Source organism: Thamnophis elegans, chromosome 5 (assembly GCF_009769535.1).
Source record: "Thamnophis elegans isolate rThaEle1 chromosome 5, rThaEle1.pri, whole genome shotgun sequence".
Classification (NCBI taxonomy): Eukaryota; Metazoa; Chordata; class Lepidosauria; order Squamata; family Colubridae; genus Thamnophis; species Thamnophis elegans.
Genome location: NC_045545.1, coordinates 37,837,746 through 37,981,924, shown reverse-complemented (window position 1 = coordinate 37,981,924; position 144,179 = coordinate 37,837,746). Strand labels below are relative to the sequence as shown.

Sequence of the window (144,179 nt, the reverse complement as noted above, 5' to 3'; positions counted from 1 at the left end):
ATTAGTGACCAGAAAATGGATCCTGGCTGGTGAAATCTCTCCAGAAAGATTGGGGGACTGTGTACATCATTTTGGACAGCTGCTCCTTGCAAGTGGGCCACAGGAACTTAGGTTTCTGCAATCAGCTGGTGAATAGAGTGACTGGGAGTTGAGAGATTTCATTTGTGCCCACAATCATAATGTAGCCATTATGGACATAAAGTTCAGCTGAGCATCATTTCTTAATCACCTTCAGATTTACTTTTTTTTTTTACTGCTGGATCTCAGTTCAGCATGCCACCCCGCTGCCAAAGGAGCCTTTGAAAGAACTAATGCAATGGTGGTCTCTGAAGCCTCCTGGGACTAAAAACAGGGCATGGAGGGCAGACCACATTCACACCCATGGTCCCCCACACTTCTCCTCCCATGTATGCACATGTGACACACACACCCCTGTGAGCAGCAGAGACCTGAAAATCAGCTGGCCGGTGCGAGACAGGTGCACATGCACTGTGCAGCTGATCTGGGTGATGGGTGATGGCTCGCATGTCTGCATAGAGGGCTCCACATGCCACCTGTGGCACGCGCCCCAAAGTTTCGCCATCACGGTCCTAAACTTTCTCTTTGTCAGGCCTGCAAGTCATATTTTCTTGTGGACTTCAGGCCTGCCACCCTTTCTATTATTCTACTATGCATTTCTATTGTGGGAAAATGGGAGGGGGGATTGTACAGAGTTAGATGGTATGTAGCCATAACAAAATTATTTCTAGAAAGCCAAGGTCACCCTTTGTCTCTGCACCTCTGGCTCTGACTGGAACTGGATGGGTGGAAGTTGCCAGCATGGCAATGGAAGATTGGACCATGTGATGGACTTATAGGTGTGGGGGAAAGATTTTGAACTTTCAACTGGGTGGAAAAACCAGGAAATCTTCATATTTGGGTTTTCCCAGATGTGCCAACATGGGTCTCTTAATAAATTGGAAATTTGAGGAATCATTTGCCTCAGACTCCAATTTAATTTTGGATGCTATTTGGAACCCTGACATCTTTAGTTCCTCAATCTGGATTCAGGGACTTCCTGGCAGGGAAAGAAATGTGGACAGTATTTCCTAAAAGCAGATCCAAGAAAGCATTTATTTAATGAAGTATATAATATCATATACACATTGTTTCATGATTGTTTTAACTGTCTGAGTCAACAGAGAGAATTTTTCTGTTATACAAACTTTTCAGCATACCTAGGTAGCCTACCATTCTGTCTAATAAATATGAGGCACCCTGGGTTAAAATTTAAAAAGCCAGCATTTGCTAAGCAGTGTGCACTTCAGATTGTATTGTATTGTATTGTATTTAATGAATTTATAGGCTGCCCAATCCCGGAGAACTCCGGGCGGCTTACAGAAGTAAATTATAAAAATAAAGAATTAAAAAAAACATAGGAAACAGATTAAAAACTCATCATGCACCCAATTTGGTTGGGGCTGGACCTCAGTCATGAAGTCAACAGCCCCAGGCCTGCCGGAATAGCCAGGTTTTGATAGCCTTTCGGAAGGCCCTGAGAGTGGGTAGGGTCCGGATCTCAGGGGGTAGTTCATTCCATAGGGTCGGAGCGGCTACAGAGAAGGCCCTCCTCTGGGGAGCCGCCAGCTGACATTGCCTGGCTGACGGCACCTGAAGGAGGCCCACCCTGTACAATGTTATCGGCCGTTGGGAGGTATGCGGCAGTAGGCAGTCTCGCAGATATCCAGCTCCTAAGCCATGTAGGGCTTTAAAGGTAATGACCAGCACCTTGAATCGCGTTTGGAGACCAATAGGAAGCCAGTTCAGCTCGCAGAGGATAGATGTAACGTGGGTGTATCTTGGTACACCCAGTATCGCTCGCGCGGCTGCGTTCTGGACTAATTGTAGTCTCCGAACACTTTTCAGGGGCAGCCCCATGTAGATCTTCTGTGTTAATTCATTTGTTAATCTGCATATAGTTTTTGTACATGAAGTCATCATGTCTCCACAAGATTTGGTACGCAATTTGTATTTATCTAATTGCTAGGAGAAAGGGCTTAGTTGCATAACCCAATACCATGAGGACAACAGTCTAACTATACCATATTTGCAAAATTCCAAACAACTATTGTACATATATATTAAATCTAAGTCTTTACTAACATGTGATAACAAATCCATTTGGATTTTTTGTACTCAGATCTTACATCCATAGCTAAATCAGGTGTGGCACTGGGAGATCTCCCACTCTATTAGGAGGAAACAATGAGAAAGGAGAAAGGAATCCAGCCCAGGCCATAGAATCAGTTTACTCTTACTACTCTTAAATAATTGTGAAATTGTTTTTCTAATTTCAATCACATAGTATAAAATATTAAGAAATCTGCTTTTTTCCCCCATTTCCAGCAGACTAATATAAATGCAAGATTGAGGATGAACCGCTTTGAGTAAACTCTAAAGAAGATCTTCAATATTTTATTCATGCTATAAGCGATTCTCAATCATCAAGGCCATGGTTGTTCCACAAGTGGTTTTTCCAAAAAGCAACTGGACTTTCTTTGTTTTTTTCCCCTTTGAAAACATTTCATTTCTCATCCAACAAGAAGATGAAGAAGCTTCTTAGATGAGAAGCAAAACATTTTCAAAGGAAAAAGAAAACAAGTCCAGTTGCCTTTTGGAAAAAGCACCATTGGGACCTTGTTCCATTAATACCTTGACTTCAGTTGAATGGCCTCTACAGCCAATTTACTTTAAGAACATGAGGAGTCCAATCACAGATCTCACAGACTTACCTTATATAGCTGTGACGGCGAACCTATGGCACATGTGCCGGAAGTGGCACACACAACCATCTCCCCGGGCACACGAGCTGTCACCCGTTGCTCTTCTGATGTGTTGGTCAGCTGTCTTCACACATGTGGGAGTGCTGGAAACCGGAAGAGCAGCTGCCCAGTGCACATGCCTACTCTGGGAAGATGATCTTCCAGTTTCCAGCATGCACATATGCACTAGCCAGCTGGTCTTCTCGTGCACATGCACACCAGAAACTGGCTGGGTGGTGCGTATTTGCACACTGGAAACTGGAAGATCATCTTCCAGGTGCACATATGCGCACTGGGTAGCTGCTCTTCCGGTTTCCGGCACTTGTGCGCTTCCATTTTGGCACTCAGTGCCGAAAAGGTTCACCAACACTGATATATAGAATAAAACCAAGTGAAATGCCACATGTTTAACAAGGGAAAGAAAAATCAGCACTTACTTTTCATCCTGGCACCATAATTTGTTGATGATAAAGGAAATCATTGCCAAAAACAAAAACACTGAAACAGCAATTACACCTTGCAGCCATGGATCAAGTGTCCTGGTAACTGTGAAGAAAAGGAACTAATGCAAGATTATGGTAAATATGTATTTTGCGGAGGGTTTAGTGCTGTCTGAGCTTGGTTGTTTACAATACAATACAATAGCAGAGTTGGAAGGGACCTTGGAGGTCTTCTAATCCAACCCCCTGCCTAGGCAGGAAATCCTATACTATTTAGACAAATGGCTATCCAACATCTTCTTAAAGACTTCCAGTGTTGGGGCATTCACAACTTCTGGAGGCAAGCAGTTCATCTGTTCGCTTGCAGTTGTTTCATTACTTAACCAGGTAACATCATCAGTGCTAGTGAGTGTAGGGTTTGCTTCCTGTTTATATATAGTAGCTTGCCTGCCATTTTTCAAGTGCCCTTTGGGCAAATCCCTAGCTAAACCAATGAATAAATGGAAGTCAGGAAAGTAATATCTTCTCTTGTCTTACCTGCCCAAAACAACGTTTTTATTATAGATGGCATGTTGAAACCTATAGATTTCAACATAGATTTTGACAAATCTCTTTCTAAATGGTTTGTTTGTTTTGCAACATTGTGATTAATTGACCCAGCCCAGTTGTGTTTTGCTGCAAATCTTTCTCGGAAAAATACCTAATCTTTGCCACACCTTGAAAATAAATTAAATCTGACTTCCCCAATACTGCAATCTTTCAAAATAATTGTTCTTGTTGTTGTTAGTTGCGAAGTCATGTCTGACACACTGCAACCCACTGGACAACGTTTCTCCGGGCCTTCATGTCCTTTACCATCCTCTGGAGTCCATTTAAGCTCACGCCTACTGCTTTGGTGACTCCATCCAGCCACCTCATTCTCTTTCGTCCCATTCTTCTTTTGCCCTCAATCTTTCCCAGCATTAGGCTCTTCTCCAGTGAGTCCTTCCTTCTCATTAGTTGGCCAAAGTATTTGAGTTTCATCTTCAGGATCTGGTCTTCTAAAGAGCACTCAGGGATGATCTCAAAAATAATAGAGTTCCAAAAGTGATGATGATGATAATTAGGAAAACAGACCTGATTTGCCAAAAGTGACTCTAGTGCTCTCAGTCTTAATTTTTGTCTTCTCTAAAGCAAAAGTGTATGCATCATTTTTTGGGGAAAAAATTTGAAGTCCTGATGGCATCTGTAGCTTTTTCATTATTGCTCAGTATTGGTGCAATAAGGATATACATCCACTCCCTGCTCCTTTTGAATTTAAAAGCTTCTGTGCCTTGGTTTCCATTTTGTATAAAGCCCTAACTAAGACTTTTACAATCTAAACCAGGGATGTCCAATCCTGGCAACTTTAAAATTTGTGAACTTCAACTCCCAGAATTTCTCAGACAGCCATGGAATTATGGGAATTGAAGTTCATTAGTCTTAAAATCCCAAGGTTGAACACCCCTAAACATTTTCAGCTATAGATGTTCTTTTTATAGCTTTTGAATATATTTACTTGGTTAAACCCTCCAATTTTCTAAACTGTGGATACTGAGCAGTTCACACAGGCTCTCTTCAGAACTACGGTCAAATCTCTGAGGATCTAAAGCAGGATCAGCTTCCCCTGCACGCAATTTTAAGAAAACTGAGAGAATTGTTGGAAGATAAAGAAGAAAAGTGCAAACTAGTAATTCTTTTCTATTATCAGTAGTGTCGTTCTGAGTAATCCTCAGTAATCCTGAAACTTTGGAGGAACTCTAAAAGCAAATAAAAGCTCTACCTCAGTTAATACAGGAGCAGATTGTTCTGTCATAGTTAATGCTAGGCTTGAATAACCAATGGAAAAGAGTCCAAAGTTCTCTCTTTATTCTGCATCTTGCCTTTAGTTTTAAAAATAGAAATGTATTTTACTTTTTTTTTTTTACATTATTAAAAATAGGGGATTAGACTTTAGTTCCATTTGGTGAAATCCAATTCAGAAGAGGTAAGCACTAGACTTGAAAGCCCTGGAAAAGCCAGATACTAAAAAGCTCAGAATGTAATGTACCAACAGTAATTAGGCAGATAAATGGATTTTCAGATGAAATAGATTTTTCCCCTTCCTGGCTTTGAAAAGTCATGCTTGTGCACAACCATGAAAGGGAAAAGAGCTCAGTCTTAAAGGTAGTCTTCATTTGTAAAATTATAAACTTAAAACACATTGAAAAGTCATCTATTTTATTCCCCGTCAGTCATTCTGCATCCCATCTCAGACAATTCTAAGAGATTGTTCAATAACATGTAGGTAATGTAAAACAACCAAAGAACAAATAGAGAAAAGATGTACCAAATTAGAGGCATTTGGAGAACAAAAATGCTTGTTTTAATAAACTACACCTGAAAAGAAGCAAGTTCTGCCAACTCTTGTTAAGGCACTCTCATGTCTTCAAGTGTGGCACAAGAATGAAACTTTTCCCGCCATAATGATCCAATAGTAAAGTTTCATCTACCTGATTGATTGATTGATTGATTGATGTTGAGTCTCTAGAAAGAGTGCCGAGAAGAACAACAAAGATGATTAGGGGACTGGAGGCTAAAGCATATGAAGAACGGTTGCAGGAACTGGGTATGTCTAGTCTTAGGAAAAGAAGGGGTGACATGATAGAAGTGTTCTGATATCTCAGGGGCTGCCACAAAGAAGAGGCAGTCAAGCTATTCTTCAAAGCACTTGAGGATAGGACAAGAAGCAATGTGTGGAAACTAATCAAGGAGGGAAACAATCTAGAACAAAGGATTAATTTCCTGACAGTGAGAACAATTAATCAGTGCAACAACTTGCCTCCAGAAGTTATGAATGCTCCAACACTACAAGTTTTAAGAAGAAATCGAACAATCATTTGTCTGAAATGGTATAGGGTTTCCTGCCTGAACAGGAGGTTGGACTAGAAGACCTCCAAGTATTCTATTCTGTTCTGTTCTGTTCTATTCTATCCTATCCTATCCTATCCTATCCTATCCTATCCTATCCTATCCTATCCTATCCTGCAGTTGTTTATAGCCCTGAACTTTTACCTTAATAATAAATTACAACTCTGAAATATATTGTTGGATGTTGCAATGAACCAAGGTCCATTGCTAAAAAAAATGGCATTTGGTGGCCAAATCTGACATCATGATGAATGTTTTAGACACCATAAAATGTGTTAATTCTTTTACAAGAAACAGCTACTGGAACCCTGTCCTCCCACAAAAGTCCTACCAATACCTCTTTCCTTTAACAACAGTTCATTAGTGTTATCATTTCTAGGGTACAAATATATTGGACAATGAAGGTAAATGGTACCAAAACATCTTAAACTTATCCCTGCCCTCCAGAAAGCATCTAGGAATCTTCATTGTCTATATCTGTTTCCTGCCATTTCATGGTCATCCAAATTTTTTTGACCAAAATATGGTAACTCTAAGATAGTCAATAAGGAAATATTGCTTTCTCCATATTATGTGGATTAATTAATATTCAGGACAGTGTTTTCAATCTTATTGAGTTGGCTGGGGAATTTTGCAAGTTGAAATCCACACATCTTAACATTTCTGATGTTGAGAACACATGGATTTAGGGTAACATGACTGCCAATTTACTTCCAGGTACAATTCAAGGTGCTGGTTGTCACCTTTAAAACCCTTCATGGCTTGGGACCAGGTTATATGAGGGACTGTTTCTTGCCGGTCACATCTACCCAACCCATCAGAACGGGGAAGCGGGGAATGCTGCAAGTCCCATTCCCTAGGGAGATACACCTGGTGGGACCCAGAAAAGGGGCCTTCTCCATGGTGGCTCCCTCTCTCTGCAACATCATTCCACCAGAGATTAGAATGGCCCCCACTCTAACACTCTTCTGGAAGGTGCTAAAGACCTGATTCTGCCAGCGGGCCTGGAGAACCCAGAGCAGGATGGAGCCCTTTAAATGGCTCGTGTGATCTGCTATCACGCCACGGGGAGTGGAGGCAGGGTGTGTGTGATTTTATCATATTATATTATATGAATTAATTTTATAATCTTTATTAGTTTTATTGTTTTTATATACTGTAAGCAGCTTGAGTCTCCATGGGCAAATAGACGGCAATATAAATTCAGTAAATAATAACAATAACAATAACAATATGAACATATAAAAATACCAAAACACAGATAGTAAAAAAGAAAAGAGAAACTCATATACAATAAGACTCCAAATATAGGATTATCTAATTGTTAAAAGTGTTGTCCTATATTCACTAATTCAGGAATTTCACTGAACCTACTAGGTTTTACTTCCAAGTAAACATGAACAGGATTGCAAAACCATTCTGAAACATTCCCATGGGGTCACAAAGCCAATCTACTTAGTTTTTTCCACAATGCTGAGTTACTTTTTTACATGTGCAATTCTACTGTTTTAAATGTGTAACACTTTAACTCATGGTTAAGAGTTACACATTATCATATAAGTTCAAAAAGGAACCCATCAATAATGAAGGCTAAGAAAATATTCTAGGCAATCTGTTAATGATAAACTTAAGAAATGGAATTGTGGAATCTGAACCCCTAGAATGTTATACAAATCATATTTATATGAAATTGCATCAATGTATGGTATCATTTGATGCAACCATACTTCTAAATTAAAGTGCAAAGACAAGATAGATAATACAAGAGAAATGAAGCATTCCAATAAGGTAAAATTAAATAAGTTGCAGAAAAATTCTTTTTCGATTTACAAAAGTAGGACTCATATATACATATCAATCCATCATACTGTATCTTTTGGGGCAAGCCATGATATGCACATAGCATAAACAAGCTAAGCAATGATCAATAAACAAAATTAAAAGCATGATCACAGCTGATACCACTTTGCAGCTGTCATCTCGTTTTCCAGTATGTCTCACTGAATTTATTGTTTCTTATGAATTAATATGCCCAGGACACACTACAATATGATGAATTTGGCTGTAATGTTGCACCTAGTTTCCTGAGATGAAACCCTAATAAATCTAAATGAAACTATTTAGACTTCATTTGCATATACAATTACCAGATCCAAGTCCTAATGACACTCATTAGAAAATAAGTCCTATTAATTTTATTTTTGAGTAAATATGCATAAGTTTATTTTTTATGAATCACATTGATTTCTTTTTTCTCCAATGTTTAACATTGGATTTTTCACTTTCAGGTTCTAGTACAAACTTCCATTAATTATCAGCTATTTTGTGTGTGTGTGTGTTAATGAAGATATTTTGTGTTTAAATCAATGAGAACCCAGCAGTATAAATATATTTTAAAAAATCATTGAAATGAGAATATATATGACCTTGTTTATTTACTGAGCTAAGGTGTAATGTGATATTGATATATAGTTTGTAACTCTGGTTTCTGACTTAGTATGTAATGGGAATTCAGATATAGTCTTACATTCACTTTTATGAATGTGAATAACTAATGTTAACTTTAGAAACTTTTCAAAAAGAGAAGTATCAAAATGTCTATTTTAGGCCCCATAAGCTGCCTGTTATAGGCATTTGATGAACAAGAGGTTGATGGAATGCACCCATTCATGTATAATATGCAGGATTTTATAGAAGACATATCAAACTTTACATTAGTAGTCAAATGCCAAAGAAGATAGGACTTCAGTCCACTAAGTGAAACTTTTACTCCACCATTAAAGATATAGGAATTCTTCTTGATTTGCATCTGGCATTATACATTTAAAGTATAAAAAAAATAAAGATCACCTTTTAATCAAGAAGAACAGCAGGTGACTACCGTACATGGATAAAAACCTACAGGTTTCTTGGCAACAGAGCAAAAATGGTTTTGATATTACTTTCTTCTATTGTGTTTTGTAAGTTCCCAGTCTACTCTACAGAGCAAGGAACATAAAAATGTCATTGGAAGGTCTGATTTTTCAAGTATCATTAAAAAGACTTAGAGAAATACTTGGATAGGAAATAGACAGATTGGGGTTTATCTGATAAATTATTATTTGGAATACTTCCTAGATAACTTTAAAGAAAGACTCTTGTTTGATTAAGCAAACTTGAAATCTAATTCATTTGTGTGAACTTTGAACTGGCTTAATAAGTATCTTGCTCACCAAAGAACTATGAATTCCTAGACCACAGTCTATAATACCTACACAAATGGCTTCTGGCAAGGGATTGGCTACACTTTACAAGAATAGGGGAAGAACGTTTTTGAAAATCAAGTGACTCAGCTTATCCAGAGTGCTTTAAACTAAAACTGGAGGGGGAGGGGAACTAAATTTTAAGATCTAATCCAGAGCATAAACCTCATGGCAATCAGCCAAGTGATAAAAAAGAAGGGGGGAACTGAAATACAAAATAGGAGACATAGGAAGCAAACACAGGACTCAGATGCCTATCCTACCGGTTTAGCAACCGATTCACTGCGCACGCATGCGCAGTTCACAGGAAAACAGCTGAGCCACAGCAATCCTCTCTGCCATGTCTATCAGCTGGGCTAAAAAACAAGGAAATATATGTAGGTATAGCTCAGGGGCAAGCGGATCAGCAAACTGCTGTGGATATAGTATACTTGGACTTCACTAAGGCATTTAACAAAGTAGTCCACAGCCTACTTCTTTATAAGATAGAAAAAATGTGAAATAGACGACATCAACACCAGATGGATTCATAACTGACTGATCAACTGCACTCAGCATGTAGTTCTTCAGTGGAACTACATCTACATAGAGGGAAGCATGGAGTGTATCCAAGGTTCTGTCTTAGGTCCAGAACTCTTCAACACCTTCAATTATTATTTAGATGACGGAATAGAAGGGAAAATTATCAAATTTGCAGACAACACCAAGCTGGGGAGAATAGCCAACACGTTAAAAAAAAGATCCTTACAGACTTGAAAACTGGACCCTATTCAACGAAGTCCAATTCAGTGGTGAGAAAAGTAAGGTTTTATACTTAGAGTAGAAAAACCAAATCCACAGGTGTAGAATATGTGGTATGTGGCTCAACATGTGAGACAATTCTAGGAGTCCTAAAGGACATCCACTTGAGTATGCAGCAATGTGCTGCAGCTGCCAAAAAAGCCAATGCAGTCCTAGGCTGCATCAACAGAAGAATAGTATCAAGATCAAGTGAAGTATTAGTACTGCTAATATTGTCTTGGTAAGACTACACTTGTGTCCAGTTCTGGTCACCATGAGACAAAAAAGATTTTGAGACAGCAAAATATGTTTTCCTTCCTTCCTCTCTCCCTCCTTCCCTTCTTTTTTCTTCCCTCCTTCCTTCTTTCCTTCCTTCTTCCCCCTCTGTTCCCTTTTCCTTTTTTTCATTTTTCTGCTACACATCATATTGAAAAGAAGAAATCCCCTGTGCTATTTTTTCAATAAGTGGAACTAACAGGGCAACATTAGTGGGAAGAAGAAGAATAGCCACTTTCCACCTGGTATATTCTCAGTCCTGGCTGCAAAGTTTTCTACTACTGAGCCTTATCTTGTTCTATCCGGATAGAGATTGTTGAAGAGTTATGAAACTACAATCTGGGAAATCTTGTCATTTTTATTGTGATAAGTGCAGTATTTCCATGTAATTTCCATGTAAATTTTACAGATAAATTACATCACCTAACAAGATGAGAAACCAGTGTCTGAACTCATCGTTCTTCAAACAATTCCTTTTTGTTACAGGATTTCTTTCTCCAGAAGCATCAGTATCATTTGGAAATCCTGTCATTATTGCATGCAAATCAATCATGTTTCAGATAGTCATCACACAGGATTGCTCTGGACTTTCCCAGTTTATGACATGTGCAGCTTATGCCCGCTCTTCATTTACATATGTGAGTTTACTGTGCCAGCCTTCTTTGGCTCACAATTAACTCAGGGCCAGGAAATAGGGTTTTTTTTTAGCTTCAACAAGTAATCTCACATGTGCTCAACTGATTCCCAGAAGCATATATTTATATCTTCCATCTATTGTAAGTTTATTTCATTTTATATTATGAAAACCTTTATTCTTCCAAATTGCAGGACAGATGCATTACATTTTACATTTACATTTTTACATTTTATTAGGGTTTATAGGCCGCCTTTTTCCCTGAGGGGACTCAGGGCGGCTTACAATCACCAGGGAGGGGGTGCAAATCAAAATAAACAATATACAAACAAATAAAGTAATAAAAACACAACTTGCATTCAACATTCAACACTCGGGTGGGGCAAATTAGAGACTTATCCCCAGGCCTGTTGGGAGAGCCAGGTCTTGAGGGCTGCGCGGAAGGCCTGGACGGTGGTGAGGGTGCGTATCTCGACGGGGAGATCGTTCCACAGGGTCGGAGCTGCAACAGAAAAGGCTCTCCTCCGTGTAGTCGCCAGTCGACATTGACTGGCGGATGGGATTCGGAGGAGGCCCAGTCTGTGCAATCTTATCGGTCGGAGGGAGGTAATCGGCAGAAGGCGGTCTCTCAAGTACTCAGATCCACTACCATGAAGGGCTTTAAAGGTGGTCAACAGCACCCTGAAGCGCACCCGGAGATCAACAGGTAGCCAGTGCAGCTCGCGGAGGATGGGTGTTATGTGGGCGAACCGCGGTGCGCCCACTATCACTCGCGCAGCAGCATTCTGAACTAACTGCAGTCTCCGGATGCACTTCAAGGGCAGCCCCATGTAGAGCACATTGCAGTATTCCAGCCTAGAGATCACAAGGGCTCGAGTGACTGTTGTGAGAGCCTCCCGATTCAGGTAGGGTCGTAACTGACGGACCAGGCGAACCTGGGCAAATGCCCCCCTGGTCACAGCCGACAGATGATGATCGAGAGTCAGCTGTGGATCCAGGAGGACTCCTAAGTTACGAACCCTATCTGAGGGGTATAAAATTTGACCCCCCAGCCTGATAGATGGAACATTAGCCAAATTGTTGGGAGGGAAACACAACAGCCACTCGGTCTTGTCCGGGTTGAGTACCAGTTTGTTAGCGCTCATCCAGTTCTTAACGGCCTCCAGACCCTGGTTCATCACGTCCACCGCTTCATTGAGTTGGCACGGGGCGGACAGATACAATTGCGTATCGTCCGCATATTGATGGTATTTTATCCCGTGCCTCCGAATGATCTCGCCCAGCGGTTTCATGTATATGTTAAATAGTAGGGGGGATAAGACCGAACCCTGCGGCACCCCGTATTTTAGGGGCCTCAGGGATGATCTCTGCCCCCCCACCAACACCGACTGCGACCTGTCCGAGAGGTAGGAGGAGAACCACTGCAAAACAGTGCCTCCCACCCCCACCTCCCGCAGTCGTCGCAGAAGGATACCATGGTCGATGGTATCGAAAGCCGCCGAGAGGTCAAGGAGAACCAGGATGGATGCATGGCCTCCATCTCTGGCCCTCCAGAGATCATCGGTCAATGCGACCAAAGCGGTTTCTGTGCTGTAACCGGGTCTGAAGCCGGACTGGAAGGGGTCAAGGTAGCTAGCTTCATCCAAGGCCCGTTGAAGCTGGAAGGCCACCACCTTCTCAACAACCTTCCCAACAAAGGGAAGGTTGGAGACAGGACGGTAGTTATTTAAAATGGCTGGACCCAAGGATGGTTTCTTCAGGAGGGGTCTTACCACCGCCGTTTTAAGTGCGGCGGGGAAGTGCCCCTCCCAAAGGGAGGCGGTTACGACCGCCTGGATCCAGCCACGTGTCACCTCACTGCTGTTGGCAACCAGCCAGGAGGGACACGGGTCCAGAATACAGGTGGAGGCACTCACAGCTCGAATGGCCTTGTCCACATCCCCAGAGGCAACATCCTGAAACTCAACCCAGAGATGGTTTGCCAAGTGATCCTCTTGTGTCCCGGCTGGATCTGCAGCGGTGGAGTCCAAGTCCGACCGAAACCGAGCAACTTTGCCCGCTAAGAATTGGGCATAATCCTCAGCTCTACCCTGCAAGGGTTCCCCCGTATCCCTCCTATTTAGGAGGGAACGGGTTATCCTAAACAGGGCAGCTGGGCGGGACTCAGCGGACGCAACCAAGGTGGCAATATGAGATCTTTTTGCTGCCCTAAGTGCCCTGATGTAATCCTTGGTGCAAGTTGTTAATAGTGCTCGGTTCGACTCGGACTTATCGGACCTCCACAAGTGCTCTAGGCGTCTCCTCCGGCGCTTCTTCTCCCGGAGCTCCTCGGTGAACCAAGGAGGTCTCCGGGATCCGCTGACCTGGAGGGGCCGTAGTGGCGCAATCCGGTCAAGAGACTCCGATGCTGCCGAGTACCAGGCAGCAGCCAGGGTCTCCGCCGAACTGTGGGCGAGAGTATCAGGAATAACCCCAAGCTCCGTCTGGAACCTCAAGGGGTCCATCAGTCGCCTGGGGCGGAACCACCTGGTCGGTTCCTCCTCCCTATGGTGGGGGTTTGGCCTCCGGAAGTCAAGCCTCAGTAGGCAGTGGTCTGACCACGACAGGGGTATGGTCTCATTTCCCCTCAGACCAAGATCACACATCCACTGCTCCGAGAGAAATACGAGGTCGAGCATGTGACCCGCTGAGTGGGTTTGGCCCTGAATTACCTGGGTCAAGCCCATGGCTGTCATGGAAGCCATGAACTCCTGCGCTCCATCAGAGTGTTCCCTGAGCGATGGCAAATTGAAATCCCCCAGAACCATAAGCCTGGGGAACTCAATTGCCAGCTCGGCTACTGACTCGAGGAGCGAGGGGAGGGCTGCTGCAACGCAGTTGGGAGGCAGGTACGTTAGCAGCAGACCCACTTGACCCTTGAGGTCCAACTTCACCAGCAGAGTCTCACACCCGACAAGCTCCGGAGCAGGGACCCTACGAGGTACTAGAGACTCCCGGATAACAATAGCCACACCGCCACCCCTTCCCTGGGCTCTCAGCTGATGAAGCACCTGAAATCCTTCTGGGCACATCTCTACAAGGGGGACTCCTCCTTCTGTGCCCAGCCAGGTTTCAGTAATACATGCCAGGTCTGCCCTCTCGTCAGCAATTAAGTCCCGGATGAGAGGAGCCTTGTGAACAACAGACCTGGCATTTAGCAACAGCAGCCTGAGACCAGGGTCCTGATTACTGACGCCATCTGGCCTTGGAGTGGGACTCATAGGGCCGGAAGGGGGGATCTCTGTAATATAGCGAACCCTCCTTCCCCGGTAATGGCCAGCCCTAAAGTCCCCGCCGTATCTGCCTCTCCCTGTAGTGACCGTTATGCTCCGACCCACTCCCGTATCCCTGGTCCCCCCCAGCCACCCCGGTGACCGCCGCGTTCCCCAGCAGGTCCTCCGAGGCACTCATACTCATTCACTCACCCAAGCAATCTCCACGCGGTAATTAAAACACAAAATACAGCAGATAAGTCAATAAAAGTGGAACCATTCGCTCAATCACATGCGTATCCCATGCATATCCCATACAAAGGAAGAAAGAAAAGAAAAAAGAAAAAGAGAGGGAAAGAAAAAAAGGAAGTTGCGCAGTTACTTAAAAGGTGCAAATTCTGGGAGAGTCCAAAAGAAAGTCCAGAGTGGTTGAGGAAGAGGGAGGGCCTTCTTGCGAACTGTAAGTGCCCTCCACTCGTCCAATAGTGGTGCTATCTGCGGCAGCAGGTCCGAGGCGGCATCAGGCAGCGATGGGCATAGTAGATGGAAGTGCAGGTGGAAGTGCAGATAAGAAGGCAGATGAAAATACAATCCAAAATGTCCAAAAGCCACTCTCAGGAAGGAGTCAAGTCTCACGCAGTAAAAGGCCCTACAATGGCGGGGGCCCAGTGGGAGAGAGAATGCACTGACAGGAGAGGCCAGGCCGAGGGGAGAGGAAGGGGGGTGCAATAATAGCAGATGGTAACGACCTCCCATTCTCTCCCAGTGCTGTCCCAGGCTGACCGCCTTCTCCCTGGGACAAAAATGATGGATAGTCCAGTGCAATTCTAAGAACTCCTCACACTCCTCAAGGTCGAGAAGGCGCAGCTGAAAATGCCGAAAAAGCTGAGAAATGCCACCCAAAGGCATCATACGAGGGCCGCCCAAACGGCGACCCAGCTGTTTGCTTCTTCGGGCCCCCTGGAGTTCGTTCTCCTACAGGAGCCTCTTCCCTCACCAGCCTGAGAGAACTGCAGTGGGAGCCTGGCTGCTTTGGTGTTGGAATCCAGCTACCCAAGCCGCCGAAAAAGGGAGACTCGCGTTTTCTAAACGGCCACAGCGACCAGAGAAGCCGACGTGGAAGAGAGAATCCTAAACTCTGCCTACCCAGAAGTTATGGCTGCTAAATATTGAATGTCTACTGAAATTATTTCAAAATTTGTATCTTTACGTACGCGTTAGCATCTGTCAATATTATGCAACCACGTATTTTTTAGGATCTGTTTCCTCTTTTGTTTTTTCAAAACATGAAAAGCAATTCTAGTAATCTTGGATTTAAAAGCCAGGTAAAACATATCCACAATGAAAAAAAAATAAAGCAGGCATTATAATGTGCTGTAATTTGTTTACTCAAATAACTTAATTTGAGTTATTTGTTTAGCTTAAATGATCTTTTCAAGCAGTATAGGAATTCCTGGTAATATTAACCCCACAAAGTGCTAATTTTTACAGCTAAAAATAGAAAAGCAACAAACAAACCAAGAGGGAACTGAGGTGAAGAGAAGAAACTGTGTGAAGAAAACAAACAATTAAAAGAAACCTATAGAAGGAAACATCAAACTGCCACACGCAACCTACCCAACTCAAAACAAAAATCTAAAATAGAATATATTACCTCCTTGACAGTTCACAGGATCACAAGCAGCAAAAAGGCAAAGGGTAACAAACAGAAAAGTTTTCATGCTGGAGGCATACAGACGTCACTTGCCAGCTCAATAACTTATATTTGTTGGTGGTGGCAGAAGTAAAGTTGCTCCTGCCCAGGAAAAGGCAAGAAGGCAATCTGAGGAATCACAGGATTGAAGGTGTTTCTATGCAGGCCACGCCTAGATTAGCCTGTTGGAGGTTGTCCCTCACAAACATTCCTGAACACTTTAGCTACCTAAGAACAGAACAGAGTGATGTTTACCACTTCTCATTTCTTCTGCACAACTGAAAGATCTCTGTGTTGAGTTTTTGGCAGCTTCTTCATGGCTTGGAGAGAGTCCAGTGGGAAAAAGGCGGATGTTAAGTATTTTGCAAAGAAGGGCTGAGAAACCAAAACTGCATGCTGTTGCAATGGCTTTGCTATATAGGACAGCTCAAAGAACCAATGGAAATAAATCTTTAAAGAGGAATAAGAATTATTTTCCACAAACAAGAACTTCAGCAACTGCCCAAGATATTTTTTGATTTATCACTAAAGTTAGAGAGCAGAATACACAGATAGGCACTCAACTTTTTTCATCTGTTTTGAGAAAGGAAAATGGACAAGAATTCAGTTCAGAGAACAGGAAAGGGATCTGCCTAAGAGGAGGTTTGTTCAATGTGTCTTAATTATATTGGCATTGGTGGATGCTGCATGAAATACTAATGATATAAATTGGGAAGGTACTGCAAAAAAAATTCAGAAGATTGGACAGAGACATGCATTGAAACATTCAATCCTGCCCCATAGACAAACCTCTAACACCACCCAAACATGGATTGTTAAGTTTTTAAAAAAAAAATAAAAAAATTAACAAAGACAGAGAAATGCACACTATTATACCTTTCCAGAATGTTTGTTCATTCAAATAATTGGCATACATGTCGTCTCATTTTTACCTCCATAAGACCATATGGAAAAATTAGACTGAACTCCATGGTTGAATGGAAGTTTCTTGTCTAACACTCAGACCATTGAAAGATATCCTCTAATGATACAATTCACTGAATTTCAAAAAATTGGGACCATTAACTTGGTAGTTAGCCTTCTAGAATCGTTTTTCTTTAAGGCAGGTGTCTCCAAAATGGACTATAAATACCATTCATTCTACACAGTGTCCCTGCTGTTGGGCAGGAAGATAAAGAACCAAAGTTTACTTATGAATGGAGAATGTGAGATTGGGAAGGCAGCTGTAACAACAGAAGAAAATGTACCGTAGTTTTTCTGCCCACTAATGCGTCAATCAGGCAAATGAGGCTATACAAGGACAGGTCTAAGTTGTATTGTTCCACTTGACAGAATTATACTTTAGTTTATGTTACCTGCAACAAGCAAGGCCTGGTTAGATACAAATGAACTTATCCATTCCACCAGGAATTCTGGAAGTTGAAATCCACACATTTTAAAAGTTGCCAAGTTTGAGAAACACTGATATAGACAATGTAGCATACTTTCAGCTGAAATGTGCCTATCTGATGTTGAAATAAAAAGGATAATTGTAATATTATATAGCAGGAAAACTTCATTTTGAAGGGGATCATGTACATTTCAAAAGGAAATGGAGGGAGGGGTGAGGGAGGGAGGGAGGGAGGGAGGGAGGGAGGGAGGGAGGAAGGAAGGAAGGAAGGAAGGAAGGAAGGAAGGAGCTTGTTGATCAGCATTTACAGTTGTATTTATTTTGATTGGATTTCAACAATCTGAATATTGCCAATAAAAACTAAGTTTCCTAAATATATAAATATGTCTTAAACCCAATGAAGGAAATCAGTGTGCTTAAATTTGGCATTAGTTATGGCTGAAATGCTAAACACACTTAACTAAAATATAATTGACTTTTAATTTGATATTTAGAATTCCATTCTGTATCCAACACCATAAATTAACCATGACACATTTCAGCAACATTACTTTTAGTGGGGCTTAACCATCTTTAACCTGGACTAAACAGCCAATTCATGTACTTATGCTCAAATTTAAATTTAAAACTGTTGTAGAATAGAAAGACCATCACACTTAGGCTGATGGCAAAACCACAGACATTTGGTAGATTCATGATTATATATCTTTCCCCCATCCTCAAACACTCACACAGATCCACACAGCTTTAAAGCAGTTACAATAAAGTTCAGTTTTGTGTGGATAATACAACATTAATCTATTACTGACCCTTGTCTGCATTTAGATTCCCACTTACCTCTATTTTAATGACAACTTTGTAAGATAAGGTAAGAAACAGGCCTCATATTAAAAAGGGAATTACCTACTTCGGCACTACATCATTTCCAAGTTTCATCCCAATCTCAGAACTCTTTGACTTTATACCTGTAAAGTGTTTAGTTCACTTTGTTGTCTTTGCACCTCATACAACGAAATGAGATGCTCATTTCTGCTCTCCCCAGCCCCCAGGAGCTCTTTGAAAGCCTCCTTAAAGCTATGTATGACCATTTTGGTGAAGGGGACAGAGTTTCGGGAGACAAAAAATGCTGTATTCAGTGTATAAGACGCACCCAGATTTTCAGCCTCTTTTTTGAGGCAAAAAGATGTATCTTATACTCCAAAAAATATGGTATATTGTTAACCAGAGTAGGATGTCAAGAGATAATCCTACTGAAACCTTCCTGAAGCAGCTTGAGAATTCAGAAATTCATATGTTTGCTTTTAAAATCTTTCAGGTTGAGACAACTCAATAAGAATCAAATTATAGTTGCCCCTAAAGGTAGCCTGTGGTTAAACTGTTTCCTCTGGGAGATACACTTTAGCCATTTCTTGACAAATCTACAAACAGCAAGGGTGATCAGAAATGCTACCAAGGGTGGAGGGGTCTTCCAAGTATATAGTTGCAATTAGAAAGAGATCACCATTCCATCTGAGGTTAACCTATATAGTTGAACAAGGGCAGAAAATGCTCCCGTAGCTAACTCCTGTGACAGATTATCACTTTCATGTGACTTCCCAGGCTATCTGCCTTGCAACTTATCAGCAAATGCAACTTGCACTCAGAAAGGGAGGGAGGGATCTTTGCCGTCAATTTGGAGCGGGGTGAAGATTAGGGACAATGAAACACTCCATTATTCATTCTGTTTGATGTCCACTGGGTACCAGAGATGGCCACCTGCAATTAGCCTTTTCCATCCTCCAACTTCCAAATTGGGGATGTCCTTCAGATAAATCGTCTGAATGCACACACTCACTCAAATGAAGGAATATGACTTGTTATGCAGTGATTCTAGCATCTCTGTGACTGACGAACTGGTTGATTATGTGCCATCAAATCAGTGTCAACTCTCAGCAAGCACGTAGATACCCCCCCACCCCAGAAAACATCTCTATACCATGAGGAATATATTTGTCATATATGAAATGAAAAAGCTAACATTTCTATAGAGAACTGCAGACTGGTGCTTTGCACCAAGCACCTTACTTCTAGGACAAGAGCCAACCGAGTAATGTATTTATTCTTATAAAATGTGACTTGAATAAGTACCATGCTGTTACTGCTTCTGTATTTATTTGTTTTTTTTTTTGTTTCTTTATTTATTTCATTGTTTAAGCATATGTGCTGCAATTCATTATTGCAGGCTATATTCCTATCCATGGAATTACCTGCTACAGTCCAGGATAATTTTCTTATGCTGCATATTAAAGTTCTCTGTTGATTGCAACCTATTGCAGAGAGCACGTTGGTGGTGCAGTGGTTAGAATGCAGTATTGTAGGTTAATTCTGCTGACTGCCAGCATCCGATCCTGTCCGACTCAGCATTTCATGCTTCCGAGGTTGGTAAAATGAGGACCCAGATCATTGTGGACAATATGTTTACTAATGTAAACCTCTTAGAGAAGGCTGTAAAGCACAATGAAGTCTAAGAACTATTGCTATTGACTGCATTGAATTTACTTTGTATAGGATATTTACCGTAATTTACACATATCAAAACATCATCTTACTCATTTCTGCTTTTTGTAACATTGAGTTAGATACAATATAAAAATCTTAATTCTGCCCATGGTCCTTCTGACTCTGATATTGAGAGAGAGAGGGAGAGGGAGGGAGGGGGATGAGAGGGGAAAGAGAGGAGGGGGAGGGAAAGGGAGAGAGCGGGAAGGAGGGGAAAGGAAGAGGGGGAGGGAGAGAGAGGAAGGGAGGGAGGAGGGAAGGAGGGGAGGAAGAGAGGAGGGAGGGAGGGGGACAGAGGGAGGGATATACACACAGACACACATTTGTGTGTGTATTCAAGCATGCACAGACACAATGTTGTGAACGGAATGTATCTAATCTAGTGATCAAAGGTCTGTAATTGCTTAATTTTCTGGAGTTAGAGAAGGAAAAGAAACCATATTTTGTGGAAAACAACTATCTAGGAAAGCAAGGAAAAATTAAAGGTATAAATTGCAATCAAATATTACATAGCTTTTTTTTTTTTTTTTTTTTTTTTGCTAACTGAAATTACCTTCCGCTAACCCAGCTAGGTTCATATATGAATTCTATTCCTTTCAAATGCTAATCCTTAAAAGACGCTGACTTATGATTACAAATTCATAGGCATCTTTCCCAGGAGCTGGAATTGATTTGTCCCATAATAACCTCCATAATGAGATCTTAATAGAAATTCACGAACAGCCAGTGGTGAAGCTTCATTAGCCAAAGAGAAAAGACAAGGAGAGGCAGCAGTGGTTCCGTAACCACTCTAGGGAAAAATTAATTCAAATTACTTCATGAAGTAACAAGACCAGATAATGTGTTCCTTTACAGGATTACTGTTTTTGCACATTCTAATGTGTTTGTAGATTACATTGCTGTATTTAATCCGACAGTGGACCACAGCAACAAGACTGAGAAGAAATAAGATCACTGCCTTCTCAAAACATTTACTGTAACATGACTGGGCTGAAAATGAGGTGGGAGACTGATTCAGTGCCAATGTGTTCAAGAGCCTTGGTTTCTGGGAACGGGAGAACTGCAGTCAAAGAGGAAAGAAGCTTCATGCACCTATTTGTTATGACTGAGTATGACTCACAAGAAAGGCATTTTGGTCTTCCAGTAACTTTTAATTGTGATCTTGAATCAGAATCAGAATAGAGCTGGAAGTTTTACTACCGGTTTGGTGGGCATGGCTTGGTAGGCATGCTGTGGCTTGGGGATCATGGCAGGGGAAGGATACTGAAAAATATCCATTCCCTCCCCACCCCACTAACCTGCTTTCCAATTTGTTTTCCTAAGCAGGGCAACAAAAAAGTCCCAGCTGATCAGCTGGGACTTGGGAGGAAGTGAATAGATGGAGGTGGAGCCAACCAGAGGTTGTGTCAGTTCTCCAAACTACTCAAAATTTCTGCTACTGGTTCTCCAGAACCAGTTAGAACCAGCTGAATACCCTAACCCTAACCACCTCTGGACCTTGGAGGTCTTTTAGTCCAGTCCCCTGCTCAAACAGGAGTTCCTATACCTTTTCAGACAGGTGACTATTCAGTCTCTTCTTAAAAACCTCCAGTGATGAAGCACCCACAACATCTGAAGGCAAGCTGTTCCATTGGTTATTGTCCCCACTGTTAGGAAGTTTCTCCTTAATTCCAATTCTCCTTGATTAGTTTCCATCCATTGTTTCTTGTCCTGCCTCTGATGCTTTGGAAAATAAATTTACCCCCTCCTCTTTATGGCAGCCTCTCAAATACTGGAATACTGCTACCATGTCCTTCTTTTCTCTAGACTAGCCAAACCTAAATCCTCCAATCCTCCAGGCCTTTAAACATCTTAGTTGCTTTTCTTTGCACTTTTCACAAAATCTCAACATCATTTTTTTAATGTGGTGACCAAAATTGGAGGCAGTATTCCAGGTGTGATCTTACCAAGGCTTCATAAAGTGGTACTAATAAGCTACAGGAAGAACTGTCCTCCGTTCTTCAGATTTAAAACATTCCAGAACTTCATATCTTTTTCATCCAATGAAAAAGTAACACACAAATGTCAATAAGATTGTTAGATATTCCCCCACCCACCCCTGACAGAGGTTTTCACCAAGGTCCTCTGTTCCGGTAGGAACAGGGGTTTAATCCCATTGGTCAAAAAGTCTGACAGCATCCCTTTAAAAAGGGATGCTGCCAGACCCTTCCTCAGCCGGATGTTTATTTGACTTGCAATAAAGAGCTGTTGTTACTGGAGCCTTTGTGTGCCTTCCTTTACCCAATCTAACACTGTCGACGAGGATGGTATTGGAAGGCAACTAGGCGAAAAAAAAGAGCAAACATGATCCTGCAAGTACATCCAGCCCGGAGTATCCTGTGAGGCATAGAGCAAGCCATCACTGAATGACGAAAGTGAATCAGGATGGCTATACATGCCCCACCAACTCCGTATGATCCAGCCACCGAGCACTGGGAATCATACATCCTACGATTCGAGTGTTTTCTTGAACCAAACCATCTCACAGGCATTCCAGAAGCTTGTAAGGAGAACATGTTCCTCGGTTACTGTGGCCAGGAAGTGTTCAAAATGGCGAAAAACCTCTCGGAACCAACCCTGCTCCAAGCAGTGTCCTGGTCTGCATTACAACAAATGCTGAAGACCCACTACATGCCCAAGCTGTCCAAATATGAATTCAATATCCGAAATCAGATGGAGGGTGAATCTATCAATGAGTATGTGGCTGCACTCCGGAAAGCAGCAGCCTACTGCAAATTCCAAGACCTGGACGAGCTGATTCTGGACCGCATAATTTGCGGTGTGCGTGATATTACTCTGCAGAGGAGGCTACTCGCTAAATCCAACCTCTCTCTGCAGATCGCACTAGACAAGGCAAGGGCATCCCAATCAGCTGCCAAATTGACGGAAATCCTACAGCATCAGAGCGCACCTCAGGACGCACGGAAAAGTACCCGCGTGCATCACGCAATTACTGAGCTTGAGAGCTCAGAAAGCGAGGAGGAAGACAGCTACCGCATGCGTAGTAGCCGCACAAAGCCGGCACGTAATTCAATTTGCAAGTTCCGCCCTGTGCCAACTGTGAAGGAGATCATGCCCGATCATCCTGCCATTTTCATGAAGCAACGTGCCAGCAATGTGAGCAGAAGAGGCACATCGCCCAGGTGTGCCGCAGCTACTTCCCTACCACCACCAGACAGCCCAAAGGTCCACAAAGCTGCAAACAGTGGCCTGAACCAGGGGCTTGGCAAAAGTACCAGCGGGAGTCAGAAGGCGACGATAGAATCGCCAACCATATGTCTGTTACACAAATCCGCACTGGGCGCCCAAAAAAGCTGAATGACTCTGTCCTCATTGAGGACTCTCCATGCAAGATGGAGATTGACACCGGGTCGACACATGGTCAGTCGTCAAGCAAGCGATCCCAAAGCTACAGGAGCGACACCTCCGACACCCTGACATCTGCCTGCACGATTACCAGGGGAACCAGGTCCCCATCGTGGGCCAAGGCACCTTTCAGGTGAACTACAAACAATTCTGCAAAAACCTCCCCATGACGGTGGTCAGCTGAAACCTTTGGAGCCTCCTAGGGTTTGATTGGTTTCAAGCTTTGGAGATGGAAGTGACTGGAATCAATTCCGTGAGGGACGATGGCGCTGAAGCCATCTTTAAGGAGTTCAAGGACTTTTTCGGCACCGGTCTGGGTAAGTACAAAGGAACCCTAATTTCCTTTAGCTTGGACCCCACAATAGCCCGATTAGGCTAAAACCTAGGAGAGTACCTTTCACTCTCCATCCTAAAATTGACAAAGAAATTGATCAGGGCATCTTAGAAACAGTTGATCACGCATGCTGGGAGACACCAATTGTGACACCTGTTAAGCCTGATGGGTCTGTCCGCATCTGTGTGGACTATAAGCGCACAATTAATAAAGTGTTACAACAAAGCGCTTATCCTGTACCCATTGTACAGCACCTACTACATTTGCTTGGCCCAGGAAAAAGCTTTGCAAAATTAGACATGGTGCAGGCATACCAACAATTGACAGTAGATGGCGCTACCGCAGGGGCCCAAACCATTGTGATGCATAGGGGTGCATTCAAATGCCACCGCCTGCAATTTGGAGTTAGTATCACCCCTGGACTGTTCCAAAGCATCATGGAACGACTTTTGCAGGGGATTCCAGGAGTCATTCTCTATTTCGATGACATCTTGGTATTGGCTGCAAATGAAGTGCAACTTTTAAAATGCGTACGAACAGTTTTGGCCAGAATTAGAGACAAAGGTCTCCGCCTCAAAAAAGAAAAATGTCAGATTAATGTACCAAAGGTCGAATTCCTAGGGTACCTGATTGATGGGTCTGGAATCCACCTGACCTCACAAAAAATTAAAGCTATTAAGGACGCCCCCACACCTCACAATCAGACTGAGCTGCAGGCGTTCCTTGGGCTCCTTAATTTCTACAGTGTCTTTGTCAAACAGAAAGCCACCGTTGTTGAACCATTACATCGCCTCCTAGCCAAGAACGCAAAATGGCCCTGGGGCAAAGCCGAGACGGCTGCATTTGCTGCAGTAAAATGACTTTTATCAGCGGATTCTTTCCTAGTACAATACAGCCAGACCTTGCCACTGGTGTTGACCTGTGACACTGCCCCTTTTGGTGTTGGCGCTGTCCTTAGCCACCGCATGCCCAATGAGCTGAAGCCCCCATTGCATTTTATTCCAGGACATTGTCCACCGTGGAGTGGAACTAGAACCAATAGACCGTGAGGCTTTGGCTGCAGTGGCCGGAGTAAAAAGGTTCCACAAATATCTCTATGGCCAGGACTTTGAACTGGTTACGGACCTCAAGCCATTGTTGGGCTTACTGGCTGGGGATCACCCCGCCCGGGTATTGTTATCCCCCTGCATGACCAGGTGGACTATTTTCCTGGCTACTCCTACCGCCTCATTCACCGACCCGGTGCCACTTTAGGGCACGCGGATGCCTTGATCCGCTGCTCATTGCCCAAAGTCCTCGGCGACCCCACCCCCGAGACGTTGGTCCTCCTCATTGACTGCCTGGAAACCGGACCCATCTCATCTAGTGACCTTGCACGCCACTCTGCCAAGGACCCCAAAATAAAGCAAATTTTGAACTGGTTGTGGAGGGGGTGGCCCAAGGGGCCTTTTGGGGCTGATTTTGAAATGTATTTTGCTAAACGTGATGAACTGTCGGTCATTAATGGGTGTTTGCTGTGGGGGGACCCAGTAATTATTTCCAACCAAATGCACGCTGCAGTACTAGAAGCATTACATGTAAGGCATCCTGGGATCGTCAGGATGAAGGCGCTGGCAAGGAGTTATGTTTGGTGGCCTAACATGGATAGGGAAATAGAAGAATGGGTAGCCACATACACACCCTGTCAGAAGTCCAGACCAGCTTTCGCAGAGGCACCCGCTAAGGAGTGGGAGCGACCACAAGCACTATAGTCCAGGGTGCACATTGACTTTGCTGGACCAGTTCATGGCCAAACATTCTTCATACTTGTGGATGCTTACTCAAAATGGTTAGAAGTAGTCCTGATGACTTCCACTACAGCAGAATCGGTCATCAAGTTACTACGGAGACTCTTCTCCATGCACGGCCTGCCAGATGTCTTGGTCTCTGATAACGGGCTCCAATTTACCACCATGCCATTCAAAACCTTCCTAGCATCTCAAGGAATCAGGCATGCCCTCCAATGGTCAGGCAGAGAGAATGGTAAGATCCGTAAAAGAGGCCCTCACTAGGATGGGCCCAGCTGATTGGCAAACATGAATTGACCACTATTTACTGATTCAATACATCACACCCAGTGGTACGACTGGGAGAAGCCCCTCTGAGCTTCTCATGGGCCGCCTTCTAAGGTCTCACTTAGACTGGCTACATCCAAATTATTCCACCTCAACATCCCCTGACTCCACAAGCAAGGTTCGAGCTTTTGCCATAGGAGATTCGGTATACGCCCACAACTACACCAGGGGAACGCTGTGGATTCCTGCCACAGTAATTGGAATTTCCGGTCCTCGATCATATACAGTAGAGCTCGAGGACGGTAGAAATTAGAGAAGGCATATTGACCAACTCCGCAGTTGCATGTCCAACTCCACACTTAGGCAACCAACAGTAACTCCTGCACAAACTAGTCAAAACAGCGCAAAACAAAATAACAGCCCTTCCAGGTTCAACTCAAGCCCAAGAATATCGGAAGACTTATCTGACTTTGATGCAAGCCCGCAGCGAACTCCAAGTGACTTAACTCCAGAAGCTCCAGCCGCAGCCTGTGAAAAGTTCCAGGAGTTTCCATCAGTCAAAACTGCGGAGCAAACAAGTCCATCTGACTTGTCCGAAGGAACCACCAACACTGAACTATGCAGGTCAGGCAGAGCCATGCAAAAGCCTGCCTACCTGCATGACTACGTCACCAATTGGATTGCTCCATCCTAGAGGGGAGGGGTGTTAGATATTCCCCCCACTGACAGAGGTTTTCACCAAGGTGCTCTGTTCTGGCGGGAACAGGGGTTTAATCCCATTGGTCAAAAGGTCTGACAGATCCCTTTAAAAAGGGATGCTGCCAGATCCTTCCTCAGCTGTTGTTACTGGAGCCTTTGTGTGCCTTCCTTTACCCGATCTAACAAAGATCAAGTATAATAGTATTCTCCCACATATTTCATTTGTATCCTGCCTTTGTTATTTTTATAAATGCCTCGAGGTGGTGAACATACCCAACACACTTCCACCTTCCTCCACAACAACAATCCTATGAGGTGGGGTGGGCTGAGAGTAAATGACTGGCTCAAAGTCACCAGCCAGCTTTCATCGCTAAGACAGGACTTGAATTCATGGTCTCCCACTTTCTACCTGGGATGTATGACTGGACCAAAGGTATGCTCTGAAAAATTATTATTTGAATGCCACATAACATGCATTTGATCCTCAATGACCTGGTTGACTAGTAGTTTATTGTTCATTCTTGAGATGCTGCCTTTCCTCTCCACCTTCACCGAGGACAATGAAGCTGTTCTAGCGCTTGCAGCTTAGTTTTCAATGCTGTTCATCTTGGAATTACTGTTTTTGAATAGACTCACAGGCCTGGATGTAAGCAAGGCCATCAGGTAGTCAGGATGAAAACTTGTGTAGTAGACCATCAAGTAGTCCACCTGGTTATCTGATCAGTGCAGAAAAAACACATATTGATCAGATAGATAAACAGGTACATGCTTGTTTCTGTCCAAAGCAGGGGTGGGCTGCTGCAGGTTCGCACGGGTTCGGGAGAACCTTTAACTAAGAATCTGCCCTGTTCAGAGAACCCGCAAATCTGGCTGACCCAGGCCTGGCTGACCCCACCCACCCTGCCCCCCATCCCACCCTGCCCCTCCCAGGAGTCCCAATGCAGACCTTTAGGATGCCAGGTAAATACAGGGCCCGCGTGGATGCTTGGGGAGGGCAAAAAATGAGCCTCCTGGAAGTTCTGGAAGGCCAGAAATGGCCCTGTTTCCATTTCCCGCTTCCCGCTTCCAGCCTCTGGAGCCTGGGGGAGGGTGTTTTTGCACCCGTGGAGGCTCAAAGAAAGTCTCTGACTAGGCTATGCCCACCATGGCCACCCATTGCTAAAAATTTTGAAGCCCACCTCTAGGGAAGAAGCTACAGAGTTACAAACCCTGACTTTTTTGTGTAGTGTTTTTTTTTTTAGTAGAACTCTTAATAAAATAGAATGTAGTACAAGTTTCCAAAGACCACCATTTCTCTCCACTACTTCCATCCAAAGTCTGCTTTTGGACTTTGCGTTTCTTAGGGTCTTCCCAAACTCTACACACAGAGAGACATATATATGGAGACAGACGTGTACATATATGTAATGGTAGAAGAAAATATGTGTAGCTCAGGGTTGTGGGGTTGTGGAGTCCTAGGGTTTTCTGAGCTCGGTTGTTTTCTTGAAGACATCTCATTACCAAATTAGGTAATATCATGAGTAGTAATATGAAATGGGGTTTTGTCTCATTTTATATACAAGTACTAGTATATACAATATTATATTATAGCATTATTATACTACTATGGTATTTAGTGTTATAATGGTATAGTAATATTTTATAATATATAGTAATATATAAAATCAGAGCAAATCCCATTCTCTATACCAGCACTGATGATATCTAGTTTGGCAATTAAACATCTTCAAGGAAACAACCAAGCTCAGAGAGCACAAAGGACCTCACAAATATGTAAATGTTTTTTTTCTCTTCCTTGTTTCACTGCATTTTAAAATTGGGGGATTTTTCCCCCTATTCCCCATAATTTTCTATTTACAGTTTGAAAGAGCAATGCACATCTGCAATGCCTTTGAAAGATCTCTAATGTAGAATGAAACCAGAGTATTTCAATTGCTCAGTGGTGCCACCTGGTGATAGAAAAGACACATAAAGGAGAAATAGATATGTTTTTTAAGAAATGCATAAAGACAGTTTATTTCTTATCAGTCTGCAAAGAAAATAGCTGATAGAATACTTAATTAATACTCCCTTCCCCTGTCATTACCCTGTATCTCCACTTTAGACTCAATATTTTACATTATTATTTTTTATTTGTGCTGCTCATCATAGAATTAAAACAAAGAATAATGTAGTTTGGGGAAATAGGACTTAAAGTACAGAAATAAGAGTTGAAAGGGACCTTGGAGGTCTTCTAGTCGAACCCTGCTCGGGCAGGAAACCCTACAGCATTTCAGATAAATGGTTGTTCTATCTCTTCTTTAAAAACCCCAGTATTAGGACACCCAGTATTTCTGGAGAAAAGTTGCTCCACTGATTAATTGTATAATATTTGACTTTTAAAAAATATCTTGTGCTTGCATGTAAATTGGGCAGGGGGGAACTGGAGTTCCTGGATGTAGAAATGCAGCAAAATCTGTGTTTCTCTTGAGTCTCAATACCCTAGATTGGTTGAACAGGATTAACTTGCAATCTTATAGAATCCAAGTAATTTTTGAAAAACTGGATATGGTATTTTTTGGCATGCTAGGATTATCACAATATTTTTTTGCCTCTTTAGTCTGCATGCATAGCCAGGCAGACTTTTGAAGAAGTATATTTTATCTTCCTCTTCTCAAGAAATGTATCCAATAATAATTTAATATACCCTTTCCTCAATTTTTAGATCAACCCTAGTGTCAATGTTATCAATTCCCCAGGTTTATTTACTGAAGATCAGCAACTGATAATATTTTTTACGATTGATGTATTGGATAGATAGATGTACACCTGCCTTTTCTTAAAGAGATGAAGTCATATATATAACCCTCCCTCCACCACCTCTTATTCCGTCCCCCCCCAAGGAATGTGTGAGGTAGATGAGAAGTGGTTTGAAGAACAGTGATGGCACAGTGGTTAGAATGCAGTATTGCTGGCTAATTCTGCCTACTGCCAGAAGTTTGATCCTGACCAGCTCAAGGTTGACTCAGCTTTCCATCATTCTGAGGTTGATAAAATGAGGATCCAGATTGTCGGGGACAATATACTGGCTCTGTAAACCATTTAGAGAGGGTTGCAAAGCACTGTAAAGTGGTATATAAATCTAACTTCTATTGCTAAGTGCCCTAATGAGATTCTGTGGTTGACAGTAGATTTGAACCTGCATCTCCCCAATCCTAATCCAACATCTTCACCATTACATCCCTCTTACTTTTGGATTTATATTGCACATACACATTCATATATAAATCTCATTCTCTGAGTATTATAAAGCATGGAGTAGATGGTATAAATGGTTGGACGATAGACACAAGATACTGTATAAGAAGCAAGTATCTACAACAAATATGATAACATTGTATATACCTGTAAATATTACTATATTCTAAGCGACTATATAATATAGAGTATATTAGAGAATATAGAAACTGAGCCTATGTAAATATGAATGACATTAATGATACCGATATGGAATTACTGTAATGAATGGAAATTTGTGTTTTGTTTTTTAATGTTTAAATAAGTTCAACAAAAATTATTTTAAAGAAAATTTCATTCTCATTTTTATATACAAAACCCATTAATACTGTCATTTACTCTCATCCCATTCACATATATCATTCATACATATGTATTATATACAGCAGTGTTAATCGGTGCAAATGGCAACCTAGCAGATACATTTGCACTGTGCATGGTACTAAGGTTGGTTAGAATTAATCTTGATATAGTGGGGGCAGTTGCTGTTATGGTGTCAGGTGCCTTTGGTCCATCTAATTGTATTACCCAGCATATTGCGCAAATCCAGAAAATGGCTGAATTTATTGTCCATAGCTGCCCATCTCAAACCAGTGACTCAGGGCAGTGAACAGTCATTAGTTTCAATTTGCCATCAATTTAAGAGTGCTATATAAACATTACTTTTTTCTCTCTCTTATACACATGCACAATCCATTCACACACACACACACCCAGCTTGACAACTTTTCCATCAGGGGAACCAAATTTATGATAGATGAAAGATAGATGAAAGATAGATGAATGGACAGAGGGGGGGGGAGAGTGTTACGTGATGTGAGACATGCAATGTGAGATAATTCATGCTATGATTTATCTATTTGGGTCTGTTGTTAGATGCAAATGCAAACTATTTAGTCCTGGGACATGGTATCATATTTTTGGTCACTGCAGCTGAGAGCGGATACTGTGCTGAATCCATCTGTTCTCTCAACTTGCAGCCATCAGGTCTCAAGTCCTTCTCCTCCATATGTTCCCTAGTGAGAAGAACCCTGGTGAGTTCTCTTCCTAACAGCCACCCAAGCCAAGGACCACTTGAAAAGCATCTTCTCTAAAACTAGGGGATTGATTGTCGGAGCTTACTTCCAAGTCTCCTCCATAATTAAGCTGAAAGGGGAGGAGGAGCACCCATCAGGAGCAAATGAAATGCATCTAATCGCTTCTACTTGCAGTCAATGAACTCTAGTTACACCCTGTTGTTTCCTTACAAGTGCACTCAAAACCCCAGCAAGTGTCTCAACAAAAGCTTCCCTTTCCTCTTTGCTGTCTGGTTAAACAAGCTCTTTAGCAATGGCAAGAGACCTCTTGCATTACCATAACACTTACAGGAGATTTTTGCCTGGCTACCCAGGCACAAGAACCACAACAACCGATGACTGATTCGGTCAGATTGTGGAATTTTATTTTATTTTCAATCAGATTAACAAGGAAGAGGGGAAGGGAAGAAATCAGATATGCAGAAAAATGCTTTAGTCCCTTTGCTCTGGATGACAATCAATTGAGCAGTTTTAGGTGTAGGTGGCTACATAAGATTTGGCAATTGTTATGAAAGAGGACAGTGGGGCATTAAATGAGCAGATGATTTTGCCACAGCCAGCAGAATAATATCTCCAATAGACCAAGTCAAAATGGCTGGGAAGGGCAATTCCTAGCAACCAGAATGGAGGATAGGGGAGATCCTAACTCATGACTCCATCAGACCAGATTATGAGTAAAGCATGACAAATTATGAACAGGCAAAAAAATGTGCCAGGACATAAGAGAAAATAGAATTTTAAAGTATTTTAAGTATTTTAATACCTCAGAGCAGTTTAAAGCTACCTCATCAAAAATAGCAATAGCACTTAGACTTATATACCACTTTACAGTGCTTTACAGTGCCCTCTAAGCAGTTTACAGAGTCAGCATATTTCCCCCAACAATTTGGGTCCTCATTTTACCGACCTGGGAAGAATGGAAGGCTGAGTCAACCTTGAGCCTGGTGAGATTTGAACTGCCAAATTGCAAGCAGCCAACAGTCAGCAGAAATAGCCTGCAGTACTGCAATCTAACCACTGCACCACCACAACTCAAACTGGGGGATGAGATTAAAGCAACATCATGGGGGGGAGAGCAAAGTGCTCATACTATAATTAGGGGGACTGAAGGACAAGCCCACAGAGAAACAGGATTCTCCATACAGTCTGTCTGTTTTCCACTCCTGCATAATTTACCCATGTCTCCTGTGTACTTTCAACTGTTTACTTTGGTGTGTATTGGAAAAAGAACAGATTCTACACGGCAGTGAAGCCTGGGAAATAGTGAGGCTGGGAGTGAAGAAAACACCAGTTTTTCAGACCTCCTAATTGGAAAATCATAATCTGCTCGTATTCCCACTGAGAACAAGTGGGCCTGCTGCTATTCAGAGATTCTCAGGCTGCATTGAACAATCAGATAGTTGAAACCCCTTTGACAAATGGCAAGCTAGTCCCTGGGGATCTGTGGAAATGTCAGCCTTTCTAGGATCCCAGCATCCATTTATAATACTCTGCCCTGCAAAAACAAAACAAGATACTACAGCCCACTTTTCAAAGTCATCATGACTTTTTTTTAGCTTAAATGATGTGCAGTCATGTCCTATTGTTTGTCTTGGGGATGGATGAGTAAAATTTTAAGAATTGATTCAACTGGAAAGCTCATGAATGAAACAAGAGGTTTAAAATACAATGTGTATGCTAACAGCCTAAGGGGTGGGGTGGAGAACAAATTAAGGTGAAATTATTTTAGTTAGGAGTGGGAGAATTGCATTATCTCCTTGGGGTGATATTTATATTCAGGTCTTCTAGGAAAGCATAGGAAGTTGCCTTAAACGAGATAAGACTTTTATACAGCTAGCCCAGAATGATATATTCTAAGTGATAATGGTATGCCAAGGCCTCAGATAGATTTCTTTCTCATGGTCACAGTTGGGACACATTCAGAGATGGTATTCTATTTTCTTCTCTACCAGTTCAGTAGCGGGAGTCTGCATGTCTGGGCATGTGCAGAAGGTTCTTGATGATGTCAGAGTGGGTGGGTGGGAGGAATCGCACGTCACCGCCACTACCGGTTTGCGTGAAACAGTGCAAACTGGCAGCATACCACCTCTAAACCTATCGCATACAAAATTTAGAAATGAGTTGCTGTTGTATGATTGACGCCATACCAGTTTTACTACAATAATCATTTTAGGGATCAGATGGGTTTTACTATGAAACACAGATCAAAATTAACAGAACACACTTGAATTCTAATCATTGCTTTACACAGTTTTTTCTAAAGAGCAGAGAATTTTCCCCTGGAAATTCAGGTTTTTGGATACATTCTGCAAGTTAAATCATTTGAGGTACCTTGCTTCAAAAATTATTGCCTTATGATTCACCATTTTGCCCAGTTAAAGGTCATGCCAAATGAGAATTTTAGTAGTATATAGATATTCAACTTCATTGAACATTATTTCAGTATATAATTACTGTGGTAAGATTATTATATGCACAGAGATTGAAAGATTCAGCATTACCCATTATGGATGAGGTGACCAGACATCCCGATTTTAGCGGGACAGTCACGATTTTTAACAATTTGTCCCGTGTCCTGTGGCGTTTTTAAAAAGTCCTGATTTTCTGGCTTCATGTTGAAAGGCCAGTGGATTTGCTTAAGAAATCCTAACTGGGGCAAGACAAAAAACACTCTGTCTAAACCCTCTCTCTGTCTCAGTACTTTCATTGAAGATATTAAAATGTTAAAGCAAGAAAACGGACACCCCCCTACCCATTTTACTCACTTTTATAAGAAAAGATGACTCAGTACCATAGAGCTCCAGGAAATACTTGGCTAGAGAAGTCACGAGTGTTCCTTCCTGGATTTTCCAGAGGGGAGGGGCACGGAGGTTGGAGGTCAGCTCGTGTGGAAAAAATGGTGGCAAAGTTTCTTTGAAAAATATTTCCCTGGGGCTTCCGGTGGTGACGTCATTGTGCCTAGAGTGGGGTAAGGGAAGTCTCCTAACCCCTAATTCTAACCTCTTCATTTGGGCTCTTTTTTGGAGCACTGCTGATCCCGAAGAGATCAGCAGATCAAAGGGGATACTCTGTAGACGCTGGGGTGATAAGGCAAATCCCCTGCAGATAGGAGAAACCCCCTAAATGGGCAAAGAAATATCCTACCTTTTGATTAGGACCTTAGCAATGGCGTCCGCATAGAAGGAAGAACAGAGATAGAAGCAGTTGAAATTGGATGCTTGTTATTATTGCTGACAATCCAGAGAGGAGAGCAATGCGAAACTGGCAGAGAGGGTGTGCTGGAAGAAGAAGTAGCTGGGAGAGAGGCTGTTTTTATAGTACGATTTTGCTGAGAAGGAGCGGAGCAGAGACGTTGTGTTAGAACGGACAGGAAGGGACAGCCAGAAGAGCCTAAAGATCAGTTACAGTAAGAACAAAAACCTGACATGGACTCCAGAAGATAAAAGTTGAAAGGTTCAAAGAAGTGACTGCTTAATAAGCGGGTTGGTAAACAGAGTTTTCTTTCTGCTGCTGTGTTGAACTTTTAAGCATTTGATATTTATCTGACTAGGAGCTTGGAACAGAGATCTGTCTGGAAATAGACTTTTGCTTCATGGATATTAACTGTGATACTAAGGAGAGAGTGACACCTAGTGGACTGTAAATTTGAATGGTGATGCTTGTCGTAAGAGAACATAGAGAGACTAATTATCAGAAGTGAATACTTGTATAACTGATAAAATTGAGAAACATTTATTGATATAAGATAAGAGTGTGATATATAAATTTATAATATATATATTAATCAAATTAATTAAATAGAATACTACATAGGAATGTTTAAGTATTGAAAGGTGATATCAAGGAAGGTTAATAGTTGAATTGTTGCTGAATAGTGGATTATACAATTATTTATATTATTGATATTACTGATAAAGTATAAACAAGGTTAAAGTTATAGCCAATTGTGGGCAAGGACAAATAGGGGGTTAAAAATGGCAACCTCAGTAAAATTAGGGAAAAAGACCATACCCAATGTGAGTTCAGCAACACCTCCCTCCTCAAACCAAAGGTCAATCGAGAGTGGGGATGCTCCAATTGATACAGGAAACTTTGGCAAAAAGCCAAGAAGAGTCAAGGAAGAATCATAAAGAATTAAAAAATGAAATGGAAGAATTGAAAGGAACTATCAAGAATGTAGATGGTAAAGTTGAAAAGATACAGAATGCCTTAGCAATCAATGAACAGAAAATTAAATGTATGGAAGAAAAAATACAACACTCAGAGCAGAAGATGGGAAAGATGGAAATAGAATATAGAGAAAAGTTCTGGTATCTTGGCAAGGAAAAAGATATAAGAGAGAATTTAGAAGAAGCACACAAATTTTTGATTATTTTTGATAAGATAGCAATTATCCTTGAATTATGTTCTAAAGGATCAAATCACAGTTTGTAATATATACCATTTTTAACATATACCATTTCAGACAAACGGTTGTCCAATCTCTTCTTAAAAACTTCTACTTTTGGACCATTCACAATTTCTGGAGGATGGTCCACTGATTAATTGTTCTAACTATCAGGAAATTTCACAGGGTTATTTATTTATATCAGACAAAATGCCTTAATTTAACTTGTAAATTGACTGAAACTCTTTCTAATCTAAGATAGTTTACCTATGCTCAGGTAACCTCTAGATTAGATTCCCATAAAATGTTGCTTATGAAGCTATCACTGACAACTTTAAAATGAATTAATGTCCTATTCAGTTGAAATTGTGTTTGCTCCCAGAGGCAGGCAGGCAGGTAAGGCAGGTAAGGCAGGCAAGGCAGGCAAGGCAGGCAGGCAGGCAGGCAGGCAGGCAGTCATCCAATGATAGGTGTTGGCCATCTTCTTGTTCTTTAGTGCACTTCTGAGGTTGGGATTGGCCAGCTTCAGGAAGTGGCAGCTTTAGAAATCTCACTATAAACTGATTATTGGGTATAACTAAAAGGGCTAGTGGTATTCCACACACACAAAGTTATCCTATTCTGATATTATTTTCCCAACTTTTCCCCAAGCATGATGAAGTGCTAGCTTTGAATGTGGAGGGGATTGTCATTGCAGTGTTGGCCTTTTGGTGGGAAGCTCATGGTACCAATATTGATGTCATTTTATCACCTTCTTAATTCTCCCTAAAAGTTATGAACCTTTGACATAATTGCTTTGTTTTACCTTGATCCTCTTGTAACGTTTACTGTGCTATAATTATTGCACCTTGATCTTGTATTATATCATTAGTAAAAAAAAAATCCCCTTAAGAAGTTTGCCTGCTTGCTGGTGAGAGCCACCAGTACCCTACAACACAGGTTTTCCAAATACTGCATTGACTTATAAGTCTACTTCAAAATTGTGGTCTTAGCCTGTGAAACCCTGAAGTTGTGCATTGACTTGGAACCTAGATATTTGCAAGACCACCTAGTTCAGAGCAAATTGACACATCTACTTTACTTGGCCTATGCGGCTTTTACATGCTTCTGATGGGCCGCTCATGTTTGTAGCCAAATGAGAAGAAAGACACCGGACAAATCTCTCTTGGGATGAGCTTCACTGGCCCCGAGCAATGCCCGGGGGGCTCCTTTTATTCGTTCCAAACAAAGAGAAGGTGTATACAAATTACATCAAAAGGCACATGACTAAATAATCCAATAATAATAATGCAGCGTGGCAAAAGGCTTCGTCTCTGGGCAAAAGAGGAGAGGTGGATGAAAAAAGGGGGGCTGCTTCGTCCTTGGACAGGAGAAGATAGATAGATGAGAAGGGAGGAAAATGAAGAGATAGGGTGGGGGAGTGGGGGAAGGCGAGCAGCTCGCATTCCTGCATTTCTTTGAGGTGCTAACTGCTAAATAAACTGGTACAGAGAGGCACGCTAATTAATAGGAAAACTTTTATTGCTAACAAGAATGTTTTTGTTAGCATCCATCTCTGGGCCTGTGTTTCCAGACAGCCATAGCCACCCTATACACAGAACTGGTAATGGATCTCAACAGGCCTATATGTGAACATTTAGATTGTGTGTGTGTGTGTGTGTGTGTGTGTGTGTATTATATACACACAATTATTATGTTTTGAGTAAGCAATTACCCTTTTCAGATTGCCTGACCCTCCTAAGACAAGTGTCCTATTTACTGAAGGAATTCACCTGTAACAATCTGACTGTACTAGAATGCCTTGATAGAGTGAGTGGCATAAAATGCTTACTCATGGGTTTCACATAGATAGATCTGCTTAAGATTGATTTATTTAAAGCAGAAGCGTCAAAGAAGTGCAACAGATAGATATCCTGCCTCTTTTATTTTCAGCTCTTCAGATTAGTCTTAAATTCTGAGGCTCATCTTCACATTCTGCGAACCATGCCATAATGTTGTCTCATTAGATATACTTAGAAGCCTTATTCTCATGACATTGTCTCTAATTCTCCCTTTTGGCTTCTGGACACTACCATCCATGGCCATTTTTATTTGAGCAGCCAAAAAAGACTGGGCACCTGGATCTCACATTCCTTCTGCCCTCTGTGTGTGCTCCAGGTAAGCAAAATAACAAAATATGTCCTCATGCGCAAGTCATCATTCCCACAATGTTCAGTGTTCAGGACCCTGGTCTCAGGCTGCTGTCGCTAAATGCCAGGTCTGTTGTTCATAAGGCCCCCCTCATCCGGGACTTGATAACTGATGAGGGCGCAGACCTGGCATGTATTACTGAAACATGGCTGGGCCCTGAGGGAGGAGTCCCCCTCGTCGAGATGTGCCCAGCCGGATTTCAGGTGCTACACCAGCCGAGAGCCCAGGGAAGGGGTGGCGGTGTGGCTATTGTAGTCCGGGAGTCTTTAGTACCTCGTAGGATCCCTGCTCCGGAGCTTGTCGGGTGTGAGTCCCTGCTAGTGAAGCTGGACCTCAAGGGTCAAGTGGGTTTGCTGCTTACGTACCTGCCTCCCAACTACGTTGCAGCAGCCCTCCCCTCGCTCCTCGAGTCAGTAGCCGAGCTAGCGGTTGAGTTCCCTAGACTTATAGTTCTGGGGGACTTTAACTTGCCTTCGCTCGGTGAACACTCTGATGGAGCGCAGGAGTTCATGGCTTCCATGACAGCCATGGGCTTGACTCAAGTAATTCGAGGCCCAACTCACTCAGCGGGTCACACGCTTGACCTCGTATTCCTCTCGGAGCAGTGGAGTTACGATCTTGGTCTGAGGGGTAATGAGATCATACCCCTGTCGTGGTCAGACCACTACCTACTGAGGCTAGACTTCCGGAGGCCAAACCTCCACCGTAGGGAGGAGGAACCGACCAGCTGGTTCCGCCCCAAGCGACTGATGGATCCTGTTAGGTTCCAGACGGAGCTTGGGGTTATTCCTGATACCCTCGCCCACAGTTCGGCGGAGACTCTCGTCGCTGCCTGGCACTCGGCAGCTTCGGAGTCTCTCGACCGGATTGCGCCGCTACGGCCCCTCCGGGTCAGCGGCCCCCGGAGGCCTCCTTGGTTTACTGAGGAGCTCCGGGAGGTAAAGCGCCGGAGGAGACGCCTAGAGCACTCGTGGAGGTCCGATAGGTCCGAGTCGAAACGGGCACTTTTGACAGCATGCACCAAGGAGTATATTCGGACCCTAAGAACAACGAAAAGAACATACATTGCCTCCTTGGTAGCGTCCGCCGAGTCCCGCCCAGCCGCCCTGTTTAGGATAACCCGCTCCCTCCTAAATAGGAGGGAGACGGGGGACTCCTTACAGGGTAAGGCTGAGGAATATGTCCAGTTCTTGGCGGACAAAGTTGCCCGGTTTCGAGCGGACCTGGACTCCACCCCAGTAGATCCAGCCGAGACACAAGGAGAAAACTTGGCAAACCATCTCTGGGTTGAGTTTCAGGAAGTTGCCTCTGGGGATGTGGACAAGGCTATGCGAGCTGTGAGTGCCTCCACCTGCATACTGGACCCGTGTCCCTCCTGGCTGGTTGCCAACAGCAGTGAGGTGACACGAGGCTGGATCCAGGCGGTTGTTACCGCTTCTCTTCGGGAGGGGTACTTTCCCACCGCGCTTAAGACAGCGGTGGTGAGACCCCTCCTGAAGAAGCCGTCTCTGGATCCAGCTATTCTTAATAACTATCGTCCAGTCTCCAACCTTCCCTTTGTAGGGAAGGTTGTTGAGAAGGTGGTGGCTCTCCAGCTTCAGCGTACCTTGGAGGAAGCTAACTATCTTGACCCCTTCCAGTCTGGCTTCAGACCCGGTTACAGCACAGAAACCGCTTTGGTCGCATTGACTGATGATCTCTGGAGAGCTAGGGATGGAGGCCATGCTTCCATCCTAGTTCTCCTGGACCTCTCAGCGGCTTTCGATACCATCGACCATGGTATCCTTCTGCGACGACTGCGGGAGATAGGGGTGGACGGCACTGTCTTGCAGTGGTTCTCCTCCTATCTCTCGGACAGGTCGCAGTCGGTGTTAGTGGGGGGGCAGAGATCGTCCCTGAGGCCCCTAACCTATGGGGTGCCGCAGGGGTCGGTCCTATCCCCCCTACTATTTAACATTTACATGAAACCGCTGGGCGAGATCATCCGAAGGCACGGGATAAAATATCACCAATATGCGGACGATACACAGTTGTATCTGTCCGCCCCGTGCCAACTCAATGAAGCGGTGGACGTGATGAACCGGGGGCTGGAAGCCGTTAAAGACTGGATGAGAGCGAACAAGCTGATACTCAACCCAGACAAGACCGAGTGGCTGTTGTGTTTCCCTCCCAAAAATTTGACCATCATACCATCACTCAGGCTGGGGGGACAAAATTTAAACCCCTCAGAAAGGGCCCGCAACTTGGGAGTCCTCCTGGATTCACAGCTAACTTTTGACCACCACCTCTCAGCTGTGACCAGGGGGGCATTTGCCCAGGTTCGCCTGGTGCGCCAGTTGCGGCCCTACCTGAATCGGGAGGCCCTCACAACAGTCACTCGAGCCCTTGTGATCTCTAGGCTGGAATACTGTAATGTGCTCTACATGGGGCTGCCCTTGAAGAGCATCCGAAGACTTCAGCTAGTCCAGAATGCGGCCGCGCGAGTGATCGTGGGCGCACCACGGTTCGCCCACATAACACCGATCCTCCGTGAGCTGCACTGGCTACCTGTTGGTCCCCGGGTGCACTTCAAGGTCTTACTCACCACCTATAAAGCGCTCCATGGTAGTGGATCTGGCTATTTGAGAGACCGCCTTCTGCCAATTACCTCCCTGCGTCCCATCCGATCGCATAGAGTTGGCCTCCTCCGTATTCCATCCGCCAGTCAGTGCCGACTGGCGACTACTCGGAGGAGAGCCTTCTCTGTTGCGGCTCCGACACTATGGAACAATCTCCCCGTGGAGATTCGTACCCTCACCACCGTCCAGGCCTTCCGTACAGCCCTCAAGAACTGGCTAACCCGTCAGGCCTGGGGATAATCTTATTTCGCCCCTCCCGAATGCTGAGTGAATGTTGAGTTTTATTGTCTAATTTACTTTGTGCACATTTCTTTTTTTGTATTGTCCTACACTCCCCTTCCTTTTTTGATTGTAAGCCGCCCTGAGTCCCCTCAGGGAAAAGGGCGGCCTATAAATAAACTACAAACAAAATAAACTACAAACAAACAAATGTTGCTAGTGCTTTCAATCCTGTTGATTTTTCTATTATCTGGAAAATCATGTCCTACTTATCTCAAAATTCTATTAACATTTATTAAGAAGTAATATCAAATGCTAGTTTCTTCATCTCTACCAGACTCAACTAAGAAATAATACCTGTGTTCTTTTCAGGGACTAATAATTCACTGGGGCTTTTGTCCTGCTATGAGAATAAGTAAAGCCAAGCACATGACTGAAAGGTCTCTGTCTAGCATATGGCATGAGATAAGTGCTGTGTAGACTCGGAAAGCAGTAAGAATTTGTTCCCATTGCAGTTTCTGTATACTAATGAGATGAAGCATTTTTCATCACTATAACTGGGAACTATTGGGGCCAAAATGCTTAATTGACTGTAGCAGCTCCATCAATGAAGCAGATAAAAGGAAGTCACACCATCTGATCTGATTACTTTTCATCCACCTCTTTGACATCAATGAAGCAATAGCACTTAGACTTATATACCGCTTTACAGTGCTTTACAGCCCTCTCTAAGCGGTTTACAGCCTATTAGCCCCAACAATCTGGGTTCTCATTTTACCCACCTCAGAAGGATGGAAGGCTGAGTCAATCTTGAGCCTGGTGAGATTTGATCTGCCAAACTGCTGGCAGCTGGCAGTCAGCAAAAGTAGCCTGCAGTACTGCACTCTAAGCACTGCCCCACCCCGACTCATGTATATATATATATATATATATATATTTTGGCGGGGGGGGGAAATATAGGGATGGAAGAATTTCACTTGGTTTTCTAACATGGATCAAAATACATTGTACAGCCTGCACCTGGTGTGTGTGTGTGTGTGTGTGTGTGTGTGTGTGTGTGTGAGAGAGAGAGAGAGAGAGAGAGAGAGAGAGAGAGATCAGGGACGTGCAGTCACTAGAGGCAGGGGAGGCGGGGCCTCACCAGTCTCCTGAGGGAAAGAAAGAATTTTAAATAATTGTTTTTAAATAATTAAAGCCAGGGTAGTTGCTACCAGATTCACAGTGGCTTGGTGTCTGCTCTCAGTGTTAACTATGGGAGGAGGCCAGAGAACTCGGGGCCACTTTTGCCTAAGGAATTGTTCACCTTTTAAAAGTTAAGGAGGAGTTAACAAGCGAAAACTTTCATATGCAAAAGAGGCACTGATTCTCCCGCCTCCTGATCGGGGAGCAGCAAATCATGCCTTATGAGCTTACGTTGAGCACGCGTACGTTGGGCGGACAAGAGGAGAGTTGAGAGAGTTTCCACAGCTGGAAAAGGTGGATCAGACGGAGGGAGGGGGGGTTCAAATTTATTGTAATTTAATTTGTAATTTGTAATTTAATAAAAAAATTATTTTTTTATTGTGAGGTTTGTGTGTGTGTTTTTTTTTTTCTTTCTTCACAGCGGTGGGGTCGGAGGAGGCAGGGGGGCAAGGCAGCGGAGCATGGAAGTGGCAGGGACGTTCTCGCCGCTGTGTTTCAACAGGCCAAGCGTCTCGCATTTATGTCCGCCATAAACGCGAGACACCTGGCCTGTTGGACACAGTGGTGGTGGTGGGAGGAATTGGCTGGGTGGGCTGGCTGGCTGGGGAGGGGAGACCCCTTTAAAGCCCAGCACCGAGCGGGGAGGAGGAGGAGGAGGAGAGCAGTGAGTCCAGGCTCGGTGCTGGGCTGGCTGCAGGCTGGGGCATCAGGATTGTCCGTATGAGGAGGTGGGAGGGGGCAAGGCGGTGGAACGTGACGGCGGCGAGAAGCATCTCAGATGGAGCCAGGACACCCGGAAGGCAAGCCGGCACTTAAAGGCATGCCGAAGTGCCGGCTTGCCTTCCGGGTGTCCCGGCTCCATCTGAGATGCTTCTCGCCACCGTTGCGCTCCACCGCCTTGCCCCCACCCCCGCCTCCTCCGACAAACAATCCTGATGCCCCGGCCTGCAGCCAGCCCAGCACCGAGCGGGGACGAGGAGGAGGAGGAGGAGAAGAGCGGTGAGTCCAGGCTCGGTGCTGGGCTGGCTGCAGGCCGGGGCATCAGGATTGTTTGTCGGAGGAGGCGGGGGGGCAAGGCGGGGAGGCAAGGCGGTGGAGCGCGACGGTGTTTATGTCTGCCATAAATGCGAGACGCCTGTCGGACACAGTGCCGGGGACGTTGCTTCTCGCCGCTGCTGCGATCTTGCCTCACCAACGGTAACCGTCACCGCACGTCACTGAGATATATATATATATATATAGGATATATATATGATGTATGTATGTATAAGAGATTAACAGAGTTGGAAGGGACCGTGTGTCTGTGTCTGTGTCTGTGTCTGTGTGTGTCTCTGTGTTTGTATGTTTGTGTGTGTGTGTGTATGTGTGTTCCAGCATAACTCTGGAATTCCTCGAGCAATTTCAACCAAATTTGGTACACAGAAGACTTAATCTCTTGAAAAAAATATTATAGGGGTAAGACCCCTTCACACCCCTTGGGGTGTGTTTTAAATTTCTTGCAGATTATGTTGATATTTTCTTCAAATTTCATGAGCGCTAGGCAATTCAAGAAAGTTAATGCTCAAATTAAACATATGGTTTGATCCTAGGCTACTTTACTTTCCACACCAACCAACAGGAGGTATGACATGACCCATTGACATGATATGAATTATTGAAAAAATTCCTCTACAATAAAATTCTTGAACAAATTTCAATTGTTATAACACAACAGTTGCAATTCTATAACATGTTCCAGAGAGAGATTTGCTGAATCAAAACAGAAAGAATCAGTATACATATAGACTTCCACTCTACATTTCTTTAATAGAAGACTATTTAAATAATTATGGAGAATAGTTTCACATTTTTCTAGAAGATTGCTTTTATCATGTCTGCCATGTTATTTTGCTCTTTAAAAAAATAATCTTGCTCAAAACAGATAAATTGCCTGGAGCAGAACACTGTTAGATAGGAATACAGGCTGATTTGAAAATATTTTGAAATGAAATTGAGATTCTGAGAGAATTTCTGACACATCCAAAGTAGCCCCCTTTAGACCCCCAAAATTATTAACTTATTTTGTAAAGTCATAATATTGCCACTGGATTTGGTCAATGAATAATATAGTGTTTCCTATGTTGGAGTCTATCAGAATTTTAGCTAATGAATTTGGGAGGTTAGGGTTTCAGAACATCTGGAAGGCATTTGAAAGACTGGGAAATGATCACTTGGTGCAAAATGCCCCCCCACCCCCGTAGCCTCCGCTCTCTCCGGCAGGCCATTTAAACCAAGCATTCATTTTGGTAGAGAGGTTGTTGCCCTTCTAATTTAATGTATTTTGGAAGAGGGATTGATTGAAAATTACAATGCAATAATGTCACACTTGTGGAAAGAGCCAGACATTTCCATTTTTTAGAGGATACTGGGGGTGGGGATTGGGAGTATTGTTTAGATGCATTAAAATTGCTTATTATTTCAAGAAGCATACAAATCAGCAGGAAATTGTGTGTCTAATTTTAGTAGTTGGTTTCAATTTTCAAGGGCCTAACTTCTGAGGGGTTGGGACCTGTTTCTTTTGCAGCTGCGGGCCTTAAGTTGTCCCACTTCCGACCTGAGTACCATGTTCTCCTTAATAATCTTCTTCATTCTATTTTTTTTTTTTTTGGCTTGGCCTACTAGCATTGTAACCCATATATCTGAAGTTCCCTAGAAATATTCTACAAATTTGTGAAGCATACAGTTGCTTAAAGAAGTGTTTTCTAGATTAAGAAGAAAAGGGGGATGTAAAGAAGAACAAATCTTTAGCATTATACAAAAATTATATTTAAAACTTATTTTCCCCTGGAATTGTTCTCACAGCATTAACTATTCTAGAAAACCCAATACTGCTATTTGTTTAGGATGAGCAATGTATCGTTCAATTTCCCTTGGCCAAAAGACCAGAAGAAGCTGTTTTTACTTTTTAATGTTGATTAGTATCTAAAATGAACACAAAAAGAGGGTAAACAATCTATTGCTGGCCAAGATTGTAGTAGGTTTCAGGGATATGGTAGGTCTGGAACAGTGGTGCGTTCCGGATTTCATCCCAACTGTACCGGTTGGAACGGGCCTGGTGGCGTCCACATGGATTTGCACAGTGCGCGCATGCATCTTACCGCTTCTGCAAGCCTCCTTGATGCTCCAGCTGCTCAGCAGAGCATCGCACAGGTGCTGTACGCGCCATGCGTGTGCGCAGAAGCTCAGAAGATTTAAAAGACCAGTAAGGATCTCGGGCGGGCAGATGGGCCCTCCGGAGCACCATACCAGAACGGTATCCAGTGCTCAGGGCAGGCTCTGGTACATCCGTATCGGGGCATACCGCCTGTAACCCACCACTGGTCTGGAACCTCCAGGTGATTCCACTTTTGAGAGATGGAAACATTATATAAAAAATAAAGAAAGTACAAATAAGGTGAAAACATCCAAGGCTCACCCTAATTAGGATGGCTAGGCTATAAAAGATCATGAACGAAACAGGTTAGCAGAGTAGTCCTTGAAAGTATTTGGACATATAGAGCACAGTGTTCATGGGAGCAATGAAAAAAAGAAAAACAAGATGGCAGCCATGCAGTAAAATCAAAGCCCCATCCCTTTGTATTTTTTGTCACATAGAAAAGAGCAGGAGTTTGATCATACAGCAACCACCTTCTTTAACACATAATACACCCCAGTGGGTACCACTGGTTAAACATGCCCTTCTCAGTAAGTGTAAATCAGTTTGGTCTGTATCTAAAAACCACAATCAGATGCTTTCCAATTGCTTTAATTTGACTTTCCAGTTCTGTTTCCAGTTCTACATATCCCTTTCCTATTATTGTTGTTGTTTCTAGATTTTTGAAGGGAGAGGCTTTAATAATAAGCAATGGTTAATAAGCCATTTATTCCTCAGCAATAACTTTTACATTATTCATAATACCTTTGAATCTTTTTGGAGCAACATGCAGCTCGCGAAGCAATGTGTCTTTCACTCCCACCCATACAAACAACAAAAGACAGTATTTCTTTTTTCAAAACTGTTTGCTCAATAGAAAAATACTTTAACAAACACATATATACACATATCAGGGAATTCATGAACAATCTGGAATAGGGGGAAAAACCTTGTATACATCTGTCTGAATGCCCAGGCAATTATATTTTTTATTAACAAGGCAAACAGTACAACTGAGAAGGAAAAAACAAGTCTTCCTTAAATTTTCTACACTGCATCCTTCATAGTCAACAATGGATGAACATACTAAGTTTCTGAATAGTGCCTTGAAACACTAAGATTGCTGTAGTTCTTTATAATATAATCAAATCTAGAAATAGAGAGAGAGAGAGAGAGAGAGAGAGAGAGAGAGAGAGAGAGAGAGAGAGAGAGAGAGAGGGAGAATGGCACAGAAAACAGACACTTAGGCAACTGCAGAGAAGCAAGGAAGGGAATTGACAAAACCGTGTGACACTGTCATCACACAACTGTGGCTAACATACTTGTATCAGACATTGGAACAATAGGACATCATGACACATTTGCATAATGCAACATCATGTTCATATTGTTGTTTTGGCATCATCATGGTTTGCTGCATATACCACTGTTCATAGAATTACAATACCCAACAGAATGCAAATTCATTCTGGACCCAAGCTACTTTTGGAAAGAAAAGTACCCACTTGAGCATTGTCCTCCAGGAGCTTCTTCTGCAAAAACTCCTATATATGGAGCATAGTACAATTCGGAGCAATCAACATGTACCAAATTTATTAAATAACCATGTAACATACAACTTTCTATGGGTTTTCCATGGAGATTTGCCATTTATTTCCTTGGATCTTGTGAAGAAGAAGCTCCAGTTGGATTGTGCCTTATTATCACCTTAATATATGTAAATCTAAGCAAGTCAAAGTGCATTACTGAAACATTGTTTGTACCAGCCTTACATATAAATACACACAAACAACATTTCTCATTACACTTTTGTCAGGACAAAATAAAACCAGGGAAACTGAAGGTAACACCTCAGCCAATGCTTGAAGGAAACATCCCTCTGATAAAATGTCAAAAGTTGAGAAATAAATCTTAAATGGTGTACCTTTATTGTTCAGCAAATAGTGCACATTAGAATTTCTTTTAAATCCACATCAGAAATACCTCAAACAATTCAAACCTGTGTAAAATGAATGGAGTTTTTTTAAAAAAGAAAAAAGAAAACAAAAGCCAGAATGAAAATTATGTTTTGCTCACAAATAGTACTTCACCAAAGCTCTGGTGTGAAGGTAAATAAGTTCCGTACATTTCCTCATAGATACCTGAAAAAGAACACCATACAACATGAAAAAATTTCAATGTCAATAGCCACACAGAACTGAAGAAGCTTGGGTCCAAACAGCTGGGAGACAAGGGAAAACAAAAGCAGAAGGATGAAGTCTCAGTTCAATCCTTTTGTAAACCTTGAACAAACACAAAATGAGGTGCCTGCATATTTCAGCCCTTCTGTATTAAACTTTTCAAAAATGCAACTAGCAAGACCTATGTTTCATTGGTGACATAAGCAGGAAATTGTTCTGTACACCTGGATGCTCATTCTTTATAGGTACCCCTTATTCGCTCTGTCTTAGATAAAGAAGGAAGAAGAAAGGGAGGACATGCATACAATCCAGATATCAGGTGTTCTGGGATGCTCTGTGCTGGTTCATCATCGCTGGGCATTGTTCTCGATGGGAAGAAGGGAATGATGGAGGCCTCTTGTATGCTTAGGATCTAATGTTTCATGTTCCTCCGTGAAACTGTCTGGGCTTCCTGCTCCATCTAATGAGCTTTCACAGCTTGAATTTGGGGACAACATGTCCTGAAGAAGGTCTTCTTGCACTATGCCAGTCTCTTTGTTTACTTTACCCCTCTGGTTCCCTTCCTCTTCTTGGTCATTGAGCAGTTTGGCCAAGAAGTTGATGTATTTCATAGCCAGGCGTAATATTTCATTCTTGCTGAGCTTTTTGTCTGGTGGGTGAGTTGGGATGAGCTTCCGAAGCTCAGCAAAAGCTCCATTGACATTCTGCTGCCTCCATCTCTCGCGGCTGTTTGTGAATATTCGACGGACCACTTTTGTGTGAGGGCCTAAAGAAGATCAGAAATGTAAAGTTAGTTACAGAAAAACAGCCTGAATGCCAGCTAGCTAGCACACATGCATCTGTTAGTTAAAAAAAAAAGGGGGGGGGTTAAACTTAAATAAATGTTCCATAAGTTGGGATCAGAGCATCTGATACATATAGAAAACGAATATGAAAAGAAAGTGGCTTTGTTGTTATTTTCTTCTGTAATAATAATTTAAATGTTAAAGCCTAGTGGAAACAAAATAACAAGATATTTGGATGTTAGGAGGGTTGCCAGCCATGAAAAGACATTTCATTTTGGCTTGCTAAAAATGGATATTGGATATTGGATATTTTGAGAAATTGATACCTTTCTCAAAATATCCTCCTACATCAGCACCACAAAAATCAGATTAGGAACACAAGTTGAAATAGGGAAGAAAATGGTGAGCACCTGTCTACCCTTGACGGGTTCAAATCACCAGGACCGGATGGATTATACCCCAGGGTTCTGAAGGAACTGGCAGACGAGATCTCAGAACCACTGAATTATATCTTTCAGAGATCCTGGAGCACCGGGGAACTGCCAGAGGACTGGAAAAGAGCTGATATGGTTCCCATCTTCAAAAAAGGGGAAAAACCAGATCCAGGAAACTACACACCTATCAGCCTGACCTCAATACCGGAAAGATTCTGGAAAAGATAATCAAGCAATAAATTAGCGAACACTTAGAAGCAAACCAAGTAATAGCCAAAAGCCAACATGGGTTTGTCAAAAACTGAACCGGGAGGCTCTCACAACGGTCACTCGGGCCCTTGTGACCTCTAGGCTGGAATACTGCAACGTGCTCTACATGGGGCTGCCCTTGAAGAGCATCCGGCGACTTCAGCTAGTCCAGAATGCGGCCGCGCAAGTGATTGTGGGCGCACCGCGGTTCGCCCACATAACACCTATCCTCCGTGAGCTGCGCTGGCTACCTGTTGATCTCCGGGTGCGCTTCAAGGTGCTACTTACCACCCATAAAGCCCTCCATGGTAGTGGATCTGAGTACTTGAGAGACCGCCTCCTGCCAATTACCTCCCTACGACCTATTAGATCACACAGATTAGGCCTCCTCCGAGTTCCATCCGCCAGTCAGTGTCGACTGGCAATTACGCGGAGGAGAGCCTTTTCAGTAGTAGCTCCGACCCTTTGGAACGATCTCCCCGTGGAGATTCGCACCCTCACCACCGTCCAGACCTTCCGCACAGCCCTCAAGGCCTGGCTATCCCGTCAGGCCTGGGGATAAAGATTCTAATCCGTCCCCACCCGAATGATGAATGAATGTTGTGTTCTATTTTTACTTATGTATTGTCTCATGTCTTGTCTTGTATTCCCCTCCCCACAAATTGTAAGCCGCCCTGAGTCCCCTCAGGGAAAAGGGCGGCCTATAAATAATAAACAAATCAAACAAATCAAATCAAAATCATGCCAGACTAATCTTATTGCATTCTTTGAAAATGTGACAAAATTAGTGGCCCAGAGGAATGTCGTCGATATACTTGGACTTCAGTAAGGCATTTGATAAGGTAGACCATAACCTACTACTACATAAAGTAGAAGAATGTGGGTTAGACCGCATCACCACCAGGTGGATTCGTAACTGGCTGACCAACCACACTCAATGTGTAGTCCTCAATGGAACTGCATCTACATGGAGGGAAGTATGCAATGGAGTACCCCAAGGCTCTGTTTTGGACCCAGTACTCTTCAACATCTTCATTGATGATTTGGATGAGGGAAATAAATGGGGAACTCATCAAATTTGCAGATGACACCAAGCTGGCAGGAATAGCCAACACTCCAGAAGATAGGCTAAAGATACAGAAGGAGCATGACAAACTTGAACATTGGGCAAAATGAAATGAAATTCAATGGTGAAAAGAGTAAGGTTCTACATTTAGGCAACAAAAATGAAATGCACATGTATAGTATAGGTGGTACCTTGCTCAACAGTAGTAACTGTGAAAGGGATCTTGGAGTCCTAGTGGACAACCATTTAAATATGAGTCAGCAGTGTGCAGCAGCTGCCAAAATAGCCAACACAGTTCTAAACAGAGGGATAGAATCAAAATCACGTGAAGTGTTAATACCACTTTATAATGCCTTGGTAAGGCCACACTTGGAATACTGCATTCAGTTTTGGTCACCACGATATAGAAAAGATGTGGAGACTCTAGAAAGAGTGCAGAGAAGAACAACAAAGATGATTAGGGGACTGGAGACTAAAACATATGAAGAACAGTTGCAGGAACTGGGTATGTCTAGTTTAATGAAAGAAGGACTAGGGAAGACATGATAGCAGTGTTCTAATATCTCAGGGGTTGCCACAAGAAGAGGGAGTCAAACTATTTTCCAAGGCACCTTAGGGTAGAACAAGAAGCAATGGGTGGAAACTAATCAGAACAGAAGCAACTTAGAACTGAGGAGAAATTTCTGACAGTTTAGAACAATTAATCAGTGGAACAGCTTGCCTCCAGAAGTTGTGAATGCCCAACACTGGAAGTCTTAAGAAGATGTTAGATAGCCTTTGTCTGAAACAGTATAGGATTTCCTGCCTATGCAGAGGGTTGGACTAGAAGACCTCCAAGGTCCCTTTCAACTCTGCTATTGTATTGTATTGTATTATCAGTGAGCCTCCAGCTGCAGGCATATCTCATGGCAGTAATAATAGCCCATTATTTTGAATTTTACTCAAAGGCCCACAAAATGCACTGTTCTGAGCCCTTCAAAACAGTTAAAATGAGCCTAATGATCATTTTTTAACATTATTCATTATTTTAGTTTATCATAAAAATAAAATACAAAACAGTAAAACAAACAAATAAAATAAAATAAAAATATACATTCAACCCTCACAACAACAACAAAGAAAAAATAGTGTGCAAAAAAGAGGAAAATAGTCAATTAAATTTAACATTTAACACCCTGGCTGGATTCTGAAAAAAAAAAAGCAGTAAATTTTCATCCCTAAATATTCCTTAATGAAATGGGGAACATTGGTGATGGCCTGGCTTAGACAAAAATATAATATATAAATATTTAAGTAAAATTGTCCTCATATGCATTAACTGGTTAAGGCAAGAGCTGGTTTCTTGTTGATTCAAGTTAGTTTAGAATCACTCATCAGAATTGGTCAAGAATGATTAAGCAAGCATGGGGGATCGTGGTAGACCTCTCCTGCAAGTTTCATAATTTGTCTGACCAGAATAGTTCGGGTTCCATTTACAAGAAAAATAGCTTTCTTCCATACCAGTTGCTTGCTTTTTATTATTAGGAAGGTTTCTTTGAGATGAAAGAATGGTTGATGATAACCAATAAGACCTTCCTTGGTGATTCCACCAACACTATAAAATTCTCTGTCCCCTGAAGAATGGATAGTCCTTCTCCAAATATTTTTCACAAACTGGTAAGGATATTTCTATTCTGGCAGGTTTTTGCCTAACAAGTTTAAAAGCTGTTTAGCTATTAGCTTCCCTCTGTATATTTATTGCCTTGGTATCTTTATAGTACTAATTGTATTCCTTTGTGGCTTTAAATGATTGCAAGACACATTCTGTCCAGTAGCACACTGCCATTAGAAAGGCTGGGTAGAGATTCTTTTGATAGGAAAACAAATAACCAATATTGTTTGAGAAGAAACATCCTGTTCCTATGACATCCTTATTCTAAATTCCATTTTTATCAGGAATAGAGATAATTAATAGAAGCAAAGTTACACTAGTATCTTGAATTGACATTAGTGCTGGAAAATTATGCAAAATTCAGCTTCATTGTAGGACTATGTCAGTTTGATATTATTCTACACTGGAGAACACACCAAATCAAGGATCCATCTGTTAGATATTTAATAGAAGAAGTTCCATCTGTCTAAGATAACTAGCATAAAAATATGTTTTGAAAGTGTAGCTACATCCTGGAATCATTTGTGCACATCTTAGAAATGTTGACCACTTATATTGACTATATGACAACTGAATATAAAAGGACATGAATGGGCAGTGTGAAAGTATGACAAAGAGTGTTCTGTAAAGGATTGGTCCAAAAATAATACAGACAAATAGTGATCTTTGAAGCATTGGAACATAATGACCAGAGTTACAGATGTTTTCAGAAAATATGAGATGGTCTCTATTTTTTCAGAAGTTTAATATGTATTTTTCCTACTAAATACTTTTCACATAACTATAGCATTTTTAAGTTTTTAATTGGTCCAAGCCTAGAGTCTCTTATGTATAACTACCCATATATGAAAACAGATTTTTGTAGAAATCAAATACAATTTAGGGTTGCTTTTTCATATGATTGATTGCTATTTCTAGTTTATCCTTATTATTGTGGTTTTTGTTAATTTTGAAAAGTAATGAAATTTCTGGAAAAGGAACCAAATTCAATATTGAAAGTATAAATCACAGGTCTGCGACTAAAAAGCTGTTTGATTATTTTCATCTAATTTCCATGTATTTTGGTGTGCTGAAAACAAATAAAATATTGAAAAAACTCCTAGATGTCATGATTTGCCACAACATGCAAAATTATCTTCAAATTTATCAATTTTTTAAAATTTTTAGTATTTTTTATATTATGGGTTTTTAACCAAATTTAAAGTCCAAATTACTATTAATTAATTCACATAAGTGCATTTAAGATAAAAAATGCCAAAAAAACCTTAAAGGGTTTGTCCGAGTTATGTAAAAAATATAGCACTGTAAATCAGCAATTATACATAGCTAAGCAAGTTTTAAGTCTGTGCTTCTAATGGTAGAAAGGGTTAATCTTTCCTGAAGAATCAAGTGGGAGGGAGACACAGGGCAGATAGCAGCATCTCCGGTCAGTGCAGGGGGCGTGGCCAGCACTGTGACGTCTCGTGTACAGACACAGAGCTGCTCTCTCCTGCATGCCATACTTGTGCACGAATCATCATCAGGTTCTTGGTTCTAGGCTGTTCACACTTTTTCATTGCAATTCATGTTAGCTCGTCATTCTTCAACTGTTATGTTATGGCTCCACGAAAGTGTATTAATTCACCAGTTTCTGCTTCATCTGTGGTGAATATACAGTGTTGAAGCAACAGCAGAATATTACAGACTTTTTGAAAAAAGTATACTTTGCATACTTTGGACTAAAAATTGGAGATGAAGATAAAGTTTGGGCACCTCATAAAGTGTGCAAACGGTGTGTTGAGGACCTCCAAAACTGGTTCAAGGGTAAGAAAACAATCTTTCCATTATGGGATTCCTATGGTATGGCGAGAGCAAAAGAACCATAGTGATGACTGTTACTTTTGTTCATGCGATGTGAAAGAGTTTAATTCCAAATGGAAGCATTCCATTTCATACCCCAATCTTCACTCAGCAATTCGTCCCATCCCCCATGGCACAGATATACCAGTACCCAAGCCCCCTGCTACCTTGGAAGAGATACCTAGCTCCGATGAAGGTGAAGTTATACCTGAACCAGATGACGAATCAAGTTCTGACTTTGAAGATGATACAAGACCAAAATTGTTTTCTCAGGTGGAGATGAATGATTTGGTAAGAGACTTGAATCTTCCCAAAGATGCCTCGGAGTTACTTGGATCAAGGCTGAAAAGCAGGAATTTATTGTTGCCAAGAGTGTCATCTTCATGGTTCAGACATCGTGAGAAGGAGTTTGTTCCTTACTTCGCCCAGGAAGACAAGTTGGTTTATTGCATCGATATCGAAGGTCTGATGAGTCAATTTAAAATCCAATATGATTCAGAGCAATGGCATCTTTTTATAGATTCTTCAAAAAGAAGTCTCAAAGCAGTTTTACTCCACAACAGTTTTTATGCTTCCATACCTGTAGGTCATTCCATACACTTGAAGGAAACCTACGAGAACTTGGTTCTTTGTAAACTTAAATATGAAGACCATGCTTGACAAGTGTGTGGGGACTTGAAGGTCTTGTACATGCTGCTCGGGCAACAAGCTGGGTATACCAAATACCCTTGTTTTCTGTGTCTATGGGACAGTCGAGACCGACAAAATCACTGGACCAAAAAGAGTTGGCAGCTGAGGGTGCTAACAGTCGGTGAAAAAAATATCCTCCAAGAAACTTTGGTACCTTCCCATAAAGTTCTTCTACTACCTCTCCACATAAAATTGGGATTGATGCAGCAATTTGTAAAATCACTTCCAAGAGATGGGGAATGCTTCAAATACTTGGTCACCAAGTTTCCATGCCTGTTGGAGGCAAAATTGAAGGAAGGTGTGTTCATCGGACCAGACATTAGAAGGCTTATAGTTGATCAAGAGTTTGTCAATACCATGGCGGATCCTCAAAAAGATGGGTGGATTGCATTTAAAGAAGTCGTACAGACATTTTTAGGCAATAACAAAGATCCTCACTACAAAAAGATCGTCGGAAGAATGCTGAAAGCATTTCAAGCTTTAGGTTGCCTGATGAGTTTGAAAGTGCATTTCCTCCAGTCCCACCTTGACTACTTTCCTGAAAATTTTGGAGCTGTGAATGAGGAACAAGGTGAACATTTCCACCAAGACATTAAAGAGATGGAAAGGAGATACCAGGGAAAATGGAGCATTACAATGATGGCAAACTACTGTTGGATGCTTCAGAGAGACATTCCAGATGCTACTTACAAGTGTAAATGCACCAAGAGGAGCCTCACAAAGAAGAAGAATCTAGTTTAGTGTGTGTTTTCATTTCAGTTCAAAAAAGGATTTTCATGAAAATATTGTAATAAAACTTTAATTTTATAAGTCTATTTCCATTTATTTTGAGGTATTGCCTTGTTTAACATAGTTATCTAAATTGTCAGGAAACGTGATGTCCTATGACAAAATGGAGGTCATTTTCAGATTCAGCGCACCAAAAAATTATGTGGACTAACCAAAACAGCTCTCGAAAAAAAAAAGTTTGCAGACCTGTGATCTGAGATGTTATTCTGTGTTGTATTGTACTTCAATATTCTATAATATTCTCTTTGTTAATCTGGTATTTAAACTGAAATATGTTATCACCATAGTCTTGAGCTGACACGGATGTAGTCTATAGATTTTTAATGAACTGAGAAAATCAATTTTTACTCCATTTGCTCGTCAGTTTTTATGTGATTATTCTATCTACTCTACAATAGGCTTTCTCTAATCCCTCTGGTTTTATAAGGATTTCATGGTTAACTTTTTCACAGTATTTATTTTAAAAGAACAACATCACACATCATCCCTTCTAGGATATGAAGTCTAAGCAGAAGAGATTCTTGCATTATAAAATAAATGGATTTTAAAGATTAAGTTTTCTGTAAAGTATCAGCATTATTCTTTCCATATTAAAATTATAATTTTATATTATATTGCTATTAGTTGCCTTTGCTTCTTCTGTTTCTCATCGGCTTCATTTGTGAGGGGGCACCACAACTGCCCTGGACAGCCAGTTCGGATTTAGATTTCTCTTTGTTGTACATCCTTTCCTGTAACTGTGTATTGCATCTTCTTTCCTTTTTATATGCAATAATCCTGTGTATTAGAATAACAGCGTTGGAAGGGATCATGGAGGTCTTCTAGTCCAACCCCCTACCTAGGCAGGAAACCCTACGCCACTTCAGACAAATGGTTATCCAACATCTTCTTTAAAACTTCCAGTGTTGGGGCATTCACAACTTCTGAAGGCAAGCTGTTCCACTGATTAATTGTTCTAACTGTCAGGAAATTTCTCCTCAGTTCTAAGTTGCTTCTCTCCTTGATTAGTTTTCACCCATTCCTTCTTGTTCTACCCTCAGGTGTCTTGGAGAATAGTTTGACTCCTCTTCTTTGTAGCAAGGCCCTGAGATATTGGAACACTGCTATCATGTCACCCCTAGTCTTTCTTTTCATTAAACTATATACATACCAGTTCCTGCAACCATTGCAGGAAGGTGGAACCCTGGTCCAGGAGCCTGGTTTCGTGGCTGGAAGGAGTAAGAACCCCCCAGAATACCCGTGCCAGCAGCGTACTGAGGAGACTTGCCTCCCCAGAGCTGCTAGGCTCGGAAGACGCAGACGACGAGGGGATACCGAAAAAAAGCGCTGGGACTGGGGCGGAGGCTGCCGACGCTTCAGACGCGGCTTGGGGGAAGTTGCCGATACCAACGCGGCTTACTAACGCAGCTTAGAGACGCTGCTGCCAGGATTCCTGGAGTTTTGGAGCTTGGAGGAGCTTGGAGCTTGGAGGACAGTCCCGAGTGGCCTTCGGCGTTGTCGGACGCCCCCCCCCTTTACATGGATGGCGGTTTGGAGTTGTCGGCATTGTCGGACGCCCCCCCTCCCCTCACATGGATGGCGGCTTGGAGTTGTCGGCGTTGTCGGACGCCCCCCCCCTCACACGGGCGGCGGCTTTTGGAGTTGTCGGCGTTGTCGGGTGAGCGAGTGGCACCGAGTGGCCGGTGGGGATTCCCCCCCCTCCTCCCCAGGAACCTCGATTGAGAGCGTCAATCACTCTGTTGGGAACCGCGCGGCTCTGCTGTGGTCATTGGGAGCCTTGGGGCTGAATCAGGAACATTATGGTGCAAACGCTAAAGATACCGAGGGCGTGTTTCCATACTGGCGGGCGGCGCTAGCGGATGGCGAGCGTTTCTTCTTTGAACTGCGAGAGATTAAGATCTGGGCTTGTATTAGACCTGCACCTCACTCTGAGGAAGGAGTGGCTGAGCTTTTCCATCTATACTGCTGAGACTGGTGGCTGGTTTCTGGCCACCTCAGCCCTCTAGCCTCCCCCTCTTCTCTCTGGTGCAGCCTCCTCTCTGCTCGCCACTGCGGGCGGCATATGGATGATGGCAGCATTTTTATGATTTTTCGGTACTTGCAACATCTTCTGACTGCGCCCACCCGGTTTGTCCGACTTGCTGAACCCTTGGGGACCTTTCTGGACTACCATCACCATTTTGCCATCAGATGGAAAAACTATAAGAGGGGGCTTAATGTTTCTAATGTACTCCCCCCTCCTTCATGATCCATCTCGGCCACCCCGGACTTTAGACTTTGGAACCTTTATTATTATACCTTCCAAGAACGAGATATACCATCTGCATACCCCTGTATACCACAGTTGGTGCTCAGCTACCTCAACTTTTTAAGAACTATTTGTGCAGTTATTAAGCTATACTTGCGCAGTGCGCAAATTTTTTTAGGAATGCGGTGTGAATGGTATGTCTGATTGATGACTGTACCCACTTTTTTTTAACCTCATTATTGCTGTATTTTCTGTGTTTTAACTGACCTATGTGGGGAATGCATGGATGAGTGGCTGTGTTTGTGTGAGAGGATGATTGATTCGAAGGGCCTGTCGGGGAATGCGGGGGCCATAGGGGTGGGTGGAGGGGCTACTGACACGGGAGTGGGTCAGAGTATTACGGTCTTAACAGGGAGGGGCAGATATGGTGGGGACTTTAGGGCTGGCCATTACTGGGGAAGGAGGGCTCGCTACGTTACAGAGATCCCTCCTTCCGGCCCTATGAGTCCCACTCCAAGGCCAGATGGCGCGAGTAATCAGGACCCTGGTCTCAGGCTGCTGTCGCTAAATGCCAGGTCTGTAGTTCACAAAGCTCCCCTCATCCGGGACCTAATATTAGATGAGAGGGTAGACCTGGCATGTATTACTGAAACCTGGCGGAGGGAGGAGTCCCCCTCGTAGAGATGTGCCCAGAGGGTTTTCAGGTGCTTCATCAGCCGCAATCCCAGGAAGGGGTGGGGGTGTGGCTATTGTTATCCGAGAGTCTCTAGTACCTCGTAGGACCCCTGCTCCGGAGCTTGTCGGGTGTGAGTCCCTGCTGGTGAAGTTGGACCTCAAGGGTCAAGTGGGTCTGCTGTTAACGTACCTGCCTCCCAACAGCGTTGCAGCAGCCCTCCCCTCGCTCCTCGAGTCAGTAGCCGAGCTGGCAATTGAGTTTCCCAGGCTTATAGTTCTGGGGGATTTCAATTTGCCTTTGCTCGGTGAACACTCTGATGGAGCGCAGGAGTTCATGGCTTCCATGACAGCCATGGGCTTGACCCAAGTAATTCGGGGCCCGACTCACTCGGCGGGTCACATGCTCGACCTCGTATTCCTCTTGGAGCAGTGGAGTTGTGATCTTGGTTTGAGGGGTAGTGAGATCTTACCCCTGTCATGGTCAGACCACTACCTACTGAGGCTTGACTTTCGGAGACCAAACCCCCACTGTAGGGAGGAGGAACCGATTAGGTGGTTCCACCCCAGGCGACTTATGGACCCTTTGGGCTTTCAGACGGAGCTTGGCGTTGTTCCTGATACCCTCGCCCGCAGTCCAGCGGAGACTCTGGTTGCTGCTTGGAATTCAGCAGCGGCAGGGGCTCTTAACCGGATTGCGCCTTTATGGCCGATCCGAGGCAGTGGATCCAGGAGGGCTCCTTGGTTTACTGAGGAACTCCGGGAGATGAAGCGCCGAAAGAGATGCCTAGAGCAACGATGGAGATCCAGTAAGTCCGAGTCAGACCGAGCACTTTTAACATCCAGCATCAGAGCTTACCTCCGGGCAATTAGGACGACTAAAAGAACACACATTGCCTCTCTGATTGCTTCCGCTGAGTCGCGCCCAGCCGCCTTGTTCAGGATAACCCATTCCCTCCTAAATAGGAGGGATACGAGCGATCCTTTGCAAGGCAGAGCTGAGGATTACGTCCAATTCCTCGCGGATAAAGTTGCTCGGCTTCGGACGGACCTGGACTCCAATTGCGCAGAACCAGCTGAGGCACCAGGGGAGAATCTAGCAGGACATCACTGGATTGATTTTCAGGCTGTTACCCCTGAGGACGTGGACAAGGCCATGGGAGCTGCAAGTGCCTCCACATGTGTACTGGACCCGTGCCCCTCCTGGCTGGTTGCTAACAGCAGGGAGGTGACACGGGGCTGGATCCAGGCCGTTGTTACCGCCTCCCTTCAGGAGGGGTTCTTTCCCCCCGCTCTAAAGGCGGCGGTGGTGAGACCCCTTCTGAAGAAGCCATCTCTGGAACCAGCCGTTTTAAACAACTACCGTCCAGTCTCCAACCTCCCCTTTGTGGGGAAGGTTGTTGAGAAGGTGGTAGCCTTTCAGCTCCGGCGGTCCTTGGAGGAAACCGATTATCTAGATCCCTTCCAGTCAGGATTTAGGCCGGGCTACAGCACGGAAACCGCTTTGGTCGCATTGATTGATGACCTCTGGAGAGCCAGGGATGGAGGTTATGCCTCCGTCCTAGTGCTCCTTGACCTCTCAGCGGCTTTCGATACCATCGACCATGGTATCCTTCTGCGACGACTGCGGGAGGTGGGGGTGGGAGGCACTGTCCTACGGTGGTTCTCCTCTTACCTCTCGGACAGGTCGCAGTCGGTGTTGGTCGGAGGGCAGAGATCGACCCCTAGGCCCCTGAAATATGGGGTCCCACAGGGGTTGGTCCTGTCCCCCCTCCTGTTTAATATCTACATGAAGCCGCTGGGTGAGATCATTCGACGGCACGGGATAAAATACCATCAGTATGCGGACGATACACAGCTGTATCTGTCCGCCCCGTGCCAACTCAGTGAAGCGGTTGACGTGATGTGCCAGGGCCTCGAGGCTGTTAGGGACTGGATGGGGGTTAACAAGCTTGTACTCAACCCAGATAAGACCGAGTGGCTGGTGTGTTTCCCTCCTACTAATTGGCCAAGTGTTCCATCTCTCAGGCTGGGGGGTCAAACAGTACGCCCCTCAGACAGGGTTCGCAATTTGGGAGTCCTCCTGGACCCACAGCTGACTTTTGAACACCACTTGTCAGCTGTGACCAGGGGGGCATTTGCCCAGGTTGGCCTGGTGCACCAGTTGCGTCCCTACCTGAACCGGGAGGCCCTCACAACAGTCACTCGCGCCCTTGTGACCTCTAGACTGGACTACTGCAACGTGCTCTACATGGGGCAGCCCTTGAAGTGCATTCGGCGACTTCAGCTTGTCCAGAATGCAGCCGCGCGAGCGATCGTGGGTGCACCTCGGTTCACCCACGTAACACCTATCCTCCGCGAGCTGCACTGGCTGCCTATTGGTCTCCGGATATGCTTCAAGGCGCTAGTCGTCACTTATAAAGCCCTTCATGGTATTGGACCTGGGTACTTGAGAGACCGCCTGCTGTCAATTACCTCCACTAGACCAATTAGATCCCACAGATTAGGCCTCCTCCGAATTCCATCCGCCGGCCAGTGTCGACTGGCGACTACCCGGAGGAGAGCCTTCTCTGTGGCTGCTCTGACGAACTCTCTGGAACGAACTCCCCGTGGAGTTTAGAACCCTCACCACCCTCCAGGCCTTCCGCAAAGCCCTTAAAACCTGGCTGTTCCAACAGGCCTGGGGCTAAAGAACTGTTGCCCCCGTCTCAAATTGGTATGACTGTTGTGTCTTTCATTATGCATTGTTTTTTGTGTCATTTTAAATTTTTTGTTTGTATCCCCCTTCCCTGGTTGAGTTGTGAGCCGCCCTGAGTCCCCTTCGGGGGAAAAGGGCGGCATATAAATAAAATCAACATAACATAACATATGTTTTAGCCTCCAGTCCCCTAATCATCTTCGTTGCTCTTCTCTGCACTCTTTCTAGGGTCTCCACTACTTTTTTACATCGTGGCGACCAAAATTGAATGCAGTATTCCAAGTGTGGCCTTACCAAGGCATTATACAGTAGTATTAACACTTCACGTGATCTTGATTCTATCCCTCTGTTTATGCAGCCTAGAACTGTGTTGGCTATTTTGGCAGCTGCTGCACACTGCTGGCTCATATTTAAATGGTTGTCCACTAGGATTTCAAAATCCCTTTCATAGTTACAATTATTGAGCAAGGTACCACATATTCTGTACCTGTGCTTTTTGTTTTTCTTGCCTAAATGTAGAACCTTACTTTTTTCACTGTTAAATTTCATTTTGTTAAGCAGTGCCCAATGTTCAAATTTGTCAAGATCCTTCTGTATCTTAAGCCTATCGTCTGGAGTGTTGGCTATTCCTGCCAGCTTGGTGTCATCTGCAAATTTCATGAGTTCCCCATTTATCCCCCCAACCAAATCATTAATGAAGTTGTTGAAGAGTACGGGGTCTAAAACAGAGCCTTGGGGTACTCCACTGCATGCTTCCCTCCATGTAGATACTTCCCCCTTTATGTAGATGCAGTTCCATTGAGGACTACACATTGAGTGTGGTTGGTTAGCCAGTTACAAATCCATCTTGTGGTGATGCTATCTAACCCACATTTTTCTACTTTATCTAGTAGTAGCTTATGGTCTACTTTATCAAATGCCTTACTGAAGTCCAAGTAAATTATATTGACAGCATTCCTCTGGTCCACTATTCTATGTTGCTTGGCAGGGACAGAAGAATCTGTGCTGTGAACCTTCATTTAGGCATTTGATGGCTCCTGAATGCAGGGCTTATTTTGAGGAGCGATACTGGAGAGTTAGAAGAAAACTTCTACTTTAAAGATGTTGAGCTTGTCAGCTGGAAAACTGACAGCCTCAGGTTCAAAATCTGAGCACTGAGTGATAGGGGGAGCTTCTATTACTTTCTCCAGCTCCTGAAAACCTAGCAGTTTGAAAGCATATGAGTAGATAAATAGGTACCATTTCAGTAACAAGTACAACATTCAATGCCCTGAAGTGTATAGCCATGCTGGCCACATGACACAGAAGCAACTTCTATCAATGCTAGCTCCCTCAGCTATGAAACAGAGAGCAGCAGCACCCCTAGAGTTCAACATGACTGGACAGGGGAAACATTTACTTTTACTGTATCTTTTCTCTTCACCTGAACTAACATTTCACAGTATGTATATCTTAATATTGCTTTAGTTTGATTGGGCCTGTGGCCATTCCATTGTTCCAAAGCCTTGGGTTAATTGAATAGACATTTACGGTGCAAAGTAGTAAATCATCCATTGTCCCAAGATTGCACCAAAAGTCAGTATTGAAATGTCCTGAAAGCTTGTATACTATTTCACTAACATTTTAATTGTATGTTAGAATTTTCTTTCTTTTCCAAATTATGTACTTCCCCAATCCCTCTCAAACTCCATAATTTTGAGTCTAGTCCAGCTCTAAATACTTCAAAAAAATGCTATGAGAAACCCTGAAAGTGGTTCTGTATGCCTTCTTTTTGGTACTCACCATGTCACAGTTAGATGCTTTTAAATTTTATCACTAAATAATGCAAAAAAAATTTTTTTGAAAACTAACTTGGACAATATTTTACATTTTTCATCTAAATATCACATTTGCTGACTGAAAAGTAGACAAATCAGGTTATTTGAAATTTAATCTGTTCATACTCAAGTATTAAAAAGATGTTTTCATGTTTGATTTTTAGCATTCAGTGGTAAGATGGGCAAAGTAAATACTGGCACTTGTGTTTTTAATTCTTATTTTTAATCAGAAACAAAAGGAACTTTCAGGGGACATGGGCCTTAAAGGTATGGATGACCATACCTGCAATTCTGTTGATTGCAATGATGCTAGAAGATTAATTTCTATTAATTTATGCATGCCATAAAATTTTAGTACATTCTATTTTCTAGTATCATCGGCCACAGCTGTTCCAGTATAGCAGTAATGAGGAACAATCTTTATTTCATTTTACCAAGAAAGTTGCTGGCAAGTTACTGGTGATAAAATGGCCATAAGGGTTTTATCTCTAAATCTCAATATTAAAATACTAATGGAATTTTCAGATGATGAGTAAATAGATTAGGACTATGGCTAGGAGTTGTGAGGATCAGCAATAGATGCAGAAGGATTTCTGTTCTCCTTTTTAAACTACAACAGCAACAGAATTAGTCTCCTGCCTTTTAAATCCTACTGCTGAAATAAAAAAAGGCTGGAATTGGAGAGTTGAGAACATTTGAAATCGACAATTGCTACGCTCAGTTTAAAACAAATCTCTCTGCTTTTAAAAAAAGTTGTTGTTGTTGTTGTTGTTATCATTATTATTATATTTGACACTTGAGGAGCTAGAGGAAAAATGAGGGCATTAATACTCTGAATTTCTCTATTTCCAGACCAATGAAAAATATATTAGAAGGCAAATGAAACATTTGTTAAAATGACAATAAACCTGCAAATCCACTCTCTTTGAAGAACTTCTTAGAATGACAAGGAAACAAACAAATGAATCATCAGACAAATGAACCCAGATGTCTCACTGAAGCCACAAATCATCAGGCTCAAAATTATCCTACTTTAGATACATTATGTATAAACCCAGTTAGGAGTCAGTTGGTGGCCAGTCTCTCTCCCTCCCTCCTCCCCCCCCTCTCTCTCCATTGTCTGTTTGTCTGTCTGTCTGTCTGTCCATCTGTCTATCCATCCATCCATCCATCTATCTATGCCTCTATCTATCTCTATCTCAAAATCTACTCCCTAGGACTTTGCATTGTCTTCATTCTAATTTAAATTAATTTCAGATTGGTCTCACTTAGGACTCCTTGCACTGGCTACACAATGGGGGGAGGCAACATTTTCACAAAATCTCTATCCACAACAGAGAGAAAATGGAGCTCAGCAATGCACCAAATGACAAATTTCCTGCTTTGAAACTAAAAGACCCATTTACTTTTTCACATGCTGGTTTTTGAATGCTAGTGCTGATAAATTATAAAATAAAAAGCATATTTTAGCAAGCAATAGCTAATTGTAACTCTCCATCCTCAAGAGTTTTAAAGCACAAGTTTCCCCTATTTTTTTTCTCAAAAATCGTGGTCAAATAATTTCAGGTATCTTCTAAAAGGTAAAATTAATGAAGTTGGGGCCATTTAGCCTATCAGTCATATTATCAAACAATCCAATGTAATTCATTCCCAAGAGATGCCTGCCCAGTCTTTACTAAACCTAACCTATCAAAGCAAAGTTCAACATCTTTACTGGTCCCACTGTTCTGATATAGTTCTACAGAGGAATTATTGAATCTATCATCTGCACCTCTATAACTGTCTGGTTTGGTTTTGCAACCCAAAACCACAAACACAGACTTTAGAGGATAATCAGAACTGCAGAAAAAACAATTACTGCCAAACTGCCTTCCATTGAGGACCTGTACATTGCACGTGTCAAAAAAAGGGCCATGAAAATACAGACTCGTCACATCCTGGACATAAATTATTTCAACTTCTACCCTCAAAACGATAGCAATAGCAATAGTAGTTAGACTTATATACTGCTTCATATGGCTTTCAGCCCTCTCTAAGCAGTTTACAGAGTCAGCATATTGCCCCCAACAACAATCCGGGTCCTCATTTTACCCATCTCGGAAGGATGGAAGGCTGAGTCAACCCTGAGCCGGTGAGATTTGAACAGCCGAACTGCAGAACTGCAGTCAGCTGAAGTAGCCTACAGTGCTGCATTTAACCACTGCGCCACCTCGGCTCACCCATGATGCTATAGAGCACTGCACACCAAGACAACTAGACACAAGAACAGTTTCCCCCCCCCCGAACATCATCACTCTGCTAAATAAATAATTCCCTCACCACTGTCAAACCATTCACTAAAGCTGCATTACTATTACTATTAGTCTTTTCATCGTTCCTATCACCCATCTCCTCCCACTTGTGACTGCAGGACTGTAACTTTGTTGCTTGTATCCTTACGATTTATATTGATATTGCTTGTTTCCTGAATGCTTATTTGTACCTTATGACTATCATTAAATGTTGTACTTTATGATTCTTGATGAATGTATCTTGTCTTTTTATGTACACTGAGAGCATATGCACTAAAGACAAATTCCTTGTGTGTCCAATCACACTTGGCCAATAAAGAATTCTATTCTATTCTGTTAAATAGCTCTAACATTCAATTAAAATCTGCTTTCCTGTTTCTTAAAATTATTATCACATCACCTCACCTCTGAGGTTGCAGAGGACAGGTCTTATCTGAACTGAGATTTGCTGCCAATAAGCATGGGGCATTTGTTTTCAGTGAGCTTATTTAGAATAATACAAATATTGGTCTCCTATTTCTGTTGGTGATGCTGTATAAAAGGCAAATTTATAGGAAATGGTGATCAGTTATTAAATGGAAAAAGGAGTCAATGAAGTGTTGTTTCTACTACACTATCATATCCAACAGCTTAGCATTGAACCTAGCTATTTTAAATGGATGAGCCACACAAAATATAACTTACCATAAAGCATTGAAATTTCAGTTATTAAATGAACTTCTAAAAAGTATCATGAAATATTTATCTGATGTGCTTATTAATAAATGTTATGGGTTTGATATTGAGCTATCTAAAAGTTGAACTATTAAAATATCAGTAGTTAATAAATGAGTAGTAAAGAAGTATGAAGGAATATGAAGGGAATATGCATATATGTTAAAAGAAAAAATTGCCAACACATGCCAAAATCAGAGGATCAAAATCTGAAACCCCACTTTGATGATACAAAATTAGGGGGGGGGGAGAATTTGACTGAATCTGAGATTTTCAAATTTAACTCTGCAGCTTAAACATCAGTTATATATATGGAAAATCATGACCAAATAAATTAGGCATTTTATTGCTTTAAAATCTATTAAAATTCCTGCCCATCTTCTTAAAATAATCTTATACTGGGGAAAGGGCCTGACCATTGTTTGGCATTGAGCCAATTAATTATCCTTAAGGCATTTTTTGCAAGGAATTAAGAGAGCTGAATTCACAATATCAGAAGGGCACTAGGTATAGCACGACTGCTCTGGGATAACTAAGTCAGCCTCGTCATAATAATTGAATCTCTTCTTAGCTGCTCTTGAACAAATGAGCAATACATGACAGTCAGGGCCTGTTCAATAACAGTGGCTAGAGCTACGACCACAGTTTTTCCTCCACGTTCATAAAGCCTCATCCAGATGTTGGCTTTGCTCACTCCTCTCCTGTACAATGTCTGGCCCATCAAGCCTCCAACATTGTCCATTCTTCCTTCTAGCCTTTCAGAGCCTATCTACATCCTTTGAAGTCATTGCCTTACCGACTTATGATCACAATTCAGTCCAAAATTTCAGCTGACTGATTTGAGTTCAAATCTCACCAGGCTCAAAGGTGACTCAGCCTTCCATCCTTCCAAGGTGGGTAAAATGAGGCTCCAGATTGTTGGGGGCAATATGCTGACTCTGTAAAACTGCTTAGAGAGGGCTGTAAAAGCACTATGAAGCGGTATATAAGTCTAAGTGCTATTACTATTTCTTTTGCAAAGTGAAGTATTTGTTAAGTGAATTTGTCCCATTTTACGACCTTTCTTGTCACAGTTGTTAAGTGGATCACTATAGTTGTTAAATTAGTCAAATTGTTGTTAAGTGAATCTGGCTTCCCCATTCACTTTGCTTGTCAGAAGGTTGCAAAAGGGGATCATGCCACCCCAACTGTCATAAATATGAAACAATTGCCAATTAGATTCACTTGGGACTAATTTAGACCATTAAATGTACACATCCACATTGGTCTGATTCGATTCAAATGTGTTCAGTTCAAGAATGAACTGAAATGGAGAGGAAGATCAAAAGAGTAAACCTGGCAGCCACAGGCTGAAGCCCTGCCCCTTTGGTGTATGTATCATAAAAAGGGGTTTCATTTGCAGCGGCCTTCTATACTTCCAGGCACCCATGGTTCGGTTTGAACCAAAGGATCCATTGATCTGATCTGTGAATCAGTCCAAACTGATTCAGAGCATCAAATATTCATATAAACCTAATATATAACTAAGATGAATACAAATGACTAGTGTTGTATATATAGCACATTTGCTGGATCGATGCTTTCATCAAAATGAAAGACAAATTCCACAAAAGCCACAATGCTATATATAATCTAAAATGGCTTTAAACTAAATCTTCACTTGCATTGACCCCCCCCCCTTCATTTTTTGCTCTGCTTTTGAATGCCATTCTACATGGTAATGCTCTGCTTTTGAAGCCATTCTACATGGTAATGTAGAATGTAATACATTTATCAAACCATCATCCCTTTTTATTTTTTACTTTCAAAAGCATAAAATGACATCTTTGTGTTTACATTTCAGTAAGTTCCAGAATTAATAAACAAACTCCAGGAGAGGCTAAATACATACGTGGCTGGAGAGTTGCAGAGAGAGTTTAAAACACAGATGCTACACCTCCCCAATTTCTACCTTTATTTGTTATGGAACAAATGTGGTTCTACACACAGAGAATTGTGTATGTCTAGGGCAGCATAAAAACCAGAAGTAACTTGGTAGCATCTTTTCAGATTAACAAGGTATAAGCGACAACTCATTTCATCAAATGTGTGAGGTAGCAAAACTCATGCAAAATTAATTTAAATTGGGATGAGATGAGAAGGGAAGGAGTGGGAGCCACCACATGCAGTTGTAGCTTTTATACTTTTATACTAGGAAGTTGTAGCTTTTATACTTTTTAATCAAATACGATCATTTCAAAAGATGCAATCAGATTCCTTCTGGACTGAGAAATGAGACTGTCCCATTTCCCATTTATTTCCTTCCCATCTGCAATTCCAAACCATGAACTAATCTACCTTTTGATTCTACCTGAGCTTTCTCTGTTCTGGAATTTGCAAAATGCCAGCACAAAAGGTGGTGCTTTATCCATTCCCCTACCACAGCAGGCCGACCAGGTATGGATATATGACAGGACAGAGAATTCATTGCAATTAAGCAACACAGTTGAAAAAAATAAGAAAAGATTTGAATTGCAACCTCTAGCTTCCAAGCACTGTCCCTGTTAATGTAATTAACAGATTGCATTTAAAAAATAAAATAAAATTGTGATTTTAGTTCACAGTTGTTACGGATTACAGGAACAGCTCTAAAGGAGCCATAAAGCCTATATCAACTCTCTCTTTATTTATCTTATCTTATCTTATCTTATCTTATCTTATCTTATCTATCTATCTATCTATCTATCTATCTATCTATCTATCTATCTACCAATTTATCTATATCTACCTTTTATCTACCTATACATCCATCCATCCATCCAAATTTAAAACAGCCAAGGGAACAAAATAACTGGTCACTAACCATGGAATTCCGGCTTCTGGTTATCTATGAAGAGGGCTAGAAATCCAAACCAAAGCACACAATACTGCAACATTTTGCTGCAAGCTATAAATTGCCCTACACAAGAATTTCCTGTCTCTAGAGACCCCAGCCCCTTCTTCTCAGCATCATCACCCAGCAATACAAGGAATGAAATAGCAATTGCTAATCTTTAGCTGCCATACTACCCACAAAGAAACACATTGGGAGGGGGATGTTGTGGTGATGGGGATCAGCTCACCATCAGAGAGCTCCACTTCATAGGGGGATGGTCTTCTTTTCACTCGGTTGTTGTTATACATTGAAAAGTTTTCGGGTTCACCAAAATATCCACTACAAAGGAAAAAGCAGAAAAGCAGGGGTGTGGGGAGAAGAGAAATTAGCTCTGCAGACATCTCCTAACTGCATCATTCAACTGCAATCTCAAAAAAGAAAAATCTTATTGAATTTGGTGGTGAATTTGGTGCACCAGTCAGGATTAGAGTCTCAACATCATTTCTACTGCTGAAAATGTACATAATAGGCAAAATTCCCACAATAGGATGTTTTGTTGCCGTTTTGTTGCCGTTTGTTGCCGTTTGTGCACCATGTGTGGGCAATGTTTACCACACTTTTAGCATGAACCATTTTATAACAAGAAATCTAAATTTCTTGGCTTTTCAGATCCAGAGGCCCAACACTTGTCAAACATTTCTAACAGAAGAATTAAAATACATTTTGAAGCACATTTTCAAGAATTGTCTGGTCTATCAGACAATTACTAGGATTACAGTATTTAACTCCCAGATACATTGTTCATACCTTTCCTAACCCTTTAAGCTAGCTTGGTCTTCTTTTTCTCCCACAATGTTCATTCCTAGCATATGTAACACATGTATGTTAACGTGTACTGCATTTCTGCAGTGAGGAAAAAATGATTGCCTAAATATAATAACACGTGAATAAACATCCATTAACTAAATATTTCTAGAATGATTTTCCCCCTTGATTCAGGCATTTTCCCCAAATTTAAGTTGTTATGCTATATTACAAATATTTCATCTCTTACAAGTAAGCATTTTGTGTTTCTTTTGACAAGAGGGTGGAAGGTGGGTGGCAACATTTTAAAAGGTCTTTGCCGCAAACCTGCCACATTTTGATAAATGGTCTGTACCAACCTTGCCAACATGGTGCCTCCAAGATCTATGGATAACAATGCCCATCATCACCCAACTAATGTTCCAAAGGGTGATTGGAGAAGTAGTCCCACACCTCTAGAAGGCATCAGGTTATATGGGCTGATGCCTAAGGATTATAACGGGACACTTAATGCTGGCTTTAAACCTAGTCTTCTCTGCCTTATTTTCAGCAGAAAACGTTGTTTGTGACTTTAATATCAGACCGACAGCAGAAAGAAGAGAAGATCGGTTTGCTTCGATTGTCCATTGGGTTTTTTTTCCTCTCTTCTGATCTATCGGCTCAGGGAGGAAAATCGCATTGACTTCCTTGCACGGCAGCACACAGACACGCGCGTAGGAACACGCGCACGTTCACAAAGCCCCACACATCTACCTATATATATAGTCCACTGCGAGTAGATTTAGAGAACGCAGCCCAAGAGAAAAAGAGATACTAGCGGGGCTTCACAGCCCAACCTTCCCACACGGAGAAGGAAAATCGGGGGCGGGGGGGGGGACAAAGAGAAAGCATAAAAACAAAGAAAAACAGCGCCTGCGAAACACCGAAGCCAACCGCGTTGGGTCTTAGAGAAGAAAAAGCGAATGAGACACGGCTGCGAGCCACAAAACTCAGGCAGGCAGCGGGGAAGATCTCTTCCTCTGGAAACAGGAATCAAGCAGAAGCTAACGGAGAACCGTTCCCTCCTTCCCACCGGGTTTGCCCCCCAACCCCAACTCCCCAAAGCCCCCCATCCCAAGCCTCGCCGGGCTGCGCAACGGACCTGCTGGCGGCGCTGAGCGGAGCCCCGAGGCCATAGAGCATGGCTCTGGCCGGCAGCGGGAGCGCAGGGGCTGCCGTAGGGCTGAGGTGCACCATGCGGACGTCGCTGCTGCCGCCACCGATGCCACCGCCGGCCGGGGGCGTGCCCGCTCCAGTGCCCGCGGTGGTGGCGAGGGCGAGGGCGGTGGCCGGTTCGTCTCGCGGAGCTCGGATGCTGCTGCTGTAGCTGGCGTCTGGCTCTCTCTGGCTCTGCAGGGCCCCGAGCGGCGCGTCTCTGGCTTTTATAGGGCGGCTTGTGCGCACCAGCTCGATCACTGGCACCGGCGCAGCAGGGGGCCCCGGGCCGGGGGAGGGGGGTGGCCGATTCGTTTCCTTGGCAACTCCATCGAGCAAGGCCGGCTCCCCCGGGAGGGCCATTCCTCCGCGCCTCCGATCGCCGCCGCCGTTGCTGCTGCTGCTGCCGGAACCCAGTCCCAAGTCCGGCTCGCCGACGCCTTCCGCTCCAGCTCCGGTTCCGTGCGCCGCATCCCGCGGCGGGTCACTGGGGGACCTCTCCATCAGCATCCTGGAAGGGGGGAAGGAGAGCCAAGAGGAGAGCGGTGAAGGAGGGGCGCGGCAGGATGGAGGGAAGAGGGGGGAGAAGGAGGAGAGGAAAAAATGGGAAGGGAGAGAAGGAGGAAAAAGCCCAAGAGAGGAAGAAACGCAAAGAGAAAGAAGAGCAGGGAAAAAAGGGAGAGACGGAGGGAGGTGGAAAAGGAGGAAGGAGAGCGGTGGGAAACCCAGGAATGCCAGAGGAGGGAAAGAAAGGGGGCAGAGAAGAAGGGGCATCTGAGGGAAAGTTAAACCCCGCGTCGCCAAAGAGTCCCAGCGGAGGATAGCGAGGCCCTCCGGTCACGGGCAGAGGCGGAGGGCCCCTGCTGGAGGTTGGACGCCCGGAAAGCTGCGCTGCTCGGCTCGGCGGATTTTGCGCTTCCTCCGAAGCGCCCAGCTCTCAGTCCCGGGATACCCACGTGGCCCGAAGGAGGGCGCAAGGAGACCTTCATCTGGGGGCTCTGAGACATGCAAAAAACCCCATTCACAAGGGGAAGAAACCTTATGGGAGCTCCTCCTTTCCCTTCCCCTTCCTTGGCCCGGCGGGCGCCTCTCCCAAAGCGTGGGAGAGGTGGGCCGAGGCCGAAAATTCAACGCTCCGTGGGGTTAACCTTCAAGATGGCCACCTGAACAGTTCAGCCCGAAGGTTAGAACGGAATTATTATTTGGCCCAATCCTTCGGGGAACAACAACAAAAAAAAAAAAACCACGAAATCGGCTTCACTTCTATTAATAATGAGCGAGGGAGCGTGTGTACATCAGAAATCATACCAAGGCAGAAAGAACAACAATGCCAAACAACAAGTGTAGGGTAGTTAGAATGGTGTAGACTAGTGACAGCGCCCTGACTGAAGTCGACTTTATTCCTCCCTCGGCATTGCAAGGAAACGAAGGCGAGAAACAGTCGCAAAGGCGCTGAGAATCAATGCCCCACGGAGGTACCCACGGAGAACCGCGCAGCTCCGCCTTCCAATCTGCGCCGCGAGGAAATAGGTGGCGAGGTACCGAGCCTCCATCCGCTTCCTGGAAAGCGGCACATCTTGGCAGAAAGCGTTTGCAGAGACTGGCGCTTGATTTCAGGTTCGCAATGCACCGCTGCCGCACTTTCGTCCCCGAATGTCGACATTGAACACACACACACAGAGACACCTTCTGCCAAACGAAGCACGGAAATCACTTGTGTTCCAACGTCCCTCTCGGCATTCGAGTATTTGTGGTCGGGGCTGTATCAAATTTGATTCAGTTAAATTTCATATCAAACCAAAACCATTTTTACGGTTATCCTCCACCACATTAAACCGGGTTTGCTGGAATGCCATCCCGAAAATACACCAGACGGAAGGGGAAAATAGGCAACCACAACAATTAGAAGAGGAAATATAGAGAGGAAGAGGAGGAAAAGAGAGGAAAGGAGAGGAAGACTGGGTGGAATAGGAGGAGAGGATATGGGAAGGGGAAAGAGTAGGGGAGAGGAGGGAAGAAGGAAAGTAAAGGAGAGAGAAAAGAAATAAAAAGGAGAGGGAGAAAAAGAAGGAAAAGTGTGACAGTAAAAATAAAATAGGTGTAAGGGATGGTAAGCAAAGAAATCTCGATTATACTTATTTTTATATGGAAAAATGAATGTTTAAAAGTGTTAAAATATAATAAGAATAATAATTATGAGAATGTATACGTGTAAAATGTATGTTAATTTTTTAAAAAAAACGAGTTGTCCCTTGTAGAGCGACGAGGTTACTCCCAGGAAAAGTTACCTTCGTCATATTGATAGGCGGAAGACAATAACGGTTTTTTTTTAAAAAGCCCTTTTCTTAGATGCCAGGGCAGACCGATGCTCGGCTTCCGGCTAGGCAGAGAGATAAAGAATCGCTTCAAAGGATGAGGGCTGGGATTCTGCAAGATCAGCTGAAGTCAGTTTTGGGAGGTAAGGGGAAAAAGGATTTCATAGCCGAAACGTTTTTTCTAAAAACGCCAAACTTCACATCAAATATGGGAGCGTAATGCTAAAACCACTTTTTCCCGATTTCGTTCTAATAGCTACAATCCCAAACACATTTTCTGTCAAGAAACCAGTCCAGTAGGTCTTAATTGCTAGTAAACATTCCCTAAAAATGCATTTAGGATTAAGCTTTAATCTTCCGCCTTGCTGTTTCAATTTAAGAGTGAGCTGGAGATCAGGCCATATTATTTTTATTGTGATTACCTTTATTCCGATTGAAGGGTTGTCATTTGAAGCAAATTTATATTCCGACTAACTAGTGATGTGACTTAAAGAAACTAAAATTTGAGATTGCTTAAATGCAATCAAATCATTTTCGTTCGATTTTCTCTACTGAGCCTCCCTGGTTAATTTCACGCCTCACGTACAAAACCAAGCGGCAGTTGGCTCTCTTTTGTTGAGGGGGGGGGGTTAAATGGACGCAAAATTTATGATGAACTGAAGGTGAAGCAAAGACCGAGTCAGCTTTATCAGCGCATAAAGAATGTTTCCATAAATAAATTTTTTTTAAAAAAACTGACCCAAATGTCAAGTTAAGCAAATGTCCTCTTTGTACAATCGTGTGTGTGAAACATTAAAGGAAGGTTTGCTATGTTTTCTTGTGAATCCACCACTACGACTGAGAAACTATCATATTTTAGCGTTACAGTGTTCCTAGAAAGCCAAAGCCAAACAAATTATGTTGTGGCTTCACCGGTTATATGATTCAAGCTACTATACATGGTTGTGCTGTAACTCATCTATGAAGCTGCAGTCTTCCGACTTAAATGGAAGGTCAGCAACATGCTGGCGAGGGCCTGAGTTTAGCATCGGCCATTCTTTGTTTACTGAATAAATCAGAGATATCTGGACTTTGCAGACTGTATTTGGCTGAATGTCCGTAAAATGCGAAGTCCCAAACCTTTTGGCTTAGATTCGATTTTTTTTTATGGAAAACAACATCAATTCGGGGGGGGGGGTCATGTAGGGCTTCCCTATCTTGAACTGCGGATGTCGGTAGATGAGAGCACCGATAACGAAATCTCGAACACCTGGCTGCCATCCAGGGATTGACCGGAGTTTTGCAATGGAGATCCAGACGCTCCAAATTGAACTGTTTTCGATGTTAGGAGCGGGCTATTTAAAGAGCACCTAGCTCCAAAGCGACCTCGATCCAGTGGGTTTGGAGGCCTCGCCGGCCGCAACGAGTTTCTCCTCTCTGGGAAACGTGTTTCTTCCCCCCACCCCCACAGCTTTAACTTGCAGATCTGCCCGGGCTCTTGACTCGGGAGGTATCTTTCTGACGATCTTTAGAACCCAAAAGCGATCACGTTGATTTCTCTGGCCACGGAAAGGCGAGAGGTTTTTTGTTTTTGCTGGCAGCGGGTAAATCAGAAAATCTTCCTCGTCGGCCATCAATCTCTGATCTGGCGTCTCTGGGTGGCTTGCTCTGCCCCCTTCCCCCCTTTTTTAAAAAAATAGAATTTCTCACTTAGTACAGGGAAACATCATTCACACCTGTTAGTCTGAAGACGCAGCAACTTCGGCTCAGCCAAGAGTTTCTCCCTGTCAAGGCCGCCGCCTTCTTATTCCACCCCCTAAGGCGCTGAGCGAAGGTCCGGCCGAGACTTCCTGGGGAACGCCGAAACTCTTGCAGCCTCATAGCTCTGCAAGCGGGCGGAAGAAATGGGGCGACGCAGGGACTGGGAAGCAGAAACAAGGAACCCTGCCAACCTACCCCTAACACACACACACACACACACACACACACCAAAAAGAGACCACAGGAGGATGGTGGCGCTTTCCGTTCCGTTTCAGGCAGCCTAGAGAACTTTCAGTCTAGAAAGAACGCCTAGAATTTCTCCGTTTGGTCTTTAGGATACACACATACACTTCCTTAGTATTCCCGGGCACTTCCTTGGAGGCGGGGATCATGAAATTCTTTAAACCATGGTAGGAGAGGAATTGCCTAGTTTTGGGTTCCGATGTTGGCTTAGCGTGTAGCGACCACCTCTCTCCCATTGAAATTTAGCCAGCGAACCTGAATAACGTGAACCGCGGCTTAGTCGAAGGATGCGTGTCTCAGAGTGTTCTGCAGTCTAGACCTCTCGCCAAAGAGGATTCCTGGTCAGCTCGGAAATATTTGCGTCTTCCTTGTGTAACTCCTTACCTGTACAAAAAAAAGCCCTCTCTTGTACTCATTTGAAAGAGTTTTGATTTTGAGAAAGCGGACAGACGCAGACGAAAGAACCACTGGATCGTCCGGGAGATGGGGAAGAGGTAGCCTGTCTGCTGTAGAAGAGGGACAGAGCAGGTCAGAGATCTTCATGTTCCTGCTGGAAAAAGCGAGGCTATGTGAGAGAATACTCCTTCTCCACCAAGCCTATGCTTCGGGGTTGATTGTACTACAACTCCCAGAGTTCCCAGCAGGAGAGATATCTAGGTCAGCACATCAGGAGTTTAAAAATATAAGGCATTTTAAATGGTTATAATAATACGATTCGAGCTTAATAAATATGTCACAGGATGTCAGTGGTTTCACAATATGAACCTCAATACAATCGTTTTTAAAAGACAACCCATATGCTACTGGTGCTGCGACCTAAGGCAGCCTTCCTGTTGCCAGGAGTGAAGTCTCAACATGATGAGCCCCATAGTTTTAAACTATAACTGAAACAGACAAAGGCGCAAGGAACATAATGTGTATTTCCCCATTAAGAATGGAATATCAGATCCAAAAATACAAATAGTCCTACTGAAATGATGTAATCCAAGTTAGATGTGACTGGCAAGTCCCATTCATTACAACAGGTGTACTAAAAATAGGAACCAGCCTGGATCTCAGTTCTGAGGCTTCTCTCCATTTCCAGAATAGTTTGAGGACTAGCTGTGATGTGTCTTACTGATTTGTGCAATTTACAGTCTCTTCTTTCAACTCATAAAGTTATTGCAGGCACCGAGTGATTGCTTTTATTACACACTTAATTGTATGTTAATATTGTCCTATTGTGCTATTGTGGAATATTGTCCTATTGTGGAATTAAGATATGCCACTCTGTATGTATTAATAGCCAAATTATTTACATTTTATTCACAAGGTATGTATAGATACCACAATTAAGGATCAGAAGACTGGTGAACTAGCACAATAGCTATAGGAAATTACATTTTGCCTATCAATCTGGCTGCCATCTATCAATCTGGACTACAAACTTCATTTACTAGCCTGATTTTTAATGATCACCATAAATAGTGTTCAGTGGAAATCAGAAGAAAAGCAGCAGAAATGACCACCCAATATAGGAAAAACTGTTTTATATTTGACATTCTATTGAACAAAGAGGATAGACTCATGGGGCAAAAATATTTTAATTATATCAAAGAACATTATTCAACAAATCTAGCTCCCTGATTACTATTACTACCTTCAGTCCAGCTTGTTCTGGAGGTCCCAATTTACATCATTTTGCTGTACTAATGGATGCCTCCGTTTCATCTAGTCCTTTAACATGAGACCTCTGCAAGCACATTCTCTTTTAGATCATAATAATATTTATTTTGCACAATTCCCCCCCCCACTTTTTTTAATTTGACAAGACACCCATGCCCTTCGCCAAGCTATTCTTTTCCTTTCTCTTTTCTTTGTGTTCTCTTCCTTTTCAAATACTTTCAAGGAAGCCTACAAAGGAAGCCTCTGGGGTTTTGTTTTTTGGTTTTTTTAAGGCCTGTTAGCCACAGAAAAACCGAGCAGCCTTCTCGCATCCGAATTTTGTCGCCGTTCTTTCCCGGCATTTCCCTCCCTTCCCTGCTAGTATCTTGGAACTTCACAATTGAAAACCGTTCTTCATTTCCATTCCTGCATGCCGAATTATGGAGGGGGGGCGGGGAAGGAGACGGGGCGGGTAGGGACTCAAGACCGCCGAATCGGATTTCCCGACGTCTTAATCTTCCCCAAAGCCATCGAGTTTTAGGGGGCGACCAGCCCGGCCGCTATGCCCGTAGCCCCCCAATACTTGTCTGGTGAGAAAACTGGAGGGGGAGGGGGGTTACTCGCAGGGGCACTGAAGGCGTTTCGGGGCGCTGCTCTTTCCCCATTTCCTGGCCTTCAGCAAGCCCAGTTCCGCCAGTATTTTCTTTTCTGGATCAGCATGAAGGTTTCCTACAAGGCTCCCCCCCGCGCGCGCGCTGCTAGTGAGCAAAATAAGAATAGCTCAACAATTCACCCCAGGATTTGGCCGTCCTTCCCGTCACCACCACCCCGCAAGCCCTTCTTTGCTATCTGGGTGTAAAAATAAGAGAAAGAGAAGTGGGTGATATGAGGAGCGAGGAATTGTTCCTTCTGCCTTTCCTGTGTGGTTCGCTGTCTCTCCTTTGAAACAAATTAGTTCAAGGAGAATACCTCCTCTACCGCTATACTCATGTATATATCAGTTGGCACTCTGCGTGTGTGTGTCCGTGGTAGGCTAACCTACGAAGCGATTTTCTTTCTTGAACAACAAACCAAACAAAAAGAGAGGAAAAACGACCCCTTTTACTCACCACTTGTTTTTCGTAGGTGAAAATGACTGGAGCCATTTTGCGGCCTATTCATGGAGGCTGGTATTGCCCCCCCCCCCTATAGTTGTTTTTTTTTTAGAGGAGGAGGAGAAGTGCTGGGCGGCTTCGCAGCGCCAGGAACTAATTCCCACATCACGTACAGTTTCCTATTTAGTATGGAGAGCGGATCGCTGGAGCAACGTGGCCAAGCGAGATAAGCCGCTGGCACTGGCCCGCCTGCCCTGATAAGCCCCTAAACCCATTATTTATGAAATGATTCATTATTATTTGGCAATTTTATCGAGGGAAAGCGGAAAATTATTGCAGGGATATGCAGAGAGAAAGAGAGAGGGAGAAGAATTTTGGATCGCTAGCTTTAGAGCTTTCAAGACGCGTCTGTTTGCGCGCTCATGTGCACTTTAAAAAGAGACAGCAAAGAGATGGGTGGGGAGAGGGAGGCGAGAATAATCAAATGCTCCCAACGACTGCCCACTTTTGAATAAAGATCCTTTCTTTTAGCTTTCTTGGAGGTGATTATCCATCCCCCACCTCCATGCACACGCACACACACACACACACATACCCCACTTAAATAGGGAACACATACCCTGTTCTTAATTAAATTTAATGAGCCAAAATAAATCAGGTACGGTACCGCTAAAGGGAAGACAGGGTGGTCGCTTGTCGCTTAAAAATAAACGGCTGAAGAGAGCAGCTTGTCAATAAAACTAATGTGTGTATTATTTTTAGAAAAATATTTTTAGCATACAATTATTCAGCATAAGAATCACCTTGAGGGGCTTGAAGATGGATAGATTTAGACTCCCAGAATTCCCCAGCTATACATCTTCAAGGGGGTCCAGATTGAGAAACGCTGGAATTGCCTGCCAGGATTTGCTGCTACAATTTAAATGATATGGACTTCCCGCCCCTTATCATGAGACTAATTAATTCTGACCACCTCTTTTCTGCCATGTTCTTGGGATGTCGACTCTGTCTCATCCCTTAAAATCTCTCTTAGCTTTTTCCAGATTTGAAGTAATAGTTTCCATTCGCCCCAGAGTTTGCTATGGATCTGGCCTGAAACCTTTGGCTGCCTCTTTGAGCGGTGATGTGATTAGGGGTTGGGGCCTATCCAGTTCATAGGGGTCACTGCTGGCACACCTCTCCCTTTGGGTGCCTGGGCACCAGCCTCCATGGGAATTTGGCTTGGGTTGGAGGAAAGACCAGGCAGCTGGTCATCACGAAGGTGCCTGACTAGCACTTTCCCTAGAACGTGTTAGGTTTTACAGGAGCTCCTTATAAATATAAGTTTGCATTCTGGAAGAGTGCTAGTTCTTTGCTGCCCAAATTGATCCAAATGGAGAAACCAGTTTCTGACAATTGTGTGCTGATTGTGTCACCAGCAGGTGTATCACAGAATGATGACAAGGATTTGGCATAGCTATTTTTTCCCTTACTATTTTTATGATTTAATTTTAATATTTCTAAAGACTTGTGCAAGAAGTGTCTTTCTAACCTAGCAACAACTCTGGTGCAATTGAAACTTCTAATTTCCTCTCTCTCTCTCTCTCTCTCTCCTCTCTCTCTCTCTCTCTCTCTCTCTCTCTGTGTGTGTGTGTGTGTGTGTGAGAGAGAGAGAGAGAGAGTAGAGAGTGGGGGGGAGGGAGGGAGAGAGAGAGAAAAGAGAGAGAGATGGTGGTAGTATTTGGTATTTTCCATTCCAACTAGATGCCCTGATGATCACTGTAATCACAAGAGCATGATTCCAGATTTTGGTCTAGCATTTTCCAAGCCTTATGCCTCTAAACCATAAAGTCAGGACTGAATTTGCTGATTATTAATGATTCTCTTCCTTTCATCCCAGATCTCTTCTGTGTTTCTCAGCTGAGAGCTGGGTGATTTCAATCCCTACATTGCTTGATTACCAGGCAATGTTGCCAGGACAAAGGAAGAGGTGCACTGATTGGCAACATTGAAGCATTTCCTTCTGCTTCGCTCTTAAGTTTAATCAATCAATTCATTTGGCCATTCATAAATTGTTCTGAACAACTCCAGGCAGCTTATAAATAACAAAGGATTAAAGCAAAAGGGAAACTGAGAGGGGGCTAATCCCACCATTCCACTGACCCCACTTTAAGTGAAAGAGCTTGCTGCTTGTTTCTCCATTAGCTGATGATGCTTGAGGATCCTTCCACTTACCCCTTCTATAAATTGGCTCCAGAAAGGGCTGCATCATTCAGTGGCCTTTCTGTGGTAGAATTTGGGCTTTCAGGGATAATGGAGCACAGCTTATACCAGAATACTTCCTTGATCAGCTCAGTGACAGGTCTCACTTTCACTTCCCTGGGGAGAATGGTGAGTAAGGAGATGGGAGGGAGAAGGATGTTTATTTTCCAACTAAAATCTTTCTGGTGTAATAATAGTAAACAACAGAACCAAAGTGATAATGTTTCCTAGTTTAGGTAATGAAGCATCTGCAAGAAAACAAGCAAGCTCAGAGAGCACCAAGGATCCTCAGAACCAAACTGTCCTGACAAAGAGATTCACACATCACAGGAAGCCATGGCTTGGTTAATCATGGTGTATTGAATACCCTACTGGTTCAGATATTTTTCCTGAGCTACAAATCTTAGTTTAATATAAATTTTCAAGCTACCTTGGCTATGATCACACTAGATGCAAAGCCATAACCACATAATTCATATCATGGCCTCAAGTGGTAAGGAAAGCCAACCTATCCACCATCTCTAAGCCAACCTGCTTGTGGAAAGAAGGGCAGGAGTTCTTGAATAGCCTGGTTGTGTCCTTAGAGAAGAGACCCATCTTGATGCGAAGAGAGACTTGAAGGTATGCATTAACACATCCATTAAGCATCTGATCTCACAACAGGTTGACTCACTTTGCTGGAATAAAATGAAATATCATGTAAGGTCTTATCAATCAATTCACAGCAAAACAGTACCATCAATCGCAACAATGATGTTTCCCCACCTTTCCCTTAAGTAGAACTAACTGCTCCTGGTTTACAGACCAGATATTGCAGTATCCTTCCCCTGCCACCCACACCAAGCCACCCACATAGAACCGGTAGAAAAAAATAGATTTCACCACTGATCCAGATTACTTATCTGATTACTCTTTGGGAAATTCCCACAGAATTCAATTGATTGGAGAGATTCCGAGATTCCCATTTACCACCTGCGATCCTGTTATTTCAAAGCACCCTTGCAATCGATTAAAACTGATTAATCTGGTGTCTCTGGGTCTCTTCCATGCGTGAGGGCGGGGGGAGGGAGAAAATATTCTTAAGACTACGGTTTTTATTCCATATGGGGAATGAAGTTTCGGTGGGAAGGAGAAAACGTAGACCTTCCGGCAACGATAGATTGAGGGTCCAAAAGTGGCACAGCCGCGTGTGTGTGTTGTTTGCTGCGCTTGCCGCCGTGGAATAAACCATTTCTGGAGTGTCCAGCCTAAAGGAGAGAGCGATCAGCCGGGGAATGCAAAATGAAGTGGGGCAAACGGGAAAAAGCTTCGGTCAAAGAGTCGGCAAAGGAAACGGAAGGACTGACAGGGTAAATGCCAGGGCAGATGAAAGATGAGTGGCGGGGTTAAATATCCGCCTCCCCCCCTTTGCCCTGGGGACAAGATCTGGAGTTGAAGTGGGGGCGCGAGGATTTTCCCCAGAGAGGTTTTTCACCAGGCCGGAGGGGAAACGGCTGGAAGTGTTAGTTCCCCGAGCAGTCACGACTGTATGCTGGGCCTGTGTTTTAAACCAGAGTCAGGAAACACGAGCGCCACTTCCTTTAGCCACCAGAGGCAGGAAATGGGAAAGACAGAAGTCGTCTGCCCGGGCGGGCACAGTAATGGAGATCACGCTTCTCCTCTGCCTCCTCCATCTCTCTCATCCTGCCCTTCATTTGATAAACAGGCCTCTCTGTGTGCAGGGTCAGGATCCCATATAGATGGAGTTATGTTGAGATCATAGCAGAGTGCCCTGGTCTGGTCACTCAGTAGTCCCAGCCAGGAATCATATACTGTACCTGGGGTCAAGGCAGGATAAGACAACCTGGTACCTTGAAACCTGAATAGAGTATTTTTAGACTAGGGGTCTCCAACCTTGGCAACTTTAAGCCTGGTGGACTTCAACTCCCAGAATCCCCCAGCCAGCTTTGCTGGGAGTTGAACTCCGCCAGGCTTAAAGTTGCCAAGGTTGGAGACCTCTGTTTTAGACAATACTCTTTTCAGGTCTCTACAATTGGCTCTGTTGGCTGGTCTGAAAGGAATTGAAGCCCGAAATGTCACCAAGGATACCAAGTTGTCTAATTCTGGATTAATATTTTGTGGAAAGATCTAATGGCTTTGAGTCTTATTTTGTGGAAGCAAGGGTTTAGAATCCTGAAAGTAAGTTTTGTGTGAAACAATCCTCAAAATATTTCTTGGTGCATGCCAAAGAATCATAGTGCAATACTAGAGGACCTATTCTCTCATTTAAACTGCTATCCACCTCATCTTTGCACCACTGAACAGCATCATCACAACACTGGCTGTTTGCATTGCGCAATATGTGGTTCCTAACTAAATTGTGTTGTAATGTGTGTGCCACTTATAATATGCAATTAACTGGTTTTCTGCTCTGGCTTAGTTAACGACCCACTTCAGCATATTGTCAGCCAGCAAGAAAAATATCCAGCAACTGGAGCATTAATAGGGTGAGGATTTGGCTCTATTGTGTAATTCTAAATCTTTGCTTTTCTGGCAGACTTCCCCTCCTCCACTCCCACTTGGGCATCTGATACTGTCAAAATAATGTGAAGAATTTAGAGAACAGTTTCCAATAATATTAAGTTAGCAAATAAAATCAGATTCTACTTCAGACAGTAGAGGTACATGAAAACACCCAGATGTAATCTCAGAAAGGAGGGACATAGACCTTCCCCTGATAGATGGTTAGAGGCTAGTTAAACACTTTTGCAGAGAGGAAGTATTTGAAGCCAACTAATACAAGAAAATGAGCACATCAATAAACTCCAATTATTCCATATTATTTTCTTGCCACTGCAAGTGTGCTGTGCTGCTGTTGCATCTAATATTAGTTTCTCCATTGACTCCATTCTAGAGTTGTATAAAGATAAACTTGTGTAAATATACCTTGTTTCCAATACAAGATTGGTGGTTTTGTTTTCCAACTCTCCTTGTTAGAAACCAAGTTGATTCCAAAAAGTTGTGTTGTTTGTGTGTGTGAGGGGGGGGGGGATTGCATGAAAGGATTCAAGAAACAGAACTAATGTAGAAGCCAATAGCTGGGCACTAATTTGGCCAAGAGAGGCTGTCTAATGTCTGGAGGGATGAGAATGCTTTTCCAACACACTTGAACTTCTAGTAAAAATGCATATCGACATGTCAAAAACCTCATAAATTCCAGTAAAATGGGTAAGGGCAGGTTACAGCCACATAGGATGGAGAGTTTCCTCTGTCACTTTCATGTGTATTATGATTTGAAGCACATGAAACAATTTAGCTCACTTGGCAGGCTGATCACGCAAATGCACCTACACATGAGTAAGCAGCATAAGCTAGTGAGAGGATAATGGGAGCCAAAGACTCAATAACATATGCATAATGGTTGTGAGCATTATCTCTTTAGAATGTACCAATCTATTCCTCCTTGGGTTACTTTTAATAAGTATTTTATAATTTGACAGGATGATAAATATGCTCTGAATATAAGGTATCTGCACCTAAGGAGATCTGAATGTAAAGCAGGCTGTTTTCCCAAACCAATGATGTTTTATTTAGTTTGACTTATAATTTTGAAAATTTCCACTCTTCAGAAGTAAGGAAAAGCAGTGATGAGCTTATCCTTGGTTGTTCAAATCCCTTGTTCACCCATCTTCCTTAAGCATATGTAATATAAATGTGAAGCCTCTTGGTTTAGAGACACAAATTAAACCAAGTTATATTTAATTATATTTTTATAACAGAGTTTTCTAAAAGTTAGCACATTACAAAAATAGTCTAGCAATTTTATTTCAGCACACAAACAAATCAGGAACTATAGAATATAATGTTTGGTGTTTATGGCAAGTCAAAACACATAAGATGGCTATTATTTGTCACCCTAGTTTGGTTTCCTAATTGCATTTGTTACAAATAATCATAGGACATTTTATTTCAAATTCATAAAATAAGAGTTAAAATTGGTAAACACTTCAAATCAAACTTGCTTTAAAATTCACTGTCTGCTTCACCATGGTCATTTCATTCTTGTTGCATTTAATAAACAATAATCAACATCTTTAAAATACCCTACATAGCAGTTGTATCCTGGATTATATTCAATGACCATTTGGAATGTAAATATATTCTAATATGCATAAAGACCTAAATTTATTGTGTGACCCAACCTGCTGTATTTCTCTATATGCAATTAGGAACCACTCTCCATTTATTGATTGCCAAGAAAAAAATTAAGTGTATATTTAGCAAGCAGCATCTTTTGATTTTTCTGAACAAGAAAAGGAAGAAAAGAGGATGCCAGTCATTTGTAAATAAGTCAGAATAACTTTGGGAGCTGTCTGAGTTGTTTTACATTGAGAAAAGTGCCTACTAAGTTAACATTTTCTGCTTGATTTAAATTATCAACAGAGGGAGTTTGTGGAATTCCAGTCACAATGTGAACATTCAGATTTTCTTTGTCTGGATGCTGTGTAAATTCTGCTTCTCCAGGCAAAAGTTTCATTTTTGGCTTTAAATCCTTTAAAAAAGGGTGCGGAGGTTCATTAGTTTGGAGCAGGATTCTTGGTGGCAAAACAGCATTTGTAACATTTCTTAAGATGGGCCCTTCTGAATGCAGCAGGTGACAAGACGATTCAGTTTGTGTTGGATCAAAATTAATCTGCTTCTCACCAGTTCTTTCAGAATAGCCTTTCCAGGAAGCAAAGCCCTCTAAAACAGGGTTGAAATCCAAGTGCAGAACAGACTCTAAGCTCTCTTTGCTCTTGTAGTTCCCAGATGGTTGCTCTTCTTCATCATCACTACCATCATTGCTTTGTAGAAGGCCATACTTCTTCATATATCTCTTGGTTGCAAAAGACATGTTGCCAGGTGAAATTAAACCAAGGCCCATCAAAGACTTCTCTGTATTTGTTTGCAGGAGAGTCTGTAAAGATGAAGTCACAGAATTTCTCTGGCTTGAATGATTTAAAGAAAGCTGTGACAGTTGATTTTCATTCAGGTACTTGAGAGCAATAGCATTTGCCTCTATGCTCAGGTCTGCTCCAGTGGGAGTTAAGCCACTCATACCAACATTAGCAAAAGAGATATAGTTTAGTCCTGGTACTATTGCTTCAGGATTAATGCAAGCCAATACACTAGAAAAGAAAAAGACACATTTAATATTTCTGCACATTACCATTTATTCAATTTATTAATAACCAGCTGGTCATAAAGTGTGAATATACAATGAATGTCATCTGTTTTAGTATCCATGTAGTTTCCTAATTTGACAGCTTTAATATGACACATTAATTTGTTCTCATAATGTCCGTGAAAATTTATAAAATGATTAACTTTAGTAGAGATTGTTTGTCTCTATCAGGGAAATTTAATATGGATGGTCTGATTTGTATGTCTAGGAGCAGCCTTTTATTTCTGTCCTTTATAATGTCTTCCTGTCCATAAGAAAACCATTTTGATTTGTTACATAGAAAAGAAAGAAAATACTACGGTATATACAATGCAAGTCATGATTGAAATAAGAATGCATTTGTCCAGATTATTTCATCTACAAAAGTAGATAGGTAGAATTGACAGACATTAGGCTTGTAAGCTTTTTAAGCAATTCTATGCAAAGGAGAATTTACAATCTGCTCAACAGTAACCCTGATCTCTAGATAGCTATCTGCAAAAGACACCTGTCACAGATATTTCAGATTATTAGGCAGATATAGATGCATGGATACTCAGTCATTTGTGGCTTTATTAAATATTAAAATTTTGCAAATTTTGATTAGTTTTTTCATATAGATAGGCCAGATTTGCATAGACAAGACTGTAGGAAAGAAATCAGAAATATAGTTTTCATTCTCATTTCAAATTAACAATGGTTTAATATTGCATCCAATCCTGAACTGGAAATAACTTTAATGCTGGGCAGTAAAAACCAAATTTCAATCCATGAAGGTTGAACACAGTAACAATGCTTTACTAATAGTCACGGCTATCCAGACTTTGTTCTGGGTTGGATATTACAAACTTTTGCTCAAGAAAAAAAAACACCATTAACTGATTTGTTGGTTATATGAAGCTCAGAACTGTACTGATTGAGGTACTATATAAAACCTAGCAATAAATAAAAATCAATAAATTGCCATTACCCAGCATTCTCCACTTGTGTACATTGCTCATCTTCTCAGGAGAATCAAAATTTACTCCAAAGTTTCTTAATTGCTTCAAGGTTGCATTCAGAACACTATCTTTATTTCTTAGGACCATGTCTGATGTTGAGCTTCTTTTTTGTGCCGTGTTTATTTTTAAGGATGAAATGTATTCGTCTTTAATCAGATCCTCTTTCAGAGAAGGACTGCTTTCATCAGAGGATTCCTTCAAAAATCGATTTACCTGACCCTATAGAAATATTACAAAGAAGAACATAAAATTACCGGTAGATGAATAAAATTGCTGGATGACATCTCCATAGGAATTCACAGCATGTTGACAATGTATTCATATTACCATAGGAAAACCTGTTAGCGATTTATTTCTAGCTCTCAAATCATAGCTGCACAACTAATGTCATTAGCTGATAGTTAAACAGATTTTTGTATAAGTCTTTAGAATATATACATTTAGAAATAATCTGTTCAAGTTTTCATTTGAAATATCATAATTCTGTTTAATTTTACATAATCATGCAACTTACTAACCTACTATTTTGTCCCATACCACTTTTTAAAGAAATAATCATGTATCTAGTAGAATGCAGTTCTGAAATATTAACAATAAGCTGGATATATCCTATTGAGCACTTTAAGAAAAGCATGGAAATTCAAGATGCATGGATAATAAAGACTTTACTATGAAATACTTTTTTTAAAAAAATCAGAAGTAATTTATAGGGCCAGCACTGTCTAACAGTTGAATTTAATAAAGTTATATTGAGCAAACAAAACTTACTAATAAATCCTGATACATTTTTTGATCATCTGGTGATACATTTGGTGGGGTAGTAATGGCACAGTCAAAATTTTGTTTATCAGTTGGTTCAAAATTATTGTCAGTTTCTTCTGACGGACTGGTTTGCAAACATTTGTTACCATTTTCATTCTGCAGTGAAGCTTGGTCAATTCCTATGGCAAGTGGTCCATTACTATTAGTAAAAACATATATGATTTTAATTAAACTAGCAATACATTTATCATTGTAGCAGAATTTACATCTTAAACTAGATATCATATTTTTCCAGTTCTTTAAAAGTATTATCAAACTCTCAAATTTCAGAACATTTATTATGTTTTTAGATTGGAAATGACTTAAGTGTTCATCTTCATTTACTGCAAGCAATATGTTCATAATCATGACTAGAAGGTAACAGTAGTATCTCCATCAGTATATTACTTGAATATATGAACCATGTTCCAGTTATTAAAATAAATATGAATTTCATATTTTCTGTTGAATGTTTTATGTGGAACTGCATGTGTCAAACAATTGTTTAAATCCAACTTTTCTTCTGGGGTGTACACACGATTCATTTTGATTATCTGTGCATGAAAAATATGTTTTTTAAAAAATATTTTTTTTATTTCCATTTTTATAACATACAATCATGTATACTATACATAGCCAGTATCATATAGTATTAAATAATTACATCAGTTCCTCTTATCAACAATGCCCAGAAAATAAAAACCCATTATAGCTCTTCTGCTCTCCATACACCTCTTTCTTCTACCTCTCTCCAACTTCCTATCTTCCCTCCATCAGCCTTTCCTACTCTACTTCCCCTTCCTTTCTCCTTCTCCTCTCTCTACATTCCACTCCTCCTTATCCTCATCCTCATCTTCCCCCCTTACCCTCTCTCCTATCCCTCTCTTCCCATCTTTCTTCTCCCTTCTGTTTTCCACTCCTCCTCTCATTGGTGTATTTCTGCTTCATATCAATATACTTAACATATCCTAGTTTTAAAGAAATAATAATAATAATAATAATAGTAATGAAAATATAAGAGAAGACAGTATACATGTGGAGTCAAATTACATTAAAATCTAACACGTCTCGTCAAACCTGATATATATCCCTCCCTCCTACCCTCCCCCCCAAAGCCTTCCCTCCCCCGATTTCCCAGAACGCATACATGGTATAGATCTTTAACAAAGACAGTCTAAAATATATTGGAAAAAAGAATAAAAAATTGATAACATCTTTACATTGAACTTAGCTCCTCCTTGCTAAGCTAACTTTAAACAATTTATATCATTCCTGATCTTAATCATAAGCTATCTGGAATTTCCTAATCCCGTATTTATTTTGTATATAATCAATCCATTTTTTCCAGTCTTGTTTATATCTCTCGTTTGATTGGTCCTTACGATATGCAGATATTTTAGCCATCTCGGCTAAATTTGTGACTTTCAATGTCCATTCGTGAATTGTAGGCAAGTCTTCCTTCTTCCAGTGTTGCGTCACCAACAATCTTGCTGCAGTTATTAAGTGCAAAATCAAATTAATCTCTACAGCTGTATAGTCAGTAATTATACCTAACAAAAATAACTGAGGAGTAAACTTTATCCTTTTTTAAAGAACATTTTGCATAATCCACCATATTTTTATCCAAAATGCCTTAACCTTTTGGCAAGTCCACCATATATGAAAATACGTAGCATCGAGAGAACCACATCTCCAGCATTTGGGTTGTAAATTCGGATACATAGAAGCCAACTTTTTAGGATCCAAATGCCATCTATAAAACATCTTATAAAAATTTTCTCTCAGGTTTTGGGCTTGTGTAAATTTTACATTTCTTACCCAAATTCTTTCCCATGTATCCAACATTATTGGTTCTTCAATATTTTGAGCCCACTTTATCATACAGTCTTTAACTAATTCTGTTTCGGAATCCATCTGTACTAATACATTGTATATCCTCTTTATATGCATTAAACTTGGATCTCTTATTTGTTTAAATAAGTTATCCTTGACTTGCATGAAACCAATTTTTGATCTGTTTTCCACCTGGCCTGTAGCTGTCCATATTGAAACCATGTTTGAATTACCTTTTCCTCTTTTAATACATCTAAGGATTTTAGTTGTAATACACCCTTTTCTAGGGTAAGAAGCTGTAAGTAATTATATCCTGTTTTTGTGCTATGTTCATATTGTCTATTGCATGTCTAGAAATTGCCCACATGGGTATCTTATCATTTAATTTATATTGATATTTTTTTCAAACCCGCAGTAAAGCATTCCTTAAAATATGACTTTAAAATTTTTGTCATACCCCTCGATATTAAGTATCCTATCATTAGTTAAATCAATCCAATCACTAATTACAGATAATGCTACTGCATCATAATATAATTTTAGGTTGGGTAATTTCAAACCTCCCCTCTCACGCACATCTTGCATTATTTTTAGTTTTTACTCTCGGCTTCTTTCCTGCCCATACAAATTTATTAATACCCTTCTGCCATTCTAGCAAGTTCACATCTTTTTAAGTATAAGTAGCATTTGGAAAAGAAATAAAAATTTAGGTAAAATATTCATTTTCACTGCTGCTATTCTTCCCAGCAAAGATAACTGTAACTTGTCCCATTTTTTCATCTCTGTCTGTATACTATGCCAAAGTGGTTCATAATTATACTTATATAATTTCCCATTTGAGGTTGAAATATTAACTCCTAAATATTTGACCTTCTTAACTGTTTCACATCCTATCATTCCTCCTAGTTCTTCCTTTTGTTTAGTATTCATATTTATAGCTAGTATTTTTGTTTTCCCTAGATTTATTTTAAAACCTGACACTTGGCCGTATTGGTTAATCATATTCATTAAGATCATACTAGATTCCTGCAGTTGGTTTAATAGTATAACCAAGTCATCCGCAAAAGCATGCACTCTATATTCTTGCTGCCTAATCTTAATTCCCTTTAAACCCTCCAAGCCCCGTATTTTGTACAACAGTATTTCCAAAGTTATAATAAACAGTAATGGAGACAAGGGACAACCCTGTCTTGTACCTTTTTCAATTTGAAAAGGGTCTGTTAAACTTCCATTAACTATAATTTGAGCCGTTTGCTGTTGATATATTGCTTTAATTGATTGTAAGAAACGTTCTCCTATTTGCATTTTTTGCAGTGTTTTCAACAGGAATTGCCAATTAACTCAATCAAAGGCTTTCTCAGCATCCAGAAATATGAACGCGGCAGGAATCTGGTTATTCTTTCCCAAGTATTCTAGTGCATTAACAATTAATCTTACGTTACTTCTCATTTGTCTCCCTTGAATAAAACCTGTTTGATCATTATGAATCAATTGTTGAATAACCAACATTAACCTATTTGCTAGTATTTTAGTGAAGATTTTATAATCTACATTAAGTAATGAGATAGGTCTATAGTTTTTTGGTTGAGTAATATCTTGGTCTTCTTTGGGTATCAGGGATATAAAGCTGTCTTCCAAGATGGGGGTACCTTACCTTCCGTTTGAATCTTATTAAATAATTCCTTAAGAGGTTCTACCATTTCTAATTGTAGATTTTTATAGTAAGCCGCTGTCAAGCCATCTGTACCAGGTGCCTTCCCTGCCTTTAACTGCTTAATTACCTGTAAAATTTCCCCCGAAGTTATTGGTTGATTCAGTCTTTGCCTCTGCTCTTCTTTAACTATGGGTATTTTTCTTTGTCCAAGTATCTCTCTATATCTAGACCATTAATTTTGTCACCCTTGTACAGCTCTGTAAAAAATTCCCAGAAGACCTTTTGAATCTCACCCTGTTGAAACACTTCTTTCTATAGAGCAATTTAGCTATGTTACGAGATTGAGCCAAGGTGGCGCAGTGGTTAAATGCAGCACTGCAGGCTACTGCTAGATCAGCAGGTCAGCGGTTCAAATCTCACCGGCTCAGGGTTGACTCAGCCTTCCATCCTTCCGAGGTGGGTAAAATGAGGACCCAGATTGTTGGGGGCAATATGCTGACTCTCTGTAAACCGCTTAGAGAGGCCTGAAAGGCCTATGAAGCGGTATATAAGTCCACTGCTATTGCTATTGCTATTTTTGTTTTTTCCTAATCTGATACGCTAACCATCTGCCAGATTTATTTGCATTACAAAAAGTATTATGTTTTGCATATAACAGACTAGTGGCTACCTGGTCTGAGATCAGCATATTAAATTGGTCTTTTAATATGGTAATTGCTTCTTTAATCTTTATATCTCCTGGTTTTAAAGTTAACTCTTGCTCTTTCTTCCTAATTTCATCTTCCAGTTCTGTTCGTTTTACCCCTTGTTTATGCCTATGTAATCTATTTAGATTTATCAAAGCTCTTCTCATATACGTTTTACTTGCATCCCATACAATTTCCATAGATGTGCCCTTATTCATATTAAAAACAAAATATTCTGTTAACAATTTTTTACATTCATTAATGTATTTCTCATATCTGAATAAATTTTCATTCAATCTCCAAGACCTTCTTGCTTGTGTCACCCCTCCCAACTCCATCCAAACTGGATTATGATCTGATAAGACTCCGGCAGAAATCTTTGTCTTCTTCACCCTAGAAAGTAAGTCATTAGTAATTAATATGAAATCAATTCTGGAAACGGATTGATGTCTATCAGAAAAGAAAGTAAAATCATATTCTTCTGCATTTCTTTCTCGCCAAATATCTCTCAGTTCGAAGTCATCCATCATATCGAAAAAGGACTTAGGTAGTTTTGCTCGCATTTGAGTATTTGGATGAGAAACCTTCTTATCTTTCTTAGTGTCCATAACACCATTCCAGTCACCCAGTAGTATGCAAGACCTATAATCCCACTGTACTAATTTGGCATGAAGTTATCTGTAAGATCCATCTTGTTATTGATTGGGAGCATATATTCCCAGTAGCAATGTCTTTTTCCCTTCTAATACCACGTCTATTACAATATATCTTCCGTGGGGATCTGCTTCGATTAATTCAGCTTTCATGTCCTTTCTTAAGTATATAACTATACCATTTTCCTTCTCTGTAGCAGAAGCTATAAAGTGTTGTCCAAATCTTGTATTAATCAGATATTTTTTAATGTTGATCTAATATGAGTTTCTTGCAAGCAAATTATATCATTCTTGAACTGTTTAAGATAGTGATATATTTTCTTTCTTTTCTGTGGAGAGTTTAATCCGTTGACGTTCCATGTTAGAAGCTTAGTTGTCATCTTTGGTTTCCTGAAGCTTTTTTATAGCCACCTGGACATCCTGGAGTTTAACCTTTGGCCTGGCTCCTCCCGCTGCTTCTAAGCTGGTAACTGTAGCATCTTGGCTGGTGACAAGTGATTGTTGTGATTGTTGTTTTTTTAATTGTTGATCCATTCGTCTGGTAATCACACGGTTTGGTCTTTGTTCCATGGCTCCTTGTACTTCTGAGAGAGAAAGATGACCCATCCTTGTTGATAATTTTGTAGTTTGCTGTCTATCTTGTCCTTCTTGTTCTCTTTCTCTAGGTCCAGGTGGGGCGGGATGTCCAGCCTTCAAAATATTATGGTAAAAATCTCGAGCTTTCCATACTGAATTAAGATGATATCTTTGCCCCTCAAAAATGAGTGCTAGGCCAAATGGTGCATCCCATCTGAACTGTAGCTGATTATTTTTAAGCTCTTCAACTAAAAAGGCATAGTCTTTCCTGGATCTTAGCATTTGAGGTGGTATCTCTTTCAGAACAGTCAGTTCCTGACCCCCAATTTGGAGCTTGGTTTTATAGGACTCTTGCAATATCATATTCCTCATGTCTCTTGTAATAAAGTAGATCACAATGTCCCATGGAAGCTGCTTCTGCTTCGCCAGCCAAGAATTAGCGCGGGTAAACCTTATCAATTTGCCAATCAAAATTACCCCCTGGCCTTCCCATCAGGCTATCAAAAGCTTCTGAAAGAATCTGTTTCAAGTTTTCCTGATTGTTTTCACGCAAACCCCTTACTCTTAGTGCAAGTTCCATTTGTCTATGCTGTATCATAATAATTTCTTTTTCAGCATTTTCGACTTTTTGTTGCGCCACATCTATTTTGATACCAATTAATATTGGCATCATTAAGATCTTCTAGTCTGTCTTCAATTCCGGAAACATGTTCTGTCAATAAACTAACAAACCCCCAACATATCATCCCTGATCTTCTGAACCCGGGTCTCAAGTTTATCAGACAGTTCCTTATGCGCAATGGATATCTCTTCTTTGAGTTTTGTTTCCATTGTAACTGCATGATTTTAAATGCATCAGCCAATTCCTTCAGAAAAAATCTTTAGTTAATGGCTCCCCGTAGGGGGAGGAAGCAATAATGCAGTTTTGTGCCAGGGGCGGGCGAGCTGCCAGAACCTTTTGGAGCCGGGGGGGGGGGGGGGACACTTTGAGTAGGGTTTTGCTTAGAAGCCATTCCAAGTTTCTTCTTCAACCAATTAATAAATCTCTGCTGGCCAATTATACAGCTGTTAATTTAGTATTAATCACTCCTTTCCTTTGAAGTTTTAAACTCCGTAGAATTCAAGCTGATGAACAGTGTTACGAAGCCGCTCGGCGCCATTTTAACTATCTCTTTAGTAGGTAAGTTATCAGAAGGAATTCTGTAAAATGAAGCTAAGGTTTAATACAAACAATTAAAAGTTTCACGTATACAGGGTCCGCTCACCTTGGATTCAATAAATCAAATGTTTGTTCTGAGGATTTGAGTGTTGCTTTGCACTGCAAACTGCAGCTGGAAATTCCCAGCACGGAGACAATTCTGCCCTCGGCTGGCCTTCCCCCCCCCTCCCAGAAACAAACTGCGAGGGTCGGTTGGCACGTTGCCCGGCAGAATGGCTCACCTTGATCTTCTTGCCCAAAGAAAAAGGTAAACTGTCAGATGCTGATGGATTGGTCATCTGACAGATAACGCGACCAGGATTCGGGAGCTGTAACGACCAGCTCCCATCAGCAAGCTCCTCCCAGCGGAAGTCCCGAAAAATATGTTTTTAATTACTCTGATCTTACAGATAATTTATTTTATGTATTATTCCTGACCAGAACAAGAAACATGAATTGACAGTTCCTTGCAAAGCAAGTCCATTGTCAATGCCTGTATACTGAAAAAAGTCTTCAGATTGCATCTGTTGGTGTTTTCCTGACTATAAGTTGAGGCTTCCAAGAAAAGAGACTAGAAACCAGAGCATTCACAATCACACAAAGGATTCATGTGAGTAAAACCTCTCATTTATGAACATACTATAGTACCAAAAATATGACTGGGATATGAATGAGATGAACTGTTTAAATTGTTCCCTCCCACATTTTTCACAATTGATGCTATTCCAATTTTTGAGGCCTACTGAGACTAACAACATTGGAACAGATCTTCACAAATGGAATACAACCTTTAAAAGCAAATTGAGAAACTGTCCCTGCTGGAGATAGAATTAAAATATTGAATCTATACGCTATAGAAGTTGTTATATAATTCATTTAAAGTAACTACTATGAAGAGAATAAGCTATCTCGACTCAAATCCAAACACTATTTTTGAATCAAGCTGCTTTTGAATCCTATTCTTAGGATTAAAATGTTAGATTTTCAATAGGAGGCAACTATAGAAATATATAGGCAACTTATTTGAGGTTTAAATGCATAAGATATCATAGTGCCGAACAATTAAATTCACCCAATCCAGGCTGCTATCTACGAGCAATATATTCTAGAATATAGATATAGCAATATAACATATTACTGAAAGCACAAGAATAGAGCTAAACCAAGCCAATCTGGTATTCATACTACAAGTCAATTAAATACTAGCTTCAGTTCTGAAAAAAACCCTCACAGGTGACTTAACATAACAAAAGATTTATGCAAAATTTAAAAGAAGTCAGAAAGAATATTTCAACTTTATAAAAAAAAATTACCACAGGCCTGCAGAAGACTGATTAGTTCCTCCTTCAACAATATGGACACTATCAACAAAGCTGGGTATATCAACAGCTTTTAATGAAGAGGCAATGCTTGTTTGACTACTGTCCTTTTCTGCAGTCATAGAAATAGTGATGTCTTCATTGGAAATTTCAACTTCATCTTCTTTCACAGACTCTTTCTTGTTTCCAAAGGGGTATTCCAAAACAAGCTGGCACCTATAGGAAGTCAAATAAAAATATTGTGCAATTTAAACTAGGCTGCTGCACTATATACTGTATGTGATGAATATCTTGAAACAACTTTGCACCATTTACAATGTACTTACTCCATTACTGATATAAACTAATCTGTTTACGTACTAGCTAATTCTTATTGCATGTGCAACATTTGTTAATGTGAAAATGTGAAAAATGGCAATCTATCACCAGTTGTCTTTGTATGCAGTGCTGGTTTGTGTAATCCTAAAACTGGCATAAATAATTGTAACCAGGGATGAGGGTTCTATGATCCCATTACAAAATACCGCTTTAGTAATTGATGTCCAATGTGTCAAAGTGAAAATATCATAGCTTGATTTAAAAAAAACAACATTGATATTTGCTTTGTGCTAATGAGCAAACTAAGTTAAACAAGCCAGTTATTTTACAAAATTGTAAATGTGAAGCATAATATTATATTATAGTATGGGTCACTAAGTAGGTTTCTGCAGAAATTAATGGGCAGCTTCATCAGGAGCTATGAACAACCAGAATAAAATGGTTAAATGCTTAGCATTTTCCCCTGAGTTTAGTGCCATTTAAAGAAAATGTACAATAAACATTACCTGTACTCACTGCAATGCTGATACTTTTCTTCATGTGTAACCCTGGAGAAGACTGGGTTTCCATGGCAACAAATTCTACTTGCTTCTCAGACTGTACACTATTGTTTTCTAGGGATCTGGAAGCACAGGACTGAAGAGTTTGTGCCTCTAAAAGCTGTTGGATCTGTAAACAAAATCTGTGTTAATTGAACTGCCTGGATAAAGGGAACCCAATTAGTATAAATTACTGATAACAATTTATCTACATATATTTAAGACTGTTTTCCTTTCTATTAACTACATAGGGCAGTGTTTTAAAGCCCCTTTTATAATACGATCTTCTTATGTGGCACCATACCACAGCACACAGAAACAGGTAGTGGAAATTAAAGAAAATCATTAATTTAGCTGGCTTCTGTTCAATATTGACTTTCCAGCATAAGAAATATTAACAATAAAAACACAAGTTACATTAAAACTTCTACTTTCTTCAGAGATTGAAACAGAAACTCCCAAATTCCAGCTTGAAAATCACACCAATCATGTCAAAGAGCAAATATAATTATATATTTCAGTAAGGAAACAAATCATTGAAATAACACAACCAACCTGAGCCTGTAGCAGCTTGATTTGCCTATGCTGTTCACCAAGAATCTGTAAACATCTGAAGATAATTCAACCATTTCATTATCTGATACTGTATTTGTAGCAGGAAGATTCATACAAGCTGAATGTGTTGTATATGGCTGTGCATTACCATGATTTACTGGAGATGGCATTCTTACTGCAGCGGATGTGTTATTATTAACAGGAGAACAATTCCCTATTATTCCATGATGGCCTACATTAATATGGCTACTGCGGCATACCCTGGATTGCAACCATTTACGTATTCTTGATTCTGATGGAACATTAATTTTGTACTCTCCTGGGTAGGACCTGAATGATTTTCAGGGCTGTCATTACATATGCCTTGCCAAACATTTGCTGGACTGTATTGTATATGGCCATACTGCTGACAGTTGCAAATACAAGGAGAACAACATGACGGACCTTGAATTGGTACCCGAACTCCCAGGGGTCTTCCTAGGTAAGATGGTGATAGTGTACAAGCATGCCAGGGATACTGGGAAACCAGAGGAGGTTTATTAGATTTTTGTGCCGAAAAGCCATTAGTAGAAAGTTCTCCTTTCTGTGGAACATCATCATTATTTGCCAAGGGTCTTTCAGAAGGAATTGTGCATTGATGCAGGGATGTATTTTGTGGAAGTTCATCACAGGATATTGAATGAGAAGAAGTAGGTATGCAGCCCCTTTTAGCTTGCGAGCCAGCTGGCTGGGCTGCAGTTGTAGTGGAGATTGCATTCCTTTGTAAGGTTTTAAAGATGCAATCCTGTGTTTCAGAGGATTTGGTACTTGCTTTGGAGGAGGCTCTCTGGCACCCGAAGCAAAGATCTGTCTTCCAGCATCAGAGCTCTGAGAGTGCTGGGGAGCATGCGCTACAGAGTATGTCATCTTAGCAGGTTGGTGTACAAATGAAGATTGATTTTTAATCACAGCATGTTTAGATGTTGGTACAGATTCTGTGGAGATGCCTTCAAGTACAATGGACAATTCAGGAACTGAAGGATGGATCTCAGTCATCTGGAAACCAAAACAGTTCAAAAATAAAAAATATGTATGAATTCTTAGTTTACCAAATTAATCTGAAGTATTTTTCTTTCATCAGCTACACCCTGAATAGAACTTAGTGCAGAGAAATAAAGTAAGGTGTAACAAAAAGTATGTCTCTACCATGAGGCCTAAAATAAGTGCAAGGGCTTAATGTGAGGAGAACATGACGAAAAAGACACTGTAAAAATGATTTACCCAATGTAACACTATAAAACTTAATGTTTGCAGCTTTGGGTTTTCTATTACTGATTCACTTTGAGTTAGAAATAAGAAGAAACACCAGTTCAATTCAGTTGGCATTCATTTAAGTTCTTAGTAAGCATATCAGTATATCCACACTTTTACTAGCTCTTGTGTCAATATGGTGTGAGAACACCTCTAGTTTACTATGTTTTGCATATTCCCACAGCATAGTTATGCAGAGTCCTAAGAAAGTGCCTTTTTCAAACTTAATTTGAAGATAAAGCAGCAATAAAGGGTTAAGAGTCCTGTAGTACAACCTAGTGGCAGGGTTATGACATAACATTTATTTGTAAGAACTCTGAACCAGAATATGGGTAATATTAGTTACTCAAATAAATACTGTAAAGCTAATTTACTGTGACTGGTTTCAGGCAAGAAATCTAGAATATACCGGTTGATTGATGGGATGAGGACGGGGAAATGGTCTTGGAGATGCATCATCTTCCACACCAGAGTCATGATCACTGACAGAAAGTTTATTGGGTGAGCAATCTAGGGATAAACTATAAAAAAATAAAATTTATAAAGCTAGTAAAAAATAACTTTGTAATTATTTTTATTCCTGTAACATATTACAAATAATCATGGGATTCACAGGAATTTTAAATATTCTTATATGCAATATGCCATTTTATAATATAGCAGTTTTAAAAGAGTGTCTGCAACTCATTGACATGTCATGGCAATTTACACATTTTATGACCATTATTAAACAAGAGAAAGCTGAACAACTGTTTGTAAACAATTCAGGTAAAGCATATACATTTTATTGTATCTTAATTTTTTTATTTTATTTTATTAACAAATATTACATTTGTTTCTTGGTTACAGGAATAGTGTTTCTCCTAATACAGTCTTTTCATGAAAGGAAATTTATACTGTGAGATTAGAAAGTAAAATCTACAAAAATATAAATACACACATATTGCCTGATATATCTTGGGTAGTTACTTTTGGATAATAAATTACAACACATTGTATTAATGAAATGAGTAATCTAAGAATTCTATTGTCTTACAGTACAATACAATAGCAGAGTTGTAAGGGACCTCGAGGGTCTTCTAGTCCACCCCCCTGCCTAGGCAGGAAACCCTATACCGTTCCACACAAATGGCTATCCAACATCTTCTTAAAGACTTCCAGTGTTGGGGCATTCACAACTTCTGGAGGCAAACTGTTCCACTGATTAATTGTTCTGTTTGGAAATTTCTCCTCAGTTCTAAGTTGCTTCTCTCCTTAGTTTTCACCCATTGCTTCTTGTTCTACCCTCAGGTGCTTTGACTCCCTCTTCTTTGTGGCAACCCCTGAGATATTGGAACACTGCTATCATGTCTCTCCTAGTCCTTATTTTCATTGAACTAGACATATCCAGTTCCTGCAACCATTCTTCATGTTTTAGCCTCCAGTCCCCTAATCATCTTCGTTGCTCTTCTCTGCACTCTTTCTAGAGTCTCCACATCTTTTTTACATCATGGTGACCAAAACTGAATGCCGTATTCCAAGTGTGGCATTATAAAGTGGTATTAACACTTCACGTGATCTTGATTCTATCCCTCTGTTTATGTAGCTAGAACTGTGTTGGCTTTTTTGGCAGCTGCTGCACACTGCTGGCTCATATTTAAATGGTTGTCCACTAGGACTCCATGATCCCTCTCACAGTTACTACTACTGAGAAAGGTACCACCTATACTGTGTCTTGTCTTGTCTTATCTTGTCTTATCTCCTACTTTTCTGAAAGATATATTTCACAAGGCAGCAGACAGGAACTGATACCTACTAATTATTCCTATTGAAAATCTTTATTGATGCAAGATACTATAAAAACTTTGGAAGTGATTGAATTGTACTGAAGCAAATAAACATTACAGATTATTTCCAAGGAGAATTTTACAAATGACTTACTTGTTTAGGGAAATGTTTTTTGAAATTTTGCTGAAGAATTCTGTTTCTGCATTTATATTTTGTGAGTTCAGTTCAAACTGGATAGGGTATTTATCTGAAGGTTCTACTTCCTGAAATGAAATAGATATAGATACTAAGCCGGACAGTCAAGTCACAACAAAAGTGCACCTCTGTACATCATTCATTTCAGGAACAATAGTGGTGCTGAGTATTTATTGCCTGAAAGATTTTTGTACCTATATGTAGGGGATTCATGACTACTATAGAGAACGCCAGAAGTAAAAGTTAAAGAACATTATTGCTGCAATTTTCTAACAATCATATTAGGTATATTATAGAGGTACTGAAGTATTTTATTTGCTTCCCAATCTTCTTAAGTTGTTCTCTACAGCAGTAATAATTACTATGCTGGTAATCAGAAAAATGATGCAAGATCCTAGTTAAAATAACTATCTATTAATCTTTCCAAATTGAGAACAATTATTTACCCTTTTCATCAACAGCAAGAATCCCACAAACTTAGTTTTCAGTTTGGCTCAGTAAAAGCAATCGTTAAACCTTTTAGAATATGTAAAATATTCAAAATGCAATTTTTCTAAGATCTGGTTGGCCCAACATCTTTTATGATTAGTCTTGAAATAAAAAAACCTAAACTATCTTTTCAGATCCATATTTTTTCTTTTTTTTTCTTCACACAAAAATCTGGTAGTTGTTAATTCTCCACCTATATTATTTTCTTTTTAAGCCTACAAGATAGATTAGGATAAAAGAATGATTAACTCAAGGGTAAATATCTCAGGTTAAGTAATAATTTAAATCTAGATCTTCAGTCTTAATCCTAAATTTGTTCCTTCATGGTGAAACTTAAATAGCAGCTGTTACTTTTGGAAGAAAGTTCTATTTAAAATTTCTAAAGATTGTCTTTACTGGAGTGTTAAGGAGATTGGAAGCCATAAACAATACCATTTCACAATTTGAATATATATGCATTCTAGTTCTTGATATTTTGATCTTATAAACAAAGTAGGGCCATGCTATTTCATATCCAGCATGACAGGAAGTCAAGCAACTTACTTTGAACAGATGTAATGTTTCTTTGCATGTAAGTAGCTGGAAATCTAATTCAGTACGCCCATCATAAGGCAAGCATTCATAAAACTTTGGATCTTTATGATTCAGAGCAAAAAGAACTACAAGAAACCTTCCTGTTTCAGAAAATACCCTAAAGAGAAGAAAAATATTCTGTATACAAAGCAATGCAAAAACCACAAATTCAGAATTTCCATGCAACATAAATTGTTCACTGCCAAGAGTCAGTGAAAGAAATGGTTATACAAATTGAATAAACCAACAAACCAAGTAATTATAAATGTTGAGCCAAATTTAGCATGTTTTTAAAAAATATAGTACAATATTACATAACCATGCTACAGTCTCAATCACTGTCTGTATTGCATGTCATCATTTATCATAAAACGATTAAACAGTAGAAGTTACATTACATTCTTGGACTACTGTGCAAAACTTATAATTTCTCTTACAGTTTGCAAAGCAATAAATGCATGCAAATAGAATGCTGGATGATGCCATCTAATCCCAAATGAATTTACTCTGTATTTGCAATGGGGCAAGCAAAGCATTGTTCTGTGTTCATATAAAATACTTAACTCTTTAACACAGCCTCCAACCATTTAAAAAATTTAGCTCAGATCATGTTTTATAAGACCTCTCCAATAAGATTTTATACTGGGCATGGGTATCTGGCTGGGTTTATAAAAAGTTTTATCCCACTTTCTAAAACAGCATAACACAAAAACAATACAGAACATTTCTATGATCTATAAATCTGTTTTACTTATTCTTGCATAATATGTATACATTATATATGACAACTATATTTTGTTCTTTCTGAGGTACTTTTTTTTTAATTGCCCAAATATTTAATAGTATTTTATGCTATCTACCAATTCTCATTTGTTTACTATTTACTGTTAGTTTTCGGAGTATAAAACACACCTTTTCCCTTAAAAAAGAGGCTGAAAATCTGGATGCGTTTTATACCTCATCCCCTTCACCAAAAAGGCCATGCAGAGCTTTTAGGAGCCTTGCAGAGTGCTCCTGGGGGCTGGGGAGAGCAGAAATGAGCGAAAAACAGGCCGGTTTTTTTTTCTCAATTCCCCCCCCCCCCAGCCCCCTGGAGTACTCTATAAGCTTCCTAAAGGCTATTCATGCCTTTTTTTTTTGGCAAAAAATGGGCCCATTTTCACAAAAAAATGGGGCCATTTTTTGCTCCCCCACTCTCCAGAAGCACTTTACAAGCCTCCTAAAGGCTATTTGTGCCTTTTTTGGGGGGTGGGGGGGAATACCAGGCCCATTTTCACGAAAAACAGGCCGTTTTTGGGAGGTCTGCAGAGTGCAACAGCTTTTTTTAAAAATTTGCCTCTTCAAAACCTTGGTGCGTCTTATACTCTGGTGCACCTTATACTCCAAAAAATACGATATTTTAACTAGTTATTTTAATGACCTTTTCAATTATACATCTTGGCTTTTTTTAGCAATAAAAGATAAAATAATATAAAAACCCAATAAATTTAAATTCCTATTACTGTAACAGTAAGAAAAAAATCCCTATTACTATTAATTGAGAAGAACTAATTTTAATTATAATTACCTCTCTTGGATTGATGAGCTGTATAGGTATCGCAGACAAAAGGTCCAAACTTGTGGATTATGAATGTGAACTAATCCACTCAACCAACTAGAGGAATAGAGGAGGAAAGACATTTCTGAACACTCATATTACAACACTTGCATATCATATAGAAATAAAATATGGACTGAATATCTGAGGTAATCTGCAAATGTACTGCAAATATTTGTTTTAATACAAATTCAAATCAAGAAACTTTTTATGGAAAATAGCTCATCACCTAAATACTTACATGCCAATCAGTGGTAATGTGCATGCTTTGGGGTCTGATTCCAGAATTAGTAGAAGTTTCCTTGTTTGATCCATTGAAAGATAACTGCAAGTAAAACAAATGAGGTTTCTTTTACAAAGAAAAAAATGATTTTAAAGAAATGAAAGAGATTTCCAAACTAGCAAAAATCTTTTGCCAGAGAAGTAGCAAATAAAGGAGATAAACACAGGAATGAATTCTTCATATTTTATATGTAAGAGAAATGTACAAGCTTCACACAATAGACTATACATACAATGTTAAGAGAACAATTTTGTGTAATTGTTTTTCAGTACTCTTCTGAAACAAAAATGGTCAGTGCATATATTTTACCCAAAAGGAATAGAACAATGTATTAATTAAGTTATTGATGGAAATTACTCTTAGAAATGGAGAAGTCGGGCAAGTGGCAGTTTCACATATTAATTAATGCATTTAACATTGCCATCATCCTATGAAAACAATTCCAGCAGCTTTCAAATGGTTAAAAAGATAAAAAAAATCTACCCAGAAAAATAAAAACCACCCACATTTTCTGACTGAAGGACCAAACATTTAAATTATCTTTACAGCTGTCATAGTGATGTAATCCTAGAATTGCCTCATTCTAGGCCTGAGAAAGCAAGTGACCCAAAGTCAACCAGCTAGCCTTATATCTAAGACAGGACTGGAGTTCAGAGTCTCCCAGTTTGTAGTTTGATGTCTTAATCACTGCAACCTGCCCTAAAAGAATAAATCCTTGCAATATTATTTTGAAGCATTTCATGAGTCTGCCTGTACAACATCCTAGGACTGGCCCAAGGTCATCCAGATGGCTTTGTCTTTAAGACAGAACGAGAGCACATAGCCTGCTGTTTCTAGCCCAGGGCTTTAACTACTATTTCAAACTGGCTGTTTAATTTCATTTAAGAACCGGAACCCTTAGAAAGCATTTAATGAAAAACTGCACTCTTAAATGAATCACAAATAATGGACATTGCCAATCTCAAATTAACTCACCCATATTTGCAAGTTCCTTGAATATGTGCAATACTCATATTGCTACTTAGGTTTCTAGCAAGGGCTGTAGGAATTATTGGGATAGCCTTCACAGGAGTGCATTTTAAAACATTGGCCACTGTAACTGCTGCCCAGTGAAAATCAAAATTTAAGTTGTCCATATTCTCCATTGAAGAGATGTGAACTCTTAAGGTTAGCAGTTTGGAAAGTTCCAAAGAATCTTGTCTGTTCAGATTCTGATGCAGTATCTATAGTAAGAAGTATCAAAATGAATCTCAGATAGAAGTATCATTAGGAGATGTTTAAAACAGGGAACTTCATCACTAACAGAACAATTTCTTAGGCATGCTTCCATGTTTTCAATACAATTGAAAAGAACAAGCAAAACAATAGGGATGATATTCCAATTGTTCTTATCTCTGCTTCTGCCACCAAGGAGAGTGTCAGAAAATATGAATGATGCAGAATATTGAGAAGAGTCTATAAGGATAGTTCAATTATGCAATCATTTTTTTAATAATATAGGGGTATAACTAGAGACTGAAATATTATACAGTCAAGAAGAGGTATCATCCTAAAGTATAAAAAGAATGTTCCCTCAAATTCTTACCTTAAATGCTAAGTTAAAATCCTCAAAGGTGTGTACTATAGTATCATTTGATGAACATTCCCAACAACCAATTCTGCATGGAATGAAAAAGTCTCCAGGAAGAGGTGCTATGGGAATTTTTCCCAAACCATTTGGTTCTTCACGACCAGGATCAAAACGGTCTACTGTTAGCAATACACGTTCACCATCTATACCAGGAAATTAGGATAATTAGTATGCTGACAATTTTTATTTCAGTTATTACCCCTAAAAGTTTACCAGTGTCAAAATCGAGACAAATTGCTCAAAAGAACTGGAATGACTATAACTTTGCAGATAGAAGGCACTCAGAATATGGTAAAAAACAAAAGGTCCAATTTTGACTCCATGTACTCCAACAGGTCCTCAATATACTCTACAACAGGAAGAATACAAATGAAGACACTTCTCCAACTCATTAAAGGAGATGCAATTTTGCAGGACTCACATGGTTGTTTCAAAGCAGTTTGAAGCCGGCAGGCCTGGGGCTGTTGACCTCATTACTGAGGTCCAGCCCCGATTAGATTGGGTGCATGGTGATGTTTTAAATTGTTTTCTTTTACTTTTTTTACTAATTACTTTCTTTTGTTCTGTAAGCCGCCCGGAGTCCTCCGGGATTGGGCGGCCTATAAATCCATTAAATAATAATAATATTAATAATATTAATAATAATAATAGTTTCCTGTTGTCTTTGTATATACACATGCTTCAATTCTTTCAATAAAATAGTCTGCTTTGATTACTTAAACCTTCAATTCCTTTCCATATAAGAGGAGAATATAACTCTCAAATAAATCTAAGCTGTAGAGAAGCATTTTTGAATCATTATATGCCCAAGGGACTGAGAAATTCAAGATAGTCATTTATTACCAAGTAGAATCAGCTTAGTCATGAAACACATAGTCATAAATAATAGATTCTAAGTTCAGTACAATGTTTTCTATTCCTTGGTGTTATGTCACAAAAATCATGTTAAGAAGAAATAAGTTTATAAGGTTTACTTATTCAATCAAAAATAGAATAATTGCATACTTACTTTCATCTACTGCAAGGGTGCCAACTAAAAAACAAGTGAATGGCTTTTTTCTACTTTGCTTTGCATGACGATGGGCAAGCCGCAGTGTTTTTTCAGCAATTATTACTTTGGGATTTCTAAGAGATAACAGACACAGAATTTACTCTTTATGAACATACCATACTAAGACATTCCGCTATCCCCCAAAACTATTAATTACAAGCAAAAACAGTTGAAGAAGTAATTTCAGGCTGTCATATCTCAGTCACTTTCAATTTGATCAACCACAATGCATTCCATATCCTGAAAATCACTTAGAAGCTACAATTGGTCAAGAAAGCAGTTGCAGAGATAGTAAATGCAGGCATCCCATGTAAGAACTTTACCCACTGAGCTGCATTGGCTACTAGTAAGATTCCACGTACAACTCAAATGTTGTCCTCTATAAAACATTTCATAGCTTGAAGTCTGATTATCTTAGGACCTATTTCTTCTGTTGTTTTTGCCCAATTGGTTAGATGTGCTATGGTTGGCACATTTATGCTATCATTTTGTGGGATTTAGGAAATATACATCTTCTGCAACTACACCAATTATAGAACAGCATTTCCACTGTGGTTTGTATGGCACAAAACTTGTGTATGGACAAAATCGAAAAATTACAGCTCTTTCAATAGGCCCTGAGTAGGATGAGGTGATGCATTTCCTGACAGAATATTTTGACTTCTGATTAGGATGTTTTCTCCCACTGATATAATGCATTTATTATTGTTTGCTCTTTTCTTATGCTGATATTTTACACCAATAGGTAAGCCTCTCAGAAGAAGTGGCCTAGTAGTAAAGACACTTGCCTCCCATTTGGAAGAATTGAAAGTTCAATTCTAGATAAAAACAAATATTTCTCAGCTCTAAGACAAAATATCTGCTGTGAACTCCACATAGGCATCTTGAAGATCATTCGGGTTCAGGTCCATTCAGATGCCCCAACTTTACCGCGAATTAAATTACAGGTTTGTTAAAAAAAAAGTAAGCCTTTCAGAACAATTTCAGTGATTGAAAAGGCACGCAAGTTGATAAGTGAAAAGGCTCTAAGAGCATCATTTCCAAAATTTAACTTTTAATTCAATTTATTACCTGAATATAGTCATATGCACTTCTTCCAAGTTACACACCAAGAAATCCCTGTTTTAATGATGACATTCTGTCCTTTACATACAACAAAGGAAACTTTGAATTTTCCACAGTCATATGCATATGTAATGATATATTACATTATATTACCTAATAATAAATAATAAACTGGACAGAAACAAATACAGTATTATTTAAAGTTCCCAATCTCTGGTAGATGAAATGAAGAAAACCACTAAAATGTTTGTGCTCCCAAACACTCTCTATAGTGTTGAGCCTAAAAGATTACAAATCTTACCTATAACTTAGGTGACAACAGTGCTTTCTCCAATAGGAGCTGGATTCCAAAGTGCAAATTTTGATGCAGGAAACATAAAGGATGGCATCTTTCCCCAAACCCCTCTGAAAGATAAAACAATTTTATATTTACCACATTTGATTTCGGTTATAGTTAGAGAAAAAATGATGACCAATGTTCAGATATTTCATTTCAGTGTCCATAACTATATACTGTAAATAAGGAACTATTTAGTCTGCAAATTCCAGATAGCCTACCTAACTACTAAACAAAACTACCAAATCAATATTACAGGAAAGAAACAAATTATCTTCAGTGTAAATATTCATTCTCCAGTAGTCTTTAAAACCATTGCATCTGAACAAATATCAATACCTTTGGTTTTGAGATTCAGGAGAAATTGTTTCCATAATATGTAAGTATGAAATTTGAGTTTTCTACTCTGTAAAAAAAGTAACACAGGAATATTAATTGGCATTAATTTCATTTTTTTCAGCAAAACTTTTATTTTTAAGTATCACTAATACTAAGATCTATTTTAGTTTCTGCATATTATGCTTCAGCAAATATAACTATAATTTACAATTCCTATAAATTGTAGTTATATTTGTATGTTGCAAATATGTATTTGTATGTTGAAATATGGCTTATTGTTCATATTTCCTATACATATAGCAATAGCACTCAAGACTTATATACCGCTTTACAGTGCTTTATAGCACTCTCTAAGCAGTTTACAGAATCAGCATATTGCCCCCAACAATTTGGGTCCTCATTTTACCCACCTTGAAAGGATGGAAGGCTGAGTCATCCTTGAGCCTGGTGAGATTCGAACTGCAAAATTGCAGGCAGCAGAAGTAGCCTGCAGTACTGCATTCTAACCACTGCGCCACTGCGGCTCATTCATATAAATTATGAATAGGAAATATGGACAATAAACCAAAAGCAGGATTCGTTGTGAAAAACTGTTGAGTGATTTTCCAGATTTCTAATTACTCAAGAATATAAACTGGCTTCACTTATAACCAACTTGGTAACAAAAATTAAACTAATGCAACAATGCTCTGTAATCATCATTAAACCTAATGCACAAAGAAAACACTTTAATATAGGCTATCATAGTCATGTCAGGTTTCTTGTTCAAATTATGAAGCTAATATTCAAACAAAACTCCAAATTTCATAAAACTGGGGAGATGAGATACAAATGAAAAGTTCTTCCCAGTGGCAGGTGCCAGATCCCGTCATAACTGGTACGCTACGACAGGGCCGGACGTCCACCTCAGGCATGTGTGCTGCGCACGCATGCACACATCACCGCCCTGCGATGGCCCAGCTGCTTGGCGAGGTCGCGTAGGTGCCATACGCTGTGCACGCATGTGCAATTGGCCCGTTTCCCTCAAAAAGAGGTAAGGAACGTGGGCAGGCAGGTGGGCCCAATGAAACACCGTTCTGGTACAGTTGGCTGCTACTCGTTATGCCCGTACCGGGCCATACCGCCCTGAACCCACCACTGGTTCTTCCCCTAGGAAAAGTACAGTAAATCAAATAGGATGGGAATGCTTATTGGAGGGAATATTCAGATTGGGAATAGTTTATATGAAAACACATTTGGAATTGTGTTTAACCATCAGCAGAATATGGGTGAGTAATGTGCCATGCTATTGAGAAAGGAAATACTATTTTAGTTATGTTATTTTTTTTTATCTAAGGATCAGTGCAGTTCTTGATTCAAATGACAACATTTTCAATTGGTCAGATTCCATCTAAGGTATTACATCTAGTTGAATAAATGTGAGACATTTGCAGCAACTTTTGGTTCAGTTTAGGAACCAAATTACTATTTAGCAAAAGGAAGAATTGAATAGTGAAACCAATTAGTAAGAAATGTGATAACCTCTCAATTGGATGGGTTCAGACTGAGGCTGGACATCCACCTAGCAAGAATGTTTTAATTTAGAGGCTATACTGAACAAGAGATTGAATTCAGTGACATAAAAGCCTCCCAGTGAAATTACAAAAAAGATGCTTCCCAAATATCACCAGTTGTAGAGAGATAACAGACGGCTACAAAATCTAACCAAATATGAAACATTGATGAACATACATGTCCCCAGATCCCAGACCTTTAACTATTAAGGCAATTGTTTCAGATTATTTCTGAAGCACCAAAGCTTGTTTTGATACGAGGGTGGCAACAAATACATTTAATAAATAAAATCTAATAAATATATAACAAAAAGCATACTCTGAACACTTTCGATTAGGTAACCTCATTTGTAGCCCCATGCGTTTATACCATAATTTGTTGCGGAAAAGCTAATTATGAACAAAATTGTTCATGTTCAATGTACATTGTTGAGAGAGGAACAATCCATATGTTGGCGAATTACTGAAAGAACCCACTGCCGATAACAATATTTTAGCCTCTCGTTTATTTTTCTGCCAACAAGGCAACATCGCGTAACCAGTAAGAAGTGAGGGAAAATAAGTATCCAAGGCCATAGACAAGGCAATCCCACGTAGAATAAGAATCGGAGTTTAATTTCCCCGGGTAACTTCAGCGCCGAGTAACCTAGTTGAATCGTTACTGCAAGCCTCAACCCGTTACTGCAAGCCTCAAGCCAGGCTTACATGAAAAAGGGAGAATTAAGAATTATTTACAAAAGGAGGAAAGACCAAAGCCCTATAGATATGAAGCGAAACGATAAAGATGAAGAGCATTTGTACAAAAAATAAAGATACCCGCCTCAAGAGCAATATCGCCCCATTTACCTCACAACTATCATTCAGACTCCGTTTTTATTCCCGGGTCGCTAGAGGCAGACACAACTTGCTTAACAAAAGCAACTGAATTCTTATTCCCCTCCTGTTGTGGCGGCTCCAATGGCGGCACAATCAGCCAATCTGAAGTCCTTCACGGCAACTCGGTTTAGCCATTCCACGCTTCGAACAAGATATTTCCTCCGCCCACCACCCTTTTCGAATCGTTCCTTTAGCGTCAATCAAAACCATCGCTCCCGCCTAACGGTTTGTCGTAACCAATGACCAAACTTCTTAGTGAAATAAAACCGTCTTTTAAACTTGCGCGCGCGCGCATCTCTTAATGGTGGGATTTTAAAACAGATGTCTTTTAAACGGCCTCAAGAAGCCAAGCTACTGCGCAAGCGCCAAGGTTAAAGCAAGATGAGGTAGCTTTTTTTTGTTGCCATAGTAATCGCTTCTAAGGCTTCCAGCAAAAACAGCAGCCGTAATGGCGAACATCTTTGAGCAAACATAATTAGGGAAGGACTGTCAACGATTTTACAACCTAGATACTGGCTCAGAAGTAAATCTCAGGTACGTTGGCTGGGATTAGGAGCGTCCTACCCAGGCCCTTCGAGTTCAATGGGGCTTAATCCCAGGTAAGTGAGTATAGGATTGCAGCCTCTTTCAAGTTGCTACGAAACCAGCTCCGTAAATACCAACAAGAAGTAATTTGATAGTTATTAATCTAATTTCTCTGCATCTACTGTCAGATAATTAAAGGACGGAAGCAACACTGTTATGTGGTTTATAACGCTGATTGAGACACTGGCCAAAATAGAGAATCAGTCAAGTGGTCCCACTGTTGGCATTTAAGGTTGGAAGCAGTGTTTCTCAGCCTCAGCAACTTTAAGAGGTGTGGACTTCAAACTTCCAGAATCTCCCCTAGCCAGCATGAAGACTACATCTCTTAAGGTTACTGAACTTGCAAAACACTGCTCTAAAGCTGTTTGTATTTGAGTCACAAACCAACAGGGTTACCACTAGAAAACATCAAAGTGATCTATCCTCTTATTTTCCAGGGGCTTTACAATAGATTAGGTCCGTGATGGCGAACCTATGGCCCGGGTGCCACAGGTGGCATGCAGAGCCCTTTCTGCATGCACACCAGCTGTCATCCCAATCCAGCTCCATCACACATGTACATGCGCCTCCCACCAGTCAGCTGGTCTTCGGGTCTCTGAGGCACATGCACGGGGTAAGGGGCACATGAGCAGGGGGGCACTTTTGGGACCTTGAGCAGTGTCCTCATGCCCAGTTTTGGTTTCCAGGTTGGTGCAGGAAGCCTTCCAGGCCCAAAATGGGGCACACCAACCTGGAAGCCAAAAATGGGTGAGGGGTGGGTGGGTCGCATGCGTGGGAGGGCGGCACAGAGGCCATGCACATTGCATTATGGGTGTGTGCACACTGTTGCGCTCTCGCGCTTTCAGCACGCAATGACAAAAAGGTTAGCCATCACTGGACTAGGTTCTGAAATTAGCAGCATTAATGCAACCCAAAACATTTCATGGCATTATGTGAAAGTACCGCATAAGTGGAACATCAAGTTGAGGAAGACTTCTCTAATTTTTATAGCTTGTTGTGTCCTTGATAGGTTTTCATAAACAAGGCAGCAAGGAAATTATTTCCCCTACAATAATTATATTGCTGCACATAATGGGCAATTGTGTCCCAGAAGAATTTATGTAAATAAAAATAGTCATTGTGTTGACTTAGAGAAAAAGTATTTTCTGGCCATATTGAACAAAGAATTTCTTAATTAAAAACTATGAATTTTTGGCTATGGAAGAGCCTTGTGGCTACTTAACTGATTGAAGTTTTGGCAACTACAATTTTCTTTACTTGGCTTATTGTTTGAACTTTAAAATAAAAATACTTTGGAAATATTCTAGTGCTGAATTTTAAAAGATTTATGAGCTACATTTATCTACATCTCACAACTTAGTGACTTCTCTAAAATCAACCCACTTCTCAATCATAGAAGTTTTAAATTTATTTCAACATTTTGAATAGAGAACCCAATTGAAAAATGGCAATTTCCAAGAATCTTACCAAATATCTGCTAAATGATCCGTTTGCTATTTCAATGTGTTCTTATGCCCTTAAAAGAGGCCAAATTGAATTGGACCATAGAATTAAAGTTAGAGGGACTTTCTTTTTAATCTCCATGCAGTAAGATAGGATTGGGCTGTTTTGCCAAGAAATAACCAGAAGTAAACATTTGGAAGACCAAATTGCAGCATGCAAAAATCCACTACCTAGGTTTTTAACAAACACTATTTAGTGTGTGTGTGTGTGTGTGTGTATGTATGTATGTATGTATGTAATACAAGACGTATTACAACACAAGGGTTGTTTCTCAATGAAATCGGCATTAGCCAACACCCACCCTTTAGATTTTATCAAGAGAATCGAAGCTGCTCTTCCAAAGCGAACTTACTGGTTCCTTGACACCCGCCCATCTGCCTGCCTTCACAGTAAGGGAACCTTATTGTAATTGCCTTCACAACCACTAGTACAGGCCCGCCCACACCAGGCCTTTCTCCGCCCCCCCCCCTTCCTCCCGCACCAGCGACAGCGACGGGAAGAGTGAGAACCCGGAAGCGCTTTCGCTTCCTGGTGACACATTATAAGCCAGCTCAGCCGGAGGACTCGGCGGCTTGACTGTAGTCGTGGCCGGATTCTTCCCCCCGTTTCCTCTTTCTTTGGCGGCGTATGTTTTGTCGTTGTCTCTCTGGGGCAACTGCCGGTCGCGTAACTGCTTCGCTCCTTCGCCTCAACGCTTTCGCCGCTGCTTCCTCCCCTTGGCCTCGCTTGCTGCTCCTCATGAAGCCGGTCGTTGTCTTCGTTCTCGGCGGGCCTGGAGCCGGAAAGGGAACCCAATGTGCCCGCATTGTGGAGGTAAAAGGGACGGTGATAGCGCTTCGTGTTTTTTTTTCCCCTCCCGCGTTTCTGTTCCTTTCTATCGGGAAAGAACTACAATTTCTAGCAGGCGGTGCCTTTCGAAGAGTGCCGGCAACTTTGCCTACTCGGAGCGCAAAGAATGATGGGGCCTGAAGTTCTTTCATGGTTTGCGGTCCGGAAGATTCTTAACAATACTGTATTCCAAATGAATCTGATGCCGGATCTGACCGGTTCAGCTACGCTATGGAAAATGGGTGCTCCAGAACTGTTTTTATCAGGGCTTGGTGACTACAAAAAGAAAAAAAGCATAATTAAATACACAGAAAATTCAATTTTGGGGGAAATGTGAAGTAATTGCGGCACTTTATTGCTCTTGAGGCAGTTTTTTTTTTCTTTTTACAAATTCTCTTCATTTTTGTCGTTTCGATTTTTATTTATAAGGCATTTCTCTCTTCTCCTTTTGTAAATGATTTCCCCTTTTTATACACACCTGGGTTGAGGCTTGTATAGTAAAATTCAAATAGGTACTGAGGAAACACAGAAATGCCTGGAAAAAAATCAAACTCCGATCCTTATTCTGCATGGGATTTGCCTTGGCTATGATCCTGGATATTTTTTTCGTTCCTCCTTACTGGTTAGGCGGTATTGCCATGTTGGCAGAAAAATAAATGACAGGCTAAATATTGTTATTTGCAGTGGTTTCTATCAGTCCTCCTAAAATAATTTGCCAAAGTGTGGATTTTTGTGTATCAGCAATGTACATTGAACATGAGAAATATTAATGATTAGCTTTTCCCCAACCAATAATTGTGATAAAAACTTTTAGGGAAATTTGGTTTGATAGTTTTATGTAGATTAAAGTTTGAAACCAGAAGATACTAAACCAGTGGTAGTCAACCTGGTCCCTACCGCCCATTAGTGGGTGTTCCAGCTTTCATGGTGGGCAGTACCAGGTTTTGTCCCATACTGAAGCACTTTCCTTTTTCAAATTTAATTGATTTCCCTACTTTATAAATCACCATTACTGTGGAACTGGTGGGCAGTTAGAAAATTTTACGACTAACAGAAATACAAGAGTGGGCGATCGGTATAAAAAAGTTGACTACCCCTGTACTAGACAAATACATAAGCAATCTGAATATTTCTAATGGCACATGAAAATGACTTTTAATTTGTACAAGGGTAAATCTTTTGGGATTGAGATAGTTAGTAAATGCTGTGCTATAAATAAATAGTTGAATACATTTGAATAAAGGGAAAATAAATATTTCTGGCATTATTAGCGGTATGAAGCTTAGGAAAGCTGTACTGTATTTACTTAATTGAAAAGAAGCATGGGGGAAAAGGTTTTTGATGAGCTATGCAAGAGAGGTTAAGTGAGGCTGGATTCATTCACAGATTGCTTTAAAGTTATGTAAACTTAACTGGGTGACTGAGCCTGCTGCCCTCTCTCCCACCCATCTCAGAAGATTGTTGTAGAAATAATGGAGGAGAAACTTCTATGCATGCTGCCTTCAGTTAGAGCAGTGTTTTTCAACCTTTTTTGTGCAAAGGCACACTTTTTTCATGAAAAAAAATCACGAGGCACACCACCATTAGAAAATGTTAAAATTTTTTAACTCTGTGCCTATATTGACTATGTATAAAGTAATTTTCCCACGGCACACCTTACACTATGTCACAGCACACTAGTGTGCCGTGGCACAGTGGTTGAAAAACACTGAGTTAGAGGAAGCACAACATATACTGTAAAGAAATGTAGTAGCTTTTGGCTTTGTGATGTAAATACTGCCAATTGTGAATTTTCTTCAAATTCTTGTTAAATAATAAACACAATATGATGCAAAAATATAAGATTAGCTTCATAGCTTTGACGTGCCTGGACCCATAATATTCCATCAATTTGAGGGCTGCAGTAGGCTTTGTGTAACATATCAACGCTGTCCTTTTAAAATGTGTGGAATTGAGAAACCATTGTAAAATCAGGACCCAGATTGTTGGGGGCAATATACTGACTGTAAACTGCTTAGAGAGGGCTGCAAAGCATTATGAAGTGAGATATAAGTCTAAGTGCTATTGCTATTCTGAACTGGCTTTCGGGCTATTTAAATTATACAGTATATCATAACTCATTTAGTTCTTAGTTGTAATATTTCTTGGCAGGTATAGTAACGAGGAAGAAGAACATGGTGCCTTCCTACAAAGTATAGAAAGATTTAAAAAATATGTGGTCTTCCCTTTTATTTGACTTTATATTTATTATCTGAAGCAATACTGTGAATCTCTGACATTGGTCTGACATTAGGTTATATTTTAGTATTTTGATTAACATTTTAGTAAATTTGTATTTTAGTTTTCTAGAATTTTATTTCATCCGGTAGCTTAGTAATTCTGCTTTAAACCTTTGAAGATTGACATTTACACTTTTTTATATTTTAGCTTTATTTCCGTTTGTTTGTGTATTTGTTTGTTTGTTTATTTATTTATTTATTATATCCTGCCTTTATTATTTTTACAAATAACTCAAGGCAGTAGACATATCCAGCACACTTTCCTCCTTCTCTTCCTCTTTTCCCCACAACAATACCCTGTAAGGAGAGTTGGACTGAGAGTGACTCAGTGAGAGTGACTGGCCCCAAGTCACCCAACTTGCTTTCATAACTCAAGCCTTATTAAAATTCACAGTCTCCTGTTTTTTAGCCTGGTGCCTTAACCACTAGGTTAACCACAAGAAAAACAGGCTTTCCCCTTTTTTCCCATACTGTTCTTTGTATCGTTAACTTTGGTATTTTTGGTACATTGTATAATTTATACAATACATTTTAAGAACTTCTAATATATACACAATTTTTTTTATTTAAAAATTCTTGTTTTTTAATGAAGCATTTCAAGAATTTTCTGTTTTCAAAGAAATGTGATGGAAGTGCCAATGCCTGCATTTTATATTTGCCTTTATGTGAATCTTATATTGTATAACTTCTAAGAAGCTTAAATTATTTCCCAAATATTCAAAGGAAATCTATAAAGGAGAGTATTTGCAGTTCAAGGTTGAAATGAAGAGCCCTTGGTGCTCTCTGAACTTGGTTGTTTTTTTGCAGATGTTTCAGTACTCAAATTAGGTAATATCATCAGTGTTAGTAAGGAGTTTGCTCTCAATTAATATTCTAATATAAATGAATCCATCTCATGTCAATGAATTTGGGTGGCAAATTCAATGATTTTTGGTGGCAAGAAAATCAAATGAAACCAATTATCCAAACAACAAATGTTTGAAGTCAAAGAAATCATTTCCAACTTATAACTGAAAAGAACAGTAATAAAACCAATCACAACAGAGCTCACCTAGTTTCCTAGCCCAAATATATGAGAGAACAGCCAGGTCTTTACATCATGTAAATAGAACACATTTATCTAATCAACTTTTTATATGGATTTAACTTAATTATGCTTTCTTTTCTTTAGAAATATGGTTATACCCATCTTTCTGCGGGTGACCTCCTTAGAGATGAGAGAAAAAGACTAGGCTCTCAATATGGAGAACTAATTGAAAATTATATTAAGGATGGCAAGATTGTACCTGTTGAGATAACAATCAGCTTGTTAAAGAGGGTAAGTTTAATTTCATTTCCCATATAAATCTAAAACAAAATATTAAGATATTTATGTACTTTAATTTGACTTTTAGTAGTAAAATAATGTATATGACAGATTCTTCCAAGCAGAATTCTTTATTGTTCAACACTTATAGGTATCTACTATCTATAGCAAGCATATATTCTGAGAACTATTGGGGAGAGTCTGTTTTCACCCACTTGGACATTTTGGTTTCACACAAAATGTCTGGACTGAGTTGCCTCTTATTCCTCTGGAATGAACCCCTTCCTTCTGAGAATCCAACCTATTGGATTCACATCACAGATATGTGTTACATGATGATTCATGATAAAGACAAAATTCTGGGCTCAAGCATTCTACTTCGGTGACATATGCATCTCCTCTGATATACTTTGACCTAAAATAGACATGAAGTGTGCTACGTTTTGTAAACTCCTTTGAATATTTCCAGTTTCTTCAAATGAAAAAAAATGCAAAACGACAGAGGAGGCAGTAGTATTGTGAGGGATAGGATTATCTTCTAACTAAATAAATATATAATCAATACATTCGGGAGAGACAATAAAGCAATATTCAGAAAGTTTTGACAAAACCTGACAAGCTAATGCTTGTAACCACCTGCTGCAGATCATTGGTTCTGAACCCAAATTGCCCCTTGTAAACTTGAAAACTGATTCTAAACTTTTTCTATTTCTGCCTATTTGTTGTAAGAATAATGAAATTCAAAAGATTGGATCCTCCAAATATGACAATCTATTGATGTCACATTATCTACCAATGAAATTGACTCTTCCTTCTTCCCATTCACTTTCCAACCCCCCTTGAAAACAGTCAGGAGCTCCACAAGGCATCGATTAATGAAACTGAATGAAAACATGATCTGTTGTCTATGAAGAAATCTGTTCATGTGGCACTGGATACAATGGCGAGTGGGTTATTTTCATCATGATATGATAATTTATTGACAGACCCTTCAGATTCTTTGACTGATAATTAAATATTGGAAATTAATGAAGATGGGTTGGTTTTTTTTAATGAAAGTTCCGCTGTGGGTGTATTGGTGCGCGCGCACGCATTTGTGTGTGCAGATATTAAAACATTATGATTGCAAGAACATTGTATTTTATTTGGCTGTGTCAAAAATAAAATAAGGTTTCCAATTAGAACTGTTTTCTTGATTGTATATATTATTGTCTCATGTCATGTTTTAATCTGAGCTATTGTTCTCTAGGCTATGGATGAAACTATGGCAGCTAACTCTCAGAGGAATAAATTCCTAATTGATGGATTTCCCAGAAATGAAGATAATCTTCAGGGCTGGAATAAAACAATGGATGAAAAAGTAGATGTATCTTTTGTTCTCTTTTTTGACTGTGATAATGAGGTAACATTAATACATTTTCTTTTATACAGAACAAATGAAGATTATTATGTTTCTCTCTTACATATTGCATTTCAGGATTTAAGTTAGTTAATATTTAAATGTCTTGGTACTTTTCCCCAGGATGTCTATTTAATTATTTGGCAAGCTGAAAAATGTTATCCTTTCCTGGAATAATTACTGTACCAGATATGAGTTGTAAAAGCTCAGAGATATTATCTTTTTGCATCAAATAATAGTATGAAGAAGTCAGTTCTAAATTTGAAATATTGTGGTATTATGGCAAAAAAAATGTTTATAGTTACAGTTTGCCTTTTTCTCTGATTTATTTTATTCTTTACAATTTCCTTTATTTGGGTCTCAATCTTATATAATATAGCTGCCATCCTTGCACAAGAACTATTAGCGACTATTTGTGGGTGAAGTTTACACATAATGTAGCAACATTTTGCTATTTTTATAGAGATAAAAATTACCATATTTATTTAACAGAGAGCTATTTGAGTGTTCCACAAATTTAAATAAAAGAGTAATAAATTGATGACAAATGACCCTGTAGAACTGGCATTACAGAAGAACATGGACAGTATTCATTGTTGATGTGTAGATTTGATGTGTAGATAGGATAAGTACTCTGCATAAACCATTGGGCAATTAATCTCTCATATGTCAGATTTAAGGTTCTGTAAAATGTTTAAAATAGAATTTTAATCTCTATTTTTACTTTTTTACAGATATGTATTCATCGTTGTCTTGAAAGAGGAAAAAGCAGTGGCAGAAGTGATGATAACAGGGAAAGTTTGGAGAAAAGGTACAGCGTGCATTCAGAATTTTATTGTTTGGGTTTTCCGATGTTTTTCAATTAAATGATTTCTTATTTTATGTATTTTTATCTTAGAATTCATACATATCTTGAGTCTACTAAGCCCATAATAGACCTTTATGAGGCAATGGGCAAAGTTAGGAAAGTGGATGCCTCCAAATCTGTTGATGAAGTAAGTTGCAAAAAGAAAATGTTTGGGATCAAATTGCTTAATGCTTTATATATAATTGTTCCTGGGATTTTGTATATTTCAAATACCTGCTTCTCTTGTATACCAAGTAAAATTTAGCCTTCAGATGTGTGGAATTCACCATCATTATTGAAAATTCTGGGATCACTATAAATGATGATATACAGGAGAAGAACAAATTGCTCCTAATATCTAAACAAAGAGATTTGATATACTATTCTGTAGCTAACAGTTGGAAAGAGATCACACTATCTGATTCAAAAAAATCATAGCTTTTACAGCCTAAATTCAAAATGGTAAACAAATAATTAACAGAGAAGACAATTGATAAGGGTGAAGATGGAGATTCTAGCTCCCTGTGACAGATGCAAATATTGATGAATAAAAGGCTAATTTACCAGTACGTTTTGTTTCATCTATATTTAAAAATTGTCCACTTTTTTCTTTGACTTTCAGTCAAACTGAAAGTTTTCTTGGCAACATTTTCAGAATAGTTTTGCCACTGCCTGCTTCCTAGGACTGAGAGATAGTGATTGGTCCAAAGATACGCAGCAGGTTTTGTGCCCAAGACAGGATTAGAATTCATAGTCTCCTGGTTTTAGTCTGGTTCCTTTAACACTATATCCAACTGGCTATTTTAAACACATTAGGGATGTATGTGTGTATATAATTTATCTGTGTATGTGTTGTCTACTTTTTACTTGTTTAGAAACATTGCAATTTATGTGTATTTTTAAATCTGACCAGAGAGTTTCAGTTATTGACTTACAGAAACATAGTAAATAAAAAAACATGCTTCTATAAAGTGTCTCTTCTTCACATTAAGAACTTTAAAAAAAGAATTAAAGTATTTTTAAAATACAAACTGCTCTGAAGTTGAATGCATTATTTTATTTTAATAAACACTTCATGAAATGCATTTCTTTACCCAATATACAATATAATATCCAACAGCAGCAATCAATTTTTCTTTATTTGAACAAGTTGGGACAGGGCTTCCAAACTAAACCCGCCATTGCTTTAAACTATCTTATGCTGGTTGTTATGCCGGTGTACTACTGCATAATAGAAAAGTGTAATGTGCAGAGTGATTAGAAGAATTGAAGAACTGAATGCAGAATTTCTCTGTAACTGATATGCAGCTCATTTTTCACAATGTATCCTGTGTTCTTATTGATATTATATACAAATATTGTTTCATAATATCTCTTTCAGGTTTTTGGAAAAGTGGTGAACATCTTTGAAAAAGAAGGCTAGCCTTTTCCTTGAACACCCTTCTAGAATGCTTGAATCTTGCTTTAAGAGCTGCTACCATAGTCCATTTTATAATAGTAATGAAATATGCCTCTTAAAATATGTGTGTTTAAAATAATTTTAAAAAATATTTCAAACAGCATTTGAATATGACTTGGAAGTGGCTCATTAAAATATCGACATTGACACTGACTTGAAGTTAGGAAAGTATTTTAAATTTAGGAAAATAATAACAATAATCAAATAGCAAACACATTATTTCTGGAAAGCATGTTTTTTCCTTGTTGCCAAAAGCCATGTTGTTTTTTAGAATCCCACAAACTGAAATTGTAAATATGAATGAGAGGGCCCTTTTAGTTTCTTGATAGTTTTGTACCAAATATAGGAAGTTGTATGAGGAAGTTTTATTTTGTACTGCTTAAAAATAAAGACATATTTGCTGTTTTCAAGAAGGAAGTTTCAGTTTAGACATAGCATACTTTTTGATGTCATACTTTTTGCTTAAAGGATTGCTAGGAAATGAAAAAGAATTAGCTAAAGACCTCCCAAAAAGTGGTCATTCAACCCATAGAATGGAAACTTCCTGTGTGTTTCGGGAGTGGCTCTTTTGCCAAACTTATTGGAATGCTGCAATATGAGGATCAAAGAGACTAATAGACAGCCCAGACCCAATACTTGGGTTGGGTTTAATAGAAATGGTTCATACAGATCACAGGGAGACATAGGTATTTGAAGTCTCATTATTTCAGTGGAGTTTAAATGTCATTTTCTGAGATAGGCTACTACAAACCAGTGTGTTTAAATGCGTTTAAGATTGAATTTGCAGATTATGTAGGTGCCATTTATTTGTACATGTGTTTACTGGTTATATGGGCATTGAGTATTTGTGATACTCAAAGACTAGGTAGAATTCTGATGTTTGACAGCAGCTACTACACCAACATTCTTCTGCCACCTATTTTGCTGCATGGGAAATAATGAGGAATTTTGTAACAAAATTGCTTATTTATTCTGTAAGTTAAAGTGTTTGAGATTGGCTGGAGGTAATATTCTTGTGACTGTTTTATCCTAATAATTTTGCATAACTGAAGATTTTGTTCAATTATACTTTTGATATAATTTGACCAATGTAAATGATACCTTTTATTTTTTAATTCAACGTATGTGTTTAATGCTGTACTGGTAGGAGAAACAAATTTTAAATAAATAATTGGGTACAAAACATACAATTTGTATCTTTCTTCATTTGATATGAGATTGCACCCTTAAAGTTTAAAATTTCTGTGTAAGAAGACACAATTGAATATTTTGGGGGAGGGATATTTTTTTCCTTAACTTTTAATATTTAGGTTCCTTTCAAACACGCCAATAGATAGAACAAATCAAGCCAAAGTTGTCACTTCTCAATGTGCAGATCTGCATTGGCTACCAATTATCTTTCAGGCACAATTTCAGCTGCTGTTTTTGATTTTTAGGGGCATAAATCTATCCTACTTCAGACATATTATGCAAAGACCCAGCTGTCTTGAAAAAGCTCTAATGCTGGGAAAAGTGGAAGGAAAGAGAAGCAGCGGTAAGGTTGATGGACTCAGTTATGTGGCAATGAGTGCATCATTAGGACACATGAAAGAACAGATTAGGGGATAGATCTTCATGGAGAAAGTCTACCTATATGGTCACTAGTAGTTGAAAATGATGGCTTATAATCAATTTCTAGGTATTAGTCAATGAATATTTTAAGGAAATATACTAAAATATCTCTAGGAAAAGAGAATCCACACCTTTTCCTGTATGATAGCCTTGTAGGAAAAAAATATTAGTTTGTATAACAGCATGCTGTTATTTAAAAAAAGGCATGAATATTGCAAACCTGATTAAAATGTAGATGCTCTTTCCTTGCTGCAGTTGGCCACAAGGAGGAGTACTTGCTTTGTATTGAAAGGACTAAGCTGATAAAGGAAAAACCTTAGGTTCTTCGTGCTCATATCCCATGGAAATAACATGTTAATGCTCACTATCCCATAAAAGTAATATAATTTAAAACAGGAATTTCATAAGCAAGAAGTGTGTTACACTTCTGGGATTGGATGGCTTTTTGATTGGCTGCATCCAGATGATGAATGGTGAGAGCTGAAATCACCAACTGAACCGTATAGCATTTAGCTGAACCGTATAGCATTTATAATCATTTCATTTTAAACAGTCATCCAAAGGATATCAGTCTGCATTTTCAGAAATGAATTACAACATTTGAAGATGTAATTGGCATCAAGCAACTATAAATGCAGTGTGAAAAACATAGAAATTGCTATAGTTCCAGAAAACCCTCTGGAATCATCATTCTCAGATCATGTGGCCATGATCCAACTGCACTTTCAGTACCTCCGTTGATGTATTTTACAATGCAAGTTATTCTGCAGTATTTCTGATTTGATCTCTGGAACTGTCTGAAGGAAAGGCTAAATATTAATTGTATAAGCACCTATTTCTCTGAAGAAAAGTTGTTTGACATAACATGATAAGCATGAAACACAGCCTCTGAGGTACGCTAGGAGTTCAGCAATGTTCTGCTGTGATTTAAAGAGTGCATGTTTAAAGGTAGGGTGGGGCTAGGTGGGAAGTACGGAACCAGAAATTTGTCCTTGGTGTGTAGAACTGATACTGTCTCTCAGGTATGGTGTCACAAGCTGCTGCAAGCCAAATTCCATAAAGAAAGAAATCCAAGTGCACTTCTCATGTCTCTGGGAAGAAAGATGCCATAAAAGTCTAATAAGTCCAAAGCTTTTATTCTAAAATGAGCTGCTCTCTATTTCTGGCCTTTTGGTTTATACTGAAGATTTATCTGCCCTAAAAATTTAGTCTGGACCCAAATCCCATCACCTTGCTTCTTTCTTCTCTTGAATAAAAGCTGTCATCACATCCCAGAATCTTTTAAGTCTTCCTCAATACTTCTCTCTCTTGTTCTCTCTCTTGTTTAATAAAAGATGGCTGGGGGGAAGCGGGGGGGGGGGGGCAGCCGAAGGAGACTGCATTCATGTCACCGTTCACTGTTAGATTCTTCTCCTTTCACTGTTTGCCCAGGACTGCTGCTTGTGCCTAACCAAATTTATGAAAAACAGCATTTTTGAGGAGAAAACAAAGCAGAATAAAATAAATTGAGTCTCCTGTGTTTCAGAATAAATTAGATACTGGCAATGTATCTCTCTGAGTCTTTCCCTCTGCACACTTGTAGAGGACTATTTTGTTTGATTTTCAGCTTTACATCTTACTGGTTTAATTTTTAATTTCAGCTTCCTTTGATATTGTTGATCGGTTTTATGCTAAAATCACATTGTAAGCCTGAATTGAAGGGACAGTATCAGTTTAGCAAATAATAAATTCCCTTACAGAAAAAATGATAACACATGTCTATGCTATAAAATATTATTTGTTATAGTATTTTCATTTCTTTGGTTATATATTATAGTTTGTTATAGTAGTAATGTATTAGTGTCAGCATTTAGTGGCCATACAGACAGACTTCCAGGTTTTTCTGTCTTAAACTTAACCTTATAATTCGGTATAGGGTTTTTTCGTGCCTTGAGGACAGGATGAAGAAAATCTAATTTAGGAGCATAAAAAGTATCACCTAGAAGTTGCATATAGCCTGCTAAACATTCGTTTTGCAAAATCTAATACCCAACTTAAGGGTGAAGACAATCATTTCAGCCATTTAAAGATACCAGCTTTTCTTTTTAGAGCCTTGCATACTTTTGAAATAGAGCCTCAACAAAGCTCTGTTCAATCATAAAGTTGATGGAACATGGGTAGTCCCAATCATACTGTTACAACCAATAATGAATTACAGGTCCATTGTTCAATTGTGGAAGGACACATAGTTCATGACTGCTGTTTCTTATCTTCATGAGCTAAAATTGGGTATTCAAAATGTGATGTTGATATCAAACTGAGTTCTACAGAAGTCATTTGTATGTACTATATATTTGTGGGAATATTCCTCATTTCCAGGTATTTCATCTGGGGAATACCTAGTGGTTTGCATTTCAGCTGCACTATTGGTATCTAAATACATCATTCCACGTAGATCAGGGATTCCTAAATTTTTGTCACCATACCTCCCTATAAAGTAATCTCAATGTACACTCCTTCCCTAAAAATCCAAACTCCAAAATAAACACAAATAAACAATGAAAACAATAAAAGTGAAACTTGGAAAACAATATTCTTCACACTTCCTTCCAGATTCTGCCTGTACATTCCCAAGGAAAGTACATCGCACACTTAGGAAAACTCAGATACAGATAGACCCACGTTGTTTGGTATAAGTGTTTTTATGATAGAATAATGATGGCATATTAGAAAACTAACCCTTCAATAAGTTTCACAGTACCAAATACAAATTAAAAGGAATGATTTAATTATTTCAGCAGCCATTTCAAAATAATTTAAATATTTTCAGAAAAGTATTTCTGATTTTAAAAACCAAAATGTAGGAAATTCTAAAATGGCAGGTCTGTTTTCAAAAAGATGGGACCATTAGTTTTCTTTCATTTAAGAAATAGAAATTCTTTATCCTGGCAATATCATTCTTGCTATCCACTTAGGCACCCTTTATAACTGCTTTGGAACATTTTCAGAGCAGATTTTGAGGATGCATGAATGACTGAGGCAGAATTATTCTTTTTCTCATTTTCTAGTTGGTGATGGAAAACATTCCATTGATGGAAATGGGATGTTGGACTTTGCCTTATTGCATACATTTGGCATATATCAGTAAAACAGGATATCCACATTCCTATTGGAGAAATAATGCTAGCTACATTATGCAAATTATACATACATGCATACATACATACATATGCTAACCTGACGTTGCCCAGGTATTTATTTATAGGTGGAAAATGGCTGGACCAAACGTAATTTCTAATGTTGTATTTTCCCCTTTACCAGAGGGCAGTGGTGGGATTCAAATAATTTAACAACCAGTTTTCTGCCCTAATGATTTCTTCTGACAACCAGTTCACCAAACTGCTGAGAAAGTTAACAACCGGTTGTCCGGAAGTGGTGCGAACTGGCTGAATCCCACCACTGCCAGAGGGAGCTCCCTTGTGGAGTACTGTGAAGCCATTACCATGTCCATTCCACTGCACTGTACAGTAAAAGCCATTTTAAGGCAGTACAGTAGAAGTCATTTTAAAGCATAACAGGCTATATCTTAACAGAACACACAACCCGGGGGGTTTTAGGTGTGTCTTACCCCCACAATATTTTTTTCCAGAGAGTAAGTCATTTATGTACCAAGCTTGGTTGAAATTGCTCGAGGAGTTCCAGAGTTATGCTTGAACACACAAACACATAGCTATACACACAAACATATATGTGTGTGTGTATGTCTGTGTGTGTTACATTTGTGCTGATAAATAAATAAAGGGAGACTAGTATAGATCTATTTCTAGCTATTTAGCTCTCATCTATACTAGTCTCCCTTTATTTATTTATCAGCACAAATGCAACACAAATGTAACAAAGGCAACATAAAAAAATGGCTTTCTGCCTGGATGGCCCAGCAGGATCCGGTTGAGCTGCTGATGGACTCGGATAGCGAGGAACCATATGAGTCTGCCCTGGAAGATGTGGAGGACCCTGGGCAGGGTTCAGACTCAGAGCAGGGACCAGAGAGGCTGGTTGGCCACCAGGAGGAGTGGTGAGGATCAAAGGCAATTTGTCCCTGATGCTAGATTGAGAAGGGCTGAGAAACGGAAGCAGCAGCTCTGTAGGCAGACTTACAGAAGATGATTAAGCACAGGTGGTTGTTGATTGGCCCCTCCCAAGAGAGATTATAGGTGAGGCGTTGGGAGGGGACATTTGCAGGAAACAACCATTCGAATTAGTAGATAAGAAAATCTATCTGTGTATTCTAGCCATGTCTGTTCGTTTGGACCGTCTGCGTTGCTTCGTTTGAACTATCTGGGTTGCTGCAGAACTACTCTATTGAACGTGAGTTGCCTGGGTCCTCAACCAAAGGATTCGTTATCTCAGTAATTGAACAGTGGCAAATAGCCAAGCCTGTGTTCTGGTTTATTCACAGGCTTGGGGACGGGGGTTCTGAACAGTTTGTTTCCTGCCTAAACAATTTACATTACAATTTACCCTTTGCTGGACGATTTCATGGGGTTTTGCGATAACCTCAGACTCATGTATGAGGACACCATTAAGGAGGAAACAGCCACCAGATGTCTCAAGATGCTGAAGCAGGGCCAGGGTTCCTTGCAGGACTATGTCAGTGAATTCTGGCTCCTTAACCAAGATTCAGCCTGGAATGAGGCAGCCCTCATGGACACCTTTCAGAATGGGCTGTCGGACGACCTGCAGGATGAGCTGGTGCGGGTGGACAGACCACTGACGTTCAACGCACTGATCCACCTGTGCCTCCGGATAGATGCCCGGTTGCAGAGGCGGGGGTGTCGCCACTCATCCCAGGAGACCAGAGGGATGCCGATCCCATGGGAGACCCTAGCTCCATGGGAGGAGCCCATGGACTTGGGTGCCACCAAACCCCGCTTGTCGCCAACTGAGATGGACAGACGGCGCGCAGGGGGGTTGTGATTTTACTGCGGGGATCTTGGGCACCTGGCAGCAGTTTGCCCCAAGAAGAGTATGGGGCTGCGAGGTCTGGGGCCTATCCCTCAGCTCCAGAACAACTTGTTGGGAAATGGGCAGTGCTCGATCTGAGGGAGACCTTAGGTTGGGCGCACATTGAGACAGAGATTGATGGCCCTCCCCGGCACTTGATCTTGGCAGCACACATTCTCCTGTCTGGTAGTCTGTGTGATTTTTTTTAACAACAAAGTTCTAAGTGGGCTATGACAGAAATGATAATCCAAACTCAGTATCACCAGATGAATACTTGTGGGAATGAGCATGAAAGAAAGTTTTGAAAAGAGTTGAGGAAGTGCAGACAGATTGGACTCAAAGATTAACAGGGACTATGCTATAGGTTATATAAATAGCTAAGAAAGTATTTAAGGGCAGAAGATCATATGGATTTGGGGGTAGCAGAAGATCCCATGTATACGGGCACATAAACGTACACAGAAAGACACAAATCAGGTAATAAAAGAGCAACAATGGAATCCCTTTCATTCTGCATATGTGTATGTTTACCTCTGAACCGCCTAAGCAGACTAGTAGAAGAGCAAGGGACAAATAGCAGAGCAACACTCTTCCACGTCCTCTACTAATTGATTTTGTGAATGAGAATTAGTCAAGTACTCATTTAAATTACCAGAGCATCACAGAATTGACACACACACCCCCAAAACACACAACTGTCAATATATGGAAACAAAAATGAAGCACTATTTGAAAAAAATAAAAAAAAATAGATTGCACATTGCTATTGAATCCCCTGATTCAAATGGTTCCACCACAAAACCGCGGACGACAAAATCGCGGTCGACGAAAGCGCGTATGTGACGTCATCACAGCGCAACGAAAAAGATCGAAAAAGATCGAAAAATGTAAAAATAAAGCTAAAACCTTCCCCTAGCCCCCCCAAACCTAACCCTAAACCTAACCCTAAACCTAACCCTTAACCTAACCCTAAACCTAACCCTAAACCTAACCCTTAACGTAACGAAAAACCTAACGCTAACCCTTAACCTAACGCTAAACGTAACGCTAACGCTCTAACCCTAACCCTAACCCTTAACCTAACCCTAACCCTAACCCTTAACCTAACCCTTACCTTTATGTGAATCGGCTTGCTGTAATTTAATTTTTATTTCAATTTTTCGATCTTTTTCGTCGCGTTGTGATGACGTCACATACGCGATTTCGTCGACCGCGCTTTTGTGGAACGCGCTTTTGACGGGTCACGGATTCAAATTGGCATATTATATAAATCTGAACATTCAGTGGAAAGGGGTATTTCAATCGAATTCCTTCAAATTAAATCACCACCAGAAGTTTCCAAATGGCCCTAAATAATTATAATTAAGAGAGGAAAGTGTCAAGAATATTAAGATTCTAATTCTATACACTTCTTATTGGGAACAAATAAGATCTGCTGAATTCAGTAATGTTTAAATATAACTTTATAGATTGTACTTGCACATCTGCTTCTAGCCAGAATTTATATATACATACATACATACATACATACATATATACATACATACATACATACATATATAAATATATATGTTGCTGGACAATTTGTAATCAGAATATATCCTTTTGCATTACTGTGTCATAATAAGATGAATTATATCATGCCTTCTTATTTATTTTTCGGTAAGACATAAGGAATAACAAAAAAACAAACATATTATGGTTCTTGGCTACTAATCCCTAATGTTAGATATTTGACACTGACATAAAAACAATGCTTTGTTGTATGTTAAAAGACTGACATGTCAAACCCAACCTTGAAAGTTTTTAGAACATAGCTGACCCTGTAACAAGACCTCCTGGATTGACTGACAGTTTTTGAATTTAGCATTTGAGATTAGCTGACCTTGTTTATTTAAGAGCCACCTGAGAAACAGCAGGCATGCTTATGGCTATTAAATCTCATGCTGCAAATGTTTACCAAGGTATCAGATCCAACTCGAGTTGAGGGATGAAAATACCCATTTGGTCTCAGTTATGGGTCCTTGAGAAGACTGCTCAGTTTGACTCACATCTGTCACAGACTAATGGGACATTAAAAGTAACAGTATTAAATTGCTTAAAAAAATATTAACAAAGATTTTGAAACTGCCTGAATTGTTTTCAGTTTGCCTGTTGAGGAACTGCAAAATATTACTTTTGCTACCTATTGGGAGCAAAAGGGCAAAGTAATTCTGCTCCTGGACTTTCTGCTCAGGCCTATAAAACTCCTCAAAAAATGGAAGTCTTGGAAGAATTCATCCCCCAATTAGACTCTGTGCCACTCCTTCAAAAGAATGTCAGCTGGAAGGCAAATGGACTCCTAAACCTCCTTAGCTGAGGTGGGCAGTGAGACTTGACTGTGGTGAAGGAGAAGATACAAAGAACTTTGAGTTTGATTTGCTGTGGTCAATCCACCTTTTTTTAGCAGAAATTATAGTTTGAAGTATGGTTTCACAGTCTGAATCTTCATCTGGAGGCTGTATTTGTTTTGAATCTCTGTTCCTGAACATTCAAAGAGATAGATATAAAGAAATTCATTTTACACTTACTTCTTTGGGGTTTGCTTGCAACTGTTGATTGCTCTCTGCCTATCCTCTTCCACAGTGTTGTCAGGAATGGGATGATGAAGGGCGAGTTTGGAGCCTATTCGTCAAGAGCAAGTCTACAATTGTGTTCCGACCTAGGCTTCCCCAAAAAGCACAAAGCAGTCCCGACAAAACCCCTTTTATTAAACAAATGTGAATTCCTCTCATTCACATTCAACAAGGCCTGGCAAACAGTCTTTCAAAGGAGTAATTATGACTACAGACCTCATATATCTTGGAAAGCTGCCATGTAAATATTTTCCAAATGAGATGCTGTACAAGGAAAGATTGGGCACAGAGTCTCTGAGATTAATGGACAGATTTTCACATTCCTGAAACAAATCTAACAACTGAACGAACAAATTGTTTCCTGCTAAAGCCCACTCTCCTTTTGCTCCTCTTTTATTTCCTATGGCCAGTCACCTTCCATCAATGACTTTACTCCCAAGTTGACCCTGATTTCTGAGTTGTTCTTTTCTTCTGGCAGCTCTGTGGATGCACACATTGGGAACAGGCTCTAGCTGTTCCTCTGCCTCACTGCTGTCTAGCTCTGCAGGCACCTGATTATTGCTAGACGGTCTCAGCCTCATGTCTGCCTCTGACACAGAGTCCTCGTCCGAGCCTTCCCCAGTCTCAGGACTGGCCCATGCTCCTCCCCAACCTCCTCACTGTCTGACTCTGCTGCCAGCTCTGCTGGCCACTGGCGAGCTACAACAAACTGTGCCATGGAAAAATATACCAGGAGTTATTGCAAGAGGTGCCAAGTTTTAGCAGCAAGCATTGGGCAGGGCAGACTTCATCTTAAGACTCAAGAGTCAATACTATATTCCAGATTGGTAAGAGCAACATGATTGGCCATTGTGAAGAAGAAGATTGTAACACTGGAGTCTATATATCAGATAAAAGGAGCCAGCCACAACTCCAGGCTTTAACATATGTGTTTCCTTTCAGTCCAAATTAGAAGGATCATAGCCCATTTTGTACAGGCCATGATGCACCAATAGCAAGCTTTGAACAATAAGCAATGCTGGCAAGGGCAAACCTGCTACTGTATGTATTATTAGATATAGAGAAATGTTACGCCCGAAAGGAATAAGTCTGATACTAGATTGAGTAGCAAGAGGTGCTTTTTCCAGAGAAGCTGAGAGAAGAGAATTGTGAGAAGGCTTTAAGTAAAAAAAAAAAAAAAAAAAAAGATACCCTGGAACTTATGTAGGCAGGGACCATCCATTCCTCAATCCTACTTAGAAATGGGGAAGAATTCAGATATGAATGTGGTCTGAAAGAAATGGATGATATTGCCAGCTATCTATCTACCTAGAAAAGTGTTGAACACCTTCAGAAGCCTCCCACTCCCGTGGTAATGGAATTTTAAATTGGCAAGGGCCCCAATTTCACAGCAGTTTGACATTTACACCAATGCATACCAATAGTAATTTTGAGATTACATACCAATCAGTTGGATGACCCCAAGGGTTTTTGGCACATCTGAGGGAGCTATCCAGAAAATATCTATCTCCTGAAACATAGAAATCACATGAGTATCTTCTAGGGCAGGTATGTCCACATTTGGCAACTTTAAGACTTGTGGACTTCAACTCCCAGAATGCCCAGCCAGCCATACTGGGAGTTGAAGTCCACAAGTTTTAAAGTTGCCAAGTTTGGAGACCCCCTGTTCTAGAGGATCCATCTATGGTTATCCTGTTTGTCGTAGGATGATATTGGCTCTTAGAACACTGATGGAACAGCTATAATTGACCCTTTAGGCTGGCTGAATACTACAGAGCAACCAAAACTAGGCTGTTTCCAGAATCCCTGTGACTGGAAAGTGGCCCTTCAGCTCACAAACCCCAAGAGAAAAGTCACTTGCCTACCACCCAAAAAGCTCACAGGATGATAAGCCCTAGAGATGGCAGAAATGACTGGCAATTATTCAATTGCTTCTAGCTCTTTGGATCTCATGGACACAATTTGTCAGCAACTGTTACTTCAATTTCCTGTAGACTCCTGCTTGGGTCATTGATAGTAATTTCAGTCTGTAGTTCTTTCCCACTTTTGAATCATGCTGTTGCTCCATGTTTGATGTGAACTCTTCCATTCTAGTCTTCATAAAAATTCTTCAGTAACCATATGAACTGATGCACCCAGGTTTGTCCCCAAATTGTTCAGATTTTCAATCAACAGCCTTCCAGCAGCATATATATATATTTAAGTGAATAAAATCAGCAAAGGTATAAAGTAAACATCTTCTGAGAATTCTTCTGCCTTTTCAATTTTCCATTGGATGTTAACAAATGTATCTCAATCTCTTTTACCTATGGTAGCTTTAGCTTGAATATTTGGCAAATCTTATTCACTGAATTCTTGAATTCTGGATTGTAGAATCAAGTAACCATTATTTTACTAGCCTATAAGGGAAATGTATCTATTTGAGAGGATTTTTTAAGCACTGGCCTTTTTTGTCACTGGAATAGACTTGGATATGATTCAGACCAGCTGTAAAACTCAAGTATTTCTCACACTATCTTTTTGCAAGATTTTAAACACTTCAGCTCCCACAATTTAAGCATTATTTTTAGAGGCCATTTATTTATGTGAAAGTCTACTTCTAGTTCTATAATCAAGTCTGCATACATATTGCCAAATTGGGGGATCTTTTTAATACTTCTGTATATTTGAATTAGCTCTTCTAGGAGATCTTTGCTTTCTTTGTCTTTTATCATGCCAATTAATTAATAAGTGTACCACTTCAATATTTATTTAAGAAAAATAAATATTATTATGTCAGCTCGAAGTAGCCTTAGAAAACATAGCATGGTCTAAGCACTGTGTATTTAATGCTGCTTCATCCACTTCAATGTTATTTTCCTTCAATGTTAAACAATTGAATTTAAGAAAACTTTGGTTCTCTTGAGCAAACAACAATGGCTGCTAATGCAATTGATAGCTGTGATAACTGGGAGCTGCAATTTTAGTATTTTACAGAGCCTGAATTCTAATTTAGTATTTCACAGATTTTGCTTACTTCCTGAGCTGCTTTTGTTTCTGATATGGCAAGAAAATGCTTTATGAAAGAGAGACAGAAATGTTACTGCTATTGGGCATGTGCAAAATAACCTTTCTGATCTTGGTTAAGTGGCTTTAACTACTATCCTGTAAAAAGCTGGTTTTATTTGATATATAAATCCAGGGGAGTTCTTTATAAGGAAAAACAGTTTTAGAAGACAGAAAAATGTTTGAATTCTTTGCTCTCCTTAATCTGTTTTTTTTGGTAAGCATGTATACACATACATATAAAAACAGAGCCTTTGTAGACCCAATTATATACTTAAGTATAATATGCTTGCCCATTGTGTGCCAAAGACTTATCAGGAAGAAAGTTCTGCAAAAGAGAACTATATGTGATGTATAGCCATACTTGGAGTAATAATAAGAGAATTGAGCTTGGATTAAAATGTCCTGAGTTCAAAATGATGAAAATGTGCTAAGTAGCTTAGATTCTCTATCAATCAACTTCAGTTTCTTCTTTGTACATTGGAAGCAAAACACAATCAAATATTGCAAGACACTCTGCGACTTAGAGAATGTAAATAACTCAGTAAGTTAGAGAGTGTTTATCACTATTACTATTTGTTGCTTCTGATTTGCAAAAAAATTAGGAAACTAACATTTCCTAACAGCAAGAATAAATTTCCTAGCAGTGAAAACAATTAACCAAAGGAATGGCTTGCCTTCAGAAGTTATAGCTGCCCCATCCCTGGAGGCTTTTAACAATTTACTAAACAACTAGTACTTGTCTGAAATGGTATAAGGTCTCCTGCTTGAGGGTTGGACTAGAAGACCTCTAAGGCCCCTTCCAACTCCATTATTCTATTACTGAGGAAAATGTGTTCGATCAATGTTTGCCAAAATACTTACTAGAAACTTGATAATAATTTGGTGCTAGAAAGGAGCATATAGGTTTCAGGGGAGAAATTGTAGGCACCATTGCTACGTTCTCTAAATACAGTCCCACCCTGTCACTGCTGCCATTCCAGCCAGCCGCCCCTCCTTTTTGGTGTGTGTCTCTGTGTGTGTGTGTGTGTAATTGCATGTCAGACCAAGTGCACTTCAAATGCAAGCCCTGCTGGCTACAAGGAGAGCGCAATGAGATAATCCATGTTTTCATCATTCATAGGCCACTCTTTTCACAAGCCATGGCCCGTACTTTATTAAGTTGAGCAGCTCTGGGTCTGCAAGAAAGAGCCAGGTCTTTCTCATCCAGATGAGAATGGCTCAGTGAATGGTTTCCAAGTGTTTACTCAGCATTTGTCTCGTGGCTCATCAGAGGAATGGGGAGGGGGGTGCCGACAGATCTTTTGTCCCATTGAACTGCCTGATGTGTTATGACAATGTTCCATGAATATGCAGAATGGCAGAAGGATTAAGACCTGCACAATTCCCCCAGGCCTTCCCCTCCCCCACCTCTTTTTTTTCTTTTTTCCTTTTTTCTCTAGGATGTTCAGAGCTTTAAGGATGACCTGTTCACGGTTAGGGCACTAAACATCAGATTTTTCCGCAGATACGGGTGTAAAACTCCCACACTTGTCTAAAGCTGTTAACATCTGACTTGAAGGTCAGCCAGTCATATTCAATGCCCCCTTTATAATTTTCTATTGGCAGAGGCAGCTTAATCGACAGCATTATTTTGCAGAGGCATGGAAAGGTTGGTGTACCATGAACAGCTGAGTCAGTCAATTACCCATCAAATTCAGAATAAAGTTGGGAAATCTTACTTCTGTTTTTTTTTAACAGCATTGATAGACCCGCTTCTTGGTTTAGTCCCACATTTAAGGTCTCTGAGGCATAAAGTAAAACAAAATTAATACAGTTGAAATCAATGTCAAAATACATACCACGTCTAGTAATTTAATTACTAACTCAGCAAAAGACTCATGCTTTTACTATTTCCCTATCCTTAGAAAAATACATTCGATAGTCTGGGAGCCATACAGGAGTCCTGCATATGCAATAATCAAGCTTCAGGTAAAAAGGCTGTCTTCAGAAGGGCCTTTTCCCACTTAGATTAGTTCTTCTCGAGATGACCTTCTTACCAGAACCATTGATCTAAGTAATTGGATAGGTCCATAGTGGAAACAACAGTCTTGCAGATAACCTGATCCTAAATGATTTATGCCCCTAAAGATCAAAACCAGCACCTCAAATTGTGCCCAGGAGACAATTTGGTAGTCAATGTAGATCTTCACATTGAGAAGGATGAAGTCAATGCTTGAACAATGCTTCCCAAAGTGTTTATCAGAATAATTAAAGCCAAATTGATTGTTAAAAGGAGTTGGTGGATAGAGAAATAATAGTTGTCTCTCAGTAAGTTTCAGCAGACACATTTTTCCAGTAATTGCAACTTTTCAACACTTTTCACATATAACCCCACATTAACCAATTGCAGCCAAAGGGGGATAACTCTTGCTATGTCCAAACATTCAGGAAGGCTTGCCGTTGATATACTAGCTGTGATTGGGCAAGCACACTTTTTACCATAACCAGTGAAAAGCTGTGGGACTATTGAGGAGGGTGGGGACTATTAAGAGTGAGTCTTCTTCTGGCCTAAAAAAAATATTTCTCCATTTCTCATTTAGTGAGATATAATATTCTGCCTTTTTAATATTTGCTAGAATATTTCATTTTTCTAGGAGAAGGGTGGGAGCTAACTTCCTACAAAATCACTATTTCACCTAATTTCCCTACACAGTATGACTGACAAAACCTAATTGAATTTATCCATCATTAGGTTGCTTTTTTGAATAATATTGGAATAATAATAATTCTATAAGGATCCTCAGTTTTGGACAGCGATCTCTCAATTTGGAGTCAGCATTGTCTCGGGATTATTTTAGCATCCCCCTTCATTTACTATGCAGTATAAAGCAAATCCAATTCTTCTTTTTGCTGTTTTATTTAATGGAGTTGAAGGTGAAACTTTCCCATTTAATTTTATTTGTCTGCAATTGGAAACACAGCAACAGAGACCACTTTCAAAAGGTGAGATAGGTGGACTTTGAGATCTTGGTTTCTAAGCCATTGAGCAATTTTTAAAAAGAGCCTCAAAATACTAGCTTCAGGCTTAGAACATGTAAACTTTGAGACAGGGAAGGAAATGCACACTGACACATAGATTGTCGAAGCCTTGGGGGCAGGAAGAGCCTATCTTGTTACAAATGAACTTTATTGCCACTGTCAAGAAAATTAGAAGGAGAAATGAAACAGACAGGTGAAGACTACAATGAGGACATGATAATGAGCAGCCCAGAAACTATAACACTGGCATAAATAGATAGGTTACTGACCTATCAATTGGGCCAATAGAAATGGAGGTCAACCAAGGTCAGAAACATGAGTTTCATACTTGATATTGTCACACTTGGAAATTGTCTTATTCCACGTGAGAAGTGATATTGAAAGAGTTTGCATGAAGTTGCTGCTACTAACTAGATAAATTCTGCATTGCTACAATTTAGCAGGTACATGATTCCCCCAGTTCTCCAAATCTGTAAACTTCACATTTCCTAACATCAGCGCACTGATGTTAGGAAAGCACTGATGTTAGGAAATGTGAAGTTAACAGATTCTCAATCATCCAGCTCATGGTTGTCTCAAAAGTGCTTTTCAAAAGGCTTCTTCAGTTTGGAATTGAAGAACTGAACTAAAAAAGCTTCTTAGATGAGTAGTGTTCTGCTCCAGGCAATGAGGTTCTGCTCGGGCAGCCAGTTAACTCCATGCTTGGGAATATTTTTCAGATCAAGTTTATTGTCAGGAATCCTTAATAACAAAACTTACAGTTCAGTAATGAGGTTCTTCTGACTTTCCCTGATCTTTCCCTTCATGTAGTGTAAAAAGACATTAATTCCTCTAACCCATGCTGCTGGTACAAAGCTGCTTCTGCTAGTGCTGACAGGGATTCAGAGAGTGTGCAGTGATAAAACAATTTCCCGGGCAAAATACCCCACTGCCCAATCAGGGAGCACAGATATGGTCACATGTTATGGGACTACATTTCCCACAAGGTAGTTACATTTCCCACGAGATAGTTGCTTAAAGGAGACAGCTTCTAATTTTTACATTAGCTGTATACTGTTGGGACAGCACACTCCCCACCTGGAATTATAAATTCCACTATCAACTAACCTTTAACTAAAGATAAACAAAGGCATGGCATAAAAATACAAACTGACTGCCTAACTAACTGAGTTACACAAGGCATAGCATCAAAACAGTGCAAACAATCATGTAAACACGAAGCATGCAAAGTTTGAGGTTCAAACTTCTAGTTCAGTCTTTTAGTTCATCATTACAGGGTGGGGCTTGTTGCACAAGTCCCATAGACCATGAGTTCCCGTGGACAGGGTGGGGCTTGTTACACAAGTCCCATAGGCCATGAGTTCCCGTGGACACAAGTCTCTTAGGCCACAAGTTCCAGTACATGTATTTGGGAATGAAGTTCCCTGATGGTTCTGGCCAGTCACCTATCTTCTGGGTCAGTAAGGTGGCTGGGGTAAGGGCAGTTGGTATCTCAGGATCCAAAAACTCTGGAACCAAGGCTTGAGAGTTGATGATGGCTGTACCCTCTACCACGAGGGTGGTGAAGATGATTACTGCTAAGCCCAACATGAGAGGCTTCCGTCTGGAGAGTTGTTTGAAGCGAGTTGATTCTTGGGACTGGTTGACGGGTAGTTGTGGTGCTAGTTTCACCCTTCCCATGATGAGACTGATGTGGACGTTGTTCTCCCCACCGTAGACGATGTGAACGTTGTTCTCCCCACCGTAGATGATGTGAACGTTGTTCTCCCCACCATAGATGATGTGAACGTTGCTCTCCCCACCGTAGATCTTGATGTATACTACAGTTGTTACCGCCTTCGTTGTGGCGATAGGCAAGGTGGGAACATACTTGCGCTGGATAGGAACGCCTTGGAGACAACTCAGGGATTCTTGCCATACTGGCCATTCTTGCTTCTGTTGGTTGTGCCGTTCGTTGCTGGACCACATGAAACATAGATAACTTTGGTGGTTTTCTCTGACACGGAATAAGTTAAACATCTGCTGATGTTGTCAGCTTCCTTTCTGGGCTGAATGAGCATGCTGAGTCGACTGTTGGTGAGGTTGGGACTTTTGAAGAGCACTATATTCAGAGAGAGACTTTGGGATTGCACGCTGGTATCAAAAAGTGCTCGAATCTGGTCTAGCTCTCGTGGCTGGCACTTTCTAAAAGATGGTGGGTGCCAGCATTCTTCATCAATTTTGAAAGGTGGAGCAAGTTCTGCGTGTCTGTTCTGGACCATCTTGTTCACGATTTGTCCCAGATTGAAGAGGCAAGAGAGGGGCTGCTCACAGTTTTTTGGCAACTGTTGCCCTGGTATGCAAAGAGGCATTGGAGCCATCCAAATCTTGGTGGCCTCCTGTAGGAATTCCTTGACCATGAACCTCAGAAATTCTTTGTTCTCTATTGACAAGGCCAAGCCATTCTCTTCTTTGCTGGTCTGGAACACTGTTGCTCCTAAAACTGGCTCAATCGATGAGGTTGTGAAGACATTCACCTGGGTTGGGACCTGCAGCCGATCGACACAGACTGTTCCTGCGATGACCCATCCGAGTTCTGTCTTGAGGGCGAGTGGGGAGCCTTTTGGGCCTCTGACCATTCCATGGCAAGCGAAAGCGTCAGGGACGTCCATTCCCAACAGGAGCAGGATTTTGGCTTCAGGGTCTAGGGCAGGAAAGTGATTAGCCATGTGTCTCAGATGAGGTATGTTGCTTGCTAACTCTGGTGTCCCAATCTGACTGCGATTGTCTGGTAGACCATCCCATTCTAGTAATGACGGCAGTGGGAACTGTGCACTCCCATCTAACGCTTCTATGCAGAATCGGTCGACTTCCCTCCCCACCGTACACTGGGATCCAGTGCACCCTGAGATCGTAAATCCTGTCTCTTCGGTTTTGACGTCGAAGAGATTGAAGAATGCTGACCTCGCTAATGATCTGGTGCTTTGCCCATCTAAGATTACGTACATTTTCATGGCTTTTTCTGGGTGAGTGGCGGGGTAGACTTTGGCCAGGCAAATTTTGTGGCACATGCGGGGTGTTGAAGAGCCACCACATATTGAGGTGCATCTGACGCTTACCTCTGTGTTAGTTTCTGGGTGTGCTTCGGCATTTTGTGGAGCCTCCTTGCATGGAGGGGTGTGGGCTGTTGGACGATGCGTTATCTCGGAGTTTGGGTGTAGGGCGCCAGGGTGCCTGCTACTCTTACATAGATGACATTGCACCTTGGCTGTATATTCTTTGGCTATGTGATCTGTAGAATCACAACATTTATAGCAGAGTTTGTACTCCCTAATTAGGGCTTTCCTTTCTTCCATAGGTTTCTTTCCAAATTCTCTACACTTGTTCAAAGGGTGGGAAGACTCGTGGAATGGACAGAATGGGTCTTTGTTTGTTGTTGAGGGTTTAACTATAATTTTCCTTGATGGTCGCACGTCGGAATCGTTCCTGTCAGGGTTGGAGATTTGCGTTTTGTGAACTGACATAAAGGTTTTTTTTCTTGTATCTCGTATGAGACTGTTACTTGGTCCGTGGTTCGGAACACATTTTTTGCTCTCTGGGGACACTGGCCTTCTAAAGGCTTGAGCTTGGGAATCGGTATATCCCATTGTTTGCTTTTGGACAAAATCTGCAAGGACGGTGAAGGGGGGATCATGTCTTTGATTGTTTTCCTTGTAGAGCAAATAAACTTCGATCTATTTTTCAACTATTGGTTCTGGTAACTTTCGAATGATATTTAGCTGTGTCGCGTATTGGTCGAGGTGTAACATGCCGTTCAGCTCAGGTTCCTGTTGAGCTAACCTTAGTTGCTTAATTAGTGCGGAGAACGCCACAGCTGATCATGGTTGTCTCGACTGATATTAGGGAAATCGTTGATCTGCTTCAAGAGTGTGTCTTCGGTCATAGCAGAAGTGCCATACCGCCTATCTAGTTCTTTCCAAGCCTCTTTACAGGCTGTGACTGGATCCGTCAGATGAGAGTGGAAGATACTTGTAACCGTTTGTGCAGACTGTGGGCCTAACCAGGCTATCATATGTATGATCTCTCCGTCTGGCGGCACATACTCGGCACGAACAGCCCGTAGGAAGATGTGCTTCCATATTCGATAGGGTTGACCTGGCATGTCAGAGAACTTCTGTGTTCCTTGAGACTTCAAGTCCACGCTCCTCCGGCAGGACTGCCATTCTGCTCCGGTCTTGTATGCTGGGAGAGACAGTACGGTGTGCTCCAGGACTTTGTTGGGTTCAGGACCAGTGGTCTCCTGTTGGTTTGGGCTGTTGCGATCAGTGGGTGTAGACACGGTTGCGGGTAACAGCTGATATTTTTCTTCGGGAAGATTCTGTTTAGCTTCATCTTGCCATGGCATGGGCAGAGGTTGTTTTCGATGTTGCTCTGCCGGTTGTTCGTGTTGATTACTCTGTTGTATTACGTGTTGGCCGTTTACGTAGGCTTCGACGCATGCATCTGGGTTCTCTGCTTCTACCTTCCTAGGATCGAAGTTGAGGAAGGTACCACCAGCCTCGGCCTGTAGAACTTTGGCCCGTACTAGTCTTTCTTTCGCTTCCTGCCTGCGCTGAAGGTATTCCAGTTGAGCCTTAACTTTGGCACTCTCTGCTTCTGCTGCTGCCTTCTCTGCCTGTGCTTTGGCTTCTGCAGTTGCCTTCTCTGCTTCCATGGTTGCCAACTCTGCCCGAGCTTTGGCTGCTGCAGCTGACTTTCCTGCTTCCACGGTTGCCAACCTTTCCTTCAGCAGCTGCTCTTCCTTTGCTGTCTCTAGTTCTATCTCTGCCATCCCAGCTTCTATTAGTGCCTCTCCAGCTGTAGATATCCATGACCTGTGGCTGTAACAGGAAGATTGCTGTGAGACGCTGCTACCTGCCTTTGATCGGAAAGATGAGGCCTTTCTGGAGGCGTGGGAGGAAACTGCATGTGACTGTTGAGATGTCGTGTGTGAACGATGAGACTTCACTGATGCGGTCTTTTCTCCCTGTGTAACTTTTGGACTAGATGAGGATATCCTCTTAGAAGCGTGAGAGGGGGCTGCATGTGACCACTGAGATGGTGCTCACGAACGATGAGACACTTCAGATCTGGCGTTTGTTTCTGATGTGTCTTTGGGGTTGGATGAGGATGCTTTCTTGGAAGCATGAGAGGGAGCTACATATGACTGTCGAGATGTTACCGACTCAGCCTTCTCATCTGGGGCTGTCTCCCTCTTCATGTGGGATTGTATAAGGTCTTTGCTGCATCGGAACAGCTTTTTACGTTCTTTGTTTAACATCTGAAAGCGCAACATTTCCCCTTGGAGTCCTTCATCATCATTTAGTTGTAACTGGATAGCAGTGAGGCGGTCTCCATAAGATCTCCATAGCTTGTAGATATCGTCCATATCTCTACTTAAAGAACGGAGACGTTTTGGGGGTAAATTGTCTTCGAGTTCGTCGCAGAGATGCTGCAACTGCTTCCAGCTACTTTCCTGCTTTCGATAAACCCTGTCCCATTCCTCCAAGAGGTTTGACCGCACAATATGCATAGGCTTTCTATGCTGTCTTAGGTCATAGGCAATTTGATGTGTTTCCGCTTTTTCTGATAGTTGGACATCCAATTCTGAGCTTTGGGTGACCAATTCTGAGTCTAAGATGGGTTCAGGCATGTCTGACCCTTCTGCCATGGTTAGAAAGGTTCACCTGCCAGCCACTAGAGTGCGTTGAGAAGCTTTGAAGATGCAGGCGCAGTTCACCTGTCAGTCACTAGAGTGCGTTGAGAAGCTTTGGAGATGCAGGCGCTGTTCACCTGCCAGCCACTAGAGTGCGTTGAGAAGCTTTGGAGATGCAGGCGCAGTTCACCTGCCAGCCACTAGAGTGCGTTGAGAAGTTTTGGAGGTGCAGGCGCAGTTCACCTGCCAGCCAATAGAGTGCGTTGAGAAGCTTTGGAGGTGCAGGCGCAGTTCACCTGCCAGCCACTAGAGTGCGTTGAGAAGCTTTGGAGATGCAGGCGCAGTTCACCTGCCAGCCACTAGAGTGCGTTGAGAAGTTTGGAGATGCAGGCGCAGTTCACCTGCCAGCCACTAGAGTGCGTTGAGAAGCTTTGGAGATGCAGGCGCAGTTCACCTGCCAGCCACTAGAGTGTGGTGAGAAGTTTGGAGATGCAGTTCACCTGCCAGCCACTAGAGTGCGTTGAGAAGCTTTGGAGATGCAGGTGCAGTTCAACTGCCAGCCACTAGAGTGCGTTGAGAGGTTTTGGAGATGCAGGCGCAGTTCACCTGCCAGCCACTAGAGTGCGTTGAGAGGCTTTGGAGATGCAGGTGCAGTTCACCTGTCAGTCACTAGAGTGCGTTGAGAAGCTTTGGAGATGCAGGCGCAGTTCACCTGCCAGCCACTAGAGTGCGTTGAGAGGCTTTGGAGATGCAAGCGCAGTTCACCTGCCAGCCACTAGAGTGCGTTGAGAAGCTTTGGAGATGCAGGCACAGTTCACCTGCCAGCCACTAGAGTGCGTTGAGAAGCTTTGGAGATGCAGGCGCAGTTCACCTGCCAGCCACTAGAGTGCGTTGCTAGTGTTGGCTTAAGGTACTGGACTGCAGTTCTAGAGTGGCCACTAAATGGCGTTTGTTGTGTCTATTGTTTGGATTGGTTACAATGGCGTCCCTATTGAGGTTTTTGGCTCAGCTGCCTCTCCAATCTTGGGATTCCTAAGGGAGATCACCCGAACTCAGAACCCCTCTTGGACCTGGCTGGCTTGATACTCCTAAGGGCTTGCACCTTTTCCCACTTCACAAACAATAACAAATCAGCAAGAACATAACATGCACTCTCTTTTAATTCATTCAGCTGGTCAGCTTCTGCCTTATGTCTCTTTTGGCTTTCTACAGGCTTGCATCAGTTGGCCTTTTTATTGTCAAAGGAGTTAGGAGATCTGCTCTGGGCTGCTGGCTTCTTCCTTACTCAAATTTCGTTTGCATGGAGATTTTTCCATGAGGCATTCACTACACAAAGAACTTCTTTTTTTGTTAGCTTTGGGAATGAAAAGGGGGGTTGCTTTACCATGCAAATCCTGATTTCCCTTTAACACACTCTCTCAATTGCAACAAAGTCCTTCACCTCAGGAGAGATAATCGGCCTTTGCTGAAATGGGTTCTTTCTCTTTGCTCCAAAAAGGGCGGGAAATCCTGGCAGCTTTTCTCAGTCAAATGCAAACGGAGGTTTGTGGATTTTTTTGTTTTGTTTTTTACTTGAGGGGAATAACTTCAAAGCCTTTTGACTCTGAGGAGGCTGAAGGATTTCTACTGACTTTTTCTTCAGAGCTCAGAGAGGAAGACAAAGGAGGTTAAAGGTGCTTTAATGTCTTTTTACTGTTCTGCTCCGGGCAATGAGGTTCTGCTCGGGCAGCCAGTTAACTCCACGCTTGGGAATATTTTTCAGATCAAGTTTATTGTCAGGAATCCTTAATAACAAAACTTACAGTTCAGTAATGAGGTTCTTCTGACTTTCCCTGATCTTTCCCTTCACGTAGTGTAAAAAGACATTAATTCCTCTAACCCATGCTGCTGGTACAAAGCTGCTTCTGCTAGTGCTGACAGGGATTCAGAGAGTGTGCAGTGATAAAACAATTTTCCCGGGCAAAATACCCCACTGCCCAATCAGGGAGCACAGATATGGTCACATGTTATGGGACTACATTTCCCACAAGGTAGTTACATTTCCCACGAGATAGTTGCTTAAAGGAGACAGCTTCTAATTTTTAAATTAGCTGTATACTGTTGGGACAGCACAAGTAGCAAAACGTTTTCAAGGTAAAAACCAAGAAAGTCCAATTACCTTTTGAAAAGCACCTTTGGGACATCAAAGTCCAACCTTTTCTACAAGGGCCTGTGCAAAAACATATGGAAGATGTTCATCTTCAGATGTCTTCAACAGTGGAACAAAGATGTCATGTTAGCTGTTTTAATGTGATGTAACTTCATGATATCACTTTCATAATATCTACAACCCAATGTCAACTTAAAGTCATCCTTAGTTCTTACAGCACTTTTCCTTTTTGTTGTTGTGTTCTTTTCTCCCAATACAATTCTTACTGTGGTTACAATCTGGCATGCTTCACCAATTGTGTTCTTCTAATGCAATCTGGGGCATTTGTCAGATATTATATAGGCTTCTTATATACATACACTTAATGTTTTGAAAGAGCACCAGAACATCTTTGTGTGTGGGGTGTGTGTGTGTAGGGGGGGAGCAAAATTAACTCTCTTTTGAAAGTTTCTAGTTCTGTGCTACACAGAAGTTCAATTTTAATGGGCAGAAAGACCTGGATTCTGTATACTGCTGCTTTTCAGTGCATATATTACACATTTTCAGTTGCTTCTGCAAAACTTCATATGGCCATACATTTTGATATTTTTTTATTAGAGGTATGTGTGATTCAGGATGTGTGAATGTTTCCAGTCAAAGACAAAGCTTGCTTGTTCTTTCCATCTTCCTTACACCCTTAGTCCAACCCACAGATTGCAGGCACGAAGGAGCTTCTACTCGAGACAGTTTAAGGCAATGACGACAGTGTCATGAGAATCCAGCAGAAAAAGTGGACAAATGCTGAGAATTCTTTGTGCTGAAAAGCCACAGGAAAGCAAGCATATAATTGCAGCTGATGGGAGGACAATTTACCATACGCAATCAATTTTCTAGGACATCTTCTCATTCTGGATGTGCAGGAAGGATGGGAGCAGCAAGATTTATGGTGACTGGAGTTCCAGCTCCAGGACAAAAGGAAAACAGGGTAAAAGCAGCATGAATGAATCCCATAGGTAGCATATTCAGTAAACCATGTGTCATGGAAACTTAAGAAGTATGGAACACAGCACTGAGAAGAGCCGTGTTTATTGCAACTTTCATTTGGTGCCTGCTTTACAAGATAAACCTCAAACAATGGAAAAGTAAAGCCCAGAAAATGCAGGAAGGGCCCCATGCTTAAGTAAGCAATGAGCAAGTATAATGATAAATACAGAAATGTGGAAGAATTATTCTCAGACAATTTCATTATAATTAATCCACTAAAATGCATGCAGTCATTCAGTTTGGATTTCATTTATTTGGTGTACTGGATACAGTGGGAAAGCCTTGAAAATTGGCAGGTTCCAGCCTGCTAGTTGGCCATAATAATATTAATTATGTGCTCAGCATCCTCAGGTAATTATACAAAAACCCTGTAAATTGCAGGGCTTTCGTTCAGCATCTTGTTATAAATATCATCCCCATCATCTGTCAATTTGATTGGCATTGCTTGCTCCTCTTCCTAAGATTATAACTGAAATTCATCATTCTGAGTTTAAATATGGGAGCAACAGAAGTATCATTCCAAGTCCAAATCCCATCCAGAGGTTTTCTCCTAAGTCATTCATAGGATAGCAGTCTTTTGAAGCCTCCTATCCTTGAAATCAATATGATCTACTTAGGTGTAGATCACACCACTTAATAGGCTCACATTTGTAGAAAATCCCAGAGGAAGGACACCTGATTTGATTGTCCTGAAAAGGGAGCACAGATTTATACATCTTTGTGTGTGCGTGTGTGCGTGTATGTTGTATCCTTGTTGGTTTAACCAGGGAAACAATTTCAATTCAAAACCTGAAATGGTAATAGAAGACTACCTAAATCCATATGAAGCTGGGAAGCAGCAAGGCCAACAATAGGTGATCCAGATTGCTTGATATAATGCTATATTGATGCTGATTCAAACTACAGATAGAAGTTTGAAACAGCCTTTGTATGTATCAGACAGTTTCTTTGTAGTTACAAACTAAGTTCCAAAAAAATCATTTCGACTGACTCAATTTGGAACTAGATGATGCTTTAAAAAGTCATCATTCTACACTCAGAAATGAATAACAAATTTGTATAGGAATGTTTGTTGTCCTAAGGGGGAGGAAGACATTTTCAACATAACAAGTTGCCTGCAATTTTGATAGACAATGTGCCCTTAAATTGGTGCTGACCATGGTGGGTTCCTAACCAGTTTACTACTGGTTCGCTGAGAGGATGTTTTGCGCATCCAGTGACCCAGGCTGCCATACTACTGGTTCAGCTGAACCGGTCCGAACCGGTAGGAATCCACCACTGGTGCTAACTTATAGCAACCTATAGAAACTACATAGGCCCTCTCCAGGATAATCTGTCCCCATCCTGTCTTTCAGGTCTCCCAACCATGCACTCATCACTGCTATAATTGAATTGATTCAACTGCCTGCTGGCCATCCTCTGGTTCTCTTTCTGTTCCATTCCTCCACCCCGCAGTATTATGGATTTCTCAGGAAAGCCTGGTCTCTGCATAATGTTTCTGAAATATGACAATATGAGTCTGTTCATTTGTGTCTCAAATGAAAACTCTGGATTATCCAGAGCTTGTTTTCTTGGCTATCCATGAAATTCTATGAGGTCCTCTCTAATACCAAAATTCTGAAGTATCAATGTTTTTTCTTATCCCCCCACCCACG

General features: G+C 40.8%; 4 protein-coding genes across 5 annotated transcripts in view; 1 reads left to right on the top strand and 3 right to left on the bottom strand.

Moving 5' to 3' along the window:
- The window catches only part of PDZK1IP1 (PDZK1 interacting protein 1), a 20,808-nt gene extending 4,631 nt beyond the window's left edge, over positions 1 to 16,177 (bottom strand). Inside the window, exons 1-2 of the mRNA XM_032217388.1 lie at positions 16,007 to 16,177; positions 3,239 to 3,347 (exon numbers count right to left, since the gene is read on the bottom strand). Coding sequence (XP_032073279.1) covers positions 3,239 to 3,347; positions 16,007 to 16,073 — 176 coding nt within the window. The 5' untranslated portion in view covers positions 16,074 to 16,177. The remainder of the gene's footprint in view (positions 1 to 3,238; positions 3,348 to 16,006) is intronic.
- Positions 16,178 to 45,295: 29,118 nt separating this feature from the next.
- On the bottom strand, positions 45,296 to 76,748 carry TAL1 (TAL bHLH transcription factor 1, erythroid differentiation factor). The gene is made up of 4 exons (XM_032217929.1): positions 76,612 to 76,748; positions 69,508 to 70,071; positions 67,810 to 67,901; positions 45,296 to 47,531 (listed from the first exon to the last, which is right to left on the bottom strand). Exons 2-4 carry the CDS (start codon positions 70,068 to 70,070, stop codon positions 47,113 to 47,115), a joined length of 1,074 nt encoding a protein of 357 aa, XP_032073820.1. The 5' UTR covers position 70,071; positions 76,612 to 76,748; the 3' UTR covers positions 45,296 to 47,112.
- A 5,870-nt stretch (positions 76,749 to 82,618) lies between these two features.
- Positions 82,619 to 108,350, bottom strand: STIL (STIL centriolar assembly protein). Its single transcript, XM_032217927.1, is given in 23 exon segments — positions 82,619 to 83,984; positions 84,990 to 85,002; positions 85,005 to 85,239; positions 85,789 to 85,981; positions 93,735 to 93,924; positions 93,927 to 93,956; positions 94,565 to 94,727; positions 95,153 to 95,196; positions 95,199 to 95,412; positions 95,415 to 95,878; positions 95,881 to 96,187; positions 96,852 to 96,963; positions 98,363 to 98,472; positions 99,437 to 99,584; positions 101,034 to 101,120; positions 101,305 to 101,388; positions 102,322 to 102,569; positions 102,932 to 103,119; positions 103,986 to 104,101; positions 105,394 to 105,409; positions 105,412 to 105,497; positions 105,769 to 105,835; positions 108,168 to 108,350. Coding segments are annotated over 22 exon segments (3,900 nt in total). The 5' UTR covers positions 105,804 to 105,835; positions 108,168 to 108,350; the 3' UTR covers positions 82,619 to 83,167.
- A 2,437-nt stretch (positions 108,351 to 110,787) lies between these two features.
- CMPK1 (cytidine/uridine monophosphate kinase 1) lies at positions 110,788 to 119,590 on the top strand. 2 transcript variants are annotated; one of them, XM_032217930.1, is made up of 6 exons: positions 110,788 to 111,098; positions 114,564 to 114,710; positions 115,948 to 116,100; positions 116,832 to 116,908; positions 116,996 to 117,092; positions 118,326 to 119,590. In XM_032217930.1, exons 1-6 carry the CDS (start codon positions 110,913 to 110,915, stop codon positions 118,365 to 118,367), a joined length of 702 nt encoding a protein of 233 aa, XP_032073821.1. In that variant the 5' UTR covers positions 110,788 to 110,912; the 3' UTR covers positions 118,368 to 119,590. The 2 variants fall into 2 exon arrangements, with proteins under 2 accessions (XP_032073821.1, XP_032073822.1); XM_032217931.1 differs by lacking the exon at positions 116,996 to 117,092.
- Positions 119,591 to 144,179: the final 24,589 nt, after the last annotated feature.

What these genes read in the sequence shown, in the direction of transcription:
- TAL1 (XM_032217929.1), bottom strand. Translation starts at nt 70,070, where the DNA reads ATGCTGATGGAGAGGTCCCCCAGTGACCCGCCGCGGGATGCGGCGCAC. An exon ending in CCGCTCAGCGCCGCCAGCAG is followed by an intron (nt 67,902 to 69,507) that starts GTCCGTTGCGCA and finishes TTTCCTTTGTAG; the next exon opens with TGGATATTTTGGTGAACCCG. An exon ending in TGAAGTGGAGCTCTCTGATG is followed by an intron (nt 47,532 to 67,809) that starts GTGAGCTGATCC and finishes GATCTTCTTTAG; the next exon opens with GCCCTCACACAAAAGTGGTC.
- CMPK1 (XM_032217930.1), top strand. Translation starts at nt 110,913, where the DNA reads ATGTTTTGTCGTTGTCTCTCTGGGGCAACTGCCGGTCGCGTAACTGCT. An exon ending in AATGTGCCCGCATTGTGGAG is followed by an intron (nt 111,099 to 114,563) that starts GTAAAAGGGACG and finishes TCTTTTCTTTAG; the next exon opens with AAATATGGTTATACCCATCT. An exon ending in AGGGAAAGTTTGGAGAAAAG is followed by an intron (nt 116,909 to 116,995) that starts GTACAGCGTGCA and finishes TTTTTATCTTAG; the next exon opens with AATTCATACATATCTTGAGT.